This window comes from Pelodiscus sinensis, chromosome 6 (genome assembly GCF_049634645.1).
Source record: "Pelodiscus sinensis isolate JC-2024 chromosome 6, ASM4963464v1, whole genome shotgun sequence".
Taxonomy (NCBI): Eukaryota; Metazoa; Chordata; order Testudines; family Trionychidae; genus Pelodiscus; species Pelodiscus sinensis.
Window position 1 is genome coordinate 49,216,985 of NC_134716.1, and position 144,179 is coordinate 49,361,163.

At 41.8% G+C, this 144,179-nt stretch overlaps 1 protein-coding gene across 2 annotated transcripts; it reads right to left on the reverse strand.

Annotated features, from left to right (window-relative positions):
- Positions 1 to 1,780: 1,780 nt before the first annotated feature.
- On the reverse strand, positions 1,781 to 115,376 carry CDC42SE2 (CDC42 small effector 2). Of its 2 annotated transcripts, none has more exons than XM_006131876.4 (5): positions 114,966 to 115,376; positions 43,744 to 44,082; positions 10,921 to 11,022; positions 4,402 to 4,519; positions 1,781 to 3,842 (listed from the first exon to the last, which is right to left on the reverse strand). In XM_006131876.4, exons 2-4 carry the CDS (start codon positions 43,795 to 43,797, stop codon positions 4,421 to 4,423), a joined length of 255 nt encoding a protein of 84 aa, XP_006131938.1. In that variant the 5' UTR covers positions 43,798 to 44,082; positions 114,966 to 115,376; the 3' UTR covers positions 1,781 to 3,842; positions 4,402 to 4,420. The 2 variants fall into 2 exon arrangements, with proteins under 2 accessions (XP_006131938.1, XP_014433451.1); XM_014577965.3 differs by lacking the exon at positions 114,966 to 115,376 and adding an exon at positions 52,960 to 53,169.
- Positions 115,377 to 144,179: the final 28,803 nt, after the last annotated feature.

The window sequence follows — 144,179 nt, forward strand, 5'->3', positions numbered from 1 at the left end:
TTTAAAGAATTCTCTTGTGTTACTGTCACTGTATGCTAATTTGTTTCCTATAAACCACAAAATGCCCATTCATTCTGTTCTTTGGGTTATTCTAGAAAGCTCCAATCACACTTCAATCCATAACTGTCTCTACTCATTAATTCTCCTACCAACTTGTGTGTCCCCTTTTCCCTCACCCCATCAGTCTCTAATCACTACTCAAATCCAAGGAGTCTAATTCTTTCACCACTTCCATACTGTCTGCCTTTGTTCAAGGTCGGGCTTATTCTGCTCCAACTTTTCATTAGAAGAAAATCTCACCTTCTCTTGATACCTGCTGCATTCTACATCATATCTTTTGCTCTCAGAGGCTCCTGTCCCTGGATTTTATTTGCTTGGATTCAATCGGTCATATTGGTAGACGTTAAAGATTGGTACTTCATAAATATACAACTGGGAAGTATTTACTGTGTAACACGTAAGCTTAATAAAATCTAGTTTATAGTATTTCTTCCACACTTCCTGCATTGAAGTTATTAACTCATTAATTATTCATTAATTTTATATGGCCTGGAGTTTCATTAACATTTTTGGAGGCGTTTGATTGTTTGGAAATCTACCCAATAGAAGAAATCCTAGCACTACTGAGGGTCAATAGAAAAATTCTCTCTGACTATAATGGGGTCAGGATTTTTTTTTAAATTAATCTGGCCCAGGGATGAATGTGGCTTTTTAGATTGTTGACACTCTAGAAATAGGAGCTACAGAAATGCCACCAGGTACGCTTACATAGCAGCTGGAAGATGTGACTCTCAAGCCAGGCAGATGTATAAACACTAGCTCTACTTGAGCTAGTGCCTCAAAATCAGTGTAATCATACTCAAAATCACAGGGGCAGCAATCCCTGCTCCAGGCAGATCATTTTGGTAGCTGAGTATATGGAAATCCAATTAATACATATAAAATTTAATTATCACTTCTCACCAATATTTAATTATTGGGATCTGTCCAGCAGTCCCATAAGACTGACAAGACTGCAAGATAAGGATAGATGTGTGTAAACGCACTGATTTATTTTGCACAACTGATTTTCAGAGCAATTTCCTGGATTAAACATCAAGATCATGACATCACTCTAGATGAACCTTATCTTTGTGGATTTCAGAGTCTGTCTTCCCCTTCTCTAGACTTTGTTTAAGAAGAGAACAATTCATAATTGTCCAAACTCTGTACTAGTGGCAGGAAAGAAGTTTATCTTTGTTGTACAAGTGCTCATGTGACAGTCCTATTCTCTATCTTTGAGTTAGGCAATGGGGGCAGGGCAGGAGAGGGAGAGAAGCATGGCTAAGGTGGACTGCCTCAGCATCTGTTTCCAGAGCACAATGGACCCATTTTGTCTTTAGGGAAAGCAGAGGAAAAACTGGGAAGTATAGAAGAGGGAGGAGTCCAAGTTTCAAAAGACATCCAAAAGCAAGTGGTTTTGCTTGGCTCTGCTGTTTGTACTTGTAAGGAGTGGTGAACAGGTAATAAATAGATATCTAGAAGGGCAAAACCACTTTTGCACCCTAATGCTTTCATTAGATTCTCAGAGGTACCTATTACTAGAACAAAATTGGTCAAAACCCCATTTGGCAAAAAAAAAAAAGGGGGACATGGCCTAAGACACTAGAAATATTAAATGTGAACAATACTAACTTTCTCTGATATAGGAAACGATTGACATTCTGATAGTCTCACCATGAAATTGTCTACAGAGCACAAGTGTTATATTATTTCTGGAACAGAAGAAAGGTAAACCATCAACTGAAAGAAAACATTTATTGAATCAAAGTCAATACTTTCCTTTTAATATCTACAAGTCAACACTGAACTGACTTTATTCAAGGATGAACACAATGTACAAAAAAAGTATGTTTGTTATAAAAATATGTCAATTTTTTTCTGGCTACTGAGCTGAAGACATTTGACAAGTGCAAGGAAACCTGCTCATTAAAATGAATTCTCAATAAGTGATGACAAAAAGTGAAAATCATTTTGTAACCCTAGAATATTTAAAGGCCTATTGATAAGGATTCATTTGAAATGAGGACCCCACATCACCATGTTGTCATGTGTTTTTGCATCCCAGACAACTGAACATCTCAATCCTGTGCCATCATGAATCAGTACCTCTATCAATGAAGATGATCCAAGTTTACTGGAACTATTCAACCAGATAATTTACATCTACAATTGGATTACAAGTTTACTACTCATGAAGAGAGTCAATGGCCTTACTGTCCAGTAATATTTGTGAGAACATGACTTTTTTGTTTAGTACCAGGGAAAAAAGCAGATATGTATGCCAATTGGGGGTCAACATAAAATGGGACGTAGGAGAGGGGCTAGGATGAGAGAATAGTAATTAAGTGTATCACATTTAGGTTTTTACATACACACACACACATATATATATATTTTAGCTTTCTCTGATAAGGCTCAGTTATGCCCCATTTCTAGTTAAAATGTTGATGTAGGATGAGGATGATTTTTCACTTAATTTTTTTAACTCAGCTGGGATTCAAACCATTGACTTCTGTTTCATATCACCAACAAGAAGGGAAAAAAATGAAAGGACCATTTACAGAAATATCTGAGTACAGTGCAATATTAAAATACAATTTTCACAACATGTGAAAGAGGAACATGCTTTGGAACCTGAGCAAAAGGCTTCTTACTGACATAGTAAGAAGTCACCCTGTATGTTGTTTCCCTGGCATCTGTTCTGCCAGATCAGTATGTTGCTCTTAGCAACTTACATGGCCCCTAAATATTTAGTACACAGAAACTGCCAACTACTTAGAGAGGTCTACTAAACTTCAGCTAATACCGCAGGCAGTTTGACATGCTGCTACTGGAAATGATCATATAGCCTAAAAATTAAGCAAAATTTAAAAAGGAAAAAGAAAACAAAAGCAGCCAAACATGATGATGCTTTTTTAAAACAGACAAAAAGCGCTACCACGACACTTAGATACGGTACTACACTGGTTTACAATCTCGAGGTCAGCTCTTTCAAAATAAATATACTAAACATTTACAACAAAATGCCTTATGAATGCAAGCTTGCTCTTTATTATTTCAAGACCAGTTGGATGAAAACTTAAGACATAACTCTGAAGCAGCTAAGTTAGAAGTCCTTCTCCAGAACCTGGCACGATCCAGGCCACAGCTAAACTTTTCATCAGCAACAGAGTCCGCAGTAACAAAAAATTTTTTTCTGGCACCAAAGAAGCCACCATACAAGCAACTTCACAAAGCATGCGGTCATCTACTCTGCTGATTTTTAAATGTATGAAATGATCATTGTGCTTGCAGGTCCCAGACCTTTCAAAAACACAGATAAAGAATGACAGATTTAAAACATTAATACAAACCCACTCACTTCTAAATTAGAAGGGGGAGAGGGTGAGGGGAGAGAATGAGAGACCCAGCAAAAGAAGAATGCTGTGCATGAGCACTTTAAGAAGGGTGGGAAAAAAATATGACCAAGCTAAAATTGGAGCATTAATTTGCTTAATATTGAAGAATGTAAAAAAGAAGAAAAAAAAACCCTAAACAAAACTCCCCAAATCCTAAATAGCTATATGTCCATGGTTTTGATAGAGGCCAGATGTGTGCATGCCACTGAAAGGCACGGTAGAATCAATCTGACAAATGACATCTTCAGAGTAGAACAGCAACTTTCACTGGAATAATCATCACAAGGGGTGAACACTGAGCCATCACTTCTCTCTTCTCATGAATACAGAAAGCAGTCACCAGGGCTAAGGGGGCGGGGAGGGGAATGATACAAGAAGGAAGATGCAGAAATTCACAAGAACCTGTAAAAGAAAGAAAAAAATGGAAGTTAAACAAATGGAAAACTTATGAAAATATGATTGTAACAGCTTTATAAACATGACATAACATTCATCTGTTTGATTAATGGCCATCACGTTCTGATTATTTAAGGGTGCAACACTACTCCAACATTATTTTTAAATGTGCTGTTCAATTATGGCACTCTTAGTTACAATGACATTTAGTATGCAACTTGCATCTTCTACTAAGACATCTACCATGTGAAAACACTAAACTCGTTGTAGGAACATCGCAACAGATAGGTGTAAAATAAGTTTAATTTAAACATGTTTGTAATTAGTTCTGAATTACTAATCATATTACTCATCACATAATACAAAGTACGTGGTTGCATAAATATTCTTCCTATATCTCCCCCCAGCCAGATACATGCTTAAAATAATGAATTATAAAGGTAGAGAAATTTGAAGAGAATTGTTTGTTACATTGTCGGATATTCTCCTTTAGCATTCTCTATCAGTGCTAACAAGGCTATACCAGATTGTGTAATGCAACATGTGGAAGGACTGTAATACTCACTGGAAACGTTTTCCCAAGGTTATCCTGCCTTTGTATCTACAAGTTGCATCTGAACATTTGCAGACATGCCACCTCCATAGCCTCCCTTGGACTGCATTTGGTTCTGAATTGAACTCACCTATAGAAACAGAAAAGAAAAGGCAACAGAAAAACATCAAGACAGCTCAAACATGAACTGGTGCTTTCCAAAGTGTCTTCTCCCAATTACAGCAGCATTATGTGTATGAGAAACCATGTCTTAATAAATCCAACAAAAAACTAGAATTTTTGGGAGTGGACCTTTGACACATGCAAATAACAGAAGCAATATCCAGAATGAAAGTGTTTCTACTTCTACAGGTAGAGCTGTAGAAGTAGATTTGCTTGAATTTTCATATCTTGCACTTAGGCAAGCAGGAGAGACTTGGGAAAAAGTGATACTCATTGATACTGGCTGATTCCGTCTTTCATGAACCGGATTTGATTAGTCTGAAAAAAAACTAATCAAATCTCTTATTGTTCTACAACTGTAATCCAAGAGCTTCAGTATATCAAGATATAAATTTGGCTTCGGATTAGAATTAGAGAGAGATTCTTTCCTATCCATAAATGAAGTTAATTTTAAAAAGGACCTTTATTTTTTAATACAGAATATTTGCATTGTAGAATAGATTCCATATGCATAGTTTTATAAGCCTACCAGTTCTTTGCCTCAGGATTCTTAAATCACTGGAGACCCTTTGGAAGATTTTTCTGGTGATGTATCTGGAGCACAGGTTTATTTTTCTTTCAACTGATCCTATTCCTTCAATCAACAGAGGATTTATTTAAGCATGGCTTCAACATATCAACTTATATGGCAAGGATTTATTTGAAGGAACTTTTTCAGCTGAAAGAAATAAATACATGAAGGAGGGAAAAAAAAGGCTTTACAGACTATATCCATAAAAAGCTACCACAATTCTTGTGTGCTCATGAAGTTTGAATCTAAATAATCACATCTTTCTGAGAGCCTCCCTTAGGGCAGATCATTTCAATGTTTAAAGAAGGGTTGGAAAAGGCTCTTTATGCACATATGCACCCCCCTCTACCTGCGCGCGCACACATTTATTTGTCTCCGTCTTTTCAAATGGCCCTGTCCCTAGGTGTGATACTTGCAATTTAAAATATATCCTTCCACAACTCAAAAGAGTCAGTAAAAAACAACTCCTAAGCTAAAGATAGGGAAATAGCATTTTTTCCCCTGATTATACAAATCTACTATATATTTTAGAGAGTTTACCTGTCTGTCTGTTCAACATCTCCTCTTAAATGGTAAAAGCTAGGGCCACCAATTTTAATATACAGCTTCCTTTTATTATAAGACAAAGCAAGGACAGGGTTTGGTTCTGGCAGAAAAATGGGATGTGCCTGGAAGGGGATTGCTTCTCATAAAACCATACAGAAAAAAGACAGAATCACCAAGCCGGTGAAAGGGGCTGCCTGGGGCCATGCAACCCTTGCCCTGTCATCCGGGATTGTCCTAGCCCCAAGTGTCCCACCTCCCAGGCACCTTCAGGGAGGACAGGGGAGTCCTGAAGCTCCTATCTGCTCCGCTCCGATTCACACATGAACATTGCTGGCTATTCCCCTTCATCAGGGAGTGAAGGGAAGTGCATAGTTTGCTGCATCCTTCACTCTAGTTGGGCAGCATGGGGGCAGATGAACCTGGACCGTTCCCCTCCCTCCCCCCGTGCCTAGTGGAGCTACAGCCACCATGGAAAGGCACTTGTCACCTGGCCCCAAGCTCCTCCAGTGTGAATGGGCTGAGGTAGTCCTCTCTCCCCAGGGCAGCCTGCGTACTGAACCTCTCATCCCCAGCCCCAAACCAGAGCAAGGATTTAAAAGTAAATACATTTTCATTTTATTTTCCAAAAAACACAAATTAATTGAGTTAAGAACCCGAGCACCAACAGCTAAATTTTCAAGTGTTTTATAATAGACACACTCATAATTCACATTCTCTCTTATGTGTAGTTTCCAAAATCAATATGAAGAGATCCTATGGTAGAATTCTTCTGGCAACAACCATATTTAAAAATGTTTTAGACAGCACAGTTCTGATACCAGAGTAAACAGAACCAAAATTAACACCCAAAAAACCATAAGGGCTATTTTCCAAATCAATTCAAGGAAATAAATTGTCCAACAATGGTGTTCACTATCACATCTTTTTTTGAGACTAGGAGCAAAGGGAATGCAAGCAGTCGACCCAGTTCAGAAACTTTCAGTGTATGGGCAGGAGTAACTACAAAAGACTTAAAAGGAAGGCACAGTAGTATAATTTGTGATGAACCTTGCTTAAACTAACTTGGAAACAGATTAGTCCACCAGACACAGGTCTTCAGTGAAAGTCTTTACAGTAAATGCATAGCCCCGACAACATGCTCATCTGGTGGCCTTGTGAAACTTTGATATGTTGTTTTATTTTAGAACAGCATATGAATAACAAGTCACTCTGCTCAACCAACTAAGAATAAACTTTCAACAGTGGTCACTTCTAAAATCTTACCAGATGCCTGTGTTAATAAAATATTTTTTTTGGGGGGGGGGGGGGGGGGGGGGGGGGTCTCTCTGGCACTTAATGTTCCAATTCGCAAATGTCAGAAAGTTAGGGTATCAGATGCTAAAGTAATTATATCTAAATATCTAAGGCAAAAATCAGCATGTTTTCAGGCTTACAACCATAACTCTACAATGGAGCAACGAGCATACAAGTCTATGGAAGAGATATACAACTGTCAAGAATGCTGACTGAAAACTAGTCTATTAAAATGTTGCACCAGTAATATTTATTCTGAACTATCATCTTTCTGAATCTATCAAAAATGTTAGAATGAGTGCAGTGAAGTAAAATTAAGGCCATATTTCTTAAAGGCACTATGCCTCCCTATGATGCTGTAAGACAAGGTTCCTAAGGAGACTACTATGTAAATGAGACATAACACACAAGAAGATACAACAGGCAATGGGAGGGAAAGAGAAAATAAAAAAAAGAGAGGGCGAGAATTACAGCAAGTAAAGATGATGTGAGCTTGTGTGTTGAACATGTGTCTTGGTATTTCTATTTATGTTTGTTAGCATAAAGGAGCAGGACAGGTTGCACTATACTGGAAGGTAACAGTGGAAGGTTATTCAGCAAAACAACTTCTGAGGAGGAATTTGTAGATGTGAGAGAGTATTTGGCACCCTAGAATAAAGTGGTCATTAGCAGGGCTTGACAAACAATGTAATCTACTCGCCCATGATGAGTAGATTACACCCCGGAAGAGCTGGTGCAGAGCGATCTGCGCATGTGCAGAACCACGCAGCTGGCGAGCGGGGCTTGCCACCGCTTGGTGAGCCCTGGTCATTAGGCAAAAAAAAGTCAGGGAATCCCACATGGGAGTTCTAAGAAATACAAATGGATGGTGTAGGTGTTTGAAGAAAAGAAAAGATGGGAGCGCTGGAAGGGTCTCACAGAGGTAAAGGAGGACAGAGTCAAAAGAGGAAGGTGTTAATATGGAATGATACAGACGCAGGAATGGAGAGCTCCAACTGAACACTTAATTTTGCCTTTGAGGAAACAGCTAGATCCTATGTAGAGATGGAAGAGAGAAATTAGATCCACAGTTCATACTATTGGGGTGTGTCACAGGGCTGACTCACCACCAGGGCACTTTCAGCTGGTTGTTCTGGGAAATAGCTTGTTGACTCGCTGGATGCCTCTCTCCTGGTGTCTCCCCATGTTTCTCTTAGACCACGGTGTCCTCTTCAGGACACTGCCCTCCAGCAGTGCCCACTACAGTCTCTCTGAGCCTCCTTCTAGGGGATGGGATGGGGTTGCTGTTTATCCTGCTTGTACTCCAGGGTCCTCTCCTCCCCAAGGCACCCTGTTCACCTCTCAGGGAACACCTAGTTCCCCTGTACCCACCATGGCAAACGGCCAGTCTTCATATAGCCCCTGCCTCCGAGGCAAACTGCAGTCTGTAATGACCACTCATCATTGGCAAAGGGGTGTGGACCGGCTGCCCCTGCTTACCATGGCTGCCTCTCTACAGCCTTAGTAGCCTCGGGCCTTGCTTCAGGCCCTGCAGGCTGGGAGCTTGCTTGGCCAGAGGTTCCCCAGCTCTGCCTTCCTTCCCCAGCACTGCTGTACCTCCAGGAATCCTCCTGCTTCCCTGGCAGTCAGGTCCCTACTGTTCTCTCTCCAGAGCAGCACTTGGTTCTCCCTCTCCAGGAGTTCTCCTTTATATAGCTCCCATCTGGGCCCCCATTAGCAAGAACTGCCTCAGTTGGAGCTCCACTCTCAGCCCTCACTCAGGACTGGGGTTTTGCCCTTAAAGGGCCAGCACAGGGCAAATGCCCTCTCACAGGGTGTGAATGGTTTGAGTCTCTCATTTACACTAATATACTGCAAGATGTGAAGACTTCAGTAACTCAGCCAGAGTGGGGAAGAGGTTCTGGAATATGCAGGAGGCCACAATAGATTATTATGATATTCCTCTTTTGCCTTAAAATCTAAGGGTACATCTACACTGCACGCTTATTTCAAAATAAGCTTTTTCAGAATAACTATTCCGGAATAGCTTATTTTGAAATAGCACGTCTACTCTTTAGGGAAGCCTCAAAATCAGTATGAGGCAGACTTCTCTAATGTAGGCGTGCTATCTTGATTTAGAGCCCCAGGAGGCACTGTGGAGGAATAACTTAGAATGGCCCTGGTGAGGGGCTATTTCGAAATAGCAGCAGTGGAGCATCTACACATGCCTTATTTTGAAATAGCTATTTTCGGAATAGGTGTTATTCCTCATAGAATGAGGCTTACCAATTTTGGAATAAGCCGTCCGTTATTTCAAAATTATTTCAAAATAATAGAATGGCTGTGTAGACGCTCACATCGTTATTTCGAAATAACGCTAGTCATCTCGAAATAACGGTGCAGTATAGATGCACCCTAAGTCTAAAGTCTATAAGAAAGAGGAATAAGAACTGGAAATGGCAGAAAGAAAAAGGATCCTCATGCAATCACAGCCTTTTGGGAAGTGACTATGAGAAAAGAAAGCGTCTCAAAGGAGGAGCAACTAAAATACTCATTTAAAGGTTCTTAATCCTTCAGAAGAATTATCAATTGAAATTAAAGAGAGAATTTATGTTTCTAATGAGCAGGCAGATAAACTATTTTTAAATAAACTAAAAATACTGCATTAAAATGCACTAAAAGCTCATTATGTGTTTATCAAGATGACATGATATACATCCATTTATAATGGTATGCATATAGCCATAGTAAAATTAAGCCCCATCCAATACAAGCAGCCCTGGTATTTTGTTTGCAATGTCATACCGCTTCCTTTTGTCTCCCCCCACCTGCTATCAAATCATATCAAGTGCCTCTACTACAGCTGGGAAGGCAAACAAGCTGCTTCCTTTCCAGGAAACTACAAATGTCATCTTTTGCTTACCTAACAACTGAAAGTGATTGATTTCCATAGCTCTGCTCAAAGATTCCCACATGTCTTGAATTCCTACACCCCTGCCCTAGAGACCTCACTCCCCATTCACTAAAACTCACTGTTTCCAATCAAGTTCACAATTAAAACTCTTTCCTTTTAAGTGTACCCATTAGAGGCACATAAACATATCAAATTTCAAAGGACATAAAGCTATCTTTCTATCCATACACCTCCCTTGCCTAGCTTTAAAACTTTAACAAGGTAAATAAGATCTTAAAGGTCTGGTTAAGATTTCATAGAAAACACTGAAAAATGTTCTGTAGAAAATTCAGCTTTTAGATAATCATTTAAAACACATTTATTCACCTTCTTTTGTGTTTGCAAGGCTATGTGTATGACAACAAGCGCTTTGTCCCTTTGTACATAGATTATTTGTTGTTATGCTTTTCTGCCATAGGAAGCTGCACGTCTCTGTGTGTGACATCACTACAGATTGCAGAATAACTAATGTCACAAATAAGCTTGTAGCTTCAGGTGGGAAAAGGTGAATTCTTAATAAAACAAGACTGATCACATCTGCACAAAAGATCAGTAAACTAGAGAAACAAAAAATGTGAAATACTATGGAAATATTTTCATCCATTTTTCATATATGCATTATCTGTTGCTTTTAAAGATGGTCTTTTTCTAGCAGCTCTTTCTAGCCTATTTTGCAATATGCGCTATGCAAATACACAAATGGCTCATTTCCATTAGGGGGGAAAAAAGAGACCTACCTTATAATTTATATGGCACCAAAATTTGCAAGATAATAATATCAGTAAATAGAACATTGACGTTTATTAGGTTTACATTTTGATTTAGAATATTTTGAGCTTGATACACCACTGTGTTATTCTCCAGGTTTACAATGCTGTAACTCCATTGAAATCCATAATAAAACAATGTGTAACACAGTGATGAATCAGTCTTCTAATGATAACAGTTCCAGCTTTTATTCTAGTATTTGTATGGATACATTCTCAAATGATAAAAAGGTGTTTTTTTTCCATTCATATACACTTACTGAATTCATTCCACTGAATAAGTCTCCTGATCCTACATGAGCTGTGTGAACAAAGTTTGTTGGCTCTCCAATCATACTTCGGTCAATCCGCCGTCGCCTTTTCTGAAAAATGAATAGAGTAGTTTTGTGATTGCCCCTTACTTAAAAAGCAAAGAATACCTGCATTGGTTTATAGTTAAAAGCAAACTGCCCTCACAGAATGTTAAGTGTATTTTTAGCATAAGACCACTATAGCCTGAATTTTGGTTAAGCTAAACAACGTTATTCACAAAACCTTGTCATTAACTAAAGGGTATATGATCATATTTTGTTAACTTAATTATAATCTAATGCATATTAAAAAAAACTATAAAATTCTTTACAATGAAAAAATTCTATCCTTGACATCTGGAGTTACACATCAGTTGTCCCACAAAATTTACAGTTGTGCCACATCAGACACTCTTGGTTTAAATTCACCATCAAATGTCATCTTTCATGTCCCATACAGAACTCATACATGCCCAGAAGTCCTACTCTGTTTTCAATATGAAGTCTAACACAAAGAACACATTTTGCAAGAGTGTTCTGATAGGATTTACACAGCACAAGAATATGTTCCCAAAGGTCTCAGTGTATTCAAACTGCTTTATGCAACATTGTTAAAATACCATGCCTTCATACCATGCCTGTGGATGTCAGGTTACATGCTCAGCATACCCTCTATAATGCATCTTACCGTCCCTCACAGCATAAGCGTAACAATTTTGACCTCAGTTTACCCTTTCTTGCATAAACTGGTTGCCTCATTTTTGTTAATGTAATAATAAACGATGAGTCAGTTGCAGCCAAAATTTACCCTGATAAAGGCTGCTTTGGCAGTCTGCCACGAGACCAAAGTCAGCACCTAAATGCACAAGATGGAACAGACTGCAGCTGCCCTTCTCTCTAATACAGGAGCTGGTTAGATGCAGGCCACTCTCTTGCATTAAAAGATGAGATCTACCATGTGTTTCATGCTGAACATTTCACTCAACTGAAACTGAGTAAGTACAACACATTAGCCATTAAGAAGTTACATGAAAGGTCAAAACTTCCTTGTCTACCAAGGCTTATGCTGTGTCACAGTCTAAAGGATCAGCATCTCTCCCTTTCTGGTCTGTGATAGACACTAAGATCATTTGGCGTTCTGGGTACAGAATTCACATATCTTATCAATGGGAGTTGCTGCTGTCAAAATAAAATGTCAGCTAAGTCACTATGAAATAAAGCCACAGTTGTGAGAATACATCATAGGACATGCCCAGTAACAGCAAGATCTTTCTGGAATTAAATCAAACCCATGACAAACATACACTATCCACCCAAATGAGTAACTTAAGAAGTCTGGAAAGTCTTTTAACACAAATATTAAACAAACCAAAGGAGGAAAAAAGAAATACCCTAAAACCAATGTACAAATGGCATAATAAAAATGGTCTACTCTGCACCCAAACCATTATTAAGATCCCTCCAGCAAACAAATTTGACAAGTGATAAACAATCAGCTAAAATAAACATTGTAAAAAAAACCCTAAAATTTTCATTGTAGTTTCTCAGAGCTTCCAAAGGAAAGAGGATTTTTGCTGCCTAGATCCATTTTGTTTAATATAGCTATGGAAAGAAAAAAACAGTTGCTAACCTTGTAACTGTTGTTCTTTGAGATGTGTTCCATGCTAGCTGTGTGTGGGCCCCATGCACAATTTTTGGAAATTTTTCCATCAGTGGTGTCTAGGACTGAATTTAGTGTCCTCGGAGTTGTACACATATGCCCTGGTGTAACGGGTGCCACCAGCCCCACACCCTCTCAGTACCTTCTTGCTCGTAATTCTGACAAAGGGGTAGGAGTTGGATCATAGAATGGACGTGAACAACACATCTCGAAGAACAACAGTTACAAAAGTTTAGTTTCCATTTTTAATTCTTTGAGTGGTTGCTCATGTGCCATTGTAGTGGTGCTCTAGTCCATTCCAGCAGGGAGAGGGTCATCAGAGGGAGCCTGTGTCCAAGTAGGGGAGGGAGCCAATGGCACCTTGGACAGAACAGTGCTGGACAGGATCAGAGAGACGCTCCAGTCTGATACCTCCCAGGCTGTCGGCCTTGATACAAGGGCCAAGAAGGTGCAAAGGTCACAGGGAAGTGGCCCAGAGAACAGGAGCAGACAAGGGGAGAAAAGGATGGCAGAAGATGGCTGCCACCAGAGAGAGGGTCACTGGGTTGGGAGCCAGAATAGTGGGTAGGCCTGGGTCCCCCCCCCTTCCCACTGGCATCACACCTTGCCACAAAGGAACATGGCCTACATAGGCTATGGTTTGCCCCTTGGGCAAGGGGCTAGACAACAGGAACAATTACTAACACTACGAGGGTATGTCTACACTACCACCCTAGTTCAAACCAGGGTGGTTAAGGTAGTCAATCGAAGTTGCAAATGAAGCCCGGGATTTAAATATCCTGGGCTTCATTTGCATCTTGCCGGGCGCCACCATTTTTAAATCCCCGGTAGTTTGGACTCCGTGCCCGCGGCTACCCGCGGCATGGAGTAGATAGTTCGAATTAGGGTTTCTAATTCGAACTACTGTTACACCTTGTTCCACGGGCACGGAGTCCGAACTACCAGGGATTTAAAAATGGCGGCGCCCGGCAAGATGCAAATGAAGCCCGGGATATTTAAATCCCGGGCTTCATTTGCAACTTCGATTGACTACATTAACCACCCTAGTTCGAACTAGGGTGGTAGTGTAGACATACCCCTATACAGAATAATTATACAAAATATGAACAGAGTAAGGTGGTTTGCTCAAGGCAGCATAGTCCACAACACAGCAAAGAACAGAACAATTGATCTTCTGTGTCCCAGTCCCATTTCCTTAACAACAAGGCCATACATAGCAAGCACAAATTGGCCTTCCCTAGAGTGGCTGTAAATCAGGATTTAAAATGCATCAGGAAACCCTGTTTTTAATATAAATGTAGACAGGAATTTGGTAACAAAGTTGAGTTACCACATTGTCCACACTAGATTTTAATCGAAGGTCCCAACTCAGATAAGTAGTTAAGCATGTGCCTATGTTCCATTGTAGCAACGTTCCTACTGTACATTTCAGAAAGAGTCTTCTTAGTTCTCCTTCTGGACAAAGCAGCAGAAGAAATACATCAAGCTGGAAACAAGGCAATGAAATGTCTCCTATCCTTGGGAATAAGTACAGGCAGTCCCTGAGTTACGCGGATCCAAAGTTACGAACGGGGCCCTTCCTCTCCCTGGTCTCCAGCAGACCAGGGAGAGGAAGCAAAGCGGGGGAACACGCGGGCAGCGGACAGGGCTGTCCGCTGCCCACGTGCTCCGCGGCTTGGCTCTGCTTTGCCCTGTCCCCCCCCCCGTCCCCCTGGTCTGCAGACCAGGGGGACGGCGGGGGAGGGGGGGGCAAAGCAGAGCCAAGCTGCGGAGCACGCGGCCAGCTGACAGCCCAGACGCGTCTGGGCTGTCAGCTGACCGCGCGCTCCGCGGCTTGGCTCTGCTTTGCCTCCCCCCGACCCTCTGGTCTGCATACCGGGGGGGGGGGGGGGGGCAAAGCAGAGCCAAGCCCCGGAGCGCGCGTCTGGGCTGTCCGCTGACCGCGCGTTCCGCCACTTTGCTCCCCGTCCCCCTGGTCTGCAGACCAGGGGGACGGGGAGCAAAGCAGAGCAAAGCCACGGAGCCCGAGGGCAGCAGGACAGCCACGGCGCGTCTGGGCTGTCCCGCTGCCCCCGTGCTCTGCGGCTTTGCTCTGGACTCCTGTGGTACAGCAGCTGGGGCGCTGCCAGTTGGTCCCGTAGCGCCGCTCTGGGCGCTACTGGACCAACCGGGCAGCACCCCAGCTGCTCTGCCCCAGGCGTCCTGATTCAGCCACTGCTGGTCAGTTTCAGCAGCGGCTGAATCAGGACGCTTGGGGCAGAGCAGCTTGGGTGCTGCTGGGTTGGTCCAGTAGCGCTGAGGAGCGGCGGCGCTACTGGACCAACCCAGCAGCACCCCAGCTGCTCAGCCCCAGGCGTCCCCAAGTCAGCCACTGCTGAAACTGACCAGTGGTTAGGTTAGAAGGTCTAAATATAGCATGTATCCATGTTATTTAATGAAATGTAACAGCAAGTTGTCAAGGTCTCTCTCAAAATACTATCCTGAGCTAGTAGTAGTTTCTTGAACCATATTAATTTTATGAAAAATTGATGAAAACATTACTGATCAGTTTCAGCAGCGGCTGAATCTGGACACCAGTTCCGACTTACATACAGATTCAACTTAAGAACAAACCTACAGTCCCTATCTTGTACGTAACCCGGGGACTGCCTGTAATTGTAAATTAAAGTAACTGCAGACTATGAAGTTTTGAATAAAGTGTCCTATCAAGGCTGAAACACCTTTACAACTAAAAACCGTAACAATTCTCTTTCCTGGGACTTCATACTTTATGTTGGATTTAAAAACCATTGTATGTATCCCACGTACAGAGCCCTGCAAATCTGCTTTATGTCCTTGGGTATCCACAGCCACAGATACAGATGTGGATAAGCAGATCATTTTTGCAGATACAGATACAAATTTTTGTAGCTAAAACCCTGCAAATTTCTGGACATCTACTTTATATCTGTAGCTCATTTTTGTGGATTCAGATACCAATTTTGTATCCACACATGGCTCTGCCTATGTATATTATACATACATATTCCGCACCAATAGTCCATTTAGTATGCTTAATCCATGAAAGAAAAACAACGCAAATATTTTTCTTTCATATCAAAAGAACCTGATATGCTTAGCTTCAATAACAAATCTTTTTAAAAACTCAACACTCCCAACCACTAATATGGCTTATCTATACCCCCAATCTTTATTAGTTATCATAGGTAAAATGAGTAGTACCTGTTAAATGTCAATTAAATTATCATTCTAGAAATGCAATCTGCTCATGAAGGGGATTCATTGTAATAAACCACAAATAAAAATAATGTATGTATACGCTGCAACTCAGAGGATCTTATAGCAATGCAGCTACATTAGTAAAGCCTTCAGGGAGGTGCTGTAAGTATTCATATTATAGTTGGGGAAAATGAGGCACAAATGGATTAAATGACTTGTTCAAGGGCACAGCCTATAGTATTGCCAGAAACAGCATTCAGATGTTAAATCCCAGTGCCACAATGCCACAACTAAATTCATTCTTTCTTCCATGGTAGATAAACACATCTTTCACAAAAATCCAAAAATTGTATTTGGTGCCTCAACATGAATCATTTTTAAAGAGTGATGATAACTTTCCATATTTATGTAGATAAAATTACTGAAACCTTTAAAAAACATTAAATGCTTCCTTTAATGTGAAAAGTATTCACTTGTTTAAACCTCTTCCTCTTTCCTGGCTTCCCTGAGGCCTCTTCACTACCTTTTTACAAAGAAGCAGCAACAGAGTGGTGAGATGAACAGGAGCAGTAAAAAGACCTGCAAATTGCCATCACATATTTTCCCCTTCTTTGTGGTCCAGCAAAAAGCTAGCACATTAATGCTCTTCTACCCTTGTAACTTTTATATCCACAAAAGGAAAAATAAATTCCTTTTTAAAAACAGGTTCCTGGAAAAAAAAAAGTCAGAACAAGTAATTCTGAGGCCCATTTCTGAGCATTTGCACTCATTTCACATATACAGTCACCTAGATGCCTTGTCACATGACAGTTACCAGGGCCATAGCTGAAGCCTTTCCCATTTTGAAGCTGTGAATAACACACTTCACACCCATATTCACTATTGTCTGTTCCTTTTAAAGTATGAAATGAAGATTCAGGATGATACCAAGGTTTGGATGTCCTAGCAAGATAATTTTAAAATCCTTCACATTTCTAACACTTTAGATCCAGAAGTTAGGTTAGAAGGTCTAAATATAGCATGTATCCATGTTATTTAGTGAAATGTAACAGCAAGTTGTCAAGGTCTCTCTCAAAATACTATCCTGAGCTAGTAGTAGTTTCTTGAACCATATTAATTTTATGAAAAATTGATGAAAACATTATGAAAAAAATTAATAAATTCCTTCAAATAAATGGCATCAAATATCCAGAATCAGCTGGATCTGACTAATGATACTTTTCCAAAAATATCTTCAGCTTGGACATTCCCACAGCATGTAGGACTGAGTAACAGGGTCAGTATTACATAGCCAAGATTGTTTTTAAAAATTAATTTTGGCTAGATTAAATTCATATTTTTGTTATATAAAATAGATTTGTCACCTAAGAAGAAGACGACCCATGTATGGGAACCTCCCTCATAGCCTTGGAGATCAAGACTGATGCCTTACATTTAGCTTCTCCAAAAGAGCACCTTGAATCCTCCTTGAGTACACTTTTAGCACCTTAATCATCCAGAGGTCATACTGATTGTTTGGCAGACTTCCTGTTTCTGATGTACTTGAAAAATTTTTTGCTCTTAGCATATATGTTTGGCCAGTTGCTTTTCAAATTCTTTCTTGGCCTACCTAATTGTACTTTTACACTTGACTTACCAGAGTTTATTCTATTTTCTTGAATAAGATATAACTTCCAATTTTTAAAGGATGCTTTTTTGCCTTTACTTACTTCTTTGTTGATTAGCGATGGTGGCATCTTTGTGTCCTCTTACTGTTTTTTAGTTGGGGGGGGGGGGTATACATATAATTTGAGCTACTATTATGCTGTTTTAAAAGTATCCATGCAGTTTTGTACAGATTTCACTTTTTGTGATTGTTTCTTGTAATTTCTATTTAACTAGCTTCCTCATTTTTGTGTAGTTCCCCCTTCTGACCTTAAATGATATAATGGTGGGCTTCCTTGGTGTTTTCTCCCTACCAAGCAGGTTAATAATACTACAGTCACTACTTAAGAACATAAGAATGGCCACTGGGTGCTACCTCTGGTACACAAATGTATTGATTCTCAGCCCCATTTTTCTATTGATCCAAAGCTTAGCAGAGCATTCCATGCTTCCATTGTTGAAATCAGGGGGCACACAAAACAGACTAACATGAATTCAAATTACTGATCTTAATTTGTAAAATAATATCGATTTACATTGCTAAGTGATAAAAACAACATGGGTAAGACAAGTTCCTGTTAGGGATATGAATGATTAACCGGTTTGGACTGGAGAAGCTCCCTGTCCCATCACAGGCAGGGAGCAGCTCCAGCATCGCTGGGTCTGGGGCCCACCACAGGCAGCGGCTGCTCTGACTGGCTGGTTGCAGCAGCCCCTGTCCAGTTAAACAGCCAATTAAACAGGATTTTACAACCCTAATTCCTGTTAGTTTTGCACAAATTAAATGATTCCCAATTTTCAGCTATAAAGGAGGATATTACAAAAGGAGGAAAAGGTATTCTGAATCTCTTGCTATGAAGTATCTCTTTCTTCACAAAGCACTAACTTATTAAAAGCCCTAATGTTGTTCAAAAGGGGAAAAAATGTTATATAATTTAGACAATAATCTATACACTCTACTTCACAGTTTTACAAAGCTTAACTTTATAACCATATAAACATACTGTATCTTGTGGCTCCTTTGGCCTATTATGTAAGATTGGCATAAAATGGCTTTCCTTTACTCATGGATTAAGTAAAAAATCATGTCTTCCAGAGTTAGTATCTCCAATAACAATTTAAACTTTCCTTATGAATAAGGAGTAAGCAGTTGAGTTTGTATTATAACAAAGATGCAAGTCAGAAGGAAATCAATAAAACAATCTTCTAAAATGTCAATTAAAGTTGTCAAGTCTTACAGCCTAATAAAACACAACCGTGTGTCATTTTACTTAGCAAGTGAAGACTTCACACTGACTACAGACTGTTGATGCCTCAAACAAGTTCCATTTTTAGCCAATCCAGCACATCACCACCTTCTGGAATCTTTTGAAGTGTGCACTTTCTGTGCTGTTTACACAATATTCCATTATGTTATGACGACGTTACTGATCATACGACAGAACTAGCAGTTTCAGGCCACGTTGTCTAAATAAACAGGAAAATTTGCCAGATGAGGTCAGATGACTCCAGTAGACAATAGATCTTTTGAAAAACCATGTCTAAGTCAAACAGTAAAAGGGATCTTGTTCTTTTCTACAGGCTTAAACAGGCTCTGTTTAAAATGTGAAATAAACAGTGCATCATACTTCTTGGTAAAGCTAGAAACTACTGTCTTTTTCTAGATGGAGGTAAGCATAATCTCCCAAGTCATATCATTTTGAAACTTTATCATAATTTTTTTCATAAACTATTTCTTATTTTTTCCATAGAACCTAATTTTCCCCTCCTTTTAGTAAATAGCAGAAAAAGCATGTTTTAAAAAACCAAACACAAAAGCCCCCCCCCAACAATTTTCTTATTACAAAAAAAAAAATAAAAATAAAATTTGGGGTTTCTACAACATTAAGCACATTAAGGAAATTCAGATAGTAATTCAGATAATCCTTGTGTAGTGACCCTATAGCAACAGTGATCAATCAACTATAGAAATGCAATGAAATGACTAAGTTTAAGGTTCTGATTTGTGCAATATCAATAGAAGTCTGAGACTAGAGTTTGCAAGGCCGCCAACACATGTCCTTTCATTACTGTAGGCAAGTTTTATGACAGTTCTCGGAAAGGCATGATTTTTAACACTAAAGCTGCTCACTTTAGTTGGCACGTTATTGAATCAAACAACTGACAATGTGAAGGTTTATGTCCTAAAACTAGATTTCAATGTGAATTTTACAGAGACAATAAAAAGTAGGCACAAGAAATAATACAGAGTGCTCACAGAGAAGAAAAGCACGGGGAAAAACTTTCAGAGGGATAGCTGTGTTAGTCTGTAATAGAAAAAACTTAAACAATATATAGTGTCCTGCAGTGCCTTAGAGACTAACAAAAAATGTAGATGATATCATGAGCTTTCGTGGGCACAACCGACTTATTCGGATTAAGTGAGATAGAAATTAACATTACAATACTACCTACTGATAAAAATAATTACCCTTTTAATTTTTATAAAAGTGTTATTTTAAAAAGATGATATTTAAATCATTCTGGCTTTTAATAGGGTATGGGTCAGATTTTTAAAATGTATTCAAGTGGCAAAAGAGGCAGATAAGAGTTAGGTGTTTTAGGTGCTTTTGAACATTCGTTTAAGTACCTATTGACTTCAGTAAGAGTTAGGTAGCCAGGCATCTTTGAAAAATCGCTAGGTGCCCAACTACATTTTAAAATCCAGCCTTAAGTCCCTTATAAGCATATACCAGGAATAGCAGCATTAAAAACCATCTATTTCCACTTGATCATCCTCTCCTGAAAATTAACACAGGAAATATTAGCAGAGAGGTCAAGTGACATGATGAAAAATGACAGCTCCATGACAGGATGTGTGTCAGGACTTACAACATGAAATCCTTCCTATTCAACCAAATAAATGTCACCTCCAACTGAAAAACAAACAAAAGCATTCAGTTGACCTTAGATAAATCTGTATAATGAAGTCCATTTGGTTAAGAAGCTGTCTTTCATATTAGAGAATCATTAAATAGGGACTCACTGAAATTAGTCAAAGTGGATTTGTAGTTTTATCCACTAAGTACCCATGTGTAGAGATACAGATGTCTGCATATGTTTATATACATACACATGTTGTAAAGAAACAATTTAAAAAAATGTAAACACACTCTCCTAAATCTGAATAATCAGTTTATACTAAGAGTAAGCGGGGGAATGGTCCCGCTATTGTGGGGAACTTTCCTGGCTTCTATGCTACCCCAGTGAAATGGACCAACGAAAGGATCTGAGTCCCTGGCTCCCACTTCCTTTACCCAACGGTCTCCCTGACCCTGAGGGCTCCCTTTCCACTCTCCTGAGTAGCAGGGTCCTCAAAATCCCAACAAAGCTGGGCCCAGGTTTCCTGGGGCTTAATCCCTGACCTTGTAGTTACTTGGGGTAGGGGCTAGGATGTCCCCACTCCGGGGTGCTCTCCTCACACTGCATGCTTTCTTGACCCAGTGATCATTACATACAGTTCAAAGCAAATACAGTTTATTAAACATCAACTGATTAAAGAGAAAAGAATAAGGAAAAATGAGAAAGGTTAAATGAGAACTCACAGCCTTGCTCTGTAGCATGGGGATATCAAAAACAGCAGTCTGCAGAGTGTAAGGACAGTTCACAGTCTCTTCCTTATAGGTCCCAGGGCGCTCTCTCAGGCCTTGCCTGTGCTGCAAGGGGGCTGCAGGTGGACACACTTGCTCTGGCAGTGACCACATGGCCTCAGGCTCTAGGTGGCAGGACCCCTCTCCCAGTCTGCCTGCAGGACCTCTTGGCTGGTGGGGTCTCCCTGCCCAGAGCCTCTCCCCAAATTTTGCTGGTCCCAGCTGCTCACTACCCCCAGCTGCAGACTGTGCTGCTTTGCCAGTCTCCATCTCCTTGTGTTGCTTCTCTGTCCCCTTTTGCTCTCTGATCACTGCAAGTCTGCTGCTCAACACAGGGTCTGCGCTCCTTGGGCTGTGTGCGCCTGGCTCCGTTGCTGCAGGACTGCCCCTTAGCACATGATCTGGGCTCCTTGGGCTCTGGCACTGCAGGTCTGTCTCTCTACACAGCTTGCTCTTATTAGCTCTCTCTGCTTTCTTTCAGAGAGACCCAGAAAATCCCAGCTCACACGGAGGACAGAACCTGGCCTCTTAATTTCCTCACTGGCCTGTCAAACCTGTCAATCAGGCTGGAGTGTTGGCTGCTTTCCATTGTCTCTGGGGTCTGTCCATCTCAGGGCCCTGATTTCTCATGGACTCTTCCCCGTTTGGTACTGGGAGCTGGCCAATCAAAAACTCCCACTGAGTTTTAGTAAGGGGCTAACAGTCCCCTTACGTTAGCTATAATAATAATAATACAGCAGCAGCTTCTCAAATGAGAAGTTAATGCTGCCTTCAAATATGTTCCCTGCAATGGGTGATGAAATTGAATTCTTGGGTAAATTTCAACACAACTAACCAGACAATCTAATTTGCCCTTGGGACAGCACTTTAAAACACTGCAGCATTAGGAAGGGCAAGAGCAGCAGCAAACATGGGGCAGAGTCTTGAATCTGTCACTTTATTTATTGCCTGAGCAGCATTTTAACACTGGATATGATGATTCACTCTCAGGTAGTCCTCAAATGTGGTCACAAAGGGGATGGAATCCTCAATGATGCCTGCAAAGCCTCTCAAAGCAACTCACACTAATTCCCTTGCTGAAAGAAAGAGGACGTTCTGGTGTTACAGGCATCTAATAAGTTAGACTAGTGGCAAGAATCACGGTGCAATTGCTATGTGATCTATCTATATAATAAGAATCCAGGATTGCATTTTGTAAAGGTCTGTTGAGTCAATATGAAGCAAGATAAGCTGCTACTATCCATGGCTGAAAACTTCTTTTGTTCAAAATACAGGCAGTCCCCGGGTTACGTACAAGATAGGGACTGTAGGTTTGTTCTTAAGTTGAATTGGTATGTAAGTCGGAACTGGCTTCCAGATTCAGTCGCCACTGAAACTGACCAGCGGCTGACTACAGGAAGCCCGAGGCAGAGCTGCACTGCTCTGGGCTGCCTGGAATCAGCCGCTGGTCAGTTTCAACAGCAGCTGAATCTGGACGCCTAGGACAGAGCAGCTGGGGCGCTGCCGGGTAGGTCCCCGCAGGGGCGGCGCTGCGGGGACCAACCGGGCAGCACCCCACCTGCTCTGCCCCAGGTGTCCCCAAGTCAGCCGCTGCTGAAACTGATCAGCGGCTGATTCCAGGAAGCCCGGGGCAGAGCAACTCTGCCTCAGGCTTCCTGTAGTCAGCTGCTGATCAGTTTAAGCAGCGGCTGACTTGGGGACAGCTGGGGAAGAGCTGCTGGGGTGCTGCCCGGTTGGTCCAGTAGCGCCGAGGAGCGGCGCTGCAGGACCAACCGAGCAGCCCCAGCTGCTCTACCCCAGGCGAGAAAAGCCTGGTCTGCTGGGGGGCGCACTAGATGCGCCCCCCAGCAGACCAGGGAAACCCGGATGGCGGGACCGCGGAGATGCGCCGTGGTCCTGCCCGCATCCTCCCCAGCTTTGCTCCGTGTCTCCCTGGTCTGCTGGGGGGGGTCTCCAGGAAGACGAGGAGCAAAGCCGCGGAGGGGCTCGGGCAGTGGGGCAGCCCAGGCGCGCCTGGGCTGTCCCGCTGCCGGCTTCCCCCAAGGCTTTGCAAAGCTGCGGAGGGGCTGGAGCTGCGGGGCAGCCCAGGCATGCCTGGGCTGCCCCCCTGCCCCTCTGCGGCTTTGCATAGCCTCGGGGGAAGCCGGCAGCGGGACAGCCCAGGTGCGCCTGGGCTGCCCCACTGCCCGAGCCCCTCCACGGCTTTGCTCCACGGCTTCCTGGTCTGCAGACCAGGGAGACCTGGAGCAGCTTCTCTCGCCCTGGAGTACACGGGCGGTGGGACCGCGAGGTCCCGCAGTCTGTGTCCTCCGGGGCGAGAAAAGCCCCGTTCGTAACTGCGGATCCGATGTAAGTTGGATCCGCGTAAGTCGGGGACTGCCTGTATCACCAGGATGAATCATGTTTGGGATTCACAGTCTGATTTTTAAGTTCTTAGCCATTTTGACTTTAGGAATTAAACTGATGCAACAACAAGGTATGTATCAATCCCATCCCAATAGTCCGAGAATATTGTGATAACAGAGGTAACTCACTGCCTTTACACCTAATTTACATGCAACAATTTCATGAGAAATTACACAGATGAATGATTACAGCCACACCCATGCAACAGCACTAGCTTTCAACTACTAGTTGGTAATAACTCAGAATCAGCAGCATTCACTATTAAGTGCCTTCCAGCACATACCTCCTCTTTGAAGCTCAGAAGCACCTTTCCAAAGTGATGAATGCTTCTGCTTTGTTAATCATCTTGATTTCTCACATACATACTGAAAATCCCCCAAACGAATCTGGTGCTCTGTTAATGTACTGTGCTGCATTCTTCTCAAGGCTTGGCTATATGAAGATATTACATCAGACTGAGTTTAGTTTGTTTCCATTAAAGGTCCTTGGATTCACACACTACTTTTTAAAAAGACAAGATGAATTTGGCATCTTTGGTCACAGTTTCGGCCAGAAAGAAAGCAGTGTATTAAGGTTAAAGCACAGAACTAATACCTGGGAGAGCTTTATTGTGTTTTCAGATCTAAAGGGACTTGCTGGGTAGGAGCACACTATCCACGTGCCTCAACTTCCTCATCTGCGAACCATGGCCAAAATTTACCAACCTCACAGGGCTGCTGTGAGCTCCTTTCGATTATATGTGTTCAGAACTGTGAGATCCTTTGACACAAGGCAAAAAGTATTATTGTACAATTCCTGACCAGAACAGTTGTGTAATATTGTTGTGGGATGTTAAATAGCAGCAGTGTTCCACCCCAAGGACAGCGGCTTTGCAACTGTCAGTGATACAGCACTACAGGACAGGAGAAGAGGTAAAGAACAAGGATGTATCCATTGTGGTAAAAGAAATGTACTTACCTCAAGTGGAATTTGGTGAGAATGGTCATGATTTATTTAAATGTTTATTCCAGATGTTCAAAAAAATGATACATCAGAAACAGCTTCAAACAGCAGAAGGTTGTGGTCAGCTCCACAGAACTGGGTCTCTGGTGCCTCATTCCCATACCCATAACCTAGCATTCAAACCGCTTGAACAAGGCTAAACTCTGCCCTGTAGCTGACTGGCACCTCTGCAGCAAATAGCTTACTTGTAGCTAGTCAAGAGTCCCGTCTATTGGTCCCTGCCTTTGCTCCTATTCATCTGACTGTCAGTCCTCTTTCAGCCCTCATTATTCTTTCCCACTCTCGCCCAAGCAAAAAATATTTACAGCTGCTATTACCCATCTGGCAACCAGTTAAAAATTTCCCAGATGTCATGCATTTCTCACATTGGAATGATGGCTAATTTATAACTTAGTGATCTTTAGGGATGAAATCACTATATAAATATATAAGGATATAAAGTGACATTTAGAAGTGCTGTCACTTTAAACATCTGGCAATCCCCCCAGCTTCTCGTGCCCTAAATCACAGCTATGCTCAATTCCCCTGAGAGGAAGGAAATCGATTGGGCTTTTCAGAAGCTTAAAAAGCTTATTTTTACTAAAACAATGTACTCTTGAGTTTATACTCCAGCTGGATTTTTTGAGTAAAAATAGAATAATTTATAGCTTCAGAAATAACCATAGGCTCCTGCTAACCATCTTGATACCACCTCGGACTGTTCTGATCAGCAAATTCCACACCACTGTTCTTAAAGTTGTAAATGTTAATTGCAACTAATTGCTAGTTGCACTAAAATCCTATTTGAGCATAAACAAATCTGAAGTAAGGGCTGGGTTTTTTTTTGAGCTAATAAGAAGGCTTTAAAGCTCAAATAGAGAGCAGTTATATTTTCCCCATGAAGGAGAGCATTAGGGACTTTTGCAGCTGGGTGGGGGGAGAGAGAGAAAGCTTTTTTATTTTCTGTCTCTTTTGTACTAGGCACAGAGGTTTCAATCTTTTTTCATTTCCAGACTCCTAAGCATTTTCAAATGGAGATGCAGACCCCTTTGGAAATCACAGACACAGTCTGTGGTCCTTCAGCAAATTACAGATCACGGGTTGAAAACTACTGTACTAGCCCAGTGCGTCTCCAACGTCTTCATTTTGGGGCCATGTAAACAAATATATCATGCAAGATTCTCACTAGTAGCAATCTGGACCTAGAGTCAGCAAAACACTTGAGCACATATGTGACTTTAAGCATGTTCTCAAGTCCTGTTGACTTCAGTGAGACAGAGGCATGTGCTTAAATGATTTGCTTAGTTGGGAGTGAGTGCAGTACAAGAATTCAGCATTGCATAGGCATCCAGCCAAAGTCCAACCTAATATCCAGTAGTCAGCTTCAGTCAAATCACTTTTTCAAACACCAATTTGAATCAAATAGGTAGAAGTGCTGCTGACTCCTCACAACACTTTTGGCAAGGTGAGGTTAGCTGCTTCTTTTCCCTCCTCATAGCCAGTTCTGATGGTGGCCTAGCTTTGGTCAAGTAGTAGACCGGAACCAGACCAGAACCACTCTGGATATATCCATTTGTAAACTGGGCATTAGCAGACTACTCATGGATTGAATGAAGCTCACAGATGTTAGCATTAGTAATCAAAACTGAAGATGTACAAGATAGGCACCTTCCTCTCCTTTCCCTTCTTCATTCATATTAGCCCCTCCATAACAATCCTATTTCCTTGTTCTCAGACACAGCGAATAAAATTAGCTACTGTGTTATTCAAGCTTTGCTTTCTTTACATTGCAAATTCAAATGACATTTCATGTTGTTCAAACCTTGTCTCCCATTTTACACAGTATAGAGCAAAATAAGGAGGCATCTAATATTTCTCCATGATAAACAGCAGACTAATTAAGCTCCTCGTGGCCTGCTGTGCTAAAGACCAGCATGAATATTCTGTAGGAAAAGGGAAAGAAATGCCAACGAGTATTGCAATGAGCAATTTTTACCATAGATAAAATATTCTACCTACCTGGATTGCTTATCAGATTTGTTAAGGAAATATGCCTAGAGGGATCCAATGCCCCCACTTTAACATTGGTTTATCATTCAATCATCATTTTAACAGGCAAGAAATTCAATTACTTTAATTCAACAGAAGTGAGGTGCAACCATTTCAAACAAATCTTGTTTTAAATGTGAAGAGCTAGATGACAGATACTCATCTAGATTAATTTCTCATTCAGAAAGTGCTCTCAAGAGGCTCACTTGATTTAGATTTGGCTGGGGAATTCCATCTTCCTTTTGGGAAGTTTTGCCAGTCTATAAAGCAACTCAAATCCATAAGCAATCATAGTACAATTTCAAACTCTATACAATGTACTATATTGGCAAATTACTTTGTTTCTAATGTAGTCAATTGAACTTTGTAGTATTTGTTTCCTGATAATACAAGGAACAAAAAGAGAGTTGCATTCAAAATACATTTTCAGGTAGACATTCAAAATTACAATGTCCAACCCCCTTTCTTTTAAAATTTTGGTTGTTCCAGTCCTCCCTCCTAATATACAAACTTCGATGTCACTGAACACCATCATCCTCTTATATGTTCCTAATCTTTTCATGTCTTTGGATTCTTCCTCCCCCCCCCCCCCCCGACATCACTTTTTCCTGTGTGCCACCCAAACTACTTTTGTTTCTGCTTTCTTTACATCATGGCATAGGGAGCTGTTTCACTATGACAAACTAGTCAAGTCAGACAATAGTCATCTGTCTCAATTTTTCCATCTTTAAAATGGGAATAATAATGTTGGTCTCTCTTTCGAGGTTGTTGTAGGACTTGTATTTTAAACCCTAGCCTTACTGTTTTCTATGACTAAACTCCCATAGGGTATGTCTACACTACCACCCTAGTTCGAACTAGGGTGGTAATGTAGGCAACCGGAGTTGCAAATGAAGCCCGGGATTTGAATTTCCCGGGCTTCATTTGCATCTCGCCGGGCACCGCCATTTTTAAATATCCACTAGTGCGGACTCCGTGCCGCGTGTAGCCGCGCGGCACGGAGTCCGCACTAGTGGATATTTAAAAATGGCGGTGCCCGGCGAGATGCAAATGAAGCCCGGGAAATTCAAATCCCGCGGCACGGAGTCCGCACTAGTGGATATTTAAAAATGGCGGTGCCCGGCGAGATGCAAATGAAGCCCGGGAAATTCAAATCCCGGGCTTCATTTGCCACTTCGGTTGCCTACATTACCACCCTAGTTCGAACTAGGGTGGTAGTGTAGACATACCCATAGACTTCAGTGTGGCCAGGATTTCACCCAATTAAGCCATTTGTGGTTATCTGTAGGAAATGTACTAGGGCGTGTAAGTGCAATGTAAATTTCACTAACATACTTCCCTAGGTCAGCCACACACATTGCACGTGAGAAAGCAGTTTTCCAAGTTTGAGATTTGTTTGCAGATAATAAAAAGATTTAAACAATGCCACTGAGTTCTTTATATTGAATGTTCACACTATGGCCTACAGGACATTCTGCATGCTTGTTTGGGGGAGTAAGGTGTTTCTGTTGCTTAACAGTATTGACAGCTGCACACAGGGGAGAGCAGCTTCTGAGGGGTTGTTACATTCTCCCAATTCATGTGAAAAGGGACAAGAGGATGGGACAGTCCCTGTCCCAACAACCCTGGGGATACACTGTGCCATTCTGGTAAAGAATGACATCCTCCCTCCCCACGTAGAGGGAAATCAGGAGGTAGATTGAAACTTTAAAGCACAATCTGGTTCTTAGTCTGCTCCCGGGGCAACAGAGCTATGGGCTGCCCCATATGTTGACTTGTGTCAAAGCTACAGTTTAGCCTATATATAAACTGCATAGTTTCAAGTACTGTACTTCTGTATCAGTAAGACCAGGGTTTATCTGAAGAAGTCCTTCAACAAGCTTGAGAGATAGGAAAATGTTGTTATTCCCATTCTAAAAGATGGAAAAATTGAGGCAGGCTACTATTCTTTGACTTGACTAGCTTGTTACAGTGAAAGAGCTCCCAATGCCCTGAGGTCTTGAAATTACCTGGCATCACAAATACATTTCTGAATATAGGCTTGTTATTTTATGATTCTCTAAGATGAAAAGAATGGGTTCAAACTTTGGAGAAACTTTCTGAACCAAGACCACTAGTAGCAGTCTCAAAGCATCACACAGGTGAAGAGAACACTGCGGAGATCAGTTAATATTGCATTAAAGATTTCAGTAGATACCCAGCAGTAGGGGCAAGGGAAAGAATAATCATAAATAGGTTAAATCTGCTGAATACTCAAAGCACTATGCTATCAACTTCCACCATTTTTGGAGGCATTAAGATTTAAAGGGACTGTAAAAACACATTCACAATTCCTATACCAAGAACTAAAGTAACTTAAAACTTTAAGTAAAACGACAAAGTATTAATCACTTCTCCTCTTTATTAACTCTAAAACAGCTAAGATTCTTCCAAATTGATTACAGGATTTTCCTATTTTTGGGACTTTCCCGTAGGGATGTAAAAGGTTAACCAGTAAGCCTCACCCTTAACTATCTGTGGCAGGCCCGGACTGGCCCAGCCTCCCCCCGCGGGTTACATGCTGTGGCTCCCACGAAGCATGCTGGAAAACCCGCAGGGAAGCCTCCCCACAGGAGTGGAACTGGTAGAGTTGGTTGCCCTGCTCCAAAGGAGGCTTTACTGCAGGCTCTGCAGTATAAGCTTTGTAAGTAGCAGTTACACAGTTACCTTTTTAAACAACTTTTTACAGCCCTGCTTTCCTACCCTTACTCATGCTGGCTACTACTTTACTCTGTGACAAGCCCGCTGAAATAAATGTAATATTCAGAAGTAACGTTCTACAGGTTAACTCTCTCTACTCGGGCACTCTTTGGGTCTGGCAACATCCGTGGTTTAGGCATGATTTTAATTAGCCAAATGCCCACTTCTCATGGGTCTGGCCAAGTTTCCTATGATCCTATAATATAGGGTTGCCAGGTGTCCGGTATACTACCGGACAGTCTGGTATTTGTGCTCTCTGTCTGGAAAAAAAAAAAAAAAAAAAAATCAGAAAATACCGGACACGTGCAATGTCTGGTATTTCTGATTTTTCCGGCTGTTGCACCGGTTGGAAGCCTGGCGTGGCCGGGGGGGGGGGGGGGGGGGGGGGGGGGGGGGGGGGGGGGGGGGAGAAGTGGCTGGGAGCGGGGCCACGATCAGCGCTAGGAGCCTGTGATTGCACAGAAGGGCGGGGCCACTTCCCCCGCCAGGCTTCTGCGCAATCACAGGCTCCTAGTGCTGATCGTGGCCCTGCCTCCCAGCCTGGGAGTCCCAGCTGGGAGGCGGGGCCTCGATTGCCGTTCTGGGCACATCAGAAGCCCAGAAGCCTAGTGGGGGGAGGAGGAGTGGCTGGGAGACAGGGCACAATCGGCGCTGGGAGTTCTCTACAATCATTTTAGCTGCAGGATAAAAAGGAGTTCTTCTAAATTCTTCTGTAGGCTTAGCTTTAGAGAAATAGAAAACAATGAAAATAGCATGCACATTTGCACAATTATTTCTAAGCCTCTTTACATAGGGATGGTGTAGGATGAAGACTGTTTATAATAAAGTTAAGTATTAAACATAGCATGTGTGTTTGTGGCAGTGTGGGTTTTTTTTTTTTTTTTTTTGCTCAACAAATTTTTAGCCCGTAGTGTTTGGTATTTTTTGGGAGACCATCTGGAAACCCTACTCAAAGTTTGTTTACAGACACCAGTCCTGACTGTTTCTGTGCTGTTATTTTGCTCTAATTTACCTCTAAACATCTTCTAAGAGCCCAGTGAGCAGTGGAAGTGTTGGTAATGCTGCTGGACAATATTGAATTCCCATGGTTTGGCAAATTCTTTGGTTCGGCACTGGCCGGTCCTAAGGGTGCCAGATTATAGTGATTCAACCTATACTCAAGTCAAATAAGAATGATTAATCTGAACATTTATTTTTATAAAGCCAGTAAGAGCTGAATCAGATGACTTCTTTCTTTCTGTGCATAGGCTATATGTAATGTCATCCGTTAGGGAATCTGGAGAGTACACTAGGGCTGTAAAAATATTGGTTAATAGGTTCTGCTCCCTGCTCCCATTCCCCCACATGCAGGACCCTAACCCTGGCCCCCCCGTGCATGGGGCAGGAGACTGCTCCTAGATACCAGTTAACCTACTACCCATTCACATCCCAGTGTACACAGCCCAGAAGAATGACCCTGGCATCAGGGAATTGCTATATAAAACAAACCTCATTTACATCACTTATGTAAGCAAAGCGTTACAGATACAGCTGAATAGGTCTGAAAAAAACACACAACCCCCGCCCAACACTTAATTCTCTGAATCTGTACCAGCATGTGGTTCACAATTAGAGTCTTTCTGCATAAACTAAGCCCTGCTGTTCCTCTCTTAGGTGGTGGGAGGAGGTGACTCATGAACAGCTAGTATTTTAACATGATCATACAAAAAAATGTGTTGCCTGGGAGATGGAAGAGAAAATAATTTTAAATGACTGCATATCGGACTCCCTAATTTAGAAGTATCTTAAAAATTAGGGGGCTGACAAAATAGTTCATGAATAACTAGAATTTCATATCATCCAGAATATGAGAGTTGGAATCAAGAAGGGAATTGCAGGATCACAAATTGGATGGGAGAGAACAAAACAAAAAAAATGCCCAAGCTTGATCAAGACAAACTTGAAGGCCGAAGGACAGGCCTTTAAATACTTTTCTTAGGCACAGAAGGCTGACCCCTATCTAGGCTCCTCCTGGAGCACCATTTTATTCACAAGTAGGTACGAGAAAAACATCCAGTGACTTCCCCCCCCCCCCCCCAAATATTACATAAATGTGCAGAATATTGCCCTTTATTTATCTTGGCAATGTTTAATTCCTTGACCCTGCAGCAGATATTCTAAGACACAAGATAGGTAATTTAAATAAAAAAAAAATAAAGCTGCAATATGTAGAAGTAGTAAATTTAGGACCAATAGAAACCTGAATCAACTGTCCCCCTTCTAATAAAAGACACTTTTGTCAAACTGATCTGACAGGCCATTAATGAGCTATGATACAGAAACCTCTGACATATCTGACATTAATGGCTTCATAAATAATTCTACACTACAGCCTATATTAGGGATGTAAGTAACTAGTTGACTATCTGATAAGCAAAAGCTTATTGGATAGTTGACTAGTCCCTTGACTAGTCACTTCCCTCCCCCCCTTGCTGCCTCTATAAGAGGCAGCAAGGGGTGGGGGAGCAGGAGCCGGTGCTGGTGGGAGCTGGCTTAAAAGCAAGTTCCACACAGCACCATCTCCACGGGAGGCAGGGGGTAGTGGGGACTGGACGCAAGCCAGGAATCTTGCGCCCAGTCCCAGATCCTGCACCTCTTTTTTAAAAAATGTATTAAGAGCCAATAGGCTCTTAATAGATTTAAAAATCAGAAGCACAGTGGGGGGGGGGGGGGGGGGGGAGGCGACGACCCACAGAAAGCCTGGACAGCTGATTCCCAGCTTGCACCAGTCCCTGCTGTGCGCCAGCCTTTTTACATTTAAGGTTTGTGCACAGTGGGGGGGGGGGGGGGGGAGGGTCGCGCGGAGGGAAAGATCTGGCACAAGCCAGGAATCAGCTGTCCCAGCTCACACTGGGTCCCGCCCCCAGCTGCGCTTTAGCCTTTTATATGTATTAAGAGGCTCTTAATATGTTTTAAAAAGAGCCACGCACAGTGGGGGTAGCTCCCAGGGCTGGGAGCTAACCCTGCTGCAGCTCCCCCACTTATCGACTCGTCGATGGAAAATCCATCAGCTAGTTGATTTAACTAAATTTAACAGCCCTAGCCTATATAAAAGCTAAATTTTTGAGTTAATGTGCCAGCTGAAGGTTCGATCTTGTGTATTCCAACACTGAAATTATTGGTCTAAAATGTAGTATCAAAGATTAAAGGGCACTGGATGTTCATTTTTTGACCATATTGGGTCAGAACCTGTACTTGCTTACACTAGTGCGAATGTACAATCTGACATACTGGTTTAAAAATACCCTGAACTACCAAAATTGTATTTTATTTGGTACGTATCTGGAGTTGCTAATTAATTCTATTGTATGGGTGTGTGTATATATATTCAGGTTTCCCTGGCTACGGGGCTAGTTGCTTTTTGTACAAATCGTGAGAAGAAACCTACAAATGACTAAACATTTTCAGCCTTAGACTTAGAAATCTCTTCCTTTGGAAATACGAGAAGTCACTGGAAATGATCATCAGTAGTGGATCCCTTCCGCTGGCTATATTCATCATTTCTAGCACACACTGTGTACTGCTTTTTGTCCAATATACTAGCAATCAGACAAGACCGATTTAAATCAGTTATTTAAATCACTCACTTTAGTCATTATTAAAATTAGAAAGCAGGAAACCTTGATTTAACGCATCGATTTGAATATTGTTTTTCAATTGTTGGTAATCATTTAAACACGCTGATTTGCAAATATATGCAGCCTTTGCACTACATACGGTGTTTCTTTTTGCCAACCAAGTGCATACATTATAACTACACACTTTTTAAATGCAATTTTACAGGTTAATATTTATTCATATTCTTAATTTTTCCATTCTTAATTATTTCAGAAAACTGTGATTAATTTGTTATTTACAAGTTGATTAACTTTTTACTTGTGATTTGTATAAAGTTCTTTCAATGGAAATTCAAATGCATGAAGCAGCATTTTAAAAAGTTATTAGTTACATAAAGCAAGTCTAAGTGTATTGAATATATAAGAAAGAAGTTAATCAAAAAGTGTATCAAAACATGTTTTGCATTTAAAACTTGGTTTAATAAATCAGTAACATACTATTTTAGCTGATGAAACAGTCGATTGAGTTTAAGATATTAGATATTGATCACATCTTACACTTTATTAAACAGATTTTTCTGCTTTTTCTCAACTTCCAGTTTGGTTTCTTAACCTGAATGAACTACTCATTGAACTTAACTAGCTGAATAAACCAAAATGAAGAAAATACACTCTCTGCACCTGCAAAAGTGGTTACTGCTATCAAAAGCTGGTTTAGCATTTTTTCAGACTCTGGTTCCAGGTGCTTAACCAGTGAGTTCCACCAGTTCAGTGTCTGACTTTAACATTCGGCAGCAAACATATACCGCTTAGTATATTTTTTATTTAAATTATAAAGTCTAAATTAATAAAATCTAACATACGTGGTCATTTTCAAAATTAAATTTAAATGTGTTTATTTAAAAAAAGTCACTTAACTAAAACCACCTTTTTAATTTAAAAAAAATACCGATTTTTTAATCTATCCTGCAGTACAGTATTTCCATTTAATATTAATTATGGACAGAAAGAGGGTTTACAAACTGAACATTCTACTTCAGTTAGACTTCAACACATCTACTGATGGCAGTGCTTTCAAGGTGCTCTAATGGTAGCTTTTTTTTTTAAATTCACAATAGTGTTAATATAGTGTTCTGGAATATACTACAAAACGAAGAAGAATTATAGACGGGTGATGTTAAAAAGATTAGATAAAGGCAGTTATATGCCTTATATTATTTTAAGATTTTGCCACAAAGTTAAAATTGTTCATATACGTATACTCTGCGTCTTTTGGCTTTCTTCTTAATTTCAGAGGGTTTTACCACCCACTATCTTTGGGCCCAAAACATGGGAGAAAAGGATGGAGAATAGTAGCATTTTTTGGTGCTAGGCAAAAACATAAAATCTATAGGAAAAAAAAATCCCAACCAAGTGACAGAAGCCTAAAAGGAAAATATTTCAGGCAAAATGAATTATGTAAAGTTTTTTATGTTCTTAGCCCCAGCAGAAAGCCTGGATGCAGACTTGGTTTTTCCCAGAAATGGGAGTCAAACCTTCTCGTGAACAGTAGTCAAGTCCTACCCCCGGGAGTTGGAGGAACGAGGAAAACTCATCACTGTAACGACAAGCCTAGATATGCTGGAGAACACACGCACACACTTTCCATACTTTGTATTTTTTTGTCTGAGGGAGCCAAAAAATCTTAAAAAGCTATGTTGTTGGTATGTAGCACCCAAAATGTCCTAGACATTTTTTAGACAAAGAAGGCAACCACAGGTTCCATGCTGAAAGGACTTCATATTTAAGAGGCAAGATACATTCTTTGCGTGGAATGGAATGCAAGCAGCTTAACTGAACAAGGGCCATGTTTCCATTTACTGGAGGATCAATGGGCTGGCAATCAGTTTTCTGGGGTTTGATTCAGCAGGTCTGCTATAGATCTACTACATCGAATACTGAGGGCACCCTCACCAGGCCCAGTACTCCTCGCTGTCATGAGGAGTAAAGGAAGTCGACGGGAGCATTTATCCCATCGACCTCCCGCTCAGGAGACAGCGCCACACTCGACTTCTGATACATTGACTCCTGCTACGTAAATAATGTAGCTGGAGTTGTGACCCTTAAGCATACCTGGCCAAAGTAAAGTATACATGTAGTTTACACACATCCTTTTTTTTTTTTTTTTTTTTTTAAACAGAAAAGTTTTTATTTTTGCAACATCAATTTTTGTCAGTGCTTCTCTGTGGAGGATTACTCTTTACATGCCTTTTGGAAGAAACATGTTTTAGAGATGGACTTAAAGCAGGCATGTCCAAAGTCCGGTCCGCGGGCCAACTGCGGCCCGCGGTCGGATTTAATTCGGCCCCCGCTTCTCCCGGCTCCCCGGTGCTTGTTTTAACTGGCGCGCGCAGTGCAGCGCGCCGCTTTGGGCCGCGCTGCCGCCGCGGTCCTAGACCCTGCCCTGTAGGGCACGTCCGCAGCCCCACTCCCCCGCTTGGCTGCGGGTTCGCCCTGCCCCCGGGCCGCCGTGAGGCCAGCGTGCCCTGCGCTCTCCGACCCCGCGGGCCCTCCGCTTTGGGGCTGAGAGTGCGGGGACAGCCCCCGCTTCCATCTCCTCTCCTGGCTCCTCGGCGCTCCTCTGAACTGGCGCGCGCAGCACGCCGCTTCCAGCCGTGCCGCCGCCGTCCATGGCGGCCGCTGCGGTCCTAAAGCCTGCCATGTAGGGCACATCCGCAGCCCCGCTCCCCCACTTGGCTGCGGGTTCGCCCTGCCCCCGTGCCGCCGTGAGGCCAGCGTGCCCTGAGCTCTCCTGTGCTGCAGTCCAGATCTCAGTTTCACCCTTCACATTAGTGTAGGCAAATTTTTTTTTCCAATTGAGATGAATACATTGTAAAATCTGATTTAGACCAACTGACATTAACTGAGTTATAAATATATTTGGACACAACATGTATAGTTGGTGTTATGTTCCTGTTCATATTTTTTGAACTTAAAAGTTGATAATATGTAATGTACTTTACAATGTTCCTGACATATATTTCAGCTTCCTGGATTTTTTTTTCATCTGGCCTTCAGATATGAAAGGCAGAGTGATTTAACACCTGTTTAGATTTGTCATCCATGTGACGAAATGAAAAGTATGCCGTTTGCAATAAACTTTGCATAAAATAGTTAATTTGCATTTAATTTTAATGGTTCAAAGAATGTCAGGCAAAATGGTCGGCCCTCACGCATGTTCACTTCTTCAAATCTGGCCCTTTTTGAAAAAAGTTTGGACACCCCTGACTTAAAGGAACAGTGAATCAGGATAGGGAATATGTTCAAGATATGGTAGTTGGCACAGAAGGTGGCACATGAAAAGAGATGAGATTTGGACAAGGACAAGAAAGCTGTGGTTTAACCTCAGTAATGGAGACAATGCTTATATATTTCTACCTTGCAAACAAGAAATCACAAATCGTGGATATCTATTTTTTCAAAATCTACCATGTTCCATATTTGTTCATTTGCATGATTCTTTTAAATGAATATTAGGTAGGCTGAACAGTAACTGCAGTGTGAATCTTTTGGAGAAGGTGCACCAGAAGCTAGATACATCACTGTAAGCAATTATGTTTTTGGAGGCTTTGATTTATTGCTCAGGATCCTTGTAGTAAATGCGGCTAGGATAATTAGATTATTAATGTGTAATGCAGATGCACATTTATACCAGACGATACATAAAAAATCTTCTGCAATTCATTTACCCTCATGGACAGAGGGTACAGTCAGCAAGTAACTAAAAATGATTAGTTTTAATATACTAAGATCATCTTCCATAATTATTTTTCTATTTTGTAAAATCAAATAAAATATGAAATGCATTAGTCCAAATCTACCAAAATTATTATTTTACAGTAAGTCAGAGTGCCTTACCAGCAGTAGCTTTAATGTGTAAATATGCCAAAAGTAGGGCATATGGCAAGAAACCCTCCTCTCCCCCCATATATTAGATCACTGTAATTCAAAAGCCAAGGGAAATTGTTCATCAACCCTTTGTCAATTTCTAAGAACCAAATTTTAACCACCACCGAAAAGCATGTGCATTACTACATAATTCAAAATACAAAAACGCTACTGTGCTAACTCAGAATTATACATATGAGATTAGAATTTAGCACTACATTTGATACGATGATTGCGAGCAGCACAATTGATGTGTTCCAGCTGTTTCATAGTACGTGGGAACTGCACAGTGGCTTGATCATTAAGGGTATGTCTACACTTTTAAGCCCAAGTTCTGACTAGGGCTTAAGTACAAATCCCTCTTCTATTTACACACAAACCTCAGACTCAGGATTTGTCCTAGAGGTCTGGATCCCTGTGATTACTGAGGTTCCAAACTAGAGTCAAGCTGAGACCCTTCTGCTTTGCAGTGAAGATGCAATAGACCCCTCTTCCCTGCTGACAGAGGCTCTGGCTGTCCACCAAAAGTATGGCACAATCCCATGGGCCGATTTCTTTCCTTCTCTCTATCCTAAGAATTCTCAAATCCAGCCAATGAAAACAGAAGCATTCCTCCTTGGTGTACTGCAGCATCTCCTCAAATCAGTGTTAACTCCTTCATCGTCTGCTAACCAATGACATGTGAACACTCCCTCAGCAGCCTTGTGTTTGCAATGGAGAATTAACAGAATAAGCCTTTATAGCCCACTGCTTCACGGTCACTGGAGCATACTCAGATTTTGGTGATCCTGGGGTATGAGGCCAGCAGAACAGTGGACTCCAGTCCAAGTACCAGAAATGACCATGCAGACCAGCTCATTGCAAAGAAGCTGGCAATGCTGCAAATATACAAACTGGTGACCAGTGCAGGGATCTGAGTAAGTGTCTCAAGACTGAGTATAGGAAACCAGAACTGCACCTTGGACATCTCGCTGTCATTGTGCTCCTTTTAGGAGGAATTTGACTGGGTTCTGTTCACTGCGCCGAGCATGGAGCCAGTAGTGATGCATGATGACTTGGTCAGCTGGGGTGGTGTCTTGCTGGCATCCAGCCCCAGATGGGGAGTGATGGGAGCCAGCAGCAGGCACAGCTTGAAGGCAAGTGACTCAGGCCTGGTCTACACTGGGAGTTTAGATTGAACTTAGCCACATTAGGTTGATTTTGTAAACAATAAGTCCACATCACTAATACCTTTCTGTTGACTTTAAGGGCCATTAAAATCCAATTCAGCACTCTTTCTTTTTGCAAGGAGTAACACTAAGTCTGACCTTCCATGGTCAGCAGAACAGAAAGGCTTGTTCTGTTAATTCTCCATTGCAATCACAAGGCTGCTGAGGGTGTGTTCACATGTCATTGGTTAGAAGACAATGAAGGAGTTAACACTGATTTGCTGAGATGCTGCAGTACACCAAGGAGGAATGCTTCTGTTTTCATTGGCAGACAGCACCGTGAAAGTCAAAGTTCTTGGTTTCTGGGAGATGTCAGATAGTGCCCCATGGTGACTGCTCTGGCCAGGACTTTCAACTCTACTGCTCTCTAGGTGAACAGGAAAAGCCCCGAGAAAATTTGAATTTCATATCCTTTGTGGCTAGCATGGTGAGCAGACCTCAGCTCAGACAGCACACCTGAGCAGTACATCGCATGAGTTTCCAAAGCTGCAGACAAGTAACAGCCTGGAGAGGGCAGGAGATCCTCGACCTCACTGCTATGTGGGGAGAGGAATCCACAACCACGAATCATCAAAAGGAATGCAGATATCTGTGCCAAGATTGCAAAGGGCATGGAGGAGAAAGGATATGCCAGGAACGTTCCCCAGTGGCACATGAAAATAAAGGAGCTGAGGCAGGTATACCAGAAGACAAAGGAGGCAAACAGTCTGGATCATCGCCACAAACATGCTGCTCCTATGAGCGGCTGCATGCGATCTAAGGGAAGGACCCAACCAGCTTCCCTAGCCAGTCTGTGGATTTCTCCCAAGACACTCCTCTGGCAGCCTCAGGCAGCAGCTTGGAGGACAGCACGGATGATGATGAGGAGAGTGTTCAGCAGGCAAGTGGGATAACTGATGTCACCAACAACTAAGACCCTTTTATAACTTTAGAGACCATCCCCTCCTCCCAGGACATCTCACAGCTGGGCATGGATTCTGGGGAGGGCACTTTTGGTGAGTTTACATTTTTTATCATGTCGCAAGTGGGTTATGACAATCGGGTGTGATCTGTGGTGGCCACTGTGCAGACACGGGGGGAGGGGGGGATCCCCGGAACAGATTGCTAGCATGTCTGAAGATGGAGTGGGAATCCTCCCTGCACATCTCCATGCAGCTCTCAAAGGGGAACTCTTTAATCCTCCTCAGAGGGTTTCTGGGGAGGCCTTATTCCACCCTTTATGGTAGGACGTCTTGCCCATGTCACACCAGCAGTAAGTGGTTTGGCATCATTGCAGCTCAATGCATTGCACCATAAGGTTCAGATTTCTGGCCACAATCAGTCCACATCTGTTCCCTATCACACAGTGATTTGGAGAAGACTGATATCTCATGTGGCAATCTGTATGAAGCAGGGGAAGTGATTAGCTGATGCCTTTGTAGTAAACCTCTGTTTTCTCATCAAGGAAGCATGGTTTGAGCCCCTGCCAGGACCCTCTCCCCTCCCACCCACATGATCCCACAGGAAGGGAAAGTTGCACTCTCCCAGAAAACAGGGTGTGTGTGTGCCCCAAACACACAGGTGCCATGTTAGCCCTTGCCCTGCTGCCAAACCTGAACCCCACAGGCTCGAGCCCTGTCCTGTCACCTACCAGGCCCACCACTAAATTGAGTGCAGGTGTTCCCCTAAGAACTCTGTGATATATCTGCTACATAGTGGCCTCTTAAAAGCATAACTGTGGCCTTGTACACAATACATCCCTATTGTCTGTGGACACACCTTCCTTTGTTGCTAACAGATTAGGTTTTATGCTCTACAATGCATCTCCTGTAAAGTCTGTCCCTCACTTTTAATTACAGAGAGAACAGCAAGCATGCTGCATACTCCCCCGGCTCCACCATAAATTCACAGGCAAAAACCGACTAGGTATGAGATATTAAAGGAGCAAATGCAATATACCCACTTGGACTGGGAGTGCTTAAGCAAATGAAGGAATATGCTGCTGCTGGAGTTGTAAGCAGAGCACAAGAGGAGGAGAGCATGCAGGAGTTAAAGTGAAGAACCAGGAGAGAATTTTGAAGACCATGACGCATGTATGTGTGGCGTAGTTACTTGGCAGTCTTCTAGGATCAGCCATACCCTCCAGCCCTTGCAGAACTACATTCCCTCCTCATTGTGTTCCATAGCCTCCTCTCCAGGGACCCTAGTAGGGAAAGAGGGAAGGAAAGGGAATCAAGGGAACCCTCACACTCAACCCCCAAGGATTTCCCCCAAAGGCAAAGCGTGTTCGTCTCACAATAGTGATCACTCCCACCCGCAACTCCTTTTTGATTCCTGCTATGTTCCCTAAATAAAAACGCATGTTTTCTGAACAACGGAGTCTTTATTGCTTGTGTTTGGAGGGGGAGGGGGAGGGAGAGAAGAGGTTGTTACAGGGAAGCACACTGAATGCAGGGGCTCCTTGCTGAGAGCAACATGCATGACGCTCATGCTTCAACCCTGCACTTTGCCATATAACTTTTCCCCTTATTCTCACAAATACTATGGAGCACACAGGCTGCAACTACAATTGGAATCTTGCATTCTCTGAGGTCTAACTTAGTCAGTACACTGCAGAGCCTTCTCTTTATATGCCCAAAAGCAGATTCTACCACTGTTCCGCACTTGCTCAGCTCTTGTGCCTGCAGCACCATGAAGAAGTACCCCTTGTGGTATATGTACTCTTTGGTAAGGTAGTCAGGTGCCAAGATAGGGATATTCATTTTGCCTACCACCCCAATACAGTTAGGAAACACCATTGCAGTAAGACCCTTCATTATGTCCTTCACATTTTCCTGAGTCACTATCCTCCATAGCAGAAAGGCATTTATTGCCTTAGTTAGTTGGATCACAATAGCCCCCACTGTAGATTTCCCCACGCCGAATTAATTCCCAGCTGATTGGTAGCTGTCTGAGATTGCAAACTTCCACAAGGCAATTGCCACTTGCTTCTTCACTGTTAAAGTAAGTCTCATTCTGGCATTCTTGTGCTTCAGGGCAGAGGGAAGCAATTCAGAAAGTGGCTTTAAGCATGTATCCAGGACCACCTGCTGCACAGTTTTAGTCCCAGCATGTCCTAGGAGCATCACCCAGAATGCAAATGGGTACAGGAACTGTGGGATACCTATCCACAGTGCATTGTTTTCAAAGTCAACGACAGCCACCCTACTGGGGACACGCTACTTCAAACGGAGTCAAATTTGTGTGCTCAGTGGGAACGTGCACCTTCAATTTTACAAAATCAGGCACTAAAAAAAACCCAACAACCTGGCCTTAATAAAATCAACCTTATCTCATAGTGCAGACATGGCCTCTGTTGCTTAAACCCATCTCACAGGAGACACTGCTGTAGGAGCAGCCCATCCTGGGGTCCAGTACATGCGGTAAAGTGGTGTTCACATTGAACAGTACCCTCACTCTTCAAGTACTTCCACTGTGTCAATGAGGGCTGCTTGCAGAATGAGGTGCTACTCAACCAGGAATAGGGGCAGCCTATTCAGGTTCTTAATGTGTATTGGGCTCTAGTGTTATACATACACGAAGAATCATTCCCAGTTTCTAAAGAAATTATTTTTAAGAAGTTAGAGTTATTTATTTGCCAGCCCAGTGTGGAAAAGGGATCAATTTAGATTTGTTAACATTTTTTAGAATGTCAGTAATTCATTTTGCAACTTGAAATTTTGGTCCCAGTTACACAGAATAGGAACACAAGTAGAACTAGAATCTAGGACTTCTACATCTGTTACTATCAACAACACTATCAGCTCACATTCAGTCACATTGCTACTGAGTTGTAAGCAAAATCATTTCAAGAACACCTCTAATTAATATGTGCAGGTCCTACAACACATGAAACAGCAGTTCAGGAACAAGTGAAATGCTTTACAGGGTGCTGCTTATATGTTGGAGGTGAGGAGAAGAACAAGCAGCACAAGTTAATAATCAAATACATATCACAGACAGGAGTGGGTGAATACTTGCAATCCCTCTTCTGTCTGGAACTATAACCTTCAGATTTAATGGGGATCATGACCCAAAAATTGGGAGCCACAGTACTAAGGTATTATGTTAGCTGTACTACATATTTCATTTTGTACTCCCATGCAATAATTCCAGCATAAAATTATAATCAGTTTAGAAAAGCAGCTATTTATATCTTGTAAACAAGTGAAACATATTTTTGGTTTCTACTATTATTTATACAAAATTAAAACATGGGATTGTGCTATATATCCAAAGGTGCTAAATATTAGTTCTCTTAATTTCAGAAAGCCATCACAACTCATACATCATTATTCTTATTAAAACATTTTGTCTTCAAACTATGCAAGTCATTAGGATACAGATACTCCAAGTCTTGAAAGACTGCAAAGTATTCACTCCACATAAGAGGAATTTTAACTCCCCATGTTGGTATCTGAGATATGAACTTCTCCCACAACTGTGTTATTAAAAATGACAGCAAACTACATTTCTACTAAGCACCAAGGAGGTATAAACAGTTAAGTGTCTATTACTGATACTTCAGTTACTACATTGGGATACTTTTTGCTTTCAATATTTTTGAAATAAAAATTCTTGACTGTCTAAGAAAAGCAGGTAGGCATTACATTTTTAAGTGGCTTTGATTTTCCATAAGTCAGTACAAAACTGAATTCTCTGTGTTACTATCAGCAGCACCGTGTTATGATTCATCTATTATTTCTAATTCAAACAGGAAGTGCTCAACTTACGAAGTTTGTTTGTAAGTGGTTGTTTGGACCTATGAACTCATTTCCCCATAGAAACAAAGTTATAAATGGGTGTTAGGTTCCCAGGCTAGTCCAATAAGTCTATTTAACCCATAATGTAGCTGAAATATTGTATATTTGCAATGAAAAATAGTCAAAATTGTTTTTGATTTAATCTTGAATGCTAGTGCTTGAGGAAAGGCAGATTTAATTAGAGGAGGATAAGGCGGTAGGTGGAGATTTGGAAGGGGACTTCTGGGCATTCCCTGACCACCAGCTCCCACTCCCTCGTGGGCTTTGCACTGGCTAGGCCCATCCTCTGATCACCTCCCCTTCCACTGTTCACCAGGAGGTGGCAAACACTGTAGGCACAAGCTGAAGGACTCTGGAGGAGAAGGGAGCATCTGTGCAGTGGATGGCTGGAGAGAAACAGCATTTTTCTTTTCAAAGCGCTGTTTCTCTCCAGCCGCTGGTTGAACGACTGCTCCCTACTTCTCTGGAGTCCTCCGGCCAGAATTTACCCTACTCAACCTCAGTGCCTCTTGCCTGCTCCCCTGATGCCAGGGCCATCCTTACTCATAAGCAAAATACACAGCTGTGTAGGGCATCCAAAAAAAACTGGGCACAACTGGGTCTTAATGTCCACCACGTCTTCCAATCCCTATTGTTTGGCTCAGTTTCCTCTAGCCAGGATCTAATTAACTTGAAAGTTAAAAAAAGCCTGCTAGACCTATTGGTAGACATTGAATCTGTGAAGGAGCCATTCGAATGGTAATGAAGCCATTTAACAGGCATTAGCCAACTACAGTTATATACTGCATTAGCCTACTACAGTTATATACTGCATTTCTGTGACTATTTCTACAGTATAGCAAAAACAGAGATGCTAGGTGATTTTTTTCATTTTCACTGAGCTTAGTCAATAATATGAGCACAAAAAGAACATCGTTGACTACATACAGAAACAATGCACAGATTCATACTTACAGGCTGGGGCTGTTCTGCAATACAGCAGTTGAAACACAACCAGAACTCACTCATTGTTTACAGTCTGAGCCTGAACACAGAGGACGAGAGCAAGCAGCAAAATTCCAAATCTGTACTATAGAGCCTCCACGTAGAAAGTACCTTAACTCAACTACTGTGTAACGGCTTAGAAGTGGAAAGGTTTTTCTTCTGTTGCGAGCTTTTCCCAATGGCAGTTAAGTCTTGTGATAATCAAGTTGGTGACAAAAGAAGCAAGAATCTTCTCTCTGAACTTGTTAGTCCAAGCACCGAAGAAGTGCGTGTAAATGGTCTCTTGGTCCTTATCTTAAAGGCAATTACCTGAAAGAGAAAAGTGTGTTATGTTAGCAAGAAAGAAGATAGATCTTTTCAATTGACAGATTTCAGAATACAGGTCGTCCTCGCTATAAGTCCAAGATATGTTCCAAAAAATTTGGACTTATAGTGAACAACTTATAGCAGCAATTTTTATTCCTACAGCTGACTTCCAGTTGCACAAATTGTTAGGCTTTTTTTGTGAGTGACTTAAGAGCGGGGACGGGAGGACTTATAACATACCAGTTCCGACAAGCGTCAATGACTTTAGTGCGGAACAGATGTATACTTATATCGGGGATGCCCTCTATATACTTGATAGGCACTAACAAAAGATGCACGCTTAATCACTTTTAAAAAAAGAAACACACCATTAAAAACTGCATAAGGCAGAATCTTAAGTAATGAGGCAGAATCTTAAGTAATGCAAACATTCCATAACTTCTTGTAACCCCCTCCCCCCTACACACACACACACACACACACACCACACCACAGATAATATAACCAGAATCTACATTTGGGAATAGTGTCCTGGCAAACACTTTTTTCTTTTGGCTCATTCTTACTTTTAAACAAAATAAATACAAGTTCTGATTGGAGTCAAATGAGAAAAGGAAGTACTTTAGAAAGAGTACTACCTGGATATATCTCCTCTCTTCAACCCTCCTCCCCCCCTTAAAAAAAACAATATTCAATAAAACAATTATTTGTTTTCCAAGCTCACTCAGATTAGGTCCTGTTACTAGGTATGTGAAGGACTAGTCGACTATCTGATGAGGGTTGTTGCTACACTTCAAAATGTAGGCGCCCTATCCACTAATTGAACAGTCGATGCAAAATGCATGGACTATTCAATCAATTGTCAATTACGCAATATTTAACATCCCTACCTGTTACAGCCAGTTAAGGTTCTAAGTGCTAATTTTAATTATGTTGTAATTGGTTGCCCTGACAGCTGTTTTTGTAATGCAGATGGGGACACAAATTCTATCATCACAAATACACTTTCCCCTTCTCCTCCCCAGCTGCTCCATGTAAAGCCTCATTCATAATGGGGAGGGGGGGGGGAGGGAGGAGAGGGACCTGGGAAATGTGGACTGTCTCCTTAAAACACAAACTCCTACCGTGGAACAACTGACACATAAAAGTCCAGCCATTCTTTTGCTAAACTATAGAGTATATTTTTTGGGTCTGGTTTAACCTCTAACCCAGCGTTTCTTAAACTCCAGAGCCCCTTACATGCGTAAAAATTTATGCGGAGCCCCAGCGGTCCACTGATTGTATGTGTTGTACCTATCGATGTTTCCAGTTTGTCAGCCTTGTGGAGCCCCTGGAGATGTCTCATGGAGCCGTGAGGCTCCGCGGAGCACAGTTTGAGAAACACTGCTCTAACCTGAAGTCTCCATGCCCTCCCTCCAGTTCCCACATAATTACCTGGTGATATTATTGTGGTCATTCCATGTACAATCTTATTCTTATTTTGTAAATAAATGGAAAATTAAAAGATTACAATATTATAAAGTTATACACTTAAAAATTAAATGCTGACTATATAAAGGGTCTAATCTATTTATGGAAATCCAATGCACACACTGCTGTAGATCCCTATTTCAACTACTGCATTAGCTAGAGGTTTCAAGTAAGAGTATGACTCATTGGGCTAGACACATTAATAGTGCAAAGATTCTATCCTGGGGTGTGCCTAGACTACCGGGTTTTATCGACAAAAGTGGACTTTTGTCGACAAAACTATACCTGCGTCTACACTACCGCTGAGTTCTGTCAACATAACGTCGACAGAACTCGACAGTTTTATCGATGGTGGTAAACCTAATTCTACGAGGAATAAAGCCTTTTGTCGACGGAGTTCTGTCGACAGAAGGCATTATTGCATCTACACTGTCTTTTGTCTACACTCATGTCAACAAAGCGGCTTACTTTGTCGACAGAACTGGATATAGTCTAGACACTCTTTGTCAACAGAATCTTTGTCGACAGACAAAAGCCTGTAGTCTAGACGTACCCCTGATGAATGGGCAGTCTAAATTCAACTTATATGTCATGAAACTGTCTCCAACAAAGATAATTAGATATCTATGTTCATGTACAGCAATGTCATTCTAAGGAACAGAAACTCTAGTAATAATATCAATGTCTATATTGTTGATTTGAAGATGTTCCTAACACATCGGACAGCACCTGTATACGACTATAGGCTTGACTATACTTGAAATGCTACAGTAGCACATTTAAGCTACAGGTAGAGCTAGGTTAACAGAAGAATTTTTCTGTCTACCTAGAACAGTCTACACTAGGGGTTAGGTAGGCTTACCTACATTTCTCAGGGGTGTGGAATTTCACATCTCTGAGAAACAAAGCTGGGTCTAGGGATATTAAATATAGGTTAATTGAATAGTTGAGTAACCTCATGAATTCTTATCGGTTAATCGACTATTCTGTAGTCCTATGGGGCAGGGCCAGTGCACTCCACCCTCAATCCCAAGAAGTCCCCTGCCACTCCACACTGCTGGCTCTGTATCAGAGGCAGCAGCGCAGGATGCCAGGCGGGAACAGGTCCACAAGGGGAGCCAATTTAAAAACCAGCCCCCCGTGGTCTGGCTGCCTGTCGCCCTGTGCTTCAGCCTCTGATAAAGAGGCAGCAGCGTGGGGGTGGCAGCAGCCCCTGTCTAGGGAAGTCTGAGCTCCTGGACTTGATGTGATCTGGAACTGAATTAGGCTTCCTGCCCCCCTGGCTCCTAATGTACTTTAAATGCAGAACTGCAGTGCCCAGAATTAGTCAGGACAGAGCCAGCTCCTAATACACTTTAAATGCAGAGCTGCAGCAGGGGTAGGTCCTGGACCTGTAGCAAGACAGGACTGAGCCGAGCTGCTGGCCAGCCTGCTAAAAAATGTACTGGCAAGAGGGGAGGGAAATGCATGTAGTCTATAGCATTAATCCTTAAGCTTTAGCTTATTGGTTAATTGACTACACTATTACTTCCCTAGCTGGGTCAACTTAACTTTTTAGTGTAGACCACAGTCACCATAGCTACATTTAGCAACTCCAGAATTAAGATAAAATGGAAATAGGTATTCTAACATCCTTTCCCTCCACCCAACACTTCTGAAAACAAGCAATTTTGCTTTTTAAAAACAAAATAAAAAAATCTGTATACATTTTAGGGGTTTCAAAAGGAGGAATTAAGGCAGTACAAACAGAATATTTTCACTAGGGTAAAATGCTTCTTAAAGAAGCAAAATACCATTCTGCTTCAAGATGTTACATTATGCTAGAAAAACAACAAAGTCCAGATGTGTATTAGTGGTTTTGATTTCTCAAAGATTCTCAATCAAGACATTAGGTTAAAAATCTATAAACACAGGTGAATGTGGATCAATTACAAGCTAGTAAGAAACAGCAAGTTTTCATGACAACTAACTGCCCCCAAAACAAAAGAAGTAAAAAAAAAAAAAAATTAGTTCACTGTCCTTCACTGCAGAGTTGTCTTTATACATTCCCCTGAATTGTTATTGTTGCTGATCTGAAGAAATATTTGTTCTAGCATTATTTCATGCGTTGATGCAAATGGAACCATTAACAAAATGACTCAGACTGTATAATAGAATGACAGATTAAAAGTTTTTAAATACCAGAAGACAAGGCACTTCAATGTAACAGTTTCTTAAAAGTCAGTTCCAAGTACACTCCTGGCATAGTTAGACCTTTTACATTAAGATTTTCAAAAGTTCAGAATTCCGCTTCCATTGGAGTCAAAACTCATATTGACTTCAACATGAACAAAATTAGGCCAATTCAGAGAAATTTTGAAAAATTCTGTCCTGAGTTTGTTCTCATAACTAATCCCAGGAGGACTCCAATTTCTAGAATTCTTCATATCCAATATTGCCAATAAAGAACTTAAATTTTGCAACCAAAATATGGTTAATTTATGCAAACTGTGCGACATCTCACTCTTGTTTAGTTCAATGATAGAGAGTACAGCAAATGTCTACAAGTGAAGCTTAATAAGCTGTTTAGAAATTGGGGGTCCAAGGTTGGCTCAGAAGTGAGCCAAGGCACTGGCTTCTAGCTCTTGCAACACAGATGATATTGACTACAAAGGTTCTGTTAGAACACAAAAGGTAGCTGATAATCAGTGACAATATTACAAGGTAATACTGTTACCTACTAGAATTAGAAATAAATATCCTGTGGAACTGTATTGTTGGGTTTCCCTTTTCCCTAGCAATGGTATAACATATTCTTCTGCAGCCCTGAAAGCTCATGAAGTACTAAGCCATAGAGTGTCACTACTCCCTCAGTCTAACAGAGCTTTTTTGGCATAAGTCCAGAACGGAATATATAAAAGTTCCTGTTGTCATAGTGGTTCAATTTTTAGGCCAGGTCGACACTTCAGGTAAAGGTCAACTTGAGATACACAATTCCAGCTACATAAAAAGAATGTACCTGGAGTCGACGTACCTTCATCCAAGCTTCAGTGCCATCCTCACAGGGGGAGGCTGATGAGAGGAACATTCCCATCAATTTCCCTTACTCCTCACCAGAAGCAGGAATACCGGCACTGACCCAGGTACCCACCACATTCACTTTAGTGGGTCTTTATTAGACCTACTAAATTGAATGTTGAAAAATGGACTGCTACATTGTCAATCTTCCCACAAGTGCCTGGCCTCAGTCCCTGGCTAAATCTAAATAGAGCCCAAGGCAGGGAAATTCTTCCACAGCTCATAGTCTTATTTGCAGGCTAATGCCCAGAATGCGCTGCCAGTTCTCTGCAGTTTGAAGTGTTGTGGTCAGCTGAAGCCCTGGGAACAATCCATAAAATTTGGGCATGCTTGTGTTTGTCTGAAATTCTATTCTGGGTTGCAGAACTTATTGAAAGCTTTCCGCTTAGGATTTTGGTCATGCATACTATTTGAAACTTTAATTCTTGTCCACAAACATAACTGAACCCCAAAGTCAAAGTGTAGGTTACATTAGTGTGAGCCTTCAAAGAGAATCATTTTTAAGCACTTCTCAAAGATTTATTCTTAGAACAAATAAAGTCAAGCAGATGATAGCTTCTATACAGTACATGCTAAATTCAAGAATCATTTTTGTCTTTTTCCTCTCAATGTGAGGAGAGCTTTTCCTCCTTCCCCTTTTAGAAATAATCACTATGCCCTGAAACAACTAACATTGTGGTGTTTTAATCATCTCATTTTAAACATTAAGTTACCAGATTCCAGAAAATAAAACTCATGGCTATTTGTCAAAAAGGCAGGAATTTTATGTGTGTTGCCCTGTAAAACAAATGAGTTTTACTGGGGTTGTTTTGTTTTTTTGTGGGGTGAGACACAAAACTGCTATGTTCAATGGAAAATGTAATTAATCAGGTGGCAAAAGAGACATCAACATTTTAGCTTGCAACACTGATATAATCTCAGAGTTCTCTTAGTGTCCTTTGGAACCCCATTTAAGAACTGAAACAAGGAAGGTTGTTCTTTTTGTTAATTATTAGTTTAAAATAAGAAGGGTACTGCTAGCAATCAGATAATTTAATTATAGAATCATGATCGCATGTGAAAGTACGTAGTCTTGATCCTGCCAGATGCCAACACCCTAAATGTCACATGCCATTAATGGGTATTTAGACACTCAGTACTTCACAGGTAGCATTTGTTACTCTCACAGCAACAAGCCCTTAATGTGGTATTGTGTGAGCAGAAAACCACAATAAAGATAGTGCTGCATTTGTCTGTCTAGACCTCCCAGATTACTGGAGTCCCATAAGGTTATTCTCTTAAACAAAACTGGAGCATAAGATGACTGTTTTAAAAACCCTAAATTTTTGTTCTTACATAAATTTCCCAGGGCTTACCAAGTTAACAGTCACGTTCCTGAAGGAAGGCCATACATTTTATTACTACAGCCTAGTAAGTAATGTCTTTTGTATCCGTTTAGATAGAGAATACAACTGATGGTTAAAGAGAACATATAAAACAGTATATCACAGACTCTGAAACTGTCTCTCAATCATGATTAAAAGGATCATATTTAAAACTTGCCTTTCACGGAGAATTTAAACAAACAGCAATAAGGGATGAAGATACCTAAAATAGAGCTGTATTTCTATCAGTCTTCCACAAATTAAAGTACTAAGGAGATTTTCACTGTTTCAAAGTTAATTCTATAGCTGACCAAATGCAAAAGTGAAACTATTCATCAGAACTGTAACACTGCAATCTATAATTTAAAATGCAGAAATAAAGTGTCACAGGCAATCAGTGGGTAGAGCAAGGTCTGGCAATCAGGAGTATGAGTAGAGGTTTAACTTATTAAAACAGCATTATTACCTTTACTCAACTCTGATAAACCTTGAGAAAGAAATTTAAAAAGGAAAAAAAAAGTTGTTCTTTCAGCCTCTCCTGGAATCCTCCCACAAAGGGCACTAATCAGTGTTTATCTTAAATGAACTTAATAGGAATACTGTATATGCTGACAGTGGGCAGGGAGGATTTGAAGAAAGCAAGTTGTTCTGTAATTATAATGTAAGAACAGCCTCCTCACTTTAAAAACACTTTAACAGGCTCCTTTCATGGGTCAGTCTTCCATACCTCGCTGTATTTTCTTGCTGCAACTTTCAAACAGGAAGTGTGGTAACCAGGCTATTTGATGCTTGCTAGCAGCAGATACAAAGCACAGAAAACCGCAGGAAGAAAAATGACTTGCAGGTGCTATCATCACATCTGAATTTAACTAGCCTCTGCTGTTACCAAAACCGACATTGTTTTTTAAAAACAGTATTTAGATAGTATGTATCTACAAAGTTGAGAACAATATTATTTTATACCTAAGTGGTTTATGGAACATTAATTTATTAACATTTAAATTAATGTGCAGGTTGCACACAGTCAGTGGAAAGGAAGCTCCATTCTAAATATTTGTGCTCTTGTCATTCCCACACTATCCACCCCATCTGTGTAATTCTGGGTTTGGAAGACAAAGTTGTTTGATAATTGCAATGAGGACTGCCCAGCAAGGAAGCTGTGAAGTCTCATAATTGGGGGCGCCTGACCAATCTGCTTATATCGCAAACATTTGCTGCTTTTGATATGTAATTATCATGAAGTGAAAGGCCACTGTTAGGTCATTAAAAGTGCTCCCCTGCCCCAGTAATTAACATTTCCCACCAGCCATTAACTATCCATCAGCTCTAATCTGGTCAGTTGTGTGTAGGGATATAAAATTCCATGTAACTGCTAAGAATCTTACATGCATTGCAGGCTCTGCAGTATAAAGCTTAAATATGGGCTCTGCAGCTGGCTCCCTCTGAGTGGGGCTGGCAGCCTGTGCAGCACAGGGGCCATGCCAGGCCCGCCACAGATAGGGGCTGCTCCCGTGGAGCTGAAGCAGTCCCCTCCCCAGAGTTGGCGAGGAGCCACTCCAGACCCTACCAGTTAACTGGAACCAGTAAGCCTCATCTGCTAAGGGTGAGGCTTTCCATTTAACTGGTTAACCATTTGCACCCCTAGTTACGTGTATGATTATATTCATGTTTTCAACACAGCTCATGAACTACTGCAACCTCATTTCAAAAGCAAAATTAAACTTTCATCTCTATGGAGATGACCTGGTGCAAGAGTTTGAGCCAAACCTAGAAGTAAATTCTAGGAACATAGTTCCTCCATCTGGAAGTTTGAATGAATGAGAATACTACCAGACCAGTGCAGAACAACATTACTTCTATTAGTGTGTTCATGGTCTTCAAAAAGGTGCTCCCTGGCCATCTTTAAAATCTTTACAGAGCTTTATATTCAAAACCTAAGAGACTGAAGCTTCACAGAAATATCCAATATTGATGTTATGAAAGTCTAAGAATTCATCAAGGTTCATTAATGCTACTGTAGCCCAAGGACAAATGGATAGAATACTCTTAGCTCTGAAGAATTCTCAAACATTCTATTGTTCTATGCCAGGAGGGAGTTCCATACTCTCCCCACAGCAGCATGGAACGCACCCTAGCTCAAATACTTCATTAAAAAAAAATTCTTACCACATTTCACCCCAGAAGACTAGTCCTCCTCATGTTATTAAAAGTTAAAATGTATTTGTAATTTGCTATTCTAAAATGGGGGGGGGGAGAGGTAGAGGTAGGGATAAATCTCCCACAGTCAGAGCTACTGGTAACAAATACAGAATCTCTACAAAGATTGCAGATCCTTGCAGAAACAGGTGGTTTTAGATTTCCCAATTTTAAACGTTACCATCCGACAGTAAATCTTAACTAAACAGTGTAAGTTGCTCATTCCCTCACACTGTAGCGCCCCAGATTGGCAAAGGCTGAAAGCAGAATTGACTGTTCCTTTAACACTTTCCAATGTGCTTCACTCACAATTACCAGCTACTGTTAGCCAGAAACACTTCATGTACAATGTCTACTAAATTTAAAAATCACCCCTTTCTACATACCAATGCCTCTCTTTGGAGAGAATTAAAACTCCATTATAGGCAATCCCATCATATGGCCAGATTGGATTATGAAGGATACTTAGATCACCAGTCAATTTATTGGAAATTATATCTTCCTCCCTTTTACATTATTAAAAGAAAGGTTCAGTCTAGAGACTAAGGAGTGGTAACACATCTATCTTAAACGTGTCATCTCCCATCTGCTTGGCCCTAATGCCTGAGTTACCCCTGAGCCACCTGGAATGCTTTCATTTATCCAAATATTTCCCAGATTTCTAAATATTATAGCAACAATATGCATACTTGCCCAGAAAATCTGAATTAAATACAGAGTTTCTAAAAAAGAAATGGAAAGAAGAACTAGACTAATTATTCTCAACTAAGAATGTAAATGGTTAAGCAGTTACCCAGTAAGAATCACACTGGCAGTCAGGCTGGGTTGGAGCAGCTTCCTTCCCCGCAGCATGATGCAGCAGGCCTGGCCAGACGGGAGCAGCCCCTGCCCAGGGTGAAGTGGCCCATGGCACAGTGGGCTTAATTGGGCTGAAGCAGCTCTTTACCCACTTTGTGGGGGACTGCTCCAACCCTGCCAGGCCCGCCACACTGCAAGTGGGGGGACTGCAGGATCCCAGTTAAACACAACATTTAACCAGTTAACTTTTTAAATGAGATTTTACATCCCTGCTGCTCACTGGTGGAAACAAATGTTAACCAGTTTATGATTAATCTAGTGGAAAATCACATAGAGGAGGCATTTGACCCCACTTTGAACTCAACCCAGGTGCTGCCAAGTCAGACAAATGTTAGAACTCTGATTCAACAGACGGTAACTTAACTCATAGGCTGTGGGAATACTCCTTTACCTGTATGTTTTGGCAAAGCTTAACTGCAGAGTCAACTTTTCCTACCAAATAAAATTATGTTACAAGCTAAACATGTAATTTTAAATGGAATGGATTTTAATTAGAAGCTGAATAGATGTGAAAAACTTTGGCTAAATAGACCATTAAGGATTGCAGAAAGACTGCTGCTACAAAAATGAAAATCCAAAAGCAACCAACAAGTAAAGACTGGCGCACACATTGTAAGCTTGTCCACATGGAAAGACCCACGCAAAATTCTCAGATCTGGGATGCTTTGCTGGAAAGATCTGAATGAGTCTATTATATGCCTCCCCCTTACCTTCCCATCTCTATACAAAGGATGGGAAAGACTAGTCAACTTTGCTGCAGCTGTGCAGCAACTACCCCCTTTAAAATGCCACCAGTATGTCTTTCAAAGGGGCAGCCATGTAGTCCAGGGTCAGCTGGGGACTCAGATCAACTATGAGGCGGGCTGCCCCTTTAAAACGCCACCTCTGCGCATTTCAAAGGGGCAGCTGCCATGGAGTCCCCAGCTGACCCCGGGCTTCACGGCAGCTGCCCCTTTGAAATGCGAGGAGGCAGTGTTTTTAAGGGGTAGCCCGCCGCAGGTACGAAGTTCCTCATTCCTCCTTTGAAATGTACAAGAGCCCCAGTAGGAGCTCTTGCACATTTCAAAGGAGGAATATGGAAGTGTCTATCGACTAGTCAGCGGAAATTCCATTGACTAGTCAATTAACCGCATTATAATATCCGTACGCTATACTCACTTCCTTCCCTATCTCTAGCTTCCTCTTCTGAACATTACTTTTGTCTATTTTCTCTTAATTTTTCTTTAATTAGTTGGATGTTTATAAACAAATTTTGTTTGCAAATTATGAAATACAAAACACAGCTTTATATTTTAATCATTCATCTACTATATATTTTAGAGATTTTGTCTGTCTGTTTGATCAAGAACCCCTCCTCAAAGTGAGAGTTAGGACCACCAAATTAAGTATATAAAGCTTCTTGTTATCATAATTTAAAGCAAACATAAGGGTTTTGTTGTGCCAGGAAAATGAGATGTGTCAAGAATGGGATTGCTTCTCATAAAACCAAACAGAAAAACAGACAGAATCACTAAATGAAGTATAGTACTCAAAATTGATATAACTGAGTGAATGTTGAAAGACACTGAACCAAGATCGACGAGGAGTCCTGTGGCACCTTATAGACTAACTGAAGTGTAGGAGCATAAGCTTTCGTGGGCAAAGACCCACTTCGTCAGATGCATGTACATGTACACTGAACCAAGATGAGCCAGAAAAATTGGATGAACCTTGAATAGGCTTCTTAATAAGCCTTACAGAAAAGAGAGAAAATGTGGAGTAGTGCTCTATTTTGACTCCGTTAAATCAATATTTAGGGTTTGAAAACTAAAAGACAATGCTATTGGAAACCAAATTGACTATAACCCCCTGTTTTTTTTGTTATAACATTGCTAATGATATTTTTTTTAGGAATGAAAAAAAGATCCACTTGATGTATCTTTTTAAAATAATTTACTAAAAAAGTAAACAGGTAAATTTTAACAATCTCAATAAATTCAAAATAAAAATTAACTTCAAAATAACACTGCATTTTTGAAAAAATACATTCATTTAAGTGAAAAATGTACATTTTTTTATATTCTAAAAAACTAAAACTCTCACAACTTCATTGAGTGAAGGACCTGAGCAATGCCAGACAAATCTGCTAATCATATATATAGTAGCCCATTGTCTGAGAGTCTGTAATGCTGACGTACACGGCCACGCTCTCTGCCTGTGCCTCGCCCCCCTTCCCCTCCCTCCATGGGGGTTCGGCCTAGCGCCGCGCCGCTCAGCTGGGCCCTGGCAGGAGCACCGCTCAGCTGGGCCCAGGGTGGCAAGCGGCTGCAGCTCAGCTGGGCCCAGCTGAGCGGTGCAGCGCACCACGAAGGAAGGGGGGCGGGGCGCCACACAGGGAGGAGAAGGGGGGCAGAGCTGGCCGGAAGGGAGGCGGGAAGCAGAGCTGGGGGAGATCGGGGGCTGTGGGGCTGGAGGGGAGGATGGGGGGGGGCCCGGACGAATGGAGGAGGGAAACGGCGCTGGCGGGGGGGAGGAGAAGGGTGCCTTGGGGGCTTGCCAGCAGGAAGAGAGGGCAGGAAGCAGATCTGGGGGGGGGGAAATTGGGGGCCGTGGGGCTGGATGGGAGGAGGGGAGCAGGAAGCAGACATGGCGAGGGGGGGGGGTGCAGCCACTGGCTGCAGCTGGACCCCAAACGGCCGCTTGCTCCCCGGCTGCGGCCCAGTTGAGTGGCGCTGCCGATGCTCAGCTGAGCCCCGGTGGGACAGGAAAGAGGGCGGGGCGGTGATGTACACGGCCAGGGGGTGGGGCGGTGTATGTCACCGCTCCCCCTTCCTCCTCCCGCCGTGATGCTGAGTGGTGCGCCCCTCAGCTGCGCTCCTGCGGGAGTGGGAGGGCGGGGACGTAGACAGCCCCGCCCCCTGGTCGTGTACGTCACTGCCCCTCTTCCCCTCCTGCTGTGGCACTCAGCTGAATGCTGCGTCCCTCAGCCAGGCCACCAGGGGAGCCAGCAGTGCAAGGGGTTGTTTGGGCTCCCCTGGGGTGGGAGATAAAGGAAGGGCGCTGACGTACACGGCCACGGCCCCGCCCCATGGCCATGTATGTCACCGCCCCGTCCCCCTCCCTCGTGGCAGCCCAGCTGAACAAGCACCACCGTGGGAGGGAAGGGGAAGAGGAAGGAGGGCGGGGAGAGACGGAGGGGAGAGAGGCAGGAGGAGGAGGAGGAGAAGAGAAAAGGAGAGAGAGGCAGAAGGGGGAGAAGAGAAAGAAAGAGACAGAGAGAGAGGCAGGAGGCGGAGGAGAGCTGGGGGGGGGGGAGGCAGTAGGAGGAAAGAGACAGAGCAAGAGAGCTCAGGAGAGAAGACCTGAAAATCCTGTTTTATGACAGGCTAATTGGCTAGTATTACATATATTATTCAAAGTTTCAGGTACAGCTAAGGTAAATGGCAAATGATTAATATATTATGAAATCTTTATGTATATTTTATTTTTTCTGTATACAGTAGACTTCCGATAATCCGGAACCTATCGGACCTAGATGGTGCCAGATTATCAAATATGCCGGACTATCAGGAGGTACTATAAAATGGTTATATATATATACTGTATACATTATATACTGTATATAAAGTGTTCTTAACCCTTTTTATTGTACATACTGTATACAGTATACTGTAATGTTTTAGTTTTTTTAAAGCCTTTTTTACCCTTTTTGCTCAGTTCAGCTGCTGCCGCTGTTACCTTGTGACTCATTTTTTGCCGAAGCTCTCTTGCCATTTTGATGCCGGACTATCAGGAGTGCTGGACTATTGGAGTCTATTGGAGTGAGTGTGTGTGTGTGTGTGTGTGTGTGTGTGTGTGTGTGTGTGTGTGTGTGTGTGTGTGTGTGTTAGTAAAAAATAAAAAAGTTACTAAAAACAAAATCTTGTTCCCCAATGTTTTTCTTTCTGAAACTGACAGTACAGGCAGTCCCCGGGTTACGTACAATATAGGGACTGTAGGTTTGTTCTTAAGTTGAATCTGTATGTAAGTCGGAACTGGCGTCCAGATTCAGCCGCTGCTGAAACTGATCAGTTTCAACAGCGGCTGAATCTGGACGCCAGTTCTGACTTACATACAGATTCAACTTAAGAACCCCAGGCATCCCCAAGTCAGCTGCTGCTGAAACTGATCAGTGGCTGATTCCAGGAAGCCCGGGGCAGGGGCTTCCTGTAGTCAGCCACTGGTCAGTTTCAGCAGCGGCTGACTTGGGGACGCCTGGGGCAGAGCAGCTGGGGTGCTGCTGGGTTGGTCCAGTAGCGCTGCCGCTCCTCAGCGCTACTGGACCAACCCAGCAGCACCCCAGCTGCTCTGCCCCAGGGGCCCTGATTCAGCCGCTGCTGAATCTGACCAGCAGTGGCTGAATCAGGATGCCTGGGGCAGAACAGCTGGGGTGCTGCCCGGTTGGTCCAGTAGCGCCCAGAGCGGCGCTACGGGACCAACTGGCAGCACCCCAGCTGCTGTACCACAGGTGTCCGGAGCAAAGCCATGGAGCACGGGGGCAGCGGGACAGCCCAGACGCGTCTGGGCTGTCCGCTGCCCGCGTGCTCCGCGGCTTTGCTCTGCTTTGCCCCCCCGTCCCGTCCCCCTGGTCTGCAGACCAGGGGGAAGGGGGGGGGCAAAGCAGAGCCAAGCCGCGGAGCGCCCGGCCAGCTGACAGCCCAGACGCGTCTGGGCTGTCAGCTGATCGCGCGCTCCGCGGCTTGGCTCTGCCTTGCCTCCCCCCCCCGCCCCCCTGGTCTGTAGACCAGGGGGACGGGGGGGGGGGGGGCAAAGCAGAGCCAAGCATCGGAGCGCGTGGGCAGCGGACAGCCCTGTCCGCTGCCCACGTGTTCCGCCGCTTTGCTTCCTCTCCCTGGTCTGCTGGAGACCAGGGAGAGGATCGGCCCCGTTCGTAACTGCGGATCCGACATAAGTCGGATCCGCGTAACTCGGGGACTGCCTGTACACCCACAGACTTTCCTTGTGATGCTCAGTTAATAAAGTGTATTAAGTAATGCACCTATTTTTGGAGACAGGCTGAGGTTTGCCTCCTGCGTGTGTCCATTCCCACACAAGCTTAACTCTAGTTGAAGTCCCATTGATCATGAAAAGGAGATGTTTTCTAGTTTGCACAAGCTAAACAAAAAGCATGTTTATTTCCTCCCTCTTGGTTTCAAGCTATTTTTAAAGTGATACCAACAATATTTGTCAGAAAGACCATATTTACATTTAAAGAAAAATTGTTTTCATATACAGATATTTTGAATTGGACAAGCTCTTCAGATAGATCCAGCAATGCACTTCTTGAGCCACATACTAAATCTCAAATTTATAATTTACTTAAGAATGTCCCCAGGCTCCACAATATACTTTGGGCAACGAAAGGGAAAGTCACTCATTATCATCACCTGAACTGTGTGTACCAGGTTCAGCACATTCCATACCTATCTCAAAACCAGAGATTTCCCAAAAGCCATAAATTTTTCTGAAAACAATGATGGAAGGCAGTAAGAATATTTACTGTAACTGTTTTGAATGTCAAGTTTTCCACCCAGATGCACATGCAGAACCCCCACCAAAGTAAGCAAGTTTTATGCATGCATCCATGGGACTTTGGCTCTTAAAACATAATTCACTCTACATTAAAACAAGATCTGCAAATCATTTACTCACTTGGATCCTGAGAAACCTGAGTTACAAGTTACATTGCTGGATCACATGAAAACACATTGATCATAAACAACATTTGTAAGAGCCCTAAAACTTTCCTTTCACTTCCTTATAGCTTTCTTATAATAGCTTTTTGCTTGAATTTTTGAAGCTTAGTCTCAACCCAGGAATGAAAACTTTGGGAAAGAGAGTCAACAAGCTTAGATTACCTCAATTTTTGTCTGTCCTTAGGAATTACAATTTAGGAACCTTACGTACAACCATTTCTACGTTTTCCCCTTTATCCATATGAGTAAGGTAAACATGAGTGTAAGCATTTGCAGGATCACACCTTTGTCTTTTTTTGGTGGTTTTTGTTTTGACAAATATGACTTATGTTCCATAGGTGAGTTTAGTTATTCATTAGTAACTAGATGAGAACATGTTTGTGGATGGAGTGTACTGATTACTGATAGCCAATTCTTAAGTTTTTTACACAAATTTCATCAAAGGAATATTTAGACTTTCACAGACATTTCTGTGTATTTTTAAAACAGGCTGAACTTCAAATTTGCCAGTGACTTAGCCCTTCATGACTACAGTTATTCTGAACAAGTTTGAAACTTTTTGGTTCAAAAGCAAATGGTGCAGTGGATTTGCACATAAAATAGTGCTTTTTATTATTATTAATCATTTGTGCCCTATTTGCAAATCAAGACAAATTTCCCTCCACCTCCATTCTGACTTTGTTTTAACAATACTGACAATCTATTTCTATCCTTACACTCCTTTCAGAATAATGTCAAATTTTAATGGAACCCACACAACCCTAAAATCAGCTCACAGGGGAGGATACTAAAGATTACTAAATTTTTCATTTCCATTCAGTACCAAAAAAGGTCTGGTTACTGACAAAAGGTGTCTACACTGTAACACTGCAGGGTATTAAACCTGGTTATTGCTTTCAATATTAGGGATGTTAAAACGTTGTTATGTAAATGTGTATCCTCTGAAATTTTCAGTGGATACACATTTACCGTATTTTCCGGCGTATAAGGCGACTGGGCGCATAAGACGACCCCCTAATTTTCTAGTTAAAACATAGGTTTTCGCCTATACTCGCCGTATAAGACTACCTCCCCTTAAGAGGCCAACTGGCAGCGCCCCAGCTGCTCTGCCCCAGGGTCCACAACAAAAGCCTGGTCTGCTGGGGGGAGGAGGGGCGCACTAGCTGCCCCCCCCCCAGCAGACCAGGGACACGGGGAGCAAAGCCGCAGCGGCGGCGGGGTGCCGTGCCTCGGAGGCTTTGCTCTGGCAAAGCCTCAGAGGCGCGGGACCCCGCCGCTGCTGCGGCTTTGCTCCCGGTGCCCCTGGTCTGCTGGGGACCGTCTCCAGCAGACCAGGGACGCCGGGAGCAAAGCCTCTGAGGACGCCGGCAGCGGGACAGCCATGGCGCATCTGGGCTGTCCCGCTGCCGGCTTCCCCCGAGGCTTTGCTCCGCGTCTTCCTGGTCTGCAGACCAGGGAGACGCGTAGCAGCTTTTCTCGCCCCGGAGTACACGGGTGTCGGGACCGTGAGGTCCCGCAGTCCATGTCCTCCGGGGCGAGAAAAGCCCCGTTCATACCTGCAAGTCTGGGACTGCCTGTATGTTTATACCCGTAGTATAAGACGACCCCCGATTTTTGGGGGATGTTTTTTAGTATAAAAGTTGTCTTATACACCGGAAAATACATTACCTCCTGGATAGGAGCGGGAGATGGTGCTTGTGCAGAGCTAGCTTTAAAGCAAGCACCAGCTCCCAACTCTCCCCTCCCGATCTGGTGCCTCTGTATCAGAGGAGGGGTGGGATGGGCGAAGTCGGCTCCGCAGAAGCCAGTATGGACAGGGAGCCAGCTTGAAAGCCGGGTTCCAGCATGTACCTGCTCCTACTTGCCCCTCTCACCCACTGTGGTGTTGCCTTTCCCCACCAACACCCACTCTGCCTGCCACTATTGCACTGCTGCCTCTGTGGCTTAAAATCTGTCTTAAAATCTCCCCACGGGCACCAGCTCCCGCTCCCCCCGCCTTGCTACCTCTGATACAGAGGCAGCAAAGGGAGGGGTGCATGTAGTCATTGGAATTAATTGATAAACCCAGGTTTATTGGTTAATCATATAAATGACTACAAACTAACATCCCAGTTCAAGTGCCCAGTCACAGTAGGAAAGAGCATATATACTGTAGGGAAACAACAGGAGAGAAAAGAAGATTGCAAAAGAGCAGTGACAAGAGTGCTAGAAAGAAAGCGTATAGAGAAAATAAGAAATACGGAGAAGAATTGCTACAGAAATGAGGGCACATCAGAGGAAGCTATAGAGTAGTTAAGGCAGGAAATTGTGTGATTCAGTTCAGAGAAAGAACAGCCAGTTCAGTTTGTGGGTAATAGCACTGTTTGCAAGTAAGAGCTGGAAGCAGTAACAGTGTGTGTGTATAACTCCTTTTTAAACATCTTGCCTACACAAAAGGATAGAGACTCTTTCCAGAAATGTATTTCAGTGAGGAAACTTTCCTGAATATTTTATTTGCTAATTTCCCCCTCTCCTCCACTGTTTCATTTGGACATCATTTTACATTCAGTTATTTCTGTTCAATGTAGCTAAAGGCCTTGTTAATCTGCCAATTCCAACCACCCCCACTCCACACCTAGCAGTATTGTAGTGGTTTCATTATCTTCCATACTTCAAGGACAGGACTGTAAAAACCTAATCCAGAAAAATGGTTTGCAAAATATTGTTCCCAGCTTCTTCAAAATCAAAAGTTATGCAAATAATTTTGGGCATTAATTCCCAAAAATTATTAATCAGAAGAGAGGTCTGGGGTAAAAGTAATATACATGCAAATCAAGTTTAACTGAGGGTAAAAGTGGAACTGATTAGTGACGCACACAGATTAATGTTTTACAGCAGAGAACATCAAACTCTAGATTTTCAGTAGTTTATTTTTACGTGTGGAGAGAGGGAGAGTTCCATGCAACAAAGTTCCTCAGAACTGCAGATAGACTACTTGTTCACAGTCTCATACACACCCTATACACAGACAGTACAATTTATATGTTGTAGTCTTAATGCAAGAGTTTTACAAAACAGTAGAACAAGAAGCAGAGAAGTACAAACAGTTGTCCAAAGCTATATAGGCAAAAAGCGATGCAGTGAGGCAGAACATTTAAAAATGGAATAAAAAGCTTTCTTCAAGTAAAACTGTAAATTGCAAAGAACTCAGCTCTGTACATCCTGCAATACAGAACCAGAACTTCCTCAGATACATTTGGTGTATGAAACTCGACCCCACTTTCTCTACCCACTCTCTCTCTGCAGTTCCTAAACCTCATTACATTATCAAAACACTACATCACACTGAGCAATCTAGAGACAATTAAATGAAAGACTATCCTTTCTTCTGCACAACAGAGCTCTTTTGGAATCTTAGCACCTAATTCCAATCAAGGCAAAAAGCGCTGCAATGGAAGTTGTTGTGGTCTTCCAAAAACATGGCTACTGATTATTATTTGTATTATGGAAGCACCTTCAGGCAACAATCAGGATCATGTAGGCCACTGTACGAACAGGTATCGAAATATGTGCAGACTGGTAAAGAATGAAACAGGCACGATGGAAAAATACTTATTAGACTAGACAGTGTCTGCTAAGGAAGCATGGTTTATTTTCCAGTACAGTAAATCAATATAATAATTCATTCATAACATTTGAACTTCAATTTAAAGTGAGTCAAATACACAACTGCATTTTTTAGAAAGAACTTGGCCTTAGAAAGAAAAAAACCCAGACCTTAAAAGTAAAATGTCAGAAGGTGCAGACCTCAGCAAAGGTAATTTTAGTTATGAAAAGTTAGTTTATACAATCTCAGATTCTAAATTAACCTAACACTGTATTCCTTATTCTTTCAACAGTGTCTGCCATCAGATCTGTTCACTTCCATAAACACAGGTTGTTTGTCTTCGGGGTGTGACAAAGCACATTTATTCAGTCACCTAGGCACTTTGGCTGGGCTGCATATTTTAATGTTTGAAAAGCCAATTAAAGCGCCTGTGTCCCAGTCTTGCTTGATATGTATCAGTGTGTGTTTTAAACAGGAAGGGTGCATCCGTTTACCCATCATGCTTCTGCTTTAGCTTTCAGTTCCCTGGTCAACAAACAACTTAATACTGAATATTTTCCAATGAGTGGGCTACAGATCATCAGATTTCTCATCCACTTGGCTTTCATTATCTTAACCAAGTCATCTGTTTATTTTCACTTCCTATTTCTTTCATTGATTTCTCCACTACTATTTACTTTTTATGGTGTTGAAAAACTCAGATGGAAAATTAGACTAAAGAAACTTATAAGATTTGAAACCCCTGACATTTACACAATGTAGATATGAGGGATAAATTTTTGAAGAGCATAAATGACTTAGGAGCCTGTGTCCTGTTTTCGAAAGTGTCTAAGTTAGTTGGTAGTCAACGGGACTCAGGTATTTTTGAAACACCCACCCACAGAAGTTAGAGACTGAAGATACATATTGGATCATGCAACCCATCACCTTGCCAATGAAGGACTGTTCCATAGATTACATTTTCTAGAGATAAATCCAATCGAGCTTTAAAAACAGTGTTTCTTAAACTTTTTAAGACCGAGGAATACCAACCATTTTTTTTTATGAGAAAGGCCAAAGGAAAAAAAGGTCGGGGGGGAAATTTATTAAGGAAATAAAAGGTCGCCTGCCCCTTTAAGGATAGCCATTTTGAACTCGTTCTCTGCAGCACACCTCCGACTGCCTCATGGCACACCAGTGTGCCGTGGAACACAGTTTAAGAAACACTGCTTTAAAAGTTGCAAACTAGCATTTGTGTCTTCAGCTGAAAGGGATCCTAGCTATCTACTTCATGGAAGAGATGCTTAGTAACATAACAAAAGAAAAATTGCAATAGGAGGGAACAGATTAGGATACAGCCTCTGTTATAGTAACTGTTTTTCACAGACCATCATACAGCATGAATGGCAGTAACTTGCAAATGGCTATAATGCATTAGCAACAGCAGAGTTCTCTACCTTAAGACATTCTTCAGAGTGCAACTTAACTTAGATGTTACAAATTGCTTATGGGCTTATGATTTTTGATACAGCTTTATGAGTAACTGGATGAAATATGCTCAATAAGTGAACATGATTCAATCTTTTTCTTTTGGAAGACATTCAGAAATGGACACTAATGTTTTCATGTATTCATCAAAGTATACTGACAAATCACGCAGGTATCTGAAGTAAGAAGATGACAAACTTCATCAAAAGAGGAAAGAATGCTTTAAAAAAAAATCAAAATCCCCACTGAAATCTGTATGGTAATCTATCAGGAGTTACCAGTTGAAAGTGTAGATCGTACTTCTTGTAGTGTATCTTTTCATGCATAAAAAACCAAAACAAGAATAATATTATTCAATGTAAACCTTAAACAAAATTAATCAATTAAAAAAGTACCCACTGAAAATACTGACTTAACTGAGCTTTTTGTAAAAAGTACAGAAATACAAATATGTGCACTGAGAAAAAAAAAACATGCATAGCAAAGGAAAAAGAAGTGTAAAATATAACAGTAGTTCTCCTAGGATTTTATGATTTCCAACACTGATATGCAACATCCACATACATTCTACAATTACTGGCCTACTTACTATAATGTGTCAGTTTCACATGTCCAAAATACATTAACAATATTATAACAAAATGCATATTATTAAGTACAAGAATCAATGTATAGGAAGTTCAAGCCACTGATCTGTATTAGGGATACTCCTATAAGAATCTCTCCTACAATGACTCACTTATCACCCCAAAAACTATTTAATCACATTACAAGATCCCACCTTTGAATCACTGGTATTTGCTAGACCTTCAAGTTTGGGCTTAGCAGTTGAAAGTGACAGAAAAGGAGAGATAATCACGAGACACCAATGTGACGGGGCTGAAAAAAAAAAGGCAAATGTGATGCAAAGATATCAGATGTGTTATTTCCAGAAGAGATAGAGAAATATTAATGCCATTGTACAGGGCTTTGGTAAGAACTCATCTGGAATCTAGTGTACACTTTTGTGCACCTATGTTCAAGAAACATTCATTTATACTGGAATAGGTATAGAGAAACTACAAACGATCAGGGAAATGGAAGGGTTGATCCTATGTAAGGAGACTGGAAGACTTTGACTTGTTTATACTACAAGCTTTGAAAACTTGCTAAAAAGGAATGAAGTGTGACGTGCAAATATTTGCTAAGATAGAACAATGTTTTGTATGCTGGCTGGGACATCTTTTTTAATGGAAAGAATCCTGTTTCAAATCTTAGGATATGGAATCCAAATCATCTGCTAAATCATGATTGGTGCGGAGAAAGCTAAAATATCAGGCATTGATGTGCAGATTGGTAATCAATCATTCAGGCAGCAGCTACACCCATGCTCCCATTCTAATGCACATACTGGTTGCCAAAGCTCTGATCACCCCCCACCAATCCACAGACATTACCTCAAAAGTCCAGACATACATCCCACTAGTCATAAGAGCTAGGCAATTCAATTCGATATACCTGTAACTGACTATGCAAAAGCTGGAGGAACCTTATACAGTAGATGAAATACTCAAGTTTCCACTTCCTCATAAAACAAAGCTTGTTTACTGATAACCAAAATCACCTCTAACATACTCATTTATTTGGTTCTTGGAATTGTTTCAGTCAGTTGGTTCCCATGTGCTCTGCATCTGCGGTTAGGACTTTTTTCAGAAATCACCGCTTTTCTGTATACTTTGTATTGGAACAAAAGTTCTTCCTACCCTGCATCCACAAAAAGTCATGATGAAATTAGTCTTACTTATCAGAAGCAGTAGGTGAATGGATGAATGAATGACACAATAGCGTCTGAAGTTTACAGAGCTTACAAAATGAGATAAAATAGTTTTGTCCAGCATATGTCTGCTGTTCTGTGCTATCTTGCTGAAAATTAATCACAACAGCACTTAATTTTTTCCTTTCAGAAATATGCTGTTGAGAGGAAGCTGCAAGGGACTATAGCAAAAACTTTAGAAATTACATGAAAGGAAAGTAACTTCCAGTCTCCAGTTTTATCTTGCAAATACATAAAACAACAAGAGCAGCATAAACTTAGGCTGCTGCTACTCCAGTTTTCAAAATCTGGCATTGCAGTAGCACACAGTTACATCAGATGCTTTGAGAACTATATTGCTTAACTAATAAGAACTCTGCACCATACAAAATAGCCATTATACAGGAAAATGAGCAAAGCATGGCTGTACATCTGCTTTATATGGAGGCAATAACACAGGATTTAAATAGCATGACATTTTTACTACCTTTACTGTACCTTCCCAATCAGCAATTTGCTGGTTAACCTTCTAGTTAGTACATTTTCTGATACACTAAAAGTTTGACTGTAAACGAAGCCATCTGCTTCTTAACTTGTAGCAACGTGATGCATAATTGGCCAACTCAAGATGAATCCAGGTGTGCATAAGTAGACGTTGATGCCAACCTGTTCTTAAATACAGTCCACACAATATGTGGAGGCCAAACTCGTCCCGTTCCTAGGGCTTAATCTGACTAATACAAAAATTAACCATATGAAGTTCAGCCCAAACACTGCAGCTACTTCTAGGGCTCTGATCTAATAATCAATCATAATAGAGGAGAAAAAAAATAGTAAATGCTCAACCAGTCAACTTGGCCATGCAACAAGAGAGCTCAAACAAAGCTGAAGCCACAAATGGTATTGGGTGCCTAGCTACTATTTGATTCAAGGGTCACAGGTTTAGCAGGCTGATACCTGTTTGTGATAGATGGAAGCATAAAAATTATGTGGATATTTGCTGTGACCGTAAGTACAAGTCTGGTAATTATGTGAAGCAATAAAATGGGTAATTGCACATTTGAATATGTGACTGTGATCATAGGTGCTCTTTTGTATACGGACATCTAGCTTGGAAATTTCTCCCCTTCTCTGCCTTTTGAAAGCACACAGATCTATTTAGCATATACTTCTTTACAACACATTGTAGTATAACTTCTAGTAAAGTTATGAGACCAGGAAAAGAAAAATTTAGGGCGAATATCAAGAAAAATGTCTCAAGTTTGGTAGAAATTTAAGACTTGTCTCCAAGATTTAGGAGGTGTAGAGAAGACCTGCTAAAATCAACTACCATTGCTTGGACGTTGACTCCAATTGAATAGCTTGGATGGACTTTTCCTACAGTGTTGGCCAGTCTTAAATTTCTCGAGGGAAATGGTGGAAATTCCAACACAAGTCGTTTCTAGTAGAGCACCTGAAAAATATGTTGTGATGAACAATCTCGTAAGGTATAGAAATTAACAAATGAATGAACAGACCTTTTCTCAATTATGGACACTAAAGTGCCAAGAAATACAGTATTAAGAATATTTATTTGATTTGTAGTTTATTGGTATTGGTAAGACAAGTCAATTTTTTCAAAAAATGGATAGTGTGGAGATAAGATATAACAACAGTGAAAAGCATTTGCTTAACAATACCTTTTTATAAATAACAGTTCTTAGCAGATATATTTTTCTGAGCTCTGCCCAAAATTCATCTTTGTGACTGCCATCAACATTCTCTTGTCTTGCAAATAAACAATGAATTTTAATATGGCTGTCACATTTGCCTTAGTTTCCACTTTCATTGCATTGTAGCAGTCGATTTATTAAGTGATTCATTCAGAATTTTTAAATGGACATTTTAAAGGCATTCTTTTCTTGCAATGAAAACAAAACGTGAATAGGTTTTCTCATTCAAGGACATGGTAAGGTTTTGTATTCATGGTCTTCAAAAGCAAAAATCTAATGGTCAAAAATCTAATTCTCTTCAGTGCTTTTGTCAAGTTAGCTCTACATTTGGTTGCAAAAGTGCAATGACCTTGGTTTTTAAATTCAGTTGCTGTTTTTTAAAAAAAGATGATTTCATGCAAGCTGAAAAAGCATGAAACCAATTACTGAACTTTCAGTATTAGTGTTCAGTTTAAAATACTAGATATAGTACTGTCATCTTCCGCATTTTATAACATTCTTTAATGTATAAAATACATTCACAATAAAAACCATTTCACAATCTTCTAAAGATGTTGATAAATATTCTCTTGACTCTTACCAGCACAGCATGTTTTTATTATTTAATTCTATGTTTATAAATATACCCTCTCACATATCACACCAAAGACAAAAACATTTACACATGTTAAATGTTTGTCAAATGCATACATATCAGATGAGTTCTAGCTAGCATCTGACTTGACAGGTGCCACAACATACCCAAGTTCACCCTGAAAAACAGGAAGCTCCCCAAAAAAATCTAGCAAAGAAATTTGAGGTTACCAAGACATTAGGAAGAGAATGGGTTTACCTAATTATTGTACTTAGGAAGCAAAGAAAACTAGCCAGTCCAATAGGATCAGATCAGTGCCATCCTAAGGGTCTGACACCATCTGCCTTGCAGTCCCCTCACATTAATTTCTTCACCCAGACAAAGCCAACCTGGAAGACTTTGCCAAAGAGTGGTTACAGGTGTTTCATTCTGCTCATTGAACAAGATCGCTAACAAATTTGCGTACCTTGAAAAATCACAATGATTGCCCAACCAAAATACCCGGTCTTTCTATTCAAAACAACCCCGGCTCAGTCCTGGTTTGCACCGGGTCCAGGACCTACCCCTGCTGCGGCTCTGCAATTTAAATGTAGTAGGAGCCGGGCTGCCTGCGTGCCTGGCTCCCTATTACATTTAAACTGCAAAGTGGGGGTAGCTCCTGGACTGGTATGAGCCGGGACAGAGCACCTTCCCTTATCGACTAATCGTGTAGTCGAAAGTTACCTACCTCTTCACGTCCTTAATGGATAGTGGCCCCCCAGCACCGGTTCCTGTCCCCTCCACCCCCACTTGCTGCCTCTAATACAGAGAGAGTAGTTGACTCGAGTATCCGACAAGTTTAAGCTTACTGGGTAGTTGACTACTTGTCTACTCACGTATATCCCTAATATCCATGTTTTATTTTCAATTATTTCAAAAGGCATCCGATTCAGCCAAGACCGTGAATAGATTCAAAGTTTTAAAATGTCCCTACGGGGGTTATATTTGTACAGAAAAATAAAAAAGGACCACAAGACAAAGCTTGGCAGGAGAGCCAAGTATTTATAACTGCCTTACAAATATTCTTCAAAATTCTCACAAGATTTTGGTGACAAAAATAATCTTCAGGTATGTCATCTTGTCTTCCCTCCATACTGGCTTGTAAAGCTGTTTATGCCACCCTCTATTATTTAGAAGCCTATTTTATCATAGGTCACAATGGCAAATTTTGCAGATTATTTAATTTCATACAATCACAGGCCGTCAACCACCAAACAATATCTTACAAGATGTTAGAAAGGTTTCAGTATGTTTCTGAAGACACAGAATTTCCAGTGGCTTCTTAGCTACTTATTAGATTTATTTATTTAATTCAAAGACACAGAGAATTATTTGTTCTAAAAATCACAAACAATCCAATAAAATCAAGCAACAAATATTCTAGTACTTATACTGTAACGTAGATTTTAGATCTGCTGTCAGGTAGCTTCATAGATTTTAAAAGCTGAAGGGACCTTTATGATTATCTAATCTGATCTCCTGTATAAGACAAGCCAGAGAATTTCACCTCATAATCGCTGTTCTAAAACCAAGAACTTCTAGTTGAACTGGAGCATATCTTTCAGCAATATGTCCAATCTTAAAGATTTCAAGTAATAAAGAATCCACCACTTCCCTTTAGTAAGTTATTCCAGTGATTAATTAGGCATACCATTAAAAAAATTACACCTTATTTTCAGTAGTAAACTATAGAAAGTAGCAGTGAGTTGGGTTACCCAGATCACTGAGTGGCAGATATATTTGCACAGAAAAAGAAAAAAAATCACTGCCATCGAAGGGGGGGGAGGGGGCGGGAGGAAAGGGATTCTTTTCTTGTTGCACTGTTTTGTGCCAAAACAACCCTTTCACGGTCCCCCATTTTTCCAGAAATTGGTTCCAGCTCTTGTCTCCTTAGTATATGATGAGACTTCCATATGACAATTACACATAGCTTTTCTTTTATGATCACTTGGAATACTGCACGTAGGAAAGTCAGACACGTGAAATGCTCTTTTTCTATATGGCAGGAATTGAAGTTTGCTAGAAATATTTCCTAGCTTTGAAAATCTGCCTTAATATTTTATGCTCCATGTATAAATATGGAAATTCTTGCTTTAAAAGTTTGCCTGTCTTGTCTACATTCCTGGCTCCTGCAGGACAAGCTGGATGGCAGAGCCTGCCTAGAGGGAAATTATACAATTTAAGAAGTTAAAGGAGAGAAACAAAAAGTCAGCAATTTAGAAGAAACAGGACCCACACCACTAACCCCCTTCCCTACTAAAAGAATACCATTAGCAAATACATATCAAGGTTCTGACACCACCAGCAATAATCCGGCGAATTTTTTATCCTTGATTGATCAAGGGTATCATGCCCTATTTGTCTAGATTCTTGAATCCCCCTCTCCTTGCCCGTGTCTGCTGCACCCAATATTTTTGCTTCTTGAAGCAGTTGCCTGCAATGTGAACCACTGGGGGTAGGGGCAGAAGAAACATATTTAGGAGAAAGGAGAAACATTGAACAAATCTCTTTACCTCCTCGTGTCTGTTTCCCCATTTGTAAGGAAGAATGCTACTGACCTCTCATGTAAAATGCTTTGAACTCAACAAATGAAAGTAGCTATGTAAGTGCTAGGTATTTATTATAGGAATTCAACAACAACAACAATTTATTAATATTTATTATTATTATCCAACCAGCACTGTTTTCTTTTGAGAGATCTGTATCCCTTTTCACCAACAATTGCTCTGTCCAGCAGGTTTAGGATTAGGAAACTCATGAGCAGTCCAGCTGACTGCAGTTTAGGATTACTCCTGCCTGACTCTTGTATTCTCAGTGAGATCATCTCCTTGCATGTGCAGTAAGAAAACAAAATAATAATAATCATCTGAATGTTTGTAGGTAGCTTGTATGTTCCAGTAAATGGACAGTATAACATTTTCTGAGAAATTCACAAGCAATGAAAATAAATAGTGATATCAGCAGTTATTAATGAATAGGCAATGCACATTTCCAAATCTGGACAGGGATTCTGCAATTGCAAATTAACTTCAACCTTAAAAGAAATACTGTGGGAGAGAGGGGAGCAGTCTCAAGTACTACTTCCCTGGGAATGTGACACAGAAAACAAAAGCATATGATTTCAAAGAAAAAAAAAATCAGTAGTTTGGGTGACTGGCAAAACATGTCACAGGGGAAGCTTCATTTTTGCTGTGATAAGGCCCTCAATAATAGAGATACAGGAGACACAAATATTCTGTTCCTTGTCAAGAAGAGAAACAGTAACTAAGCCACCCAAATACCACCAAAAATATACACTCAAACAGGATGCTTTATGAACATGAATAGAAAGACTAAAACAATGAAATGCAAGTGTAAAGGGTTTTTTTAGGTGAGATTAGCTACAGTAGTCATCAAGATTATCCACAAAACAGGAAACTATGTAACAATTATGATTAAATCAAGGGGAGAGGAGGGGGGGGGGGGGGAATAGCAGTCACCAGTAACTCTTCAGAGGCTTTCTCCAGAAATTTTTAAGGAGAGTTCTAGTGATAGATGATCTGCTGACAGAATCATTCTAAAAAGCACCAAATCAAGCCAAAATATAAGAAAACCTCTGAGGAACTCCCAAACAAAGGCACATCAATGAGCAGTAGGGGAACAAGCCACAATTCAGAAAACAATCTCCCTACTGTCAATACTGGCAATAACAGTTCTCTCCTGAATATTCCAGGCCACTGGTGATAGATAAAAGAACCGGACAATGCTGAGTTTTAAACCAGCCCATGTGCCACTGTCCAGGGTTCCTCCAAGCCCTCTTTATTGGAAGCCTAGCAGAATCTGGGACTCTCTAACTATGGCCTGTTCTGCAGTTTCTATCTACACTGATAGAAACTGCAGAACAAGTCCATAGGTAGAGCCCCATGAAGTGAGTCAAAGTTTGGCACTTGTTAGCATTAGCACCAAATGTTGCAGAATTTCCAGGCCCACCAGCTCTTACGCCACCAGCAAAAGTTATTCAGAACCTTGAGTGTGAGTGTGAGTGTGTGTGTGTGTGTGTGGGGGGGGGGGGGGGGGGGGGGGGGGGGGTCATTCCATCTCCTGATAACCCTCATAAACAATGAAAAATCTCAACAATTCTTCTAGAAAGAGCACATCCCCTTAAGTTATGTGATCATAAAATCTCCACAGTTCTGCTAGGCTCCAAATTTTGTTTTTCTGAAACAAAAACCATGAGAGAACATTAACACTTCTACGAGCTATCACAACTTATCCAGTTAAAGTCAAGAGAATTACTTGCAAACACTTTTGAATATAGTTAGCATTAAGCACAAAAGTAGTAATTTTAAAAAAATGGGACTTCTCACATGCTGAGCTTTAAGAATATGCTAAAAAGTATTCACTGGGTCAGGTCAATATGGAGATCCTAAGCAACAACTATAAAGGCAACATGATTCCCTTCCATAAACACTCCACGCTCCACGCTGTTACTGAAAAGTGACTATGAAATATTTTTTTAAAAGTTACAGGATTCAGTCAGATATAAACAGGAAAAATGACCACTGATTTCACTAACAAAATCAAACTGGAGGTATTGATATTCATGTTTTTTACAGCGAAAAATACAAGATACCCTGGGAGGGATAGCTATGATACTCTGTAACTTAAAAAAAAAAAAAGAAAAAGAAAAGAGTAGTTCTATAGCACCTTAGATACTAACAAATATATAATTATGTAACGCTGGGCAGGCAGCAAGCCAGGGCGCTGCCAAAATAAAACATAAAAAAATATAACACCTGCCAAAATAAAACATAAAAAAAAATAACACCTATGTGTAATGAGCACCCCAACTTTGACCCAAAAAAAGTTGGAAAAAAGTGCGCACTATACTCACGATTTTACAGTAATTATAGCTGTTGGAACTGCAATAAGCTCTAGAAAGTTTACTGTCATCATTTACCCTCGTTCATGCAAGCTGTAAAAATTTTTCCTAGACTAGATAAAATAACATTTCTCTATCCCACATGATCATCAATTCTGACTAGATTTCAATACATACAGTGCATTGAAGCAGTATTTCTACATCTTCAGATGTGAAAACACTAAGGGTATGTCTACACTACCACCCTAGTTCGAACTAGGGTGGTAATGTAGGCAACCGGAGTTGCAAATGAAGCCCGGGATTTGAATTTCCCGGGCTTCATTTGCATCTCGCTGGGCGCCGCCATTTTTAAATGTCCACTAGTGCGGACTCCGTGCCTCGCGGCTACACGCAGCACGGACTAGGCAGTTCGGACTAGGTTTCTGTACCGTTACTCCTCGTTCGGAAGCCTAGTCTGAACTGCCTAGTCCGAACTGCCTAGTCCGTGCCGCGTGTAGCCGCGAGGCACGGAGTCCGCACTAGTGGACATTTAAAAATGGCAGCGCCTGGCGAGATGCAAATGAAGCCCGGGAAATTCAAATCCCGGGCTTCATTTGCAACTCTGGTTGCCTACATTACCACCCGAGTTCGAACTAAGGTGGTACTGTAGACATACCCTAACAGATTAAGTCCTGTCTAGGATATTAGTTTTATTTTAAGAATAGGATTAGAAGATGAGAGGTGTACTATTAAGGCTTCATCTATCTACATTACCGGTTTATATTGGTAGTGATAAACCGACCTAACTGGGGAGGTGGAATACTTATACAAATAGCAGCAGCTCTCCCCATCAATGTAGGTAGTGTTTTCAGTAAGAGCTACAATGGCGCAGCTGCACTGGTGCAGCTGGCTGCTGCAGCACTGAGACATGTAGAGAAGCCCTAAAAGAGAAAGATGCATTTAGTCAATGTTACTCTTTGACCTGGCCTTTGCCTTTTTTTCATTAAAAAAAAAAAAAAAAAAAGTTACACAGGCTCTTTTTAATACTCTGATTTCATAAACTTTTTTCCCCACAAAAGAAATCAAGGTAAGAGGATTACCTCTTCCTGAACAAAATCTTATTCCTGCCCAATATTGCCTTTTTCTCCTACCACCCGTAAGAACATCTATTTTGTAATTTGAAGTGTCAAGACAGCATCACTCTCTACAGACAACAACCCATTCTCTCCTATTTCAAACAGCCAGTCCGCATCAAAGAGGCAGAGACAGATTTTTGCATCTTTGGCTTCCCTTTATACCAGTGCAAAGTTGGGTGGGGGGAGTGGGAGGGCGGGGGACCATCACCATTTTGATTCATTAGCATTTTCTATCCACGTTCCATACATGTTAGTGACTGAAGAAGGGGCAAGAATCAGGTCTATGTCCTTTTTCTATGTAGGTGCTACAGAACTAAATTAATTCTGCCAAAAAAATTTTTTTTGGGGGGGGGGGGGAAGATATGAAAAGGTTCATGTACTAACACATCAAGCCCATCCATAAATGGGGCTGTTACAATAATGGTATCTTTACCTGCAAAGCACTGTTGCTTACCCCTGATGCTTCTCTTCTCTCATAAGAAAAAAGGGGCGGGGAGTCTCACATTCTAGGTGAAGGCCACAAATGGCAGCTATGCCTTAATGCACAATAAGCTATTACTTCCCCAGAGTTGTCTTTGTCTGCCACTCAGTCACAGTTCATTTGGTGCAAGGTATTCATTATGCCATCCCTGTTCTAAAACCTATACCCCCTTCTCTCTGAAACCTGTTCTGAGAACTCTGGATTGCTGAATCACTTTACACAGCTGGGTAATTAATGAAGCCTATTGTATTCACATCAGCACTATTATCCCAATTAATTCAGTACTTCCCATGCACAACAGATCAGACTGCTGAGGATGCAAATGGAACATTTATAGTTAATTCTTTCAGAAGCTTGTGTTACAAGTGTAACCACTTCAATTATTGCTAATGCAAGTCTTTAAAATTAATTTTTTTACAGTCCTTACTCCCAAGCCATTATTGATTTGGGAATTTTTAAAAATTCACCCAGTTTTACTCATTACTATCAAATGTCAACAATGAATTTGCATTTTATGAAAAAGTATTGTATTGTCCTAAAGAGTTAAATCTCAAATGAGATACAGTCTTGTATCATTTTCAATTTTGCTGTAACAACTTCATATATCCTCAAATTCACTTCACCACATGCACAGAAACAATTCTTACATTTAAAATAAAAATAAAGAATAAAAACACCTGCAAAGCGTTATCAAGAAAAGAAGCAAACCAATGCATTTTTTAAAAATTATGGTAAAAAAGTGGTGGTCTTTTATTTTCTAAACACTTTGCTACGAGTTTCATTTGCTCATCTCCCCAAATGTAACCAATTCTGCCTTGCATTTTGGAAGGCTTCTCTAATTCTTCTCTCCCAGATCTTGTTGCCAGGGTTGCAGATACACAGCCAAATCCTGTTGAAATGCAGGTCTTTGGAAGGGGTACAAAGGGATTCATTATCTTTTCTCAGTGCACACAATCAATGAGAATAGAACACTCCCTCTGCCAACCCTCCCTCCCCCCAAATCCCAGCCACTTAATCACCACTATTTACATATGAACAGTCATGCATGGAATACAGTGCCCACAAGTAGTCGCATGTGTCTATCATAGGCTATTCCAAGAGGAATGTTCTTCAGAACCAGATTACAGTTTCATAGGACATTCATGTAAAATCAAAACATTATTAAAATTGGGACATGATTTATTTTTCAGCACTATAAAATTTCATGTCAGACTTGTATTTTAAACCAGTGACTCAGGCAGGTGTATATCAAACTCACTGCCCACGGGCCATCTATCAGCTGAAGCATATTTGCAATCCAGCCCAAGGGACCCAGTGGAAGCCTCACCCTTCCTGCCACCACCCTGCCCTGCCTACTCCCCCCATTACACCCCATCTCCTTAGGAATGCTGCCTTGAGGATTGCTGGGGGAGGAGGAGGAGCCTGGTGTGGGGAGGAGGGAAGGTGGGGTATGTGCTCAATAACATTCAGATTTGGTTAAATAACTATTTGTTGTGCTTCTAAGTAAAGACAGGTAGGTGTCAAACACTACCTTTCATCTCAGATATTGCTAGGTCTACAATGGGAGTACAAACTCCTTAAAATACATCCATGCTCTGGTCTCTGTGGGATATTTATGGTATTTTTTAAAAGGGTTGCTAATGCCTTCTCTTACAAGACTTAATGAACTAGGAGAACTAGTCAATACTTAATACGAGATATAACTATCAATAGAAAATCATATATGCAGTTCTGTTTTATTGTACAAGTCTTATACTCGATTTAATTAAAACCTCAAACTTTGTTTCTTGAAAAAAGTGCAGGTAGAAATGCATTAACATTAAAGGCAAAATTCAGTGAGCTAAACACCTGTAGATAAGAATGAAAATATATATATATATATATATATATATATATATATATGAATGAATGAATGAATGAATGAATGATGTAAATTCATGAGTTTTCGTGGTAAAAACACACTTCCTCAGCTGAGTCATGAATTCTGCAAAAACAAGCACAGGGAAAGGAGGATGTTTTGCAGTCAGTTCTGAAGAATTGATTAAAACAGGTTTGACATGTACACTTGGTCATCAAGCTGACTTTTGTGAAAACAGATATACATGCAAAAAGAGGCCTGTGGTGAATTATCTTCCCAGAGTTATGATACAACTGGACTATGCATTATTATAACATTGGGACTTGGTGCTTATTCACACCACTAAAAGGCACCAAGAAGTTAGTGAAAGCACTGATACAGTATATTATTTTAACAAATACAAATCAAGCATCTTCATTGCTGCCATGAACAATAGGGAATGAACCATAGAGTTTCACAATGTCATCATTAGCATTAGTTTTTGCAGAGACAGTATCAATAGTAAGAGAGAACTCAAAGGAGCAAATGGGGGGGGGCTTTCAGAAAGATGTTAAAATGTGCTCTATATACAATGCTTTTTTGCCATATCTGACTGTCACAACTACAGATGCCATTAGACTGATTTATCATCATGCCTGTATTAGGTCCCAGTTACAGAATGCAGACACAGTGGTGAAATGAGGACGGAGATGTGCATGGAATTAAGTAACAAGCTGCAACTTTTAATAAATGTTAGCACGGGGAGGGGCACTATCCATTCAGCATTCCTAAGCTCTTGATACCTAGGGATGTAAAATAATGTTTAACTGGTTAACTGATTAGATGGAATGTTTAACCGGTTAACTGCCTAGCTCTCTGACAATTGCCCACCAGGAGAAAAAGTTTCTTCCTGTCATTGAAATGGGCAATCAACTAGACTCTCAACACTCCTGAGGCTGGATTCCCATTCCTAAATCGGGCATGTGCAAGATTCACATCTTCTGAAGATTTCTTTGCTTCCCCACAGAAAAATTACTTTCTGATAGGGATGCTGTCAGCGCAATCACATGCCCCTCCTCTGCAGTGTGGATGACTGGTACAGCTGGCAAAGACCAGACTTAGCTGTTAGCCCTGTCTGAGTTTTGGCCAGGTGAGGATAGGACTGGCACTTCCCCTGCAAGGAGCAGCCAGGGCCGGAGCTGGGTTAGACCCATTCCCAGAAACCTTCCCTGGCTTTACAAAGCTCCATTCACCATGTTCTTGCTCCCATCATTCCTCAGCTGCAGAGAGAGGAATCACTGTTTGGGGAGCTGCTCCCCGGTCACTCAACTCCCGTACATCCAAACCTCCCCAGACCCAGACTGCCCCCTCATTGAGCCTCATCCCCTGCACCTAAAACCCACTCCACACTTACCCTTCCACCTAAACACAACTCTCTGCATCTGGAGCCCTCCTGCACCGAGACACCCCCCTTCCCCGTGAGTTTTTCCCCTGCATCCAGCTACACCTCTGCATCTGGACCCCTGCCAAGTCTTTCCCATCTGCACCCAGACCACCCTCTGTCAAATCCCTATCCCAGGGATGGGGAACCCAAGGCCCGGGACCGGATGCAGCTCCTGGCTTTCCTAGATCTGGCCTCTGAGGCTTGGGGCTCTCCTGAGGTGGGTTAGGGGTTAGGGGTGGGTTTTTTGTTTCTTGTGTGCAGCCCCCCGATTGATTTTTCTGTGGATCAGTGGCCCCAACCCAAAAAAGGTTCTCCACCCTGCCCTATCCCAACAAGCCCCACTCTCCCAGCACCTGCTAAACTCACCACACCCAGGCTCTCCCTGCTGAGCCCTATCCTCCCATACCAAACCCCTTCTGCTAGTCTTTCACCTGGACCCCCCTGCAGAGACCGATTCCCCCTGCACATCCAGATCTTCCCAAAGCTCCCCTACCAAGCCACATGTACCCAGACCGTCTCACACAGAACCCTCTCACCTGGACTCCCTCCACACTTGGATCCTGCTGGCCTGAGGCTGCTTGCCCCATATATGGATCAGGGGGCAGGGCTGGGTATGCATGTGAGACTATGTCCCTCTTGCTTCCTATCTTGGCCTGGTGTGGAGGAGAAGGGCAAGCCCAGCACTCACTCTAGCATCAAACTCATTGATGGGGCTGTATCTGGAAGGCTGGCTCTACTAGATAATCTTCCACCTCCATGACTCTCATGATTCACACTACAATGCAGGAGCCTCCATATTTATTGCCACATAAAACTTACATAATTTTCACAGAATCATAAAACACTAGAAATGGAAGGGACCTTGGGAGGTCATCGAGTCCTGTCCTCTGCCTTCATGGCAGGACCAAGAACTGTCTAGATCAGTGGTTCCCAAACTTTTTGGCATCATGACTCCTTTTTGATTTTTGAAAAAACTTCACCCTCCCCCCAGCAAAACTTGTTGAGGGAAAAAAAAAAAGGAATTGACTGGGACAGCAAGACTTGATATGGGGGGGAGGGGCCATGGAAGGGAGGCCGGGTCACCTCGCCCACCCCCCGGAACTTCTTCACCCCCCCCCCAGTTTGGGAACTCATGGTCTAGATCACCTTTGACAAGTGTGTGTCTAATCTGCTCTTAAATATCTCCAGTGATGGAGATTCCACAACCCCCTTAGGCAATTTATTCCAGTGTTTAACCACCCTGACAAGCAGATAGTTTTTCCTGATATCCAACCTAAACCTCCCTTGCTTCTATCCTATCATCAGAGGCCAAGGAGAACAATTTTTCCTCCCTCCTCCTTATAACACCCCTTTAGATACCTGAAAATTGCTAGCATATCCCCTCTCAGTCTTCTCTTTTCTAAACTAAACAAGCCCAGTACTTTCAGTCTTCCCTCATGGCTCAAGTTTTCTAGACCTTTAATCATTTCTGTTGCTGTTCTCTGCACCTTCTCCAATTTCTCCACATCTTTCTTGAAATGTGGTGCCCAGAACTGGATACAATACTCCAACTGAGGCCTAATCAGCACAGAGTAGAGTGGAAGAATGACTTCTTATGTCTTGTTCACAACAATCCTGTTATTGCATCCCAGAATCATGTTTGCTTTTTTTGCAACAGTGTCATACTCTTGACTCATGTTTAACTTGTCGAATACTGACAGAAATGTAGCCATGTTAGTCTGGTCTAGCTGAAACAAAAAACAGGACTATGTAGCAGTTCACAACTGTTGTGAAATTTGATTTGTCCTTTTCATATGTGTTCATTCTTTTGATTGTAACCTTTGGTATATATGGTCATGCCAATTTTCTTCCACTATTTGATCTGAGGAAGTAGGTCTGGCCCACGAAAGCTGATGACCTAATAAACCATCTTGTTAGTCTTTCAAGTGCTACATAGTCCTTTTTAAGTTGTCGTCCACTATGACCCCTTAATCCTTTTCAGCAATACTCCTTCCTAGACAATCATTTCCCATTCTGTATGTGTGAAAGTGATTGTTCCTTCCTAAGTGGAGCATTTTGCATTTGTCCTTATTAAACTTCATCCTGTTTACCTCAGACCATTTCCCTAGTTTTAAAATATTTATTTATTTAGAATTTATTTTTGTGCTGAATTTCCTCAGGAGTAAAAACAGGTGGAATTAGATTTGCACAGGAAGCACCGAGAACCCCACAATGCTCAGAAACATACGTGGAAACAGCTGAAGGTGCAGGGGCAGTTGAAGGTTAGTGAAAACAGTCAGGTGGATAAAGATGGACGAAAGGGAAGGCGTAACCTTACAGCAAATTGGGGTGGTAAATTTTCAAGTAATTTAGGAGAGAGTGATGAAGATTTATAGGTGCAAAATAATCTTTACATTGGAGGATAATTATTGAAGGCAGAACATTTGTATAGCCTGCCTGTTCTAAAAGTATAACAACATAATGAAGACTGGAAAATAAATCCATTTTTTGTGACAAGCACTATTAATAATGAGCGACTAAGCATCTGGGGGAAACTAACTCATGGAGAAATAAATAAATCAAGCAATAACTGTGCATCAGGCTGCAGCCTAATACAATATGGGATGAGAAAACATGTAGTCATGTCTCAGTGCAGTTTATAATTTTATTTACCAAATTGAGGTCAACATCAGACTATCTAAAGGGAAAACAAAACAGAAAACCATCTATCCAACCTGCTCTTAAATATCTCCAGTGATGAAGATTCCACAACCTCCCTAGGCAGTTCATTCCAGCATTTAACCACCCTGACAGTTAGGAAGTTTTTCCTAATGTCCAACCTAAATCTCCCCTGCTGCAATTTAAGCCCATTGCTTCTTGTCCTAACCTCAGAGGCCAAGGAGAATAATTGTTCTCCCTCCTCCTTATAACACCTATTTAGATACTTGAAAACCAAACCAGACCACTGCAGAAGCCCATTTGTTATGCCCTTCCAGCATGATTGTGAACTATTAATAACTACTCTCTGAGAACAGTTATCCAGCCAGTTCTCAGTAAAAATAATTATGAAGAAGCTAAAGTAAACTCCTCCAGCAAACTCCACTTTTGCTCTAATCTGTAGCCTATATGCACTAAGGGACAGATTTTCATAACCATCAGGTAAACTCTCTAGTACAGGTGTGGGCAATTTTTCTTGGGGGGGGGAGGGGGGAAGGAAGCCACTCCAAGACTTTGACTACTTACCAAAGGCTGCATTCCTCCATGATATTAATGGAAGAAATGGGGGTCTGGGATGAAGGTTAGATGCAGAAGGGAGCTTAGGGTAAGGGATTGGGATACACGGGTGTGTGTGTGGGATCTGGGAGGGATTTTAGGTGAAGGAGTGGGTGCAGGGATTTGGCTTGTGACCAGGGGAAAGGGATCAGGTGCAAGGTCTGAGAGGGATTATGGGTGCAGGAGCAGGGGTACAGAGGGTTTGGCTTACAGGAGGTAGGGATGCAGGAGGGAGGAAAAGGGTTTGAGGGAGGGAGAGGCTGAGTGCCAGAGGCAGGTTCTGGCCAGGAGACACTTGGGAGCTGCAAAATTTTGTTGGGGATGGGGGCAACGTGATAAGCCTGTTCTCCAAGCTCACAGCATTCAGGGAGCTCTTCTGAGTGCAGAGCAGTGACAGGATAGGCAGGAAGCCTGATGAAGGCTCCTGCGAGGTCGATCAAGTGGCTCCATGGGCCAGATTTTGCACATGGGTCCTATTTTGCCCACCCTTGCTCTAGTACATGGTATGTATGAGCTATCTGAATTTACCTCCAATTCATGTTAAAAAACATCTACCCATAATATGTATGGATCTCACAGAAAATAACATGACTATGCAGCACTTTATAGACTAACAAGATGGTTTATTAGGTGATGAGCTTTCATGAGCCAGACCCACTTCTTCAGATCAAATTGTGGAAGAAAATTGGCATGACCATATATACTAAACAGGTACAATCAAAAGAAAGTGAACACATATAAAATTGACAAATCAGATTTTAGAACAGAGGAGAGGGTAGGGGGAGGTAAGTATCTATGAGATAATGATATTAGGGGTGATAGCTTCCCCAATTATCTTTGTAATGGGTAAGGTAGTCAGCATCTTCGTTAAGGCCCATCAACAAAGAAACAGTTTTTTCTTTGTGAAGCTGTCTGATGCCTGATTTGTGGGCATTAATTCTTTGGTGAAGTGTCTGAGAAGTTTGTCCAATATACATAGCAGACAGACACTGTTGGCACATGATGGCATAATTTATACATTATATTTCTGGATGAACAGGAATATATGTTCTTGATCTTGTAACTGATGTGGTTAGGTCCCATTTGAAAAAAGTTTCTTGTCATTTCAACCAGACAGGGCATTGTCTCAAGGACCTAACTACATATATCTTACTTCAAAGAGACTTTAACACCAGACTACAAAGGGAAATCTCAGAACTGTCATTCATGCTTAAACTTGACACTTTACGAATGGGCCTTAACAAAGATGCTAACTAGATGAGGAAGTGGATCTGGCTCATGAAAGCTCATCACCTAATAAGTCATCTTATTAGTCTTTAAAGTGCTGCATAGTCCTATCTTTTGTTTCAGCAAGACCAGACTAACACGGCTACATCTCTATTACTAGAAAATAACACGATTTGGATATATCAAGATACTTATGGGACCATATTTTACAGCACCAGAAAGTACTTTCTGATGCATAAAAAGTATGCATTGGTAGGCTTTATCATTCTCAACAACGCATGATAAAGCCTACCAAGGCTTTCCATACAAATCTCCAGGGAAATAGGCCATGTGAATTCAAGACATTAACTTTCAAGCTTCTCATTACAGAAGATAGTCAGCTTTGGATATCATCTTGTCTTTTCAAAGGAACCTTCCTTATTAGTGCTGATGCAAGCCTGAGATATTTTCTTTGTTTTTCCTGATTTTGTGGCTTGGGTATGTAGGTAGGCAGAAAGAACTTTACTTTTCTTAATATGAATTTCAAACATCAACTTGATAGCAAAGAACACAGAGACAAGAAAAGACAGGAAACATTCACAATTTTGTCAGGATGCTTTTCACACTGTGCTAAAAGTTATATATTTTAATCTAAGACATACAGAAGAGGATGATTAAAGAGGATGACTTTACTTTCATCTCTGTGGTCACTTGTTAGGACTAGATTCATTGATGTTCATGTAAGGATATGCTAATTATACACACTTGCTCCAGAAAAAGTCTGTTATGTTACAAGAAGGATCTATCATAATATTTAAGGAAGACAATGTATGTGTTGAACCTGAATTTATCTCATCTGCCCTTAAATGTCCCCATTCCTATATGTTGCACAGTACTGTCCTCATATAAGCATCCAGTAGCAAAGAAAGTTTACAGACGGTTTCCACCATACCTGCTTTCTTAAGGGAACTTCATGTTTCATAGTTTACTGAGTGAATATGGGTCTTTCACTGTGTCATTTTTTGCATATCACTGTAATTCCACATTGATGGTTTCCTCCACAATTGCCCCATCCCCATGATTCTGTGTCTACTTATGCTCTATTTATAAATATTAACTAAGCAATCTCTAACTGCCAGTTTCTCAAAGTCAAGCTGAGTTCTTTCCTGGTCATGCATAAGAAGCTGATATGAGTTACTCAACTGCATATTTGAGTACAGTTGAGTACATTTGCACAGTTGAGTAGGACCATGGTTATTGATGCATAAGAGGGAACAGAAAAAACTCATTTTGTACTTATACTTTTAAGATGAGTAAATCTGAGCTGGAGGAACTGAAAAAAGAAAACATGAAACCCCACAACATTATGTTGAGTCACTTTTGAGATTACAATTATATTTTCTGTACTATTTAACTTAAAGTGTAACATCCAGAATGAGACCTATAAGGAAGAAAGATATTATCCAAAAAATAAAGCCAAGCAACAATAAAAATGTAACAACATTACTAAAGAAGTTAGCAGAGAAATGAAACAACCAACCTCTCATTTTACCTAGGGCCTTAGCCTAAGGAGGCATAGATATCCTTACAATTCAAATTTACAAATAATAAACCAATAGCTAATCAGAATCCTCAGAAAACTCTTTGCAAATAGATCAGTTTTTGTTTCGGAGAGTCAGAGACCTTTCCTACAAGCATGTGAACAACATCTTGTATGTCTCTCCCCCCCCAATTTGGACTTATTTACTGCTTTAATTTTGTAATTCCTTCCCTCTGACTTCTCAATAACAATGACACAACATAGGCAGTACAAATTCTCTTTTAATTTTATGTACACTGTGTTGAGGCTACAACCAAAAGAAATTAGCCTCTGAGATTTAAATTTCAAGAAATACGCATTAGGAAGGAAAAAGGGATGATTTTAGATTCTGAAATTATTCAGACTTTTCTATGGAGGTACCCAAGCATGAACAATGCTGTGAATACACTCTGTAACATTTTATCCAAGTGCTTTTGGCAGCAAGAATGTATTACAAAAATGCTGCAGAAGCATTTGGTGCTGGAAGAGAATGAAAAAAAGGCATTGATTAAATGCCTTTAAGCTTATTATATATATTTCATTTTTCTCTTCCAAATTTCATTACAAGAGACAGAGCTAAAGGGAAACCCATCAACAAAACACCACATTTTCTTCTGACCACATTTTTGTACATTTTGTACCTCTGAATAACAAAGATCCACCCCCCCCCCCCCCCCCCCCCTTCCAGGCTATTCTGTGCATCTCAGCACTTTGTATAGAGTCAGGTTCACAATTTCATAGACTACCACCTGCACTTCCTGTGTCTTGCATACTAATAATGTAACTTGTCACACACTTCTCTGAGGGATGCTTACATGCGAACTTGTTCCCTGACTTTGCCAGAGGATGTCAACCAGTAATAGTAATGGCAAAGTTGAAACTAAAGAGACAAGAAACAGGTGCATTCTTCCTCTTCATCTGGATGAAGGGTTGGAGGAGACAAAAAACACATGGTGTGTCAATCTGAGGTTCATCCAAAGTGTTCTCTAAAAACCATCAGCTGGAATGCATAAAAAACCTATACTTTTTAATATTTTGGAAGGGTGATTTAATCAGAAAAAACTGAACAGGGTGGGACCAAATATCTAAGTCAGTTGAAGCTGATAGAAAGCACTACTTGTGAATGTTTCTATGTAAGATCTGAGAGACTACCAAAGTAGTACAATGAAATTCTGAAGTACAATGAAATTAAACATATTTTACATATAAAAACATAAGAATAACCACAATGATCCAGCTAACTCAGTTCCCCCTCTTCCAGCAGTGGCCAGTACCAGATGCTTCGGAGGGAATGAACAGAACAGGGCAATTTAGCCAGTGTTCTTATCCCCTGGCATCCAGTCTAAGCTTCTATCACTCAGGGTATGTCTACACTACCCCGCTAGTTCGAACTAGCGGGGTAATGTAGGCATACCGCACTTGCAAATGAAGCCCGGGATTTGAATTTCCCGGGCTTCATTTGCATAAGCCGGCCGGCGCCATTTTTAAATGCCAGCTTGTTCGAACCCCGTGCCGCGCGGCTACACGCGCCACGGGCTAGATAGTGCGGAATGGCGTGCTAGTTCAAACTATCTGTACACCTCGTTCCAGATAGTGGTGGTAGTGTAGACATACCCTCAGATTTGCACACACCCAGAGCCTAGGGATATGTCCCTGATCAGCTTCACTAGTAGCCACTGGCAACCTATCCTCCAGATCTAATTTTTTTTAAACCCAGTACTTTTTTGCCTTCACAACAAACACATACCACAAGTTTCACAAGTTTATGGAGACTGTTAAACAGTACTACCTTATTTGTATTTAAGCCCATTGCCTATTAATGTCACCCATTTCTGAGTTACTTTCACCATAGTAAATAACACATCGTTATTCTATCATAACTCCCTTTCCCTACAGAGTCATTTTTTTTCCAAAGATTAACAGTGAAATCTCTGCTCATATGGAAGCTGTCCTAGACCCCTAATCATTTTTGTTGTGCCTATACCTTTCCATTTCTAATAAATCTTTTTTGAAATGGGGTGACCAGAACTGCAGGCTGTATTTAACATATGGGTATATAATGGATTTGTATACTGTGGCACTATATTTTCTATCCTATTATGTATTTGGTGATAAAATAGTAAAATATTAGTTTGTTCCAAAACTTCCTCTACTGACACCTCTGACTAGGACAGTCCCCTCAGATCTGTCATCTAAAAATAGTGGCTCAGGTGTAGGAACCTACCTTATAGCCTCTGCAGTGAAAAACAATGCAAAGAATTCACTTAGCTTTTCTGCAATGACATTGTCTTCTTTGAGTTTTCCTTTAGCATCTTGATTGTCCAAAACAGGTTTCTTCTTTCTGATGTACTTTTTGCTGTTAGTTTTGGAGTCATTAGCTAGTTGCTCTTCAAAAATTTTTTTTGGCCTCCCTAATTATATTTTTGTTCATGTCTTGCCAGATTTTATGTTTTTTTCTATTGTCCTCTGTAGAATTTGACTCCCAGTTTTTATAAGAAATGTTTTGCCTCTAATTGACTTTTTACTCTGTTTACTTATGGTAGAAGTTTTTTGGTCCTTTTACTATTTACTTTAATTTGGGGCACACATACAGTTTGAGCATCTATAGTGTGGTTGTTTTTTTTTTTTAAAGATTCCATGCCGTTCGCAGGCATTTCACTCTTATGACAGTTTCTTTACATTTCCATTTAACTAACTTCATTATTTTTGTGTAGTTCCCTCTTTTGAAGTTGAATGCTACTGTGGTGAGTTTCTTTGGTATTTACCTCCTTCAAGGATGTTGTATTTAATTATATTTTAATTGCTAATACTGAGTAGATTAGTTATAGTCTCCACTTGGACCGGATTCTGTGTGTCATTTAGAACTAAACCAAAAACTGTCTCTCACTATGTAGTTTCCAGTATTAGCTGCTCCAATAATCAATTATTAATATTGTCTAGAAATTTTATATCTGTGTCCCACCCTGAAGTGAAATGTACACAGATATTTTGGGGATAGCTGAAATCCCACATTATTATTGGATTTTCTGGTTTTGATGCCTCTTTAATCTCCCAGAGCATGTCACAATCACTGTCACCATACTGGTCATGTGGTTGGTAGTATATTCCTACTGCTGTACTATTATTCAAGCACATAATTTCTATCCATAGACATTTTATGGCACAGAGATTCATTTATGATTTTACTGTATTTACTCTGTGCCTTCTATCATACACAGTGACACTCCCCCACCAATGTGACCTACTCTGTCAATCCTATAGATTTTGCACCTGGTCATTATGTCCCGCTGAGTACCATCGTTAATCTCTGGTGGTCTGTATTTTGACCTATAGGACTGAAATGCCCTCCACTGTCAAGACTGAATAGATGTTACACCTCATTCAAGTGAAGAACCTCTGAATGACAGAAATCATCAAATGGTCCCAATTGAAGTGGACTGAATTTTAATTATACAGGTTTCACTCTCTCAATCACAAACACTTTCTAAGGCAGTACTAGTCATCAGTCTCAAATGCCTATCAACTTGCCTGTATAACTCATCTTTGACTTAGACCTAAAATACAGTGGTTAAACAGCACCAGATATCTAACTCTCATAGGTATCCCATCCCATAATGGGTCTGATTTTGCTCAGGATGGCTCACTCACCATACGTTTAATGGCCTCTATGTTGTCCAAGTAACAGCTTGAGAATGACCCAACCTAATCAAATGCCCATAAGAATGCTCTTTGGTTCGGCAATACTGTATCATCTTAGGACAATATTGTGCAAGGTTCTGGTCTCCCTCTGTTTAATCTCATTTGAAATTGAGCATGTTTAGTAGAATCACAGTAGAGCCTCATCAGCTAGTAAGATAAGTTTTTGAAGGAAAAAATTCTAAGCATCATAATGTAAAATTGCTGTATATTCTGCATAAGTCTAAAATAAAACACAAATCTGACATAAAACGTTTAACAAAACCTGATATGAATAGACATGAACTCATGGAATATTTCTGAATGTCAGTGAAAACAGCTCTATAAATATATATTTTGAACATGTACCTGAGATATTGAAATCTAATGTAAGAGCATTGTGCTAGTGCATCACAATGAAGGCCAGAAAGCAAGGGTGTCTAGGCTAGTTCCACAGTGCAAGCTAAGTGAAGAGTCAAAAGCAACAGCACACATGGCTTTAAAATATTTTGAACTGTAATTATTTTACACAAAACTAAGTAAATATAGTTTTTAAAAATGAGATTTTTATGCTGACAGCCATAACACATTAACCAGTTATACCATACTTACATGTAAAACAGTAATATCTCAGTAAATAACTGAAAGCACACCATAAATACCAGCATCTGCAGGGGCAACAAGACAATTATTGCTGTCAAAAATAATTCATTCAATTAATTGAGGGTCATGAAACACCTGGACCTTCTGTCAAAATTAGTTTGAATTATATATGAATATTAATAAATCTGTTTTATTGTCGATACAAAAGAGATTTGTGTATTATAATTCCTTTGGACAATTTATTTAAAGCTCACTTCCAGAAATGTACTCCAAATGCTATTTAGAAATCATTAAAAGTATCATGAAATCAGATCCAAACATGAAAAGTACCACACAATCAGATCCAATCTATTTAAGGTTATAATCTGTACCATGCTTTGATGATTTTGGGACCACAATTAATTTTCTTCTCCAGCTGTCATTGGCATGTAGCTAAACAATTATACTGAAAAGAAAACAGACATTATTGCCTGCCTGAATTTTATAACTAAAATTTACTCCTGTTCCTTTCAGTTATTTACTGAGATATTACTGTTTTACATAGTTTAAATACGTGTACTTTTGTTTATTAGTAACACTGAATAAACTGCTCTTTGTATTATGTGGTCACAGAAGATAATGTGGAAGAAAAAGAAAACCTACAAATATTATTAGAAGGGAGTAGGAAATTATTTCTCGCTTCCCCCGCACTGCAGCGTGAAGATGTCATAACTCATGGGGGGCTGAGCTACTGTAGACAGCAGCTATGTTTAAAGATTACAATCTAGCTTGTTCACGATACAACATAAGCACTCAGTTGACCTTTGTACTCTTCGTGTAATTGTAGAGACAGAATGCCTAACAGCAAACACCATGGGTGCGGTGTGGAGTAATTGTACAAGTGCAGTAAACTATGTTTAGTGATTTAAATATTTGAATCTTATATTATACCTACCATCAATGCCAAATACCACAAAAACTAGCACACTGTCAATGCACCCCAACTGAGGCAGCTGCAAATGTGAAGCTAGAGATGACCTTAGACTGAGTTTTTGGATTGGCCACTATCACTATAACCCAAGGGCATACAAGAGGATTCACTGGGACACACCTCTAATATAATGGGTTCAGTTTACATGAGGAATGAGCATGTGTGAGGAGAAATGTTTAGGTCACTCTACTATGCACATAGCCTCTTTGTTTGAGGAATGGTGTCCAGCAACTTCTTCCTCTCTTTGAAACAATGGTTTATATTGTTTTTCCATTTCCAGGCAAACTTCATATGGAAAATAGCTACAAACTTACTTGAATAATAATAAAAAAGCCTAACATGCTTTCTACATTTCTAGTTTCTTCAGATCAGAGCACGGCTCCAGCTGTTGAATTTATAAGGCCTAAAATCTGGTTTTATTCTGATCGTGTAATTATGGGTTTGAGTTTGTATGACATCAGAACATAGGTTACAGTGCAATGCTGACAGTCAAGTGAGATACTAAAATCCATTCCCTTTTGGATAGTCTGAAGTCCCTGGCTAGTATATCCTCTCAAGTCAGGCCTGGTGGTTCATATAGTGTAGAAAAAGAATAAAAGTTGCATGTTACCTCAATATAGTCACTTTCTGTAGTAAACTAGAAACAAGCTAGCCACTTAATCCCTCTAGGACAAGATTTCATATACTGTATAGCAACAATACAGAACGCCAAAGTAAAATCTTCTATATGAGATACAAAATACTATTTAAAAAAAATAATCAGATCCTTTTTCGAATACATATTTTACTAGACTAAAAGGATATAGCATAACCTGGGCATGAACAGCCTAGAGACTATCATGTTTTACCTATATTTACTTTTCAATTACACAAACTGAAACTGGATACAATGATTTTTAAAATGTCTTCCTAAACTAAACTACATATAGACAAAAAATTTAATGTACAGTATTCCTGTTAAATTACAAAACCTGACTATTTAGAAAGTAAACATAGCAAAATCAGAATTTAAGAATGTTAGAACATCATTTTCAGCATTGTATATAAAATATGTGAACTTTTGCTTACACATATGATTTTATTTTTTAAGATGTCAGCTTGAATTCACAGCATAGCAGTCCTAGTGCATTACTCAACTTGATACCAAACAACAACTACGGCACTGGCTTCGAGCTAATGGAGAATTTTAATGCAAGTTTATGTGCTCTTTCCCAGAGACAGTGCCCTTGGGGTTGGTGATGTCCATATTATTCTCAAATATTCTGAAAAGACCCTACACAGAGTGGCACTGGAATTCACTCTAGAGAGAATGAATGAGATTCAGAACTGAATAGTTAGGAATAGAAGAAAATACATAGGAATAAAATGTTGTCGGGATAAAAGAGAGATGTTCTGTTTTCATATTAATCAAAAAACATTTCTAATGTTTCATTATGAACTAAAAATACATGTTTTAGTATTCACTCCAGGAGATAACTTTCCCATTATTCCCCTCCCCATATACACACACACACGACAAATGCAAATGACAGATGGTTATATACCTGGATCTTTTGCTCTCATTGATTTTGGCTGTATCTCACTTGACAATCGAACAGGCTCATATAAGATGGAAGTTCTGCCAAAGATTTTCCATATTACAAGAGAGATGCTCTGTAGTTGAGTGGTGCTCAATACGGATCCTCCCTCAGAGCTGTTTTCTGCAAGCTCTTCACTAAACAGACTCCACATTCTTCTATTCGGCTTCCCTGTGTGCATCTAAACAGAGCTGCCAAAGGTCACATCTCCCATGAGAGTTGTGTATTTGGCAGCTACATATTATGCATTCCCGCAACCCAGTTGGACAGTCACATATCCATCTGGGCAGCAATCTGTGGCACAGCTACTCTTGTTGTCACTAGATGTCTCTGGAGTCTGGCTTCAAGAAAGTAGGTGCCTACTATGGGACTGCTCCTCACACTGGATTCAAGCAAGACATTAAGAGATGCAATAGGTGGTGGGAAGTTAGCTGATGGACAAAGATGATGGAGTTCAATATTACCTTAAGGGTCCCACATGCTCCCCAGTGAAACCTAGGCTCCCAGACCATGCCTCTGCTCTCCTAGCCAGACCCCAACACCAGAAAGGCAACAGACTACCTGCCCCCAGTCAAATCCAAGGCCATTAGTAAGACCCTGGGTCACTGGCCACCAGCCAGTCTCCTAGTAGCAAAGATACTGTGACATGGACTTTAGCATGAGCTAGCAATAGGAGTACGTACTCGCCTGCCAACACAGCTTGCACTAACTCTGTGATGCCACATCTTCACTGCTACATTTAACCCCAGTAGCAAAATTAAAGCTTGTACTCCGATGGCTCACCAAAGCCACTGCAGCCACACAGCTATTTTTTGCATGAGGGCTCAAATGGAGTTAGTGTGTATCTGCCTACCCATGTTAGGAAAAAAACGCCCAGGGCCGTATATCCCTTCCACTCCACTCATGGTCTGCCACAGCTTTAGACTGCCAAATTTTGAGCAATTCCACATCTTTCATCCCCCATAGTTTGGGGCAGAATGTATTAGCCGTAAGCTCAAGTCTGTGTTACACAAGTTAGTCCATTAAATAATTTGTATTACATGTCAGACATAGCAAACAAGGATTAGTGTACTTCCAACAACAGAAGTTGTGGCACCTTCAAATGTCACTACTTATAATGGGTTGTTGGAGCAAATTTCTATAATTAGGCAGCTATATATTTCCAGGCCAAACAAATCAATAGGTTAGACAAACATATGATCAGAGATGGTGCTTGGTCCTGTCATGAGGACAGGGGTCTGGACTTGATGACCTCTCGAATTCCCTTCCAGTTCTAGTGTTCTATGATCAGCTTCGGCTTTGTGGCATGAAACTGCATGCTCACTCCACCATTTCAGCAATAACACTGCACATCTAGGTCCAGAATGTGACTTCTTCAGATCTTCCATTTGAATTAATGATTTCCAGGGGTACCATCAGTGTATTCTCTCCAGCAGTTTCCTTCTCATCACTCACAGAACTACTACTGGATTTACATTTTAAAAAGTGAAGAGAGCCAAGGACCAGCAGAGATCGTTTCTCTCTACAACAGATAGGAGGAGGGAGGCCATCTGCTGCACAGAGAAGGCAAATAGGGGTGTATAATATCTGGTTCTAGAGCAAGGGAGCAGATGGAAGCTCCAAGAAGCAAGTACCATTTGCAGAGGCAAAGCTCTATTATTGCCCAAGCAGAAGGCACATGGCAAGAGCCCACTGGGTCTCTTTTCAACTGAATTAGATGGACGTTCAGTATGTACAAGCTCTGCCGCAGAACTCCTTCCCTGGTAGCACAAAGTATTTTTGTTATGAACAGACTTTGGCAAAACACAAATATAAGGAAAATGCTTTGACAGGGAAAAGAGCAAGTTCAATGTTATTTTTCTGTTAAAAAAAAAAAGGAAGGATGGATCACGTAACTAATAAGGGTAATAATGGGAGGGAAACACATTGCTAAGTACTTGGCTCTGATAAAGGATGCAGTGCAAGCAAGGAGTGGTCCCACTGCAAAATGAGATTATTGAGGTCTAACAGCCAATGACTTGCTCACAGATGCTGAACAGGCATTAAGTTATAAAAACTGTATTTGAACAGCACCAACAAATTGCATTCTAGCCTCAGGTGCCAAAAAACCTTGCCAATATGAGAGTGCTGCTATGCTGCTGCAAAACAAGCAGAAGGGAAACAAAAAAAACCAACCCCATACTCATGCACATTTAAAGGTCATGCTTTAATTGTCATGTTAAAGAGAATGATGCAGTCTCCTGAACCTACAGCTCCTGCTAACCATTTACACAGCCTCTGCATGAAACCATGCAGTGTTTTGCTGACTACTCCTTGAGTGGAGAGATCTTAAAGTTTCTCCTACTGCACTCCTGTACTTAAGAGCATGGGCTAGGTACAGGGGATGTCATTACAGTAGATGGAGTTGCATTTTCCTGCAAATTCATGTTAGTGATATCGTACTTCACACAGTTCCTCAATCAGTTCTTCCTCTTAACTGTGGGAGTCCTTTGACTCATGTCTATTCTGTGCAAAAGATTTTGAGACACAGAGGTAGCCCTTTATATTTAAATGCTTTTGTATGAGAGTTAATGAAATACTCTGAGAGACATGGGGATAAACATATAATAAGACTGTAGCAAATTTGTAGCAAGAATAGTAGGGGGAGAAAAACCAGGTCAATCACCATAGAATGAGAGGTGTATATATATATATAAAAAATAAAGGAAAGAATGGTAGAGGTGGAGACGTATGGGAAGGAATTAATCTGGACAGTGAGACAGAGACTAGAGGCTTTACACAAGGAAGTTTGCTAGTAAGAGGACATAAAAAATATGGAGGGTAACAAAAATGTAGATGAGATTAAAGAGTTTCATTTTGGGAAATGGTTAAACAAGCCTTTCTGAAAGCAAAGTTTGGTTTTTAGGACCATACAATGATCAGATAAGAGAGAACACAGAAGAAAGAACTAGATGAAGAAAGGCAAGATGGGAGACTGTGGAGACAAAAGAAATTGGAAGAGGCATACGAAGAAATGGTCTCTCAAAACTACAGAGGGTTGGCGCGCACACACACACACACACACACAAAACTTTGGAATATAACTTCAGTGAGAACTTAACTAATAGAGTCAACTAACTGTACAAAGATGAAAACATTTAAAAAACAACAAATAGTTTGGTAGCACCTTAAAGACTAACAAAACATGTAGATGGTATTATGAGCTTTCGTGGGCACAACCCACTTCTTCAGATGACAGGAGTGTTGGAAGTGCAGACCCAAGAATAAATAAGGGAGGGGGGGAGAGAAGGAAAAAAAGAGGGGAGGAAGAAAAAAAAAAGACAGTGAGTAGATAACCTTTAGAGGGATAGACGAGTTAGTCTGCAACAGGAAAAACTTTAAAAAAACAACAAATAGTCTAGTAGCACCTTAAAGACTAAATAGTTACAAGAGGCTGATAAGAACCATTAGTTTGCACGTGGAAAGGAAGATGACCAACACCAGATTTGACACAGACATCAAGAACCATTAGCACCTTAATTGTTTGGTTGGTGGATTAAGTCACTGATATGTGGAAGATAATGTGCAAGCCATCCAGATGTCCCAGTTCATAGCATTTGCATAAGAATTAAACTCGTGAATGAAGTTAAGTCCCAACCCTTCTCTGTGTATTTGGCTTGTGGAATTGGTCTGAAACAAAACGGTCACTTGGAGATCCATTAATGAGTGTCCAGAAAGATTAAATCATGTGCCGAAAGTGTCCGTCTGCTATGTACATTGGACAAACATCTCAGACACTTCGCCAAAGGATTAATGCCCACAAAACAGATATCAGACAGGATCACAAAGAAAAAACAGTTTCTTGCCATTTTAACCAGAAAGGACACTCTCTCAATGACTTAACCACCTGCATTCTGCTACAAAGACCTTTTACATCTGCACTTGAAAGGGAATCCTCTGAACTGCCATTCATGTTAAAATTCGACACTCTCCGGGAAGGAATGAACAAATGCTCAAACTATCTTACCCATTACCAAGATAGCTTCCCCAATTATCACCTCTAATACCATTAACTCACAGACATCCCACTCTCCCTACCTCTAATATCATCAATTCACAGACACTTTCCTTCCCCCCCCCCCCCCCCGCATCCCCTCCTGTTCTGAAATGTGATTTGTCCTTTTCATATGTGTTCATTTTGTATATATGGTTGTGACTATTTTCTTCCACTATTTGATCTGAGGAAGTGGGTCTGGCCCACGAAAGCTCATCATCTAATAAACCATCTTGTTAGTCTTTAAAGTGTTACATTGTCCTGCATTTTGCTTCAGAAAGATTAAAGTGTTCTTCAATAGGATTTTTTGTATTGCCTTTTCGGATATCTGATTTATGTCCATTCATTCTTTCCCGCAGAGACTGTCCAGTCTGGCCAATATACATTGCAGTGGGGCATTGCTGGCATAGATCACATTAGTGGGTGTGCAGTTAAATAAGCCTCTGATTTGGTGGCTGATATGGCTGGGTCCAGTGATGAAATCGCTGGTGTATAAAGAAGGGCAGAGATAGCTGGCTTAGATCTATAGCAAGCCATCCAGCAATGCCCATTGTGACACAAACTGAAGCAGACTGCAAGAATAGGTCAGACAAGCTAGCAGGGGCTTATGGAGAAAGGAAGTGCAATGAATTAATGTTTGGGAGGTTCATTTAACTTTTAATGCATTACTCATATTTTAAACCTTGCACCATGTAGCAGACAGCAATTATAATATATTTATGGAGCCTTCTCCACATAGACACTGTCAGATTATAGCCAAACACAAGCTGAATGATAAAAATATGTGTTTTATGACAATTCTCTGGAATGTGTTAACCTCCAGAAAAGATATTGTTATGGATGTTCTAAGTGTTTTTCTTAAGATGCGAGGAACGACTGGCAATACATTCAAATGTGGATTAAATGCATCAGCTTTTTTGGTCAGCAAGCCTGTGGTTAACAGCTACTGCACTGGATTCAGCTGCTACTCAAGTTAAATATTTATTTAGGGAAACTTGCATTTTCACAGGATACCTTAGTTTTTGCTGAGATTTCAATTGCATGGCTGGATGGCTTCTTAAGACATTGGCTGTGATGTGAATTCCATAGCTAGCCATTTGGGGGCAAGCAATACTCTCTTAGTTTCTGACCCTGAAAACAGATCTGTTGGTCTGGACTCCCATACCCATATGTAGCCCAAGTGAAATCAATAGGGTAAAGGGGTCATGTTAGTAAATGTGATTGCATAATTAATTATGCTTTCTTCTTCCTTAATATGCTCCCTGCAGAATCTGGCTCCTGATATATGATCATGTAACTGTAGTGAATACCTTAAAAAGCACAGAGTTTATATTGCCGAAAGACCCTTAACTCTGTATACTGTAATGCTAATGCATTTTAAACAGCGAATAATAGTGATTTAACGTTTTCAGGGCAAGGGGTAATGTAATATTTTCAAACCTATAGCCAATGTGCCCTTGCTTTCCTTTTAAAAAGGGAAACAAATATGCTATGTACGATACTAAATGATTTAGCATAACATTCACATAAGCTGTAATACAAAACATGTTTAAGACCTTGATGTCAGTCAGCAGGCAATACAAAACAAGCAGAGCCAACTTTATACAGTGACATTTTATAAAAATCATAGGTATGAGACCCAGGCAGGTACAAATCATCCTATCAGGATAATTCAGAACCTTACAGGAGTCATGTTGGTGCTCTCAAGTCAAGTTCCTATTGGGTAATTTAATCACAAAGCCAGCACTATAACTTCATTGTTTCAATAGTCTCAGCAAGAAGGCCAGAGAGTTGGTGGGTATATGCAAGTGGGTTATTTCAGCTAAGGGCTGAGGTCCATTTAAGTGTTTACAGAGTACATACAAGTACAGAATTGGCAGCAGTAATGCAACCCCACACTACTCTGCCCACTTAGTAGTAATATAATTCATAAGTAATTGATGCATTAGCATTTGTGCAGCACTTTGAAATTGTACATAGGTAGAAAACATTCAGGGCCAATAATTCAGCACTTTTCATGACACTAAATAATACAAAAAAGAAGTATTTTAACTTATTGCAAAGTGTTATCTTTTACAATGGTAGCAGACAGCATAAACCTGTCAACCCTGACAATGTCTGCTCAGTCACTTTGCCCCTCAGTCCATAATCGCTTAAAAGCCAAATCAGCTCATTTGAAAAGTTCAACAACACACAGTTTGTCAAAGCAAAGATGACAAAATGTAAAACAAGATGGGGAACGAGATACGGAGTCCCTTAACAGGATGCAACAGCATATCAATTAGCAGTCTCCTGTTACAGCAGAAATAGCCGCACTTTTAGAGAAGTGGAATACAGAACATTGCAAACAGCCTGGGCAAAGCACCGCAAGTTTCACTAAATCTTGTGACAAACTTTAAGATATTATTAACAAAAAAAAAAAAAAAAATAGGGTTCTGACTGAAATGTGTCAGTGTAGAAAGAGAACAGAAAATAATCCATTTGGGAATTCCATCTGCCAATCATCTAACACCTCGGCTTCCCTCCAGACCAACTGAGAAAACTCATGTAACGCAATGTTTAATAAACCAATAGCTTTTAAATAGATTTTGAAAAATCAGATTCAATCAAGTCTTATCATGTAATGTTGAAACCACTGAAGACATTTTAGTCTAAATTATTTTATGCAGGCTGTGTTTTCTTTATATAGATGACCCTACAAAGTTCATGGCTGTGAAAAACAGGTCATGGACCATGAATTCAGACCCCATGAAATGTAGTTACTGGAAGGGAAGGGACAGATCTGTGACTGCCCCAGCTGGGAGTTCCTATGTGCCTCCAGCTGTGAGTCCCATCCAGAGTAAGGCAGACCAAGGAGGGATGAGACATCCTCTTCCCCTGCCTGTTGCTTTGGGGAGAGGGGTGGAGTGGTGAGGAGGACAAGGGACTGAAGGTTGGATGGAAGGCTGTGCAGAAGAGGAAGTGACAATCCCACAACCCTCTTACAACAGCTTTGTGACCCGCCTCCCTCATCACAACACTCTGAAGTTTCAGATGTAAACATCTGTGGAACTGACTACATTTTCAAATCCTCTAATAAGAAATTAACAAAATTAACCTTAAATTTGTTAGGTCCCTATGTATATGGCCTAAGAAGATAAGATAGCAAGATACATCACGAAAGCATTATGAAATAAACCATAAGTTTCCTGCAAAAAGCTGGATTAACAAAGAGTTATTAAATGTGAAATGAAATTATTCTGCACCTGCTGAATAATGACTGTTTTTAATGCATAAACATCCCAATCCAGTTCTGACTGAAGTTAATGGCAAAACCTGTTAATGGTGGTTGTATCAGGCCCCAAGTGACCACTTATAAGATGACTTTCTTCAAGAGGTTTAAAGCAATGCATCATTTCCTTTAGTACAGCCAGAGTGGATGTCAGGAAAAACTGTAGCCATTTGGAATCTAAAAGGTACTAGGGGACGGCTCCCCGATTGCTATGCTCGCCAACCTCCCTCTCAGTGTATATTTTATATATAAAATAAAGGACTTCAGAGGACTTAAATACTACTGCACTGTACTTCCCAGCAGGGAGCTGAGGCTCATGCAACAGATTAGGCCTAAGAAGTGTAATTCTCCCATTAAAAGCCGTCAAAATTCAGATAGTTTCAACACTAAGAGGTAAATTCCAACATTACAGAATTTACCTTTAAAAAAAAAACACAAAACACCCCACACACAGACTTTGAAACCATTAAATCAAATAGGACCTGAATATTCTCAGTCCTAACCTGCCTCAAAATAGTATTTTATTTTCCCTTTTCAAGTACACACCCTAATCAACTTTATGTTTTGCTTCCTGTCAGCACTTATGTCTTCTTATACAGAGAACTAGACTACATGGCACAAACACTAGTAGCAAGTGAAATTGGACACAGTTGGGTCTCAAAAGTTCAGCCAGGACAGGCCTCAAGTCTACTTTCATCTAACTCAAATTAAAATCTGAATATATTTGGCATAGTTTTTACACTGCAAAAATTAAGTGAGTGTACACTACTCGTACAAGTATCTGACCCTAAATGACAAAAAAAGAAATGTGAAATGATGAAATGTGAAATGATGGCTGTCAATCCATTTGTAGTTCACTCCACAGGGTAAAGATATTGCAACACTTTTAAAACAGTTTTTAATCTTACATCAGTGCTGCAGAGCCCACCTCATCCTGTTGTGCTTGAAGAGTAAAGATGCCTCTTTACTGTCATACTTCTCCCCCAGACCTGAAGTGTTTTGGTGAAATGATATGCAACATATTTAAGCAATTTTTATTTTTGCACTTAGAAGGATCCTTTCAGAACTTTATTACTCTGTCATTTTAAAACCTGTTTTCAAATGTAGCAACTTCACTTGGAAGTGGTAAAAAAACAAAATCAGATTTGAGCAAAGCCTGCATTAATAAATTAGCATTCATTCCTATTTGACCTAAGAAACTAAAATCAATTAAAATTAAGCATTAACTTGTAGTTCAAATTACCCCGGCATGTCCACTTCAAATCACACAGATGCCCAACAGACTAGTCTTTTTGGTTATAAGTTCTTGCAGAGTGATGTTATTAGAAAACAAACCCTTGGTTCTAACATAGAACTGCAACATGTTAGAACTGGTAGGAAACGCAACATAGGAGAGACCAATACATGGTTTTAAAAATAGATCAATATTTAAAGTAAAACATAATAAAGTTATGTCCTTTAACAAAAAAATCAGCAAGAATTGGATACATCTAATATGTGATAACTAAACAGTTTCATCTCCCAAGAAGTGTATGATGGTATCTCTAAGCTAAAAAATTATTTAGCTAAAAAATTGTTCTACTGCCTGATTCACTGCTTCCAAGAACTGCAACATGTTTTCAGGAAATAAAGCCTTTCATAGTCACATGTACTCTCACAGAGGACAGATTAACTCTTTAAGGAACAAATGAGGTCTATGTTTTTTTAACGAAGGAAAAACATTTTAATAATAACACGATGCACTGCAAGCAACTAAAACAAAAGGAACCTTTACCAAAATAATGCACCAGAGAGTTTAACACAATACCATTGATCAAATGGCTCTGTAGCTGATCACATTTTCTGGAAGTTGTTTTATGTGCCAGTCTGAAAGATGCCAGATTCAGAACCTCAAGTGCTAAAACACTTGTCCCTCTGATGAGACTGGCTTCAAAAATTCAACGTATTGGTGGTTTTGTAATGTCAAATAAAGAATTAATTGGGGCCTCCTACTCATTCATTCAGGCCATCCAATATGCAAGTCATTAAAATAAAACTTGGACTTGAACCACTAGGAAAGTCTAGCTTGGGGTGGGCAATAAACAACCCACAGGACCAATCTCTAGAGAACCCATCCTCGAGAAAAAGATAACTTGTGTCTAATAATTGAACTGCAATGATTTCTTAGAATTTCTGGTTATTTTTTTATTATTTTTTTAAACATGGCACACATTCTACTTTCACCGATACACAGTCTTTACTTTTTCCCACTTGGTTCAAACAGCAATAGTCTCAAGGCTATCTTTCCCCTCCTGCCCTTAACATTTCTCACGGCAGAGTACTAATATAGACAAGCTGATGTCAGGAACATAGATGATATAGTGCAGGCCTACTCAACACGCGGCCCATTGGCTGCATGTAGCCCACAGCCTGTTTGTTTGCAGCCCGTGGTGCAGTTTGGGTTTATGCAGGGCTCAATATGCGGCCCGCAGGTGGGATCCTCTGAACATGGCCTCCACTGGGAACATACTCCATAATGGGTAGGGTTACTAGGCAGGTTTAGAAAAAATACCAGACACACTTGATGGGGGGGGGGGGGAGAAGGGGACTGGCCAGGAGGGGGGCGGGGCTGGCTGGGAGGGCAGCGTGGCTGGCTGCAGGAGATGGGCGGGGCCGGGGGTGGGGCTGGTGGGCAGGGGCAGCGCAGCTGGCTGGGGAGGGCCGGAGGATGGGGCTAGCGGGGGGGGGGGGGGGGGGGTCGAGGTAGCGTGGCTGGCCCGGAGAGATGGGAGAGGGGTCGGGCGAAGCATGGCTGGCTGGGGGAGATAGGGGGGTCAGGGGATGGGGCTGGCGGGTGGGGCAGCGCGGCTGGCCATTGGAGATCGGGAGGAGGAGAACCAGCCAGCAGGAAGCAGGGATGGCAGGGAGGGGGTTGGGGGCAGCAGAGTTGGTCGGGAAGGGTCAGGGGAAGTGGGAGGAGGAGGGCGGGGGACTGACCCGGGCACATGCAGATCCCGGGGCGCTGTCAGTCCCGCGCAAGGTCCGGAGATGCGCGAGTGAGTCCGGCTGTGGCTTCACCACACGTTCAGGAGCAGGGACAGGGCTTCTCCTCCTCCCCAAGGCATCAGACGCAGCCAGGGCTCCCAGTGCCAATCGCTTCCCAGCCACTCCCCCCGCCCCCACCAGGCTTCCATCCAGCATCCAGCCACAAATCCAGGAAATACCGGACATAGCACATGTCCGGTATATTCTGGATTTTTTTTTACTGGACAGAGCGCCCAAAAACCAGACTGTCTGGTAGAATACCGGACACCTGGCAACCCTAATAATGGGGAGTCAATAAAATAGCCTGTTGCTATGCGTTTTAGTAGTTAAATTCCTGGACTGCCATTGCTCATTAAAAGTGCTATCATAGGGGTGGAAATCAGGTAAATATTGCATTTTATTAATATCAACAGAACTGACTTAAATGGGGCCTGCGTGTTATGTAGTCTTGTCTTAATCTTTGCATTCATGGCTGTCAGTGTGAAAGAAGCTATTTGCATATATATTTGCATGCCCTTACAACCACACTTAAGTTGCAGCCCTTGGCACGTACTGTTAAGTATCACTGTGGTCCCTGAGGGTTCCAAAGTTGAGTAGCCCTGATATAGTGGGTAAAATAATATCATTGCTACAAATTGGAGAACAAAAAATAGTGCAGAGGAAGGTAAGATAGCATGACCATCATGATTCACGACTCATTGCATATTCAGTGAGATTCCTATAAAGCAACAGTTTAAAAACATTTCAAGGTGTTCCGGCAGGATTTCAATAGAAGATGAGCTACTACAACTGAAGGTGCATATTAGAAAAGCTGCAATTGTAAATATTTTTTTCTATGCCACAGTGTCTTAGACCTCTCAAAATGTTATTATAGCAGCAGCATACAGAAGACTTATGTTTACTAGTCTCACTAAGTTTTTATATGCCATTGTGTAAATAAGGAGAAAAGCAATATTTTCTTGTGTTTGATTTTGTGAACAGATTAGTTGCTGGATCACAATAAATCAGATGCTGAGAGGAGTATGTTTTTATGGGCATTAGTACCTTTGGCTACATCGTATTATTAATTAAGCCCAAAGAGCTGCATACTTCAAAGAACTGACAGCTTCTAGTGGCAATGAACACATAAGATACTAACCTCAGCTTCTGACTTTACCCTTCCTCCCACACAAACATTACCATGGTGATGTGCAACATTTGTTGCCTGGAATTTTGAAGTAGGGCTGTATCTAAAATGCCTTTAGTATCTTTGACTAGATGTGAATACAAATTAGGTTACATTTAAAGACACAAGATGAGTCACAAACATTTGATAAATATTGTCCTAGGACTGACTAAAATATCTTTTAAATTTGACCTACCTGAGCATAAATCCTCTACTCCGCCTTTCCAGTTATAGGGGAAATATTTTTTTAAAATCCAAATAGATTAAATCTGGTATGAAGAAAGGCATTAAAATTATTCTATGGTCCTTCTAAGTGTAATCATAACCCTTATTATTTTATTAGACATACCAGTGCTTGAATAACTAGCTACATGCATTTTCTTCCACCAATTCTTTAGACTTTGATTGCTCCAGAAAATGCAACAAATTGAACACAATATTGGAACTTCCAAATAACATTAGTTCATTCAATTCCAAAACAACAAAGCTATCTAATCATCACAATATGTTGCTTTGTTGGTTAGTAGTTAATCAGGTGCATATATTTGAAATACAAGTTGTCTGTCTAGGTTGTAAGTTACACAGAACAGGGATCATGCTTCCTCTGCATTTCGTACTTTGCCAGAAATAAAGACAGGTAACAAGCCAGTGGCAAGCCAGCAACATATGCAAGACCTAACTGGATCTGCATTGTCTGGCTTGTGATCCGAAGGCCAGATCTGGCTTGTAGGACAATTCTGACTAGCCCGTGAAGCCCCTCTGTATAGCATGACTTTGCATGCACCATATATGTGAGATCATGTGATGTCACGTGAAGGATACTGTTTGACCACCTAAGGCATGAAAGTGAATTGTTGCATGCCTTACTGAAGCTATCATGCCTGCCATGGCAACAAGCTTAAGTGGAGAGGAAAAAAACTAGAATATCCACCAACTCTGGCATAGATTATAGGGCATGAAGCTGCATGTGTATAATACTCCACAATTTCTATTATCTGTCAATACTAATTAAGTGGGATCAAATAATACTCTGATCTTGCAAGCATTTACATGTGTTTAACTTTATGCATGTTCATGGTCCCCGTGAAGTTAGAATTAAGGGCTGAAATTAAGGATGTCAACATGTAGTCGATTACATGATTAACCGATAAGCCTGGGCTACACACTTCTCCCCCCCCCCCCCAACTCTGTATCAGCTACCTGCTCCCCTCCACAGAGGTGGGGGCGGGGAGAAAGAGAGGAGAGGAAGGCAGGCAGGAGCAGGCACACATGGGGAGCTGGCTTTTAAGCTGGCTCTGCACATTCCAGTTCCACAGAGCCTCTTCTCTCCCCTTGCTACCTCCCATAGAGGCAGTGGGGGAGGGATAGAAGCAGAAGCAATGTTGGGAACGAGCCAGTTTAAAAGCACTTCCCGCAAGCACCAGCTCCCACCTGCCCCTTTCCCAAACCTAAATGTGTAACCACAAATTTCAAGTGGTTACACATTCACACAGTTACCCAAAAGTTAACATCCCTAGTGTACACACCCTCTAAATCAACCTCAATGCAGACTTAGACTCACAAATTTGCCCTAGTATCATCAAGAAGCTGTACCTGCTACAAGACACTTACTTCTGTGCTTTCTTTTGAGTAAACAAATAACTCATGTCAATATAGCCAGAGATAACTGAGTTTTATCCCTGAAAACAGAATAAGGTCATAATTTTAATACTGAAATAAAAGGAACCTGAAGAAACATAGCAGGCCCTGATATACTACTGAAAAAGTCCATGCCATATATAGATTCAAAGGAGTACATCACTTGAACACTTGTATTCAAATTTAATTTAAAAAAATTAAATGTAAATAGCAACTAGAGTTACTGACATTCAGCTTCTTCTACCACCCCATAGGCCTCTCCAATGTTTATGGTGTCTTATAGAAACTAGATAGTACTGATTACAAGACACCAAAGACATATTAATGTATACTTCAGATGATACACTGAATAGTATTTGCAAGAAATATCAGAGGTAAATAATTTATTTTAAACAGTTAGTTATAGGTAAATTCAGCAAATATGTACAGTATTGGAATCTACATTTTGGTCTGTTGTAGGTGAGGTTCTCAAATATTGTCCTCAAAATGATCTCAGAAGAACTACTCAGAGAAACATCCGTGTTCGCTCTCTGCTAGCGGCATTACATCCATTCTGGACCATGCAATTTGTTTCCAGTGTTGAAACACTCTAGGCCATTCTTTACCCCCGAAATATTGATTTTCCTTACTGTCACATTTTTAATGCCTCATGGGATATAAAACATTTTTGCTAAGAATTCAGAGCAGCACAATGCTGGAAAAGGAATTGGACATGCTACACCTAAGAGATATCAAATAGCTAAAAGATATCACTTCATCCACCTTGTCACCCAACAGCTCTGTAAGGGTGCCTCTACACAGCACCCTAAACTCGAAATAAGATACACAATTTGTGTAGTGCAAATTGTGTATCTTATTTCAATTGAATTTCAAAATAGACTATTTTGAAATTTAGCATGTCTATACGGCACCAAATTTTGAAATAATGTGCTATTTCGAGACTTCCCTTCACTCTCGTGGAACAAGGGTTACCAAGATGTCAAAATAGTGCACCTGTTATTTTGAAAAATATTAACCTTTGGTATCCTGAAATAGCTGATATTCTTTAAAATATTCTTTAAGAGGCCACTGTCTCTCACAATCAATTGTGGGAAACTGTACGTACTAGTCAAGAAACAGCAGTTGAGTGTAAGTTGTATTTGGAATACATGTAAAAAGGAGCCATTCCTTTAGCAAGCAGTGCCTGATTGAGAATAGCTGTATCACACAATGCCAATAAAAGAGAGAGAGAGATGGAGAACATTATCAATTAGCACAAGAAGTTATTGGGTAACAGCTGAAATGTTCTGACAAGGAAGTTAGTTCCATTTGACTTAAGTGCAGTCATTGTGCAAGACGTGATCTCTCCAAAACCTGGCGTAAAAAAATGCGGGAGGGAGCACTTACTAATAAAGTGATATCAAACCCCAAAATCAAGCAAAACAGAAATAATCATTCTAATAAAAACAATGTACATAAAATACCAAATTTATAAATTTAAACAGAAGAACAGTTTCTGAGATTGCTAAGCTAACTTGGTACAAATAGCTGATTTCACTCAATAATATAGGTTAACCCACTTACCTTTGAAAATGGGCTATTAAGATTTTGTGACCCCACATTTTCTACTTTGTTAAAGGCTTCATACTGTTAACAGTTTTGACTTTTTATGGATATAGTGCTTGCTTTCTAGAAAGTTCAAAGCAAATGCAAGCTGAGAACCATTTCAAAAGTGTAAATATTTCTTCAAGCGATACCTTGTTAAAAAAACCCAAAACACTGAAATGCTTAGCAAATGAAAGTGCCATGTGTGCTAAGCAGTTATTCAATACACAAACTACTTTCTTTCTTTGGACCCTGTTTTAGATGCACATAGAACAAATGGCTCTTTGTTCTGATCTTAACAGATGCAGATAATTAGATATTTTATCCCTACTTGCTTGTTAAACTACTACTGTATGTACTTGGCTGGGAAGACAGATCACTAGATACAATTTTTCTCATTAGGCTTCATCTTAAGATATGGAGGAGCCTGAACGCAAACTACTTATATGACATTTTTTCCAAATATCACCCGAAGAATGAATTTGTATTTTCCACATTGCAGGAACATCACTACACAATTAGTCCGAGCAAACATTTAATAGGTATTGCCATTTCAGCTTAGATACAACTTCAACTATAAGGGCTGGGAAGGTTTGCTTGCCCAACCAGGAACAGCATTAGCAACTTGCCCAAATGGTCAAAATCAATTGTTAGAGCAGGTTGCAGCAGGAGGATGTTTGACTGAAAAGAAAGACTGGGATGATCAGACCAGTAGTCTCTATAGCCTACATTTCAGTGTTAGAAGGAAATTATCACTGTGAACTATATATTAGGCAAATAAATATATGAATCATTCATCAGAGATTTCCCTACACCCCCAGTTTTGTAAACTATGGTGCCCTACAGCCCACCTTCACCCTCATGGTCTCCCCTCTCATTGGCCCTGACACCCCCCTCCCCCCATTTCAATTCCTGGGGAGGCTACTGTCCTTCATTGATCACCTTTAATCTAAGCAAATCATCTTAAAATAAAGAGTATTTTAAATATTGCAAAGAATGTTTAATATCTATACTAAAAAGGTATACTAAGCTCTAGAGAAAGAATTCTCTCTCTCAGGGAGTGTTCGCTGGGCTTCTGGCTTTCATATCTGCTTTCTAGTTCCCTATAAGTGATTTTTACTAAATGATATCAATATATTTGTATTGTAAGTTTGAATCCAAGCACAGCAGTAGTATTTTACCACTCTGTCTAGCAAGCTCAGCCAACCAGGGTGACTTCATCTTGCCTTTCTACTAGCAGCACTCTATAGCAGGTGATGTCCTTGGCAATGGATCACACAAAAAATGTCAAAGACAAAACAGATATGAATGACTGATCAGTGAGTTCAAGGAAGGTTTTTGACATGGACTGGGAATTCTGTTACCAATAAAATATAGAATAATAAAAAGAAAGTCAATATATTTGGTAATCTTTTCAGAAGATAGATCATTAATTATGGTTTTAATCCTGCTAGAAAGGAACATGTGGCTGGTCCTTTACACTTGCCCAAACACCTTGGTTACTCTGTCAACTGTACACAGGAAGATACAGTAAACTACTCCAAGTATGTCAGTACTCATTTAATTGTATCTCTATGAAGGGTGACTAATTAACTGAATATTTATACTCCCGTTGGAGCATCAACCTCTGCGCTAACAGCAAATACACTACAAACCCCCAATATAAGCCCTGTCATGGGACACCAGTCCTTACTCTCCAACATTTATAATTGCTGGAAGGAATGTGAAAATAGGAACACAAAACACAGCGAAGAGGGATACAACTAACATAAGTCTGCTTTAATATGGAGAGAGGCTATGCCTATTTGGCTTTTAATTTATATATAAAGTCTTTTTTCCCCCTCAATCTCTCCCCCTGCTTAAAGTCCTCCTTCACAAACTCTGAAAAACTTTTGACTGGTTTTCAACTAGTCATAAGCATCACTGCTTGAAGACTAATTTTTTACCCTACTTGTAACAAAAAATCCAACTCCACAGACTCATTTTCAGAACCACTGTAAAAAAAATCATTGACATCAGGCAGGTTTTTACATCCTCAAAGAACAAAGTGTATATTTGGGGTGTGTGGGAGGAGAATACCAGCTTGTTTTAAATCATAGCTGACACATGTAAAGACTAGCAATAGACTAATTTAACTGACAATTAGGGGACTAGATCACTTAGCACATTAATTGTTGTGCTTTAACCTCTGGGAATCCAAGTCCAACTGTTGCCATGGTGCCTGAATATATTTTTAATGAGATGACTAGAAAAGTGTCCTAAAGGCTTAGTAGTGCCCTCTCAGTTTATAAGTAACCACAGCCTGACTGTAACACAAAAGCATGTGCAAGGCTGATGAAAATTCAAGGACCAAACATGCAGTATTACTCTCGGCTGATTTTGGTTCTTATCTTCATTTTTAAAAATGAAGGTACTGTATTTCAAATTGTGAGTAATCATGTATCACTGCTATTCCAAAAAGAGCTAATCAATTTTGGTCTTCTATTTGTGCTTGGTTTTTGCACTGTGGCAACAATTTTCATGTGGTCATTATTAAGAATCTAAATCAGTAAGTTATCGCGTTAACATACAGAAGCAAAATATCAGATCTGCCAGAAGAATTATACACTTTTCAGAGGTAAAGACTTCCAAAGTAAGATGCGTTATCTTTAACTTTTGTGCTATAACTTGTATCCCCAAAAATAGTTTACAGGTAACCTCAAGAGACACCATTCCTCCTATTAGGTTACATTCCTATATGCTTTTGGATGCATAGCTTCTAGAATGAGGAGTCAGCCAGGTGAAAATTCACTCAACTATTAGGACTAAAGCTGGAGACACAGAACATTCAGGATGGTTCCTGTCTGCTCAGAAAGCAAGCTCTGAAAAAGAGATTTAGCAGTAATCATTGCTGCTGGAAGTCAGACTGATTGAAGATCCACTATTGTAACATAAAATAACTCTCAGATGCTTTTTCACCAACACCAGTTTCTAAAAAAACAATTAGAGCAGGAAGATTTTTACATCCTCGAAGAATGGAATATACAGGGAGAGAAAAGCAGATGGTGCAAAGAATACCTTCTTGTTCTCAAACGCAGATGACGTGTTTATTTAATTCATTTCAAAGAACCTGTCCACAATTGCTTTTTTTTTTAAATAAACAGGCCAATACAGTACTTTCACGAGAAAAAAAAAACCTATCTGTGGCACTGCTCAAGATGGCATATTTGTAATGTACACTATTGCTGCCAGCATTAACCTCAGAGCACTTCATAGGCTCTTATGTAGCAAGATGTCTGTGATAGTAAGAGGACTGAGCTAACAGACAAGGAAGGGCTCATATTAATGCTTCCAAACAAGCCTTCAGAATTGTGAGGCACCAGCATTTTGGTTTAAAAGCGACACCATGTATAGAAGGCACAGGTAGTCGGAGTACTTTGTAGAAATTTGTTGCTGCCTTTCCTGCTATGTCCACTAAATTTATGAGCATGAAGCCAGATAAATCTTCATTTACAAAGTACCAAAGCAAAAGTAATATCATATCAATCACACAGCTTAGGGGTTTTTAACCTGTCTTCTTTGTTTTCAGTTAAATGTTTATTTTATGAACAGAAGAAAACATAGATCAACATGAACAGAAATGGGAGAGCTACTAAAAGCTACCAAAACAGAAGCTACCAAATGAAAAGCTACCAAAACAGAAGTGTCTGTAAGTATTTGATATGAATGTGATGAAATGAGGCTCTAGCAAACCTTGAAAAAGTGGCCAAGCTGACCCACACATGATTGAATTCCCTATTATAGCTGATTACTTGATGACAATCAAAGATGTTTAAAGAGAGAAATATACATGCAGAGCTAAGATGACTATAGCTCATTAGCTACACATGCCAGCCGGGTGTGTATTTATATAAGGAAAGAGACAGTAGTACTAATTTTAACCACACCTTGTGCAAGCTAAGGATGTTAAATATCGACTGAGTAATTGAACAGTCGATGCATTTTGCATCAACTATTCGATTAGTAGGGCACCTAAGCCTTTGAAGTATAGCAACAGTCCCCCGCTGACCCCAGGCTCCATGCCAGGCTGCTGCTTTAAAACATCGCAGGGAACCTGGCATCAAGCTCCTCATGGCATTTCAAAGCAGCAGCGCCACAGCAGCGCCAGGATCAGCTAGGGCAGGGGTGGCAAAGAGCCAAAATATCATTGGACCCAGCACGAAGAACCGGGGCAAAGTTGTCAAGCGAAAACACACACACACACACACACACACACACACACACACACACACACACACACACACTTAGAGGCTTTTTGGCCACAACAGGCTCCCGCCGGCTGACATCATCTTTAATGGCTCCCCTGCCCCAGTGAGTACAGGAAGCCGGGAGGAGAGGGTCATTTTCAGCGGTGTAGGGACAGCTTTACGAGCCGCAGGGGGAGAGAGGGAAGGGGAGATGTGCTTTGCAAGCCGCACCCGGGGGGATGGGGGAGAGCCACATGCTCATGAGCTGCGGGTTGGCCACGGCTGAGCTAGGGAGTCCCCAGTTGATCCAGGCTCCACATGGCGCTGCCACTTTGAAATGCAGGGAGGAGCCTGATGCCAGGCTCCCTGTGGCATTTCAAAGCATCAGCGCCGCACGAAGCCCGGGGTCAGTGGGGGAGTCCCCTGCTGATCCTATGCTCCATGCAGCGGTGCCACTTTGAAACGCTGCATGCAGCCTTGGGCACCCCAGCTGGCCTTGGGCTGCACATGGCATTTCAAAGTGGCAGCGCCGTGTGGAGCCCAGGGTCTGGCCCCAGGCTCCAAGCAGTACCCTCCCATCCCTCTCCCCTGGCCTTTTTCTAATAGAGGCAACAAGGGGGGGAAGCGACTAGTCGACTAGCTTGTTGATTATCCAATAAGCATATGCTTATCAGATAGTTGACTAGTCCACTAGTCCACTAGTCCTTCATATCCCTAGTGCAAGCACATGTTGTACTATCATTTTCCACAGACCCTAATCCTAATCTTCTGCTGACTTCCTGGACTTGAGTATGATGAGAAATTCCAAATTATATGGTTGCTTTTGGGATGTGGTCAAAGGATCACTTGAAAATAATCTGAGACCCCTTAAATCCCAATTTGAGTCACACAGAATATTAACTGCAGTTCAGGGGATATTTACACACAGAAACTACTACTACAAAAAAAATCACGATGGGGAATATGCTCAGGAGACAACACGACACACATGTCAGAGCTTTGTGAATAAGTCTGCATAACACTGACCACACTATGATGGCTGAAATTCACCCAAAAATGAAGTTTGAAGGCTGAAAAAACAGATTTGCATGTAATATGAAGCAATTACAGATACTTCTAGGGAGCAGTTTTATGTCAGTGATAACTTTTCAAAACTTGGTATAAATTAATAGATGTGTATCAATCATATAAAGTTCATGCCTCATTTGCAGGGACGATTTATTAAACTGCACCTAACGAACAAAAGTGATGTCATAATGCCAATCAAAATTTTGTTTTAAATGGAGAAGTTCTTAAACTTGTTCTTACAGGGAAAACACTGCATTAGACAACCAAACAGAAAAGAATAGAAGCTATATAATTTATCTAAGAGTTATCAGGGGAAACCTAAAGCTGAATTATATTTGTTTTAGAATTCTAGTAAAAAACAAAAACTGGAAAAAATATTTGTGAACCAGCCAAAAGCTGTGGACAATGCAAGCAGACACAGAATTCTAAAAAGTCAAGTATGTTCCTGGCATCACACTGGATCATAACTTCACCCTAGTGGGCAAACAATTAATTTCACAGTTACTGGTGGTTAACATATTTCTTCATCAAAATCTAGTTTTTCTCACTAAAGACTCAATCATGTTAGCACCTAATACAGTTCTTGCTGGAAAAAAATGTGTTAAGTACTTCTTACTGACTGTGAAGTCTCCATGTGACATTACATTTTCTTATCACCACTATTACTCATGATCTATCATTACACCCCTGTTCTGACAGAAAAACACCATGAAATATTGCCCTCCCAAGTCACTTAAGAAAACCCTGTTCAGTTTCCCCCTTTGTGCTATTTTTTTTTCATTACTCCTTTGCTAAAAATCAGTCAACATATTTTTTTGGACAATAAGAACGAAGGCAAGATGTTTAAAAGGCTCCTGCTCACTTTTTTTTTTTAATCATGACAAGCCATACCCTTTGCTAGCTGTGCTCAAATTGTTACAATACCAGCAACTGCAGAATTCTGACAAGTATGTGGGGTCAGAATTAATGGTATGATTCAAGACAAGTTGTTTTTTTCTTGTTATAAAATATAAAAATTTACAGATTTAGAACAAAGCGTCTCACCTATCTCAACTGTGATAGCGTAAAGCTGAATTAGGTTCATTTGTGGACTAATAAATTATACTCAATGATCCTATAGCTTACTCTATTCTTCACTCAAACAATGCAACAGAAAGTTATTAAAATACTTGAAAAAGCTAATTTTATAATTCCTGCTTTACAGACCTTTGGTATGTACAATGTCATCGGATTTCTTGGGGGGAAACCTCCCCCCCCCCACACACAAATGAATTCTTTGTTGCAAGAAGGACTCCACTATTGCTCATAGAGAAAAGCTAGAAGAATATTGTTAGAGACCCTGCTCTTCTTTGGAAAACACACTCGCCTCTTTGGATGTGTCTGCACAGCAGGGCTTAACTCGAAATCAGCTATGCAAACTGAGCTACATCAATTGAATAGCTTTTTTTCGAAATAGTTCATTTAAATAATGGGAGCATCTACACAGTGCTTATTTCGAAACAGACCACTCTTCCTCCGACTTCCTTTACTCCTTGTACAATGAGGGTTACAGGAGTCAGACTAAGTTGTCCTCCAGCCTGACAGTATTTCGAAATAACTGCCTGTAGTGTAGATGCAGACTAAGTTATTTCAAAATAACGCTAGTTGTTTCGAAATAATGTTGTTGTGTAGACATAAATTACAATGACTTTATAAGTGTAATTAAGATAAAAAATTTAACCTTTACTTCTAAAATTCTTACTGAACCTAAGGCAAAAACTACAGATTGTTTAAATTTCAATCCTGCAAATACTTACCCACATGCTCAACTTTACAGAAAGTGAATAATCCCACTGAACCAAGCAATAAGTTCAGTGAGACAATTCACTTACATAAGAATTTGCAGGATCAGAGCCATACTTACCACTCTTCAACATTTAATCTTTAACATTACCTTTTTTGGCAAAAAAGGAAATGACAGCAGAAACTGAAAGAGATCAGGAACAGACTAAGAGTAGCACAGGTGTACTGACAGTACAAGAGGTGTCACTTCCAAAATGACTTGGCTTACCCCAAAACAATTTTTTACTATTATGAAATAACATTTTATACAGTAGTCTAAAACACTGTTGGGTATCTAAGAGAATTTCACCAGCTAACTCCTCTTTCCTACTTAGATCAACATGGGTGTGAGTAAGGTAGGATCATATTGGCAATTATAAACTAGAAAAAACAGACTCAATCATTGGACAAAATTCTAATCTCACCTGCATCAGTGTAAATCCAATATAGTATCATTATCATCACTAGAATTATTCAAGTTATTCCTATATAAAACAGAACAGAATTTGGCTTTACGTGTTAGGATTCAGAAGGGAAATGGAGAGCTTAAAAATATTACATGAGCTTTTGTATCAAAGATAGATCTTTAATGTACTAAATCAAGTTACCATTTAGTGATGACAAAGTAGTAAAATTGTCAGAAAAAAATTCTTTGTTTTTATTTTGAGAAAAAAATATAAATATCTGTCATCACAGCACGGACTGATTGTTTTGTTGTTGTTTTAATTGCCTCTAGATTAGAAGATCTTGTCAGTCACTGAATATAAAAATAAACAAACATTTACCCCAAATCACCCAGAGAGCAGTCAGCCTCTGGTTCCAAACAAGACTCTCTCTCTGTCTCTCCCTCTGTGTGTATGGGAGGGAAGGGGGGAAAGTGTCACTTATTTCATACTAGGTGTCAAAGTTTTAAATCTCTTCCTATAATGTTATGTTTTCATAGCCTGTAAAAAGCAATAGTTTATGCCAACATTCCTCATATAATGTTAGTCATATCAATTAAAACTTTAAAACATATCTGGAGCTTGTCACTTATCTGAAAAGGCAACTTTTTAGATGTCTTGTACTCAGAACTCTGAATTTTGAAGTTAACAGGTTTAAATCCGAAGACAGATAAATTCATGTGTGCAACACTACCTTAACGTTCTAATGTGCTGGGGTCTAACTAACCAATGATTTTATACATACAACTTATGGATAGTGTCAGGCAATTTCCCCAGAACAAAGTTTTGTATGTTACTCAGATTTGTACTATCTAATAATGAAAGTGGTCGCATTAGCCATCAGCATCAAATACCAAACATTTTCCCCACACATATGCAGTCCTGCTCATGTTCAGTTACCAATGCTGCATTACAGTGCCATTACCACACCCTCTGTGCCAAGAAAGAATAGCAAAAAGAAGCCTCCTTTTGTCCTTGAGCTCAAGAAGCACTTGCACCAAACAACCTGTTAAAAGCATCACCATCTCATTCAATGCTCCTTCTTGTAATTTTCCCCCCAGAAACATTCGTTTTTAATAATTTTTCAGCAGAAGAAACTGTCCTTACTATCACTTCCACACAAAAAAAGAACAAGGAGTTTGCTAAATATCTTTAAAATTTTGTAGGAGCAACACTTTTCTCACAATGAAATCGACAGTTTTGGGGAAATGCAGCAAATCTGGCCTTATGATCATTGCAGATAAGCAGGGGGAGGGAGAGGAGAAAAAATAAGACATTTGTGCTCTAAATCCCTATTGGAGTTTCCTCTCCTGCTCTCTTTAACTCCATGAGAAAGAGCCAAGCTGTGCAGGCTTAACATTCAGTTAATATTTTGCTTAGCTTGGAAGGAGGTGGGGAAAGAAAGCCCTTGATTTTTTTTTTATTATTAATATCCAGGTGTAGGGTTTAAAGCTTATTAACAAAACAAGTGTATTGTGAAGGGTAAATAGCAGGGGGGACACTGTATGTAGAATCAGAGAGATTCGGCTTCCTTCCCCAAAACCTTTGGTCCATGCCATTGCGAAACCTGACCTGCCACTGACAAGAGCACAGCTTTATAGCACCAAACATTTGCCAAGGTTTTTTTTAGCTTTCTGCTCCCACTTGCTTCACTCTGCTAGAACATTGCACTCAGCCTTAGTGTTGCCCTGCGTGGGGAACCCCCCGCCTTCTGCTTTTGGTTTGGAAGGAAGATAAGTGACAGCAGGATTGAAGAGGACTTTCCCAGGATTGAAAATGGAGCTCCAAGCTCTGGTGCATAGACAGTCCCACCGCAGCCCACTGGGGTCCACGCAGGTATGGCTGTGTGTTTCCCACAAACACACCCGCACTGTAGATCACATTCGTCTTCCAGACAGGGATGACAGCCCAACGCCCCCAAGTCCCAGCTCTGTCCCCCTTCGCTGGCAGGAGGCTGGGCGAGCCTGAATCTCTGCTTTGCTGCAGCAGTAGGCTTGGGGAGGAGGGTGATGATGGCCGGGGAGGGGGTCTCTCTGCTTTCTAGGGAGGGGAAGACGCCACTCCCAGCGCACATGAAGCCCAAGGCTTTCGAAGAAGGGGATTAGCTAGAAATGGGGGAAGCACCAAAATTAGGCCCCTGCTGCCCCATGAGCCCCCCTTCCCCAATCCCTGCCAGTCACTCACCTCTCGCTACAGCAGCCCCTGCTCCTTTGTCTGGCTTCCTCTCGGCACCTCCGTCTCCCTCCCGCCGGGCGCCCGCAGCGCTGGGGAGGATGGAGATGAGATCAGTGCAGGCGGCTGCGGAGCCCGGGCGATCACATGGAGCGGGCGGGGGCCGCGCCCACTGCCCTCCCCGGCGGCGGGCGCTGGATGCGGCAGGAGCAGCTCCCGGCTGGAGCGGGGGTTGCCGCCGCCCTGCCCGGGAGGGGAGGCGAAGATGGCGACCTCGGCGCTGCTGCGGGAAGGGAAGCGAGCGGATCCCCCGGCCGGCCCGCTCCGCTCCCGGCTGCTGCACCTCTACTGCCGGCTCGGCGAATAGGGGAGGGGACAAAGGAGGCCGGGCCGCCGCCAGCCCCGCTCCCGCTCCTCCTCCGCACTTTCAAACAGCCGCCAGAGCCGCCCGGCAGAGCTCCGGCAGCTGGCGGGGGCGCCCCCTGGCGCCTTCTCGGCACCGCCCGGCGGGAGCGCTCCCCGGGCGCCCGCGGTCAGCGCACCCCCGGCGGGAGGTGGCAGGGGAGCCCAGAAAGCGCGGCACTGGGCCCTGGCGGCGTAGCCTGGGCCCCCGGCGTCCCTTCTCCGGGCCTGAGCCCCTGGGGGTTGAGTGCAGTTCTCTGGCACCCTTGGAAAGGGTCAGCAACGGGAGGGCAGGGGCCCTGCTTTCAGCAAGGAGCAGGCTGCCGTCCTGGTCTGACCCCATAGACTGAGGTGGGACAGCTCAGGAGACAGCACAGGGCACCCTGCTCTGGCCCTGCAGATGAGCTCAGTGTAAGCTGGAAAGCTTGTTTCTCTCACCACCAGAAGTTGGTCCAGTGAAAGATATTACCTCACCCAGCTTGTCTCTCCATGATCATGGGACCCACACAGTGTACAACTACACTACACTCATCTATTCACTTATATTCCTCCCACATTTTACTTTGACTCTCCACAGGTCAGAAAAACAACAGGACACTCCTGTGGTTTTCCACTATCCTCCAAGGCTTCTTTCTGTAAACGTGTTTTCATAAAAAAATGTTTAACAGGGCTCTTGAAAATCAAGGAAATGGTTTTGAATACATCTTAGAGCATGTGAATCCCTATTACTCTCTGCTGTAGCAATGGGGCAGAGGCCTCTGGTTCCTTTCCTCTGTATCTGGAGAAGAAAATGTGACAGTACTGTGTTTGCTGTAGAATGCTGGGGCACCAATGAAACATAGGCTGTGTCTACACTGCACCCCTTTTCCGGAAAAGGGATGCAGATTAGACACTTCGGAATTGCAAATCCACGGGGATTTAAATATCCCCTGTGGCATTTGCATTTACATGGCTGCCGCTTTTTTCTGGCTTGGGGATAAGCCGGAGAAAAGTGCCAGTCTAGATGCAAGTCTCCGGAAAATAAGCCCTTTTCCTTTCAAGTAGGAATAAGAAATCCTCCAGAAAAGGGCTTATTTTCTGGAGAATCGCGTCTAGACTGGCACTTTTCTCCGGCTTATCCCCAAGCCAGAAAAAACCAGCAGCCATGTAAATGCAAATGCCGCGGGGGATATTTAAATCCCCCGCGGATTTGCAATTCCGACTCGTCTCATTAGCATCCCTTTTCCGGAATGTAGACCTAGCCATAGTGTACAAAGGACTAAATTGCCTTCTTGCATTTATCAGTCTTGTTTCCCTCCTTGTTTTACAAGACCTTGATTCTGAAAGGTACTGAACCCCCTCCACTCCCATTGAAATCAGTGGGAATGGGGATGTTAAAATGCAGGAAATTGTGCAAATGTGTAACTGCTGAAAAACTCAGTAGTTACATGGTTACATGCACCTGCAGCTGGCTCCCCAGGTTACACAAAGCCTGCATGCAGGGGTGGCAGGTTTGTATAATTTTTGGTGGTGCCCCATTAGCCACGCCCCCTGACTCCGTTAACCTCGCCCTCTGACCCCCATTAACCGGGCCTCTGGAGGAAACACGCTCGGGGCAAGATGGACACGTGACCAGAAGTAAAAGGTGTCATGTGACCCCTCTCTAAGGACTTTTCCCACCATCCTCCTACCAACAGGAATTAGTTTGGCCCCCACCAATGCCCCCCTCATGCAACTATCCTGCAATTGCATTAACTCAATGTGTGTGACATTAACTTGGGGGCAGAGAGGCAGGGGGATGTGTTCCCTCTAAGAATATGTCTACACTCGTGGCTACTTGGGCAAATACAGCCATTCGTGTGCAAGAACCCACAGAGTATTGTGACGTAGTGGGGGTACCTGGCTGGTTTCTATGCTGCTGGCTCTGGGGTAACCCCCACTGGCTGCTGTGGGTACCACGACCCAGCAAAACAGGATGAGTCACTATGCAAACCAGTATGGCCAGACACCCCCCATGGAGAGGAACAAAGGAAGATGGAATGCTGCCCTGGCTGGGGGGCAGGACTGGAAGAGAGTTAGTTAGTGGCTGGCTGGGAGCATGGAGGAGACAGCCTAGGGAAAGGGGCTGGAGTTTAGGGGCCTAGTCTCCCCCATCTCAAGGGGGCCTGAGGCATCCTAGCCCAGCTCTGTGATCAGACTACATCTGTGCTGTGCTGTAACCTGGAGAGGCAATAAACTTCCTCTATTCCACTGGCTGGTGCAGTCTGCTTGTGCCATTTCGGGGTGCAGGAGACGGGGGACCCCCAACGCGCAGTCACAAGTATCCACACTGCCCACCTGCTCTTGCACAAGGAAATTTACAGTACGGCGTGGTAAGAGAGGGCATCTTGTGCGAGAGCTACGCTCTTTTCTAACAGGTGTAAGCTCTCTTGCGTAAGAGAGCAGAGTGGATGCTCAGCCGGGATTTCTTCCGCAAGAAACCCCTATGGCTAAAATTCTTGCGCAAGAGAGCACACTGCCATGGATGCTCTTGCACAAAAGCACAGCTTGCACATGGCAGTGTGGATGTGTTCTTGTGCAAGACTTCTTGCACAAGAACTCGCCAGTGTAGACACAGCCTAAGAGTTTCCTCCCATGAACAGAATGAATTTTGTGTTGTGCACCGCTACTGAGTTCATGTGGCTTGTTTGGATGTGTCACTGGGGCACCCAAGTTATTAATAAATATTTTATAAACTTTTACCTTTTTTCTCTGCTGCCATGTCTCCTCCCCTTGCTCTATCAGCTCCCCAGTGCCTGCTGCCCCCCAGCTCCTCATTCTCCTTTGCTGTCCTGACTTCTGCCCTTATCACTGCCCTCAGCCCTCCTGCGACCTGCCCCCCTCCACCAGCCCTTCTCTTCCCCCTCTGCCCATTCTGTCAGTAGGCCCACTCTGATCATGTGAGCTACCCCTCTTCGTCCCCTCTTCTAACACCTCCCTCTACATACCTGCCCTGCCTCTCTCCTCTGGTGCTGGTCCCTCCCCTGCAGGTGTCTGCCCTTCTGCTTCACCCCCAGAATCCCCTGGCACCTGCACCTTCCCTTAGCCCTGCACCCTCCTAGTGCCTCCCCCTTCCCTCACTGCCCCGCCCCCTTTTCCCTGATGCCCACTCCCTCACCACCCTCTGCCCTCATGCCCCTCTGCCCTCACACATGACTTGCTCCATCTCCGTCTTCCTCATGCCCATCCCTTCTTTCAAGCCTTCTCCCAGCACCTCCTCCTCCCCTCTCTGGCCCCCAATGCCCTTACTCTCTCCTCTCCCAGCATCACCCTGTCCCCACTCCCACTGACACCTCCCCTCCTGCCCTTTTCCTCATTGTCTGCACTTGGCCCCCTGGCATTTGTCTCTCCTCCACGCTGTCCCTCGGTGCCTTCCCCTTTCTTCCCCCTCTCTCTCCCCCTCTGCACAAGCCCCTTCCTCTCTCACCCCTTCCCCTATTTTCCCCCTCCCACTCCACACAAGCCCCTTCCTCTGTTTTCCCCCTCCATTACCTTCTGCCTTCCACTTTGCAGGGCCAGAGTCTGCGCTTGGGCCCCAGAAGTCCCCGGACTCCAAATCCAGCGCAATGCCACGCCAAGCAGTTTTAAAGTCCTGGGCTGTGACATCACTTCACACCCAGACGTCTCCTCGCTTACCTGTAAACGCCACGCATGGCAGCAGCAGTCGGCAGCATGCGCTAGCAAGAGGGAGCCAGACTGAAAGCTGCGCATGGCAGGGACAGGGCTGGGGCCGAGGGGGGGGGGGCTCTGGGGCCAGGGTGGGAGGATGCGTGGGGGGGGGGGGCTGGTAGGTGGGGGCCGGGGCCTGCTCCAGGCAGGGCCGGGGGAGAGACCCAGCTCCAAATATTGGTGGAGCAGGGCCCCCAGCTCTGAATATTGCTGGAGCATGGGCACCATGAACCTATATAACTCGCTGCCCATGCCTGCGTGTAAATGTGAATGTTAACTGATAAGCCCACGCTTATCTGTTAACCATTTACATGGTTATACATTCACATCCATAAGGGGAAACTAAAAACACTTGGCGCCTTTCAAAAGATAATCAGAATCTCACAGGCTGCACAAAATTCCCAAATGCCTTGAATTCTTAAATTAAGTCCTAGTGTGAAGAGCCTTTAACTTCTGACTGCCTCAGAGGGTGGGCCCTTAATCAGCATTGACAATAGCAGCCTGATCTTACAAGCAGCTGATTGCCTCCTGTACATCAGTTCTCATGGATTCAAAGGGAAGTGAGCTGTTTATCACTGTGTGCTGGGCACTCCCCTCTTTGTAGGATTTGAGGAGAAAAGGCCAAAGAGAAAAGGCTGAACATTCACTCCACTGACCTGAAAACTACAAATATGGAGTAGAGCATGAAAAGTGATAAATATACAGGTTGAACCACCCTAGTCTGTCACCCTGGGGATGTGACCAGTGCCCAACCAGAGAATTTGTTGAACCACAGAGGTCAATATTGTCTAGCAGCATTACCAACACTTCCATTGCTTACTGGGTTATTGGAAAACATTGAGAAGTAAATTAGAGCTAAATAACAGCACAGAAAACTGAGAGCCAGTACTGGTGGCTATCAAACTTTATGGGACTGCAAGAAACTTGGCCATACCCATGCTACGTGACATCCAGCTAACTAAAATCATGCTGAACCATGGATGTTGCCTCACCACAGAGCACTGAACGAAAAAGGTTCAACTTCCATAGGGTTAGATTTTCCTAATCACTTGGCAAGGTTGGTGACAACCATGCAGGGATGGTGACAACCATGTTAAAATGCAGGTAATTGTGTAAATCTGTAACTGCAGTGAAAGCTATCAATTAGCTTCCAACTCTCCACATTAGGTAAAGTGTTAATCCTTCTTGTACCAGGTCACATATTCCGAACTTTATGAATCATATATTGGTTAATTTCTGAGAAAAAAATGGACAATGTCACAATACAAAAGAATTTTAAATAAACTGCATGTGAACAGTATTATATATCTGGGTAAGGAGATCTTTATAAAAGTAAAAAGTTTCCTTATTTATACTGCCTAGAACAGAAGATTGTTATAAAGCAGCCTAGGTAAGTTAGCATACAAAAGACAATCTCTAGACATTAAAAAAATTCTTTATTTTGAATGCGCATGAATAATTCAGAATCTTTTATACAGTAATAATATATGTGTAAAATTTTTCATATATCCTAAATTATTCTGAAAAGCAATGGTAATGAAATATAATAGTCTATTGTAAGAGTGCTTTCCACGGATTTTTCTTGTCTTTTTGCGTGTTTTTCTCTCTCTTGTTGTTGAACATCTTTCTGAGGGATTTCTATTTACACTGTATTTGTATCTGAAATAAAAATATTAAAAATGTGTTGAATACAGAACTACTGAGTCCCAGCCCAGTAGTCTAATCATAAGATCATTTTATTTCTCAGGTTTTAAAATGGGATTTTAGAATTTCAGCCCTCAAGATCTGTCTGAAGGAGGCAAAGTAATATTGAAGCAGATTCAGTAACAGAATAACTGTGGGCACATCTACACAGCAGGGCAAAAGTCAAATTAAGATATACGACTTTATCTATGTCAATGGCGTAGCTGAAGTAGAAATAGTTTAATTCTGCTTTTGGCACTGTCTACACAACAGGATGTCGAAGCTTAATTCTGCTTTTGGTGCTGTCTACACAGCAGGAAGTTGAAGAACACTCTTCCTTCAACTTCCCTTACTCCTCATGAAATGAGGGTTATAGGAGTTGGAGTAAGAAGTCCTCCATCTCAATATTATTTCAAAATAATGGTCTGCTATGTAGATGCGCATTTTGTTATTTCGAAATAAAGTCAGTTATTCCGAAATAATGCTGCTGTGTATTCATACCCTGTGGCTACGTCTACACTGGCCCCTTTTCCGGAAGGGGCATGTAAATTTCACCAGTCATCGTAGGGAAATGCGCGGGGGATTTAAATATCCCCCGCGGCATTTCAATAAAAGTGTCCGCCGCTTTTTTCCGGCTTTTAAAAAAGCCGGAAAAGAGCGTCTACACTGGCCCCGATCCTCCGGAAAAAGTGCTCTTTTCCGGAGGCTCTTATTCCTACTTTGAAGTAAGAGCCTCCGGAAAAGGGCGCTTTTTCCGGAGGATCGGGGCCAGTGTAGACGCTCTTTTCCGGCTTTTTTAAAAGCCAGAAAAAAGCGGCGGACACTTTTATTTAAATGCCGCGGGGGATATTTAAATCCCCCGCGCATTTCCCTACGACGACTGGTGAAATTTACATGCCCCTTCCGGAAAAGGGGCCAGTGTAGACGAGCCCTGCCTGAACACAAGGTCATGCTGGAGATTAAATGGTTAAATGGAGATGTTTGGGTTTGGTAGATTTTTACATAGAAAACATTCTGCAGTGTCATAAGCCAAGCCTGTGAATCTTCATATCACAATCTATAATTTCTGTGTGCAAAATATACAACATGACGTCCAGCTGAGACAGCACAGCTTCTACTGGCTACATTTTCCATTTGGTCTGTTTCCAGACCATAAGAGTCCCAGGCCAAATCTTGGCTGTGGTTTTGTCCAGGGAGCAAATTTGTGGTATGTCTACACTACAAAGAATGTACCAGCAAAACTGTGTTGGCATAGCCCCACAGTATGCTGATCCTGTTTTTCAGATCAGTATACCGTAGTATGACAATGTAGTAACATTGAATGGCATTAGCTTTGTAATAGAAGCATTCTTCCATCAAAATAGCTGCATCCACACTAGGCGTTATTTGAGCATAGATATGTTTGATAGGGGAATGTGTTTTCAGATTAGGCCTAGGTGACTAGTAAAAACCTGTGCTCACTACAGTTATCATTGTGTTTTAACCAGTTAGTGGCACTTTCTTTGCACTGTTATACCCTGTTGCACTGTGTTACAACAAATATAGTTTGAGTTGTGCCCACACCAACAACTTCCTTCTCAACACAACCATGAGTCAACAAGGTTTATGCATACCCATCAACCATGATTTAAGTTTCCTTTTGTTTTGTTTTAACTTCCTTGGATCACTCTAATAATTTGGGGGCAGTTATCACATAGTGGTTCAGCAAATGATAGAGAATCTCAAAAAAGGAGTCACGGGGGCACATTTAGGGGGTCCACCTACACTGCAAAACGGTGTGCCAAATGGTATCATAAGACAATCATGTGCCAGCCTGCACTCCTGGCAAAGACAGTACATATTTAGCTGCCATGGTTACTAACAGAACATTAATCATGTTGTGTGTGAGAACAAACTGAATTTGGAGCCAACCATGCTGCTAACTGGATACAAACTTGGTTAAAAGTTGCAGTGTAGACAAAACCTAATTGGATAAGTGTAATCTGGCTACCATTTAGGAGACACAACAATTACACTCTGTTTTATTGCTCCATTAAGTTTTAATAGTATTCAACCACCTTTACTTTACTTCTCCTCCAAACATTTCTCTAATGTCCTCTTCATTAAAAATTAGACATTTTCCTACTAAGAATTCTTTTTCAGTTACAAATAGTCCTTAACCAAAAGCTGATTATTTTCCACTCACTGGTTATTCTCTTTCATTTTTACATTAAGCAATAATGGCACCTTTCAAGAGTTTCATTCTTTTTCCATACTGCTGCCTACAGGATCTAACTTGAAATCTGAAAAAAGCCACATTGGGCCAAATCCATGTTCACATGAGCCAGGCTTCTGTAATAAATAATATTCCTCCTTTTCTGGGTGCCAAATGCTTATTAGCAGGAATTTCAAATGGGTCAATATTAGTATTCTGTGTGTTGCTTGAAGAGTCCTCATTTTCACATACTATAGCACTCAAGGAGTAGAAACCCTCCATTTCCTGAGTGCAGTTGTGTAAGTATTGAATTTTAAAAGGAAAAAACGCATTCTAATTCTGTTTTTCCCTGATTTATTGATTAGGTTAGGTTTTCCATTTCATTACAGATTAATAGTATTATGTTATTTAAAACAATGCAAAATTAAAACCTAATTGAACCACGTTGCTACTAGATCTCCATCACACTCCTTTGTCTATTTAACTTGCCATTGAAATTAAAGAATTGTGTGGACATATCTAGTCTATTCATCAATAAACCAGGTTCATATCACCTGCAATGTTTGATAGCAGCCAAGCGATGTTTGATAGCAGCCTCACTTGTATTGTTGAAAGAAATTTACATCAGAAGTAAGGAATCTGGAAACAGAGATCATTGAAAGAACTTATCACATTAAAAGAAAGAAATCCACATCACATTAAGTCCAGAATCAACTTTATTTGTGTCTATCATTTTAGATCCTAGTCACATCTTGTGTCCTACATTTGGCCTTGGCAGGCTGAAAAGCATGATTGCTGTCTTTTGTTTCTGCTCAGTCATCCCTCCAACTTGCAAAAGATTTTAAAACAACTGTTTCCAATCATATATTTGGAAAATGAATATTAATTTAAATAGATATACTCATATGCCTGTAAGAGACAATAATAAAGCAATACCAATCAAAATTTAATATCAAGATATTGGTATAATTTGAAATTATTAATCAATCAGTCAAGATGAGATCCTTCACTTTCTATAATGTGAGCTGCAATAGTCAATTAAATTAAAGACCTCTTCTTAAACGTAGAAGCTTTTATTTCTTATTTTAATAAGTAGCCTTGTTTTGCAACAATTAGGTTGCTTTATTAAAAAACAAAGCAAAAACTGCTTCATAGAATCATAGAATACTAGAACGGGAACGGACCTTGAGAAATCATCAAGTCCAGTCCTCTGCCCTTGTGGCAGGACTAAACACGGTCTGTATCATCCATAACAGATGTCGGTCTAAACTGCTCTTAAATATTCTCAGAGATAGACATTCCACAACCTCCCTAGGCAATTTATTCCAGTGTTTAACCCTGTGGACGAACCGTGGAGTGCGATCACCCCCTACCGGGTGGGCAGAGGAGCTCAGTGAACCCCTTCATCCTCTAACCGGGCCCCCGGCCGGGATTCCCAGTCGTGCGTCCCGTCAGGTGGGTGCGAGCACCCCCTTCCTGCTGGGCAGGAGAGGGGGATTCAGCAGACTCCATGTCTATACCCTGCCTTAGCGGGGTTGGGGGCTTGCGCCCCAAGCCTGGCCCCTCAGAGGGCCGATACCCTGGCCGGCCCTGCAGTCCAGCCGCCACAGTTCGCACGTTTGTGTGCGTTCTGGTTCTGAAAGGGGTTGGGTGCTCAAGAGGGATTGGGAGGGGGACCCGGGCCCGCCCTCACTCCGGGTCCCAGCCCGGGGCCTTAAGTGCAGGGGCTCACTGTCGCCCCTGCACCGCAGACGGGGGGTGTTTCCTCCCGAAACATGTCTGCCCACGGTCGCCAGAAGGCCCCCGCCCTGGGCTGCTTCCTCCCTTCCCCTGGCCCACCCCAGTCGTTCCCCAACGCCTACCAGGATTCTGGGGTCCGGGTCTGGGGTTGTTCCGCAGGAGTCCCGTGGGTCCTTCTGCTTCCGTGGATCTTGTCCCGACTGAGGCACTTGTCTCTCTGCGGGCGGCGGGGTTTGTCCTGGTTGTCCTCTGACCCGGGACTGGCCAACCGCCGGCCGCGGGGGCCGCCCCAGGAGCCCCTGGGACAGCGACGGGCTGCCTGCCGGTCTCGGGCACGCACCCAGTCCGTCCTGGGCCCCGGTCCGTGTCTACCTCCCTGGGAGGAGGCTGCCCCCTCCTCTCTGCCGGCGGGCCTTTTTAAAAAGGCTTCTTCCTCATAGAAAAAGGTTTACCAACATCGGAAAAACCCCTCTGGTCTTTTGATTTTTTTTTTCAAAAGAACGCAATTGCAGCATCAACTTAAGTGGGCTTTTTTTTCAGAAAAACAGCTGTTTTTCCAAAAAAACCTCTGTAGTGAGCCTTATTGACACATCCTTTTAAGGGCAACAGCATTATTTTGTTGTCCATAGCCACTAAATTGCAGTACTTTCTCAATGAGGTCCCTATTCAACACTCCTTATTCACTTTGGCAAAATTTCACTGAAGTCAACAAGAATTTAGCCCAGGTAAGGAATACTCAATAAGTCTCCCATTCATTTGTGATTATTCTTCCCTACATCTGCCTAACAGTTCTCTGCTCACACATATTCAGAAAGTTGACTTTGTTCTTTTGTTTTTGTTCTCCAGTTCATATTATTTTATCTTCTTTTTCATTTGGGGCGTGCATGGTCTCCTCTTCCTTTTGAGTAGGGCCATATTAACTCGCTAACCTGCAAGCCAGGTTGACAGCGACAGTTTCATTTTAGTTAAACTAGCTCAATTTAGTGAATTTTAACAGAGGCTAATTCTGTAACTGGTAACTTGCATAAATCACTAAAGGTCCGGTTTCTTCAAACCATCTGAACTCTTTCTTTGGTCCACAAGGGACATAAAAAAAAAACAATAAATGAATCACCCCTGTTTATATTGATGCCTTAAGATTGATCCATTGTTGGCTTGTGAGAAGTACAACAGTACATCTTAGCTGCTGTTTCTTTTTCATAAGAAGTCAATCAGCTGCAAGACCTTTAGTGATTTATGCAAGGAATCCATTTTGAGGCACTTGGAGGAGGGGAAAGTGATCAGGAATAGTCAACATGGATTCATAAAGGGCAAGTCATGCCTAACCAATCTGATTAACTTCTATGATGAGGTAACTGGCTCTGTTGATATGGGAAAGTCGGTGGATGTGATATACCTTGACTTCAGCAAAGCTTTTGATACGGTCTCCCACAATATTCTTGCCAGCAAGTTAAGGGAGTAAGGATTGGATAAATGGACTGTAAGGTGGATAGAAAGCTGGCTAGACTGTCGGGCCCAATGGGTAGTGATCAACAGCTCGATGTCAGGTTGGCAGTCGGTTTCTAGCGGAGTGCCCCAAGGATTGGTTCTAGGGCTGGTTTTGTTCAACATTTTTAGTAATGAGCTAGATGACGGGATGGATTGCACCCTCAGCAAGTTTGCAGATGACACTAAGGGGGAGAGGTAGATATGCTGGAAGGCAGGGATAGGGTCCAGAGTGACCTAAACAGATTAGAGGATTGGGCCAAAAGAAATCTGATGAGGTTCAACAAGGACAAGTGTAGAGTCCTGCACTTGGGAATTAAGAATCCCAAGCATTGTTACAGGCTGGGGACCAAATGGCTAAGTAGCAGTTCTGCAGAAAAGAGCCTGGGGATTACAGTGGATGAAAAGCTGGATATGAGTCAACAGTGTGCCCTCGTAGCCAGGAAGGCAAATGGCATATTAGGGTGCATTAGGAGGAACATTGCCAGCAGATCTAGAGAAGCGATTATTCTCCTTTATTCAGCTCTGTTGAGGCCACACTTGCGCTACGTCTACACTGGCCCCTTTTCCGGAAGGGGCATGTTAATTTCAGAAGCCGTAATAGGGAAATCCGCGGGGGATTTAAATATCCCCCGCGGCATTTAAATAAAAATGTCCGCTGCTTTTTTCCGGCTTTTAAAAAAGCCGGAAAAGAGCATCTACACTGGCCCCGATCCTCCAGAAAAAAAGCCTTCAAAGTAGGAATAAGATCCTCTGGAAAAGGGCTTTTTTTCCGGAGGATCGGGGCCAGTGTAGACGCTGTTTTCCAGCTTTTTTAAAAGCCGGAAAAAAGCGGCGGACATTTTTATTTAAATGCCGCGGGGGATATTTAAATCCCCCGCGGATTTCCCTATTACGGCTTCTGAAATTAACATGCCCCTTCCGGAAAAGGGGCCAGTGTAGACGTAGCCTTGGAGTATTGTGTCCAGTTCTGGGCCCCCCACTATTGAAAGGATGTGGACACATTGGAGAGGGTCCAGTGGAGGGTGACCAAAATGATTAGGTGGCTGGAGCACATGACCTATGAGGAGATACTGAGGGATTTCGGTTTGCTTAGTCTGCAGAAGAGAAGAGAAAGGAGGGATTTGATAGCAGCCTTCAATTTCCTGAAGGGAGGTTCCAAAGAGGATGGAGAGAGGCTGTTCTCAGTAGCGATAGATGGCAGAACAAGGAGCAAGGTCTGAAGTTACAGTGGGAAAGGTCTAAGTTGGACATAGGAAAAACTATTTCACTAGGAGGGTGGTGAAGTACTGGAATGGGTTACACCTAGGGAGGTGGTGGAATCTCCATCCCTAGAGGTTTTTAAATCTCAGCTTGACAGGGTCCTGGCTGGGTTGATTTAGTTGGGATTGGTCTGCCTTGGGCAGGAGGCTGAACTTGATGACCTCCTGAGGTCTCTTCCAGCTCTATGATTCTATGATTCTAAGTCACCCTGGACTCACAAACGTGCCACAGTCAGATGCAGAACCCTGGCTTCTCGGGTGAAATTAATTGGAGCTTTGTCACTGACTTCAATGGGGCCAGGATTTCACCCATTATATTTGTTGATTCTATGTCTACAAGTTGTCTCATTGAATGACTGGCCTTTTTTTTAAAAGGATTTCCATTAGAAAGGATTTTATATTAGATTTCCTAATGTAAATTGCAACTTACCCTTTCCTCCTATCTGCACTCCTCAATGTACCTAATTTAACTGGCTATTTAATTTCTGAAATTGCAAACAAAATCTAGTTTAGTTGATGGATAGGAGAGTATTTAAAGTCTGCTTGCAACAGTAGTCTGGCTTTGGTACAACAGCCATTCTATTATGTTGGTAATAACCATTACTGTTACGACTCCTTCATTTATCTGACTGCTAGTTGCTTCAACACATTTGGTGACTCAGAAATGATTGGTATTTTTTATTCAAAGCAAAAACTGCAGGTCTAATGCTGAATAACTTTCAATTCCTAGCCACCTAAGATTGACAGTATTGTTCTGAACAGAAAATTCATATATAAACTAGAAAAATGCATATGTTGTGTGAACACTCCCTGTATAATCCAATGGTTATGCTCTTTGAGCTTGTAGGTTGAGTTTCATATTATAATAAAACTAACTGAAGAGGTCTTTTTCTTGTGCATACAAGTAGGCAGAAGTGTGGCTTATATCAGGACAGGTAAAAATACCAGGGTTCTGTCTACACCAGTGCTCCCACTAATGCTAGGGTTGCATTGATTCTAGAGAAATGGTGGGAGAATTTCAGAAAATCCTCAATGCAGATAAGACCAGAGACTGCCCTGCATCAGTGATTGCTTCTTATGTCTTAGAGGTCTGCTGCACTGCAATGTTAAATAAGTGTTTGTTACAATTAACTTAATCAAAATAGCAAAGCATAATCCTGGACCTGATGCATATACAAGAGAATGGCCTAAACATGTAAGTGCTTGCTAGCCCCAGGAGATTATTTTCTGGCTTTATGGGGACCAAGACCAAAACATTTGTGGACAAATTCACAGTGAGTCTTCAACATCAACAGCAAACAGCTCCACTAGAGCAATGGTTCTCAAGCTTTTTGGCCGGTGGCTCACCCTGATCAACACAGACCTTTCCACGGACCACCAGCCAACCATCCATGATGAAAAATGGGAGCCAGAGTGGTCTGGAGGTCAGGGTTCTGGGTGCAAGGTAGGGTGCAGGAGTGGACTGGGGGGGAGTTTGAGAGGAAGGAATGGAGAGTGCAGGAGCAGGGTGGGGATGCAGGATCCTGGTGGGAGGCAGATGAGGGGGCATTTACCAGGCTCTGTGCCTCCCACTGCTCCCAGGCACTGCCATGATTTTGGCAAATGGGAGCAGTGGGGAATGCCTCCAGGCGAGTGATTTCCTGTGCTGCCGTTCCCCCTGCTGAGCGGAGGGGAAGCGGCAAATCTGGCAGGGCAGTGGGGCTGGAGTGCCAGCGCAGGTTGCCCACTATAGGGGAGGGGTGAACCCCGAGTCATCTGCAAGACAGTCATGGACTATTAGTGGGCCGCAGACCACACTTTGAGAATCACTGCACTAGAGGATTAGACCATTCCTATGCCAGATGAGCACATTGAGATTTCAAAGAACATGGACATCTTCCATAATACTGAGCTATTAGAATGTTTGCCTATGTTTGAAATAAATGATAATAGTGACTATTTGGACTCCTAATGTCAGGCTAGGGGACAGCAGTTACATTTTAATTCCTTCCAAAATGAGGAGAAAACTAAACATGTAAGATGAAATCAGAGTCACACACTAAAACAGTCCAAAAGAACACAAATGGAATACTGAGAAGTGTCTTTAGACAATTACAACAACATTCCTTTTATATTTATGAGCCAATGAGAACCTAGCCTGGGAAATGGAACAACTCCATTTTCTTACCAGAATCCCATACCTCAGAAGTCTTACCTACTAATAGACCAGAGGCCAGAATTTCTTCCTTACCTTGAAATTATGGCAGTAAGGTCCACGGGGTAATTACATTGTAAATCTAATTGTCCATTTTAAATCTGTTGCCTCTGAGTGACTTTTTTGTCTGTTATATTATTGGACAATGCTGAAAAAGACTCATCAGATTGGCCTCTTCCTTTCCATTCCCTATTTGATATTTATCTTAACTTTTCTCCTTTACTAACTAATCAGTGTTAAGAAGTTAAAACTCTCCTTACATTTACAAATCATTATATAAATCATTTACAAATCATTATGTAAACAACATTACGTAACACAGCATCTAGATACCATTAATTAATTACATACAATTATTTTATTAAACAAAATAGATCCCTTAAAGCAATGCCTCACAACTAAAAACCCTCACAATGCCTGCTGTAGGAATAGTTTGACTGCCCATTCAAAGTATTACTTGACTTAGGTAAATTTCATGCAGAAGCTTGTCAAACTTGACCTGCTGAAACTGCCAGAGGAGGAGATTTCCAAAGTCATGGAACCTCCACTGAGAGTACAGGTACCCTGAGGCTGGGCCTGGAGAGTTCTACCCAAGAGTTAACAGCAAGAGCAACGAGATGGTTTGTAACTCTTAGAACATTCTCTGAAAAATTCCCATGTACTTCCAGGACCCAGGTGCTTGCATAGGATTTTTTTTTCTTTTGGAGGGGAACATTCTGGGCCTCATTACAATCCATGGATTGGAGGACCTCTGTAACCAGAGTCACCATTTCAGAATTGCTGGGGAGGGGGAGAGGGGTGACCTGTGCATATTGTGATAGGGGGTACAGAGTGAAAGCATGGCGGGGAGTGGACTGAGGAAAGATTCATCAGCAGTGTTACTGAGCATGCTAAGTACAAGCCAAGCACCAAATGGGGAAGAGGGGAACTAACCTCATCTGCCTCCCCACCACATGCATCATCTCTATCCAGGGGCTACCAAGGTAATGGAAAACTCTACTTTTTTGGCAGACAATTTAGCAGTTAGGTGATTGGAACACTGTATCTAATTCCTATATAAAAGAAAAAAATAAATATTAGACCCACTCATCTCTAACATTCTGACTTCTTGTGGCAAGTCACTTAAGGGACACTGGTTAGCTTTTACCAGTATATTCTTATTTTGTTATTAATTCTGTGTAGAGAGAGAGAGACCTTGTCAGGACTCCTGGGCTCTATCTCAGGTCTGGAAGGGGAGTGAGGTCTAATGGATTACAGCAACGGGGCAGATACATTTCAACTATATATGAGAAAATCAGAATGGCCATACTGAGTCAGACCAAAGGTGCTTCTAGCCCAGTATCCTGTCTTCCAACAGTGGCCCATGCCAGGTATTTTATCTTGTTATCTATTCCTTTCCTAACAATCCCTAATATTTTGTTAACTTTTTAGTTTTTTGACTGCCACTGCACATTGAACAGATGTTTTCAGGGAACTATCCACAATGATCCCAAGATCTCTTCCTTGAGCAGTGTCAGCTATTTTGTATCCATAGTTAGGATTATATTTTCAAACGTGCATTACTTTGCACCGATGAACACTGAATTCCATCTGTCTTTGTGTTGCCCAATCACCCAATTTTGTGAAATTCCTTTGTAGCTCTTTGCAGTCAACTTTGAATTAGTCCCCGTTCACCCCTTTAAGAACATTTGTAAGTTTAACACAATAATCCAAATGCAGATCCCTGCAGCACAACACTCACTCCTACTCTTCCCCCCTCCCCCTATCTTTTATGTGGAGTTCCTGGCAATGTTTTCATGATGATTTAACAATCCTTCAATTACTAGAATGCCCAGCATTTGTTATTCTTAATCACCCTGCCTTCCTCTTTTTATAACAAAATCCCTGTCCCAAATGTAAGCTCAAATTCTGTTGCATTTAAGAACTGCCTCTGGAGTCAATGCATGCAGCTTTAAGCGGACCTCAAGTATGAAACCCGCTACCCCCCCATAAATGGTACTCTTGTCTGTTACCCCACCACTGATTATTGGTGTTCCAGCTCTCCCCCCTCCCCCACTACCCTCCATGCATGCCCCTGCCAGGGACTATTATATGCCAGATATCTGGACCCAGACTACACAGGGATTTATAGATTATAATCAACACCTTAAATAGCACTGGGAACAAAAAGATCCTCAGTTCTATAACACTTTTATTGTCCTTCTCTGAACTTAGGACATCCCTAGAATGTGGAGAAGCAGTTAGTCAGTCAGTAAAATCAAGAATTTTTCAAAACATTGTACTTTTACCCAACCACTCGCTACGTAACATGATATAAATGTTTAAAGAGAATGTTTTGAAATGAGGGCAATAAAACATCCACACTGGCTCACACAAAACAAGTTCTGTAAGAAATCACAGGAATGTGTGCTTGATTTTTCCCATAAATAGAGACATAAATAGAGAGTAGCTGTTGCTACTTGTGTAACACAAATATTGGACTTGATAGTAGAATTCAGGGGAGCTGGAATAATTGCAGAAAAAGCCCTTCACAGAATGGTAGAAGTAGGCAGACACTAACTTAGAAACAGTCTGAGCTTTAAATAGACATTAAATGTCATCTAAGCTCTAAATTAAGAGCCAGATCTAGGAACTTTTCCAGGAAGACAAAGACAGTTCTGCATTCAGTGATGGAGCTCCCAATGAAAATAACAGTAGTTCTGCATGCAGAGCAGTTCCAGGACTGAATCCTAAACTTACTTCTATTTATTAGAAAGTAGTATAATACAATAGGTCCTTTATCATCCCAGTGTGTATTTTGATTATTTAGTCCAGAAATAGGAACAAATATAAACCAAGTACATTAAGTATAGGTCTGACACATAAACAAAGCTATATATATGCACTAGCAAACAAACAATAATAATAAAGGTTCAAGCCTGATAAACAAAATGCATTATTTTGTCTTTTCTAAAATTCTAAAAGGAACCATGATAAAGCCCCCTCTTTATGAATCGTGTTTTCTACTTAAAAATTTCTAAGGTCAGGGAATGCTTACAGCGTGTATAAATCAGAGTTATAGTGATCGAATGAAGAATTGCAGTGTAGCCCAATGGTGCAAAAAAGTCAAGCTCATGTTATATTTGAGGCAATATTTGGAAATTACTGTGCTGAATACCTTATAGGAAATAGAAATGGGCTTGTATGCAAATTCAACTGAATTTTAATTTGCAGTGATCCACAATTAGGATTCTATATTGTAACTATAAGGATATATCATTTTGGGGAAAAAAGTCACATTTTGTACTTTAGTGTTCTGTGTCCACCAACTGATTGGTTCCATTTTCATTTAAATATATATTGTCTTGTTGGCCCAAATACACACGTGGAAACAAGTTAAGTGTTATTTGTTTTGTTGGGATCAGAATACTTTGTAACAAAACCATCCATAGAGGACTTCACAGTTGCTAGTGTGCTGATGCACCAAGTGGCAACAGCTGGGAGTAGTGCACACACAAGCCAGCACATGGCATTTTCTTGTACTATGAGGTAGAAAGGAAGGAGGATTGGCATGGCAGATTATATATCTGCCTTGTTCAAAAGAAGAATAAGGAATGTTCAAAGCATCCATAAAGAGACATGGGGCTGTCTCTTTATTATACCCAGACAATGGATGGTTGGAAACAGGTCAAATATTTTTCTGTTCTCCTATACAAGTTACTTCTATTTCCTTCAAATGAGAGGGTTTCTTTTTTCTAAAAAAGACTTAAAAGTTGTACACCTTTTTACAAATACAGAGAATGGAATCTACAATAGCAGTAGGTAGACTTACATGTTCTGGGGGTTGGAGTAAGTATACATTGTTCTCCTGGGGCATTCAGAGTTTTAGTTAAATATAAAGTTTATAGTAAACCTGAGTGCTGTGTTATGGCGATAAATTGATATTTGGTTGTAATTCTATTATAGCTAATTAATTTGCAAGAGAAATGCTTCGGGCCAATGATTTTGTGTACTCGGTACAACAAAATTCCAGTTTTGTCATGTTCTCTAAACTGATGAGAATACAGAAAAATAAATGTAAGAGCTGTCCTTTTTCCAATGGAAATTGTATTGCTTAGCAGATGTACGGAGGTGTCCATCTTCAGACTGGTGTCCTGGTATTGGCAACAAGATCTTACAAGTCCGTGAGCATCTTTAATGCCATTGGCATGAACAGGAGTTGATAGTACTCTGTTTCTGTGAAACTCAGGAGCAGAACCAGGTGTAAAAACCAAAAAGAAAGTTTACTGGACTCTCAAGTTTATTATATAATATGTGAATTGTGCAAATCCAAATAGGTACGCCAAAGGATCAGAGACCATTGTGCTGGGTTTCACCTAAACAAAAGACTCAACACTCTGGCACCCAGAGTCCCTGCCCTAAGGAGCTTACAGTCAAATTTGGAACCAAAAGGCAACAAGCACGTGTAAGAAAAAATACTGAGCGAGATGAAGTAATGACATCACAAAGGTCCATCCATTATCTGTTTGTACTTCCTAATGGTTCTTGTGACGGGGGGGCTCACCCCCGCACTCTCGGCCCCTGGAGCCAAGGCCCCGCAACCTGTGCGGCCGATCAGCTGGCGCCGGGAGGCCAGCGCGGCGCGGCAGTGCAGGCTGCAGAGCTGGGGGAAGCCGGCGCGCATGCACAGGGCGGCCTGGGCGATAGCCGGCGGGCGCTAGGACCCAGGGGCCAGAAGGCGGCCCAGGGAGGGGCTGGCAGGATGCCGAGCGGGGAATTCAAAAGGGCGGCGGGAGGAACAGGGAGGGGGGAGGACTGGGGAGAGCAGGGGAGTTTCTGCTCTCAGCCTCCTCCGCAGGGCGCACGAGGGACGCAGTGGGAGACCGTGTGGCGCCCAGAGCCAAGAACCCAGAACCCCAGGTGGATGGCCGGACCGGTGAGGAACGGGGCGGCGCAGAGCGGGCCCGGACTGGTGGCGACCGCCGGGTGGCCTGTTGGGGGACCGTGGCCCCCAGTGCCGGGAGACGACCAGGATGGACAGCGGAGCGGCGAGCTCAGTGGGAGCCGACAGCAGCGAGAGGACTGTGGAAACGGAGAGGTGGAGGCCGGGAGCAGGGGCGGCTCAGGACCTATCACGGCCAGGGCCCACGAACTGGGGGTGCCCCAGGACCCCTGAATCACAGACTTGGCTACAGTTCTAAATTGCCAGTTGTGATGGGGCAGCTGCCCCACCCTGTCCTAACAAGAGTTAAACCCAGCCCTGGGAGAAGGCTGAGATTGTGGGGCCTGTAGCTGTGGCAGATAGCAGCCAATTAAGGCTCAGCAGGGGTAGTATAAACAAGTGCTCTTGGAATAGAGAACACACTCTTGCTCCAGCTGTGGAGCAGGAAGGATCTGACTACTGATAGGCTGCAGAGGGTACCTAACAAAGAGCAGTGCCAGGCAAACTCCTAAGTTGAGGCCTTGTCCTCAAGGCCTAAGGGTACTAGGGCTGCAGGGAGGCAGCCAGGGTAAAATAAGGCAGCAGGTCCACACCCCTTGCCAATGATGAGTGGCCATTTCAGATTGCAGTTTCCCACTGAAGCAGGGACTAGCTAGATGATGATTGGCAGTCGATCAGTAAGGCATGGTGGATATATGGGGACTGGGGTTGCCTAAGAGGGGAGGACCCTGGAGTCCAATGGCATTGCTCTAGGGCAGTACCATGAGAGAAGGGCACCATGGGCTGGGAGAGACACAGAGCCTGCAGTAACTCAGAGGATGGTAACTGAGGGTGAGACACTGGCCATCAGAGGGTGCTCTGAGAAGAGTGAGGCCTTCTTATGGCAGCACTGGACAGGTGTGCATAACCTCTCAGTCCCCTTCAGTGGCCTTCAAAACACTTGCACATTGTATCACACTATCACCTTAGAAGTATTTAGGTGACAAACGTTGTCACCTGACTTTGAATAGGTTGAAAAGGTATGTCTACACTTTAAGCCTCAGGTGTAATTTCCATTGTGAGGAAGCTAGCATGCTTAAAATTGAGAGTACCCATGAAGCATGAGCGGTACCAATGGGAAGATGTTCTAAATATGTACCTGTCTGAGACATTAGACATGTACTCAGGGCCCCTCTGTTTTAGCAAGTAAGCTCTATCATAGCTAGCGCAAATATGTTTCTGAGCTGGAAGTGTTAATTTCGAACTCCAACTGTAGGCATACCATAAGTGACTATTCAGCTAATCAGTCGCAGAAGCAGGATTAGATGTCAGGATTCTTGAGTTCCTGACTCTTGCTCAGTCTGTTTGACCATATTATCTTCCACATATGAGATAACTAGTAACTGATTTTTTGGATGTTTCATAAGATGTAAAGTACATTTAGAGCATTTGTTTCCCCTGCTAAAAGATTTGGTTAAACTTGTTGTGACATGTTATACCTATAAAATATTGAACCCCTCCAAATTGATTAAAAATCGTAAAAATAATTTTCATAAGCATAATTCTTAAAAAGAACCATTGTCTTTACTGGCATACAACAAGAAAATGTAAAATGAATAGCAAGGTGTGGAAGGAGGGTTTCCATTTCCAGATTGTTTGAAACTATGCAATTAAACAGCTTTTCAGACTCCAGATTTGCTCAGACAAATATTGTTTTATTACTGTGAATGTGTTCATAAGCCTAGTGATGGAGACATAATATATATATATATAATTATGTATAATAATGTACATAAGCCACCACATCTGGACTTATCCTGTGAGGTGCTAAGACACCTGAACTTCCACTGAAGTGAATGGTAGAAGATGACATCACAGGATTGACCCAATAAGGCATACTAGTGAGATCAGACATTAAAATAATGGCATAAAGCTATCAAATATATTACCATAAAATAGCTCAGAAAATGGTCTATAATTTGGCAAGATTCAAAACATCCCCTTTTGTTTTTCTTTTGTGCCCTTTATTATTTCAGTGATTCTGCTGCAAATCATTTTGTGTACTTGAGTTACTGCCAATGCTGCTATTGGGAGAGAAACAACTGAGGTAATTTTAGAGATTGCAGTCTTTATATGGCCACAAGCTGCTCATACGTCAAGGCAGTTAATTCTAAAATCTGACTCGCTTTCATTTCATGCTTCTATTACCAAAGGCAAAATAAATACTGCAAAATATGATGTGTGACCTTACAATTCTTTCCTCTCAGCCTGGCAGCAGTTAGAATTGCTTTGGAAGAGGCTCTCCAGCATGGAGCACACTGTGCTCCATGCTGTTACTACTTTTTCACTGTTGTCCACTCCCCGTCACCAACTGTGTGATGATTCTGCAACCACAAAGGGTTACAAAACCTGCAGTGCTACCTTTGCATGGAGCTAGGCTAGCTGTAATATTGCAGGAGAGGTAAGAGGAAAGGAGACTGGTAGGGAAAAAAGGCAGCTAATGGTAAGGAAGGGAATCCTTCTTCAATCCCCTCTTGATTGGTCTAGTCAGAATGAGTGCCCATTCTCTGAACACACAAAGGGCCCCTTTATCATAACAAGAGATTGAAAACCACATTCTTTAACAGGTTGAAACACAGCTAGTCCTGGACTAACAGAATGCACTCCAAACATTCCCCTGGGATCCAGACTATACTTTTCAACAATAGTAACTCTGTATGACAACTCAATACATTGCTATATCAGGCTGCTTATCTAAACTCTTTAAGACAGCAGCTTTTTCCATTTTCTTTTTTTATCTTTTTTTTTCCTGAAAAACCACTGATTAAAATTAAGTGCTATAGAGTGTACCAAGTAGAAGAACTTTGTGCGGGAGATGCTATACTCTTAAAAAGCACTTAGTGAGAGATTCTCAAGATACATTAAAGAGGGGAGAATTCCAAAAGATTGGACGAGATCACGAACTGTTCTGTCAAAAGAGGCGATTGAGAAGATATTCACAACTATCAACCCATCTGCCTGCTTTCTCATCTATATGAGAATGATCTATGCCCATATTGAGAGAGTCCTTGAGAAAAACATGAGAAGGAAACAGGCAGGCTTTCATAGGGGATTCACACAGATGACCAAAAGATGTCGAGAGTACTAAGCTTGTTGTTCACTGACTTTTTAAAAGCCTTTGACTCGGTGGAACAAAATGCAGTTTTTAAATGCTCTTTTTCACGGGGTGTCTCCCCCATGTATGTTAGAATCCTACAAGATTCCATGATGGACACTACTAGGGAAATCACGCTTTTTGATGACCCCTTGATCATTGAAATTAAGCAAGGCACAAAGCAGGGGAATGTTTGTTCACTGAAGATATTTGCCAGCGTCCTGGAAGATGTCCTGCAGAAAATCAAAGTAAAAGATGGATTTCTGATTGATGGCGAGGTTCTTTAGATGCTCCTTTTCTCAGATGACATTGTCCTAATTGCGTTGAAACCTGAAACATTGCAAACCTTTCTCAATAACTTCGGTAAGAATGCAAATGCAAAGGAGATTGGCCTGATCATCTACACTGGAAAAACTAAGTGGATGAAAATACATATTGTTCAGAATATGTAATGCAGCTGGATGGACAGTCTGTTGAGCTGGTGGATCAATATGTATATCTTAAAAGCATTGCAGATGGACAATGAGTTGGGCCCAGAATAGAGCAGGAGGAGGAGGTTGGGTTGGATTGCCTTTGGGAGTCTGTGCAGTTTTTCTGTTGATCCCAAACTTTCCACCCTCACAAAAGCCCATCTCTTTAGCATCAGTATCCTTCCGGTAATGCTGAATGGCTGCAAAACCTGGAACACGATGCTTACAGAAGAATTAAAGCTGCAAACCACCCAAAGAGGAATGGAAAGGTGAATTGTGGGTGTAAGTAGCTACAGCATGTTACTATCAACGATTTGCATGCAAGACGTGGTGTCAACAATATCATCTAAGTTGTGTACGATCACAAAGGGAGATAGACTGGCCATATAGTGGGCCTGGGAGACAACAGATAGACAGTGCATACAGTCCATTGGTATCCACAAGATGTAAAAAGAACAATAGGAAGGCCTCCAGCACATTGGGTGGATCCTTTATGGAGGATTCATGGAAGGACATGGACAATAACTGCACAAAACAGAACAGCATGGAAAAGTTACGATCTGCACCAGTGGCGAGGCTATCTGTTTCGATGAAATCACGGATCTTCCAAGTATTCCAAGTTAAGCTGTAGAGACATCCATGCAACATGAAGGCCTTAATCACACAAACACCCCAACACTTATACACACAAGAGCAGCCTTATTGAGTAGACATGTAACTAGACCCAATGAAAATTTACTCTCGTGCAGCACCATGCACCTAAATTAACTCATGTTCCAGAGAGGTGCCAAAATGAAAATCTAACCTTTGGCTACACTCCTTCTACTAACAGCATTTTCTGAGACCACTGGGTCTTTCCCTCTCCTCTTTGCTATTTTTTTATCCCTTTGTATACCCCAGTGAAACTCAGGACCCAGTTTAAGAAACAAATTGTGCAACTGGAATAAGCTCAGCCTGGCTACAGCCATCATGTGCAAATAATCATCCCCTTGATGAGATTCATTTTTCTTCATTGTGATTGGAACACGTGAACTGACTATTACCAGAACACGAATTCCTTTGAAGAATTGTTTTCTTTTTTATGGATGAGTTTTGCCACAGCCGGAGTCACTAAACCATTAGGTTTCAATCCTGCAGTGAATTACACATGTGCTTAACTGTAGGTACTGTGAGTGGTTCTGTTTGCTTCACTGGAACTACTCAGTGACCCTAAAGTTAAGCATGTGCAAATGTCTGAAAGATTGTGGCCTTAGGGAGCATATTAAAAGAAAAAAAAACCAAAATATCCCTCCTACCACACTAAGATTGCCTTAAAATACTTTAACTTGTCTAAGTGCTAAAATTAATATCTAAAATAGAGACGTGTAAGTTTCCATTGTATTACAACTGAAAAGTTTGGGCTTGATTTTCCTTTCACTTCCACCAGTGTAAATTAGGATTAACTCAGTCATCATCAAGAGTTACACCGGGGATAATGAGGAGAATCAAGTCCACTGTGCATCTCTTATATTTTTAAAATGTCTTGCTGCTAACCAGAAACTTTTATTATTGAAAAGCACATACTTTTCCCACCGCATGTAATCTGAAATTGCTAAACTTGGACTTTCATTAAACTAAGCTATTTTTATTTTCAGGAAGTTATAGTTTACATGGTTTAAAAGCATGAATGTATGAAAGACAGCCCTGGGGTAACTAAACCCATATCTGGGAACGCAGTGACTGGTCATTCATGCCAATTGCTGACTTAGCAAAGTTGGCTTGGAGAAGTCAGAGCTAATCCTGTACATACTAAAACTTTCCAAAAGTTTTGTTTCCTTTAGTGATATATGCGCTGCTGTATTTTCCTAATTATTTTGCTTTATTCTCATAATTGGAATTACTATGTAAGATTTGCCTTTATAACAAAGGACAAATATGTAGAGCACTGTGTAGATATAAAACTGGTATTTGCCTCTGCAAAAATAATTCGCAGATATGTGCAACCACACCTACCTACAAATGTAAAGTAGATATCCACAAGTTTGCAAGACTCTAAAATAAAAATAAAAAATCCTTACCGGGAGACAGTATTGCCTTGTAGAGCAGTGTTTCCCAACATCTTTTATACTGCAGACCAGCTAACCCACTCACAAACTTTTGGCAGACCGATAACATTTTATTTGCATATTCACATATTCATTATGGTAATTATTTTTAAGCAGTCAAGTGTTATTTTACATTGCATCTGTAGTCATTCAATACATGTCATAATGGATCAGAGTTAGCAGATATCTACAACACTAAAAAAAATTCACAGAAAGAATTTCCCTCTGGCTGTTGGGTAGGACAGCCCCTTCCCCAGGGGCGACAGGTGCCCACAGAGAGAGGGATGCAGTGAGGGGCACCCAGGAGCATGTGGAGCACCCTATTTAGCAATTGAAATTTTGTCATGGGCATAGGAGCCAGTGTTCCCACGTGCTACCACCAGTCATCTCTGCCCTCCCCACCTCCTGACCCATGCATTAAGGGAGCTGCCACTGTATCTGCCCCATCATCTTCTGTACAACCCCTGCCCTGTGTCTCTCTTCCCCAGCCAAGCTGCTCTTGCTCCCACAGTCTCCCCACAGCCTCCCACATCCCACCTTTCCCTCTGTGTCCCCCTCAGTTTCTCTCCATTGCACCCCTTCTCCTATCTGCTCCATAAGTCTCTCCTGAATCCTCCCAACCTTCACCGTCTCTTGCATCCCCCTCTTGCCCTTGCCTCACACATCCCTGTTCCCCCTCTCCTCCCTCTTCAGCCCCCCTCCACACACCTCGCCCAGGGCTGCGTCCCCCTTCTTCACACATGCTGGGACCGGCAGCAGCATCCCTGGGCTCCGGGCAGAGATTGCAGCCATCTCCACTGGGAGCATCCTGGGGCCAAATCCTCCCCCAGCAGGCCACAAGCACAGGGGGTACAGGTCCCGGGGGCGGGGGGAGGTTTCTCTTATTATCTGCCCCCCAAGCACTGCCCACCCTGGGGCTGGGGCTGGGGCTGGGCAGGGGTTGGCTAGGCTGGGGGCACTGCCCTGGGGGAGGCTTCCGGGGAACAGTAGGACTGGCTCTGCTGGAGATTCCCGCTCCCGGCTACACCCTGAGCTTCGGGGGCCCAGCAGTAGCCCCCACCAGGACTGAGTGATCTGGCCCAGAGCCTGGCCCCAGAATCACCACAAGGAGCAGCTGCAAGTCACTTCCTGCTTAGGGGACCAAGTACAGCCCTGGTTCCCAGAGCCCCTACCCACTGCTGCTGGGTCCTAGCAAGCAACCTGCCGCACTGCAGTCCCTGCCCCTGTGGGACCTCCTACCTCTGGGCTCAGGCAATGTTCCCCGCATCAAGGCAGCATCATGCAGAGAAGCCAACGCAGCCCTGGGTACAGGGAAAAGAGACAATCCCAGGAGAGGAGAAGGGGGGTTTCTGGGCAGACTGGGTCTTGCTCCAGAGTCCTGCTGAGCCAATCATCAAGGCATAGGCATGGCATGGCAGTGTGCCGCAGCCCGGCAGCCAGCGGGTTCAGGGCTCAGCACTGGTCCATGGACCGATGGTTGGAAACCACTGTTGTAGAGCATGGATTTGGAGTTAGGACTCCTGGGACTTATTCCTAACTCTAGTAGGGTACGTCTACACTGCATCCCTAGTTCGGACTAGGGATGCAAATGGAGACAACCAAAGTAGTTAATGAAGCGGGTATTTAAATATCCCGTGCTTCATTAACATGATCTCGCCGGTGCGCTAGTTCGAATCACAGCTGATTCGAACCAGGAAGTGCGCGCCGGGACGCGTTAGTTCGGATGGGCAGCAATAGAAAATCCTGAAACAGATGCTCAGCACAAACTTTACCAGGGATTAAAATCTGGATTTTTGTGCTCAATGTCATTTAAGTTTGTGTCACCACTTAGTCCTGTTACTGTAGGTAGATTTTAAAACGGAAGATTATCAAGATCTAAGGAAGATCACTGTGGATGAAGGTGGAATTAAAAGCTTTTTGGGGCTAGGGGAAAGCACAGTAGAGTTATGGAAACTGGTATGCTGTTTGGGGTTAGTAAATGAAGTTGAAAAGTGAACCAGGCACTTGTCTCTTTCTGGGTTTTCCATAGATCCTTCTGTCTTTACAGGCACTACACCAGCAGCACTCTCCTCTTGGCCTTCCTGTATCTATTTCTGTTTAAATAAGACCAGCCTTAGTACACTGAGGCATGGGCGGCAGGTAATGTGGGCAAGGGAAGGCAACTGCCTTTCCAAAACTGCCCATTGGGAGGACTGAGGCTGCCCACTCTCTGGCCAGTCAGAAGGGCTGAGGCCATGTCACCAGCTGGGATGGTGAAAATAAGGGGTCTTAGGATGTTCAAGGGGCTGGGAGAAGTAACCTGGAGTGGGGGCCGGGCTTGGCTCCACAGAGGGGGAGGTTGTGGAAAGAGGTGGAGACTCAGGCGGAAGAGGCGGAGCTGGGGTTTGACTTCCCCAACTGGGTATTCACCCACTGCCCATGCACTGAGGAATTAAAGGTTCACCTACTTGTGTGGTCTTTCAGCTCATTTTGTTGTTGACCTTAGTGGAGTCTAATGTAGTCATCAGTAAAGCTGGGTGAAATATTTCTAGTTTCAATGTTGACAATTGTTTATCAAACATTCTAGTTTTAGTAAAAGAAATTTTGCCAAAAATGTTAACTTTGTTTTTGTTAGTTTCTACAGAGCTGAGCATTGTCCCCTGTCTTCCCTAGTTTGAGAGAGAGAAACTGAGAGAGAGGGAGAGTTAGAGGAAGTTGGCTATTTTAAAATCTAGCTTAAGTCATGAGTCTTCCCAGCCACTTGATGTGCCAGGTATTGTAACACCAGGACTTGGAGTGCATCCATGAGTGTACACCAAGCATATTATATTTCATGCACACAGCTACAGTATATAAGTGTATGCTCTTACTACTGCTCCTCTTGTCTTCAATCAACTCAGTTACTCTGGTGCATTTGCGGGGGAATGATTAAGCATACACATACTTAAGCATGTATAAATTCATGCTGAGAACATCATTCCCATTAAACCCAACGGGACTACTTATGTGTGCATACAGGAAAATGGGTGCAACACAGGAAAAATGAGATCTCAGAACTGTAAGGGTGTGTCTACACAGCAGGGCTTAACTCAAAATAAGCTATGCAAATTGAGCTACGTCAATTGCGTAGCTTATTTTGAAATTGGGAGTGTCTACTCAACACTTATTTCAAAATAGAGCACTCTTCTTGCAATTTCTCTTACTCCTTGTACAATGAGAGTTACAGGAGTCGGAGTAAGAAGTCCTCCAGCTTGACAGCATTTCAACATTATTTCGAAATAACTACCTGCTGTGTAGACTCAGACTAAGTTATTTTGAAATAATGTTGCTGTGTAGATGTATCCTTAGTGTTGTGTTCAGGGCTAGTGCAATTGGGAAATGAAAACAATTTGTGAAAAGTTTAAAATGAATTGAATAGGAAGCTTGTTTAAAATAACTAACACGCCAATGTTACTTTTATCTCTATTTTTAACATAGTTGAACCCACTTCTCCACCATCCGAAGTCTGGATAAGGACTGGTAAGCACTGCTTGCTTTTTTCATATTAATCTCATTAGTCAGTCATTTTTTACAATGATCTCTGTGTATCTGTTAGAAGCTCCACGATTGCAACAGAAATTGTTTTGCAAGAGGCAGGCAACCTGCAAAACAGAGCTCTGCGACAACTGAGATCTCAGGAAACCACCATGCATGTCACTTTTGTTTTTTGCATTCATATCACCTAATTTTCTAGCCACGGCATAGGTGCTACAGGTTGAACCTCTCTTAACCAGGAATCCCGGGTCCAGCAACCTCTGTGGTCTGGCTAGACCATGGATGTTGCTGGACCAGGGAATCCCAGTGGAGGGCCAGAGACAGGAGTCCTGCGGGTGTTGAGAATCCAACCAGGCTGGCTGCAGGAAGGCCAGTGGCTGGAAGCCCTGCCGCGAGAGTCCGGCTGAGCTGGTTGCAGTGCGGCTGGAATGCCTGCAGGCTCTGGTGGGGCAGAGGTC

What these genes read in the sequence shown, in the direction of transcription:
- CDC42SE2 (XM_006131876.4), bottom strand. Translation starts at nt 43,797, where the DNA reads ATGAGTGAGTTCTGGTTGTGTTTCAACTGCTGTATTGCAGAACAGCCC. An exon ending in TTGCAGAACAGCCCCAGCCT is followed by an intron (nt 11,023 to 43,743) that starts GTAAGTATGAAT and finishes TTCATTTTTCAG; the next exon opens with AAAAGGCGACGGCGGATTGA. An exon ending in TATTCAGTGGAATGAATTCA is followed by an intron (nt 4,520 to 10,920) that starts GTAAGTGTATAT and finishes CTGTTTCTATAG; the next exon opens with GTGAGTTCAATTCAGAACCA.